We start from the raw sequence: 144,179 nt of genomic DNA on the forward strand, positions 1-144,179 counted from the left end.
TTTAAATGTATTATCAGCAGCAGTCTTTCGGAAAACATTACAGTCAGTCTGCTGTCTGCCCCGGCACTCATAATCTTATCTCTTTTTATATTGCATCATATTACGATGCAGCTTTTCCAACATAAATACATAGCTGAATAAAGTAAAAGAACAGAAACTCATTTCTAGGAAATGACTGCACGACTAACAGCTGGTCTGAAAACAGTGCGAAACGTATACAAACACTTCTGTGTATTTGACATGTTGCATAATGTTATCATGTAACAAACGTTATGCAATTTTTCAGAGATAAGATGCGACAAAGTTTTCCAATCGCTTGTTCAGAACGCTTTTCTGGATTTGTGCTAGTTAAGTGGTCCATTAAAAGCTGTTTCAGTGGAATGAGGGACTTTTATCATATGTTTACACCAGATTATAGAGCACAACATTACCACACCAAGATTTACGGCGTACACTCCCCAAAAGATTGAACAAATCCAGGCTTAAAGGAAGCTTGACAACTCCAAACTTCAGTCATTATATTTTCATTACTGTTTGGTTTCAAAAGCAAAATGATGGGTTTGATAATTTTGCAGGTTTGAGATTGAACAGCAGACGAGAAAGCTGATGAGTACATGTTGAAGAAAGCTGTCAGGGGAAATGGTCTGTGGGGGTAATCAAATTGTCTTCAAAACCCATCAGAAATGATTAAACCACAGATCCAGTGAAATTCATTAGCCGTGTTTATGCATTCCAAAAAATGATCTTCTCCAAACTATCAATTTAGATCAATATCAATATTTATATGTTTGCATTATTTATAGTAAGTCAATTATGTTCCACATCTTCCACTTGATTTGTGTTTGCTACCTCACCCAACCTCATCAGTTCATCGCCAGAAGAACAGATACTGTAGGCAATTCTCTTAAATCTGTCTGTCTGAAATATGTCTCATTTTGTTCATTTGAGTTTGCATATGTCCTTACATTTATCTGAAATATGAGAACACTTCTTGTGTTTGCAGAGTGATCAGTTGCATGACATTTGCAGTTAAGGTGATGAATAAATCAATTTAATTATATATCTTTTAAAAATGTATTTATGTTGTTTTAATTTACATGCAATAGTGCATTATTTTTTTATATGTATTTATTATTTTTTTTATTATTTATTATGCATTGTGGTTTAGTTCGTAAATAAGTTGATTTATTGTTTATTATTATGCATTGTGGTTTATAAATAAGTTTATTTATTTATTGTTTTATATTACATGCAATTATGCATCATTTGTGGTTTAGGTGATACATTTATTTATTTATTTATTTATTTATTTATTTATTTATTTATTTATTTATTTATTTATTTATTTATTTAAGTTACATTCAAGTGATTTTGGTGACAAATAACTTTTATTGTTTATTTATTGTTTTAAATTACATCACTTGTGGTTTAGTTGATAAATAAATGTAATATTTATTTATTTGTTTTACTGTTTTAATTTACATGCAAATATGCATAATTTGTTGTTTGTGATAAATAATTAGGCCTACATATATTTATTTATCTATTTATTGTTTGTTTGTTTAATTGTCTGTTTTAAATTACATGCAATAATGTGTCATTTGTGGTTTAGTTGATTAATTATTATTATTATTTTTTTAATCCAACAATGCATCATTTGTGGTTTAGTTGAAAAATAATTGTATTTATTTATTTAAATTGCATGTAATTATGTGTTATTTGTGGTTTAGGTTGTATGTAAGTAATATATGTATGTATATGTTCGTTAGTTTGTTCGCTCGCAATTATGTGTCCTTCACAATAAGACCGGGAGTATGTTTAAGAGATGACTTTTGATTTTATTTTTCTCTTGAAAGTGAATGGTGAATGTAAAAGCTTTGCTTGAGGTCATAGTGAACAACCTTCATTACCTTAGAAACAAAATGTTGGATTTCAGTCGGTATCTATGATGTGACGCTCTCTTACCACAGATTCTGAAGCACTTAGTATACAGTCTGTTTCACTCTGGTAAATCACACTGCTAAGAGCTTTCACTGGGTCATTATGTTGAATCTACATATATAACAGACTGAAGGAAATCTAACAGACTGTGTCAAGGCCATTTCCATTCACAATAACTTTGGCATTCTGCACCACATCTGTTGTAACACCTGAAAAACTGAGATATCGCTAATGTTTAGGTAATTACTGTATATCTTCCTCTTGTTTCTTTGTGTTTGAGTCTAATGCACTAAATCACTGCAGCCCCACACAAGCTTTGCATTGTATCTATAGATCAGTGTGTACTTTGTGACCGCTGAAATGGAGATTATTGATGAGATGACCAAACAGGTAGAAAAGAAGTTTTATTATCTTGACTACTGCTCTATTATGGGCACCCTCGGAGGGCAACATATGGTAGTATGTTTGCATGCAACTACTGCATATCATTCAAAAATGATATATGATGGTCATAAAATATGCATGCTTGTCCCAGACCTTTCAGTGGCCCATTTCATCCATAAGAAATTACACAATATCAATTATTTTGCATATTTATTTTGTTTCTCTGCTGAGCTGTGTGCTATAATGCACTGCAAGTCCCTTTAGATAAATGTAAATGCCATATGCATAATTGAAAATGTCTATATAAGCAAGGAAGGGCTTCTGTGTTCAAGGACACATTTTTGAGATTACACTGTGGTTCTTGTTTTATTGGTAACACATTACAATAAGGTTATTTCTGCTCCATACTTGAGTAGCATTGGTTTAGCTAACAGAATGAAGATATGCTGTTGTAATGTTAGCTGTAGTAACAGGACAGTTTGGAGTGTCATTGTTTGTCTGGAGCTGCTGGCGACTAGAACCAACTCTTGCTTGTAAACTCTTGTGCACTGGATGTTCAGTTTTTGTTCTTCCTTGTCGTTCGTTCATCATCTTCGCTTTATTTTTCACGAAGCATTATTTTGCTTTGCTTCAGCAATAGACGGAGCAATGAATGGAGGGGTGTGATTGTTTGGATGATTTCAAATATCAACAATGTTTCTCAGAAATCACTTACTGCACCTTTAAAATACATTAACTTAATTATTAACTTTTTGTACAGTGACTTCACTTAATCAGTCAACACAAAATCAAAATTGGCCCCTTTACAAAATGAATACACATTCCTGATATGATTTTTCAGTGCATGCCATTTCAAAAGGGGATAAAAAGTCTGTCTTCCTAATTGTTCATCAAAATATACTTGCTTTGCATCTATTCCCATTGATTTCAATATTCATTGGATATTCGTAAGGAACATGCGTTCAAATGATTAGTTCAGTTTTTGACTTTACGAAGCTCCTGCTCTTTATTGTTACTAATCCCTCAGTGGTGTGGAGCTGCATGGTTTGTGATATTTGCCTGCAATTGTATCAAAATATTGTAATCTGAATAAAATAATTAGGCTCTCATATACACTGCATACGATTTTTTAAAATTCAGATTCTATTCTCTAAAATATTGCACTCTGAATAAAAAAAAATAAAAAAATCACATATGCATATGTGATCATAATTTTTATTTTATTTCAGATTGCAATATTTAATGGTGAACTGTAGACAACACATATCATGGATCAGCTCATGACTTTTACATTTCACCCAGATGGCCGGAGTAATTCATTAGAATCATGTATGAACATCTGCTCACATATAACATTATAGTGGTGAGCTTTAGAGAATTAAAATTAGGGCTGTTGATTATATGAATATAATTAATCGTGATTAACCATGATTTATTTATTTATTTATTTATTTATTTTATTTAAAGGGGACCTATTATGCAAAATTCACTTTTGCATGCTGTTTGGACATAAATGTGTGTTGGCAGTGTGTGTACACAACCACCCAATAGTGATGAAAATCCACTCACTCCTTTTTTATTAATCCCCCTAAATCATCAGCAGTGTCTCCCAACGACCTGTTTTCAGAATGCTGTTTTAGTGACGTCACTACAGCACAGGCCCCGCCCACGAGTGTTGACAGACACTGCCGTTTCAACATAGACCCGCCCTGATCGAGTTCACAGCCATAGATGAGAATGTCTCCCAAGCATTGTAGGTGTTGTGTGGCTGGATGTATTAATCCACATAGCTCTCTATTTACTCCCGAAATCTGAGGCAACCACTGAAGACGAGGTGGAATTATTTAGTTTTTAAAGAAAATGCTCCCTCAACTCTACCGAAATTCGTTTATGTACTTGCGCACTACTTAAGCTCTTACGGTGATTTTCTGGAGTAAAACTGACGCTTCATCTTTTGTGTTATGTACAATAAACTTTATTAAACTCATCAGTACATGTTTGATCATCATTCGGACCTGGTCCGAAACAGCAGACTTGTAGGCTATTAACAGTGGATACATACAAGCAGATGATGAATACGTTATAACCGTAATTAAACTAAACTATACCTGTTCCATCTCCACGCACTCTGACTCTGTAGGCATTATTGTCCGACTCCGGGTCGAAATGAACACCATTACTGAGAGTTTCTGATATTATCATCATTCCGTGAGATGAAATTGTCCTGAGAGACTGAGCGCGAGCTCATTAAGCTCCGCCCCCTGGGCTGTGCAGCAGCAGCTTATTTGCATTTAAAGGGCACACACTAAAACAGAGCGTTTTTCTGAGCCCCAAAAAATGACAATTTAAACATGCTGTAAAAATATCTGTTGGGTATTTTGAGCTAAAACTTCACATACACACTCTGCTGACATAAGAGATTTATTTTACATCTTGTGAAAAGGGGCATAATAGGTCCCCTTTAAGCAGTTAATCTCAAATTTAAAAATATAGTTCAATGTATTCAGATTATATTTAAAAAATAGAGTACTAATTATTATGTATATATTGAGTATTGTTTTTTCTTTTAGACCGTTTTACTCGTAAGCCTAGTTTTAAAGATGTGCAAGTTAAATTTCATAATTCAAAATTTGTAAATTACTTTTCTTGAGGTTAATCTGTAAATTAATTACTACAGTTCGTTTAATTGAATATGCTTTTTCTGGAATCATTGCTGAATAAAATGGGTTGCGATAATGCGATTCTTTCATTTTGACTTTAAAGGTGCACTGTAACTTTTTTTTTCTTTTAAAATGAACAAAATGTAAATAACACAGTCAATACATCATCAATCATTCTTCCAAAACGTGTTTTTGTCTTACCCTGATTCACTATGGTAAGTCTATTATAAGTGTTAATATTTTAGACCTGTTGGGATGGTTTTCGTTGGAAATTGCATACATGCGTCACTCGCCCAAGTTGCTTTGGCTACTTTGACGTGTGTCTGGTGTGTGAGTGGCAGAGGTTAGTTGTCACAATGAGGGAGAAAGCTTGACATGAAGCGCAAAATCCCCAACCCTTTTTAAAAAACCTGAACAGAGGAGAGTCTGCTGGAGAAAAGAGAACGCGACAGAGCTCGTAATAAAACCAGAATCAACATCGGCTTGGCTTTTTGGAGATGGTGAGAATTGAGGGATTTAAAATGTTGGTGTTTTTATTACTCAACAGGTGAGTAAGGTGTTTTATTGAACAGATAAATTGACATATGTAGCTGTCTTCATTGTAAAGCATTATCAATTGTGAAGGCTCATTTTATTATGGTTGTTGTAGTGCTGTGCTGTTATTTGTAGTGAAGTTATTTATTTTCAAGGAAGTAGCATATCTGATTATGGGTTAAGCTACAGTAACGTTCTTATATAGTCATCTTGAGATCCTTTCCATTTAAACTGGTTACATTTTTAAGTGAATGTTTTATGAACATATTGGGATGAACATGCATGATAGTATTGGGATAATCGTTCAATCTTTTTTTAGTCATAAGAAAGAACCATATTGATCCGCACAGTCTCACAGAGCCAAAGCATGCAGTTTTTTTTTTTTTTGTTTTTTACCGCTAGAGGGCCAAAAGTTACATAGAAGTGCATTAAAAATGATTGGTCTTAAACATATTTATTAACCCAAAAAGTTGGCAGCCTTACTTTTATCATAATCCACAGAAAGCAAAGCATATCCGGCATTATTATTCTACAATGAGTGGGTGTTCATTCAACAAACAAACAGATTAATATGCATCTGAGCAGAATTTGCATTGCTATCGTGCTGTTTATTGTAAATGTTTGAACAGGAAGAGTCTCAAAACACTCAGTAAATATTGGGTCCATCGTTCCTGTTTATGCTTCTGTTTTGCAGTTTGACAGATACAATGTTTAACCTGTACATTTTTCAATACAACCACTGCTGTGACACATACTGAGTCATATCTTAACAACTCGCAGGGCTTGTGGTGGAAAGCTTCTCTGTGTTATTCACCAAAGCATCCAATTACAGGCAGCGTTACTTTGACACGTAGGGTTACAGAAAGCCCAGGTGCAGATGTGTCCCATTACTTTTAAATGACACTTTTGTAGTCTCATCCATGCTTGCCTTGAAATAACATTCCCGATCATTGCTGTGAATGTTCACGCATTGTTTTAAAACATACCAGAGGAAAAGGAATTGCTTTTCAGTTAGCTCCTCAATGAATTTTAGTTCTGAAGTGTCACAGTAATGCTTTGCAACAGAACGGTAATTGTTGGTCCTTGTGTTCCTCACATTCATATCTAAACCTTTGGTTAGCAGAGAGGGATTAGTTCTGGGTGAGAGGGTCTGGAGAGAGCAGTGATTACTGAAGAAACCTTGAAGGGATACTTCACCCAAAAATGAAAATTCTGTCATAATTTACTCACTCTCAAGTTGTTCCAAACCTGTATGAGTTTCTTTCTTCTGTTGAACACAATAGAAGAAGATATTTTGAAGAATGTTGGTAACCAGACAGGTGAAGAAGCCATTGACTTCCATTGTATTTTGTTTTTTTTTAAATTCCTACTATGGAAGTCAATGGCATCAACTGTCTGGTTATCAATTTATTTATTTATTTTATCTTCTTTTGGGTTAAACAGAAGAAATAAACTCATACAGGTTTGGAACAAAATGAGGGTGAGTAAATGATGACTTCATTTTTGGGTGAATTATCCTTTAAACAAACGCTCCTCTCAAGATCACTGCATGCTTTTCATGTGTTGGTTACCTTATGATGTGAAACTAGATGGTGGATTGATTAGTATTGCTTGGTATCTCAATTAAAGAGGTCATGACGCTACTTTAAAAGTTCATTGTTTGTTTATAGGGTGTAATAGAATATATGATTCATTATATGATAATAAATATGATAATATGATAATATGATAATAAATATATGATCTTTTTCACATACTGTATTGCAGTACCTCTATTCCCTCTATTCTAGTTCTACAAAGCCCCTCCTTCTGAAATGCTTTGATTGGCCATTCTGACCCAGTGTGTTGTGATTGGCCGAACAACTCAAGCGTGTGTTGAAAATGTAATGCCTCTTACCATAATCGCATTCGCAAGCTTTCAAGGCTTCCTTCAGCTTCTAAAGCAATTGTAAACAGTTAATAATGTCATCGGTTTTGCCGTATCAGTTCGAGCCAATGTGATGTGAGATTCTGAAAATGCGGATGATCATGCAGATAGATACAGACTGGATACTTGGGTAGATGACATATCATGGCATGACATTGATAAATATAAAGACTTTAGCTTACACTTACTATGAATGTATTAGGGAATGCTTTAGGTGCTGTAACTGGTGGTGACTCTTTCTTTTAAGCTTATCGTCATGTTTAATCACATGTTTGCCTTTACTATAAGTCATTTAAAATGGTCCTGTGGTGTGACAAATTATGTTTTTAAAAGCACAAGTATTGCAGTCTCTCAATTAATAAATAACAATAAATTAGTTTTAGATGAAGTGGTGTCACATTGCAGAACATTTCAACTTGCTTAAAGCATTTCATGCCAATTGCCAACTAACCATTCATAATGTATTGTAATGCCTTGCAGTGCACCTTATTATCAATTCAGTGTTCTCATAATTATAACCACAGCTATCATTGCTCTATTTAAATGTATAATGTTTTAAAATGCATACTAATGCATTGTACTCTTTAAAGGTGTAAACATGAATATCCAAGTGTATTTTTTTAATATCAAGTCAAGTCAAGTCAAGTCATCTTCATTTATATAGCGCTTTTAACAATGTAGATTGTTTCAAAGCAGCTTTACAGAGATAAGCGTATAATTTAAGGTAACAGAGATTGTTCTGGCTTTACAGCAGAGTTAAGTTATTTTCCATCTAAAGCTAGTTTTGATTGATTTGCTTCCGTCGCAACGATCATTTGTTATTAAACCAGGGGCCGCTAAGACGACACCATTCCCTCTACACAGACTTTAAACGCGAACCTGTGAGAAACGCTGATGGCGTTCACATGCGCATTTAGAATGGGTTCTATAGTTATGTGCGTTTGAAAATACACAGGTTTGGAATTCCCTACAAGCCAAGCCTAAACAAAGTACTTGTCTTTCCTTATAAATTTTGATAAAGAATTTTATTTTATTTTGTTGCTTTGGGGTAGGAACGCGAAACGAGTTTTCCCGACAACGCCTTATCTGTATAGTGATAGAGGGATCCTCCATAGGGAGAGACTAGTTGGCACTTCAGCACTGCGTTGTCATCGGTCCAGGCGAAGGTCCTTCATCAGATCTGGATACGGCCTGGATCCGGCAGGCTGCAGGAAAACCTCGGGATAAACAAAGACACTAAAATTAGCGTAGATGCCATTCTTCTCATGATGTAACGAGTACATCAGGATTTATGGAAAGTGTTCCCGGTTCCGGCTGACCTAATCTATGCATCCTAACATTAAATTATAGAAGTCTATAATGTATTATGTGAATGCTAGGTCAAAGAGATGTGTCTTTAATCTTGCTTTGAACTGACAGAGTGTGTCTGCTTCCCAGACAATGGTAGGAAGACTGTTCCAGAGTTTTGGTGCTAAATAGGAAAAGGATCTACCGCCAGCAGTCGATTTTGATATTCTAGGTATTAGTAACTGGCCGGAATTTTGAGATCGCAATAGACGTGAAGGACTATTATGCGTTTAGAGCTCGCTCAAGTACTGCGGAGCTAAACCATTTAGTGCTTTGTAAGTAATCAGCAATATTTTAAAATTTATGCGATGTTTAATAGGGAGCCAATGCAGTTTTGACAGAACTGGGCTAATATGGTCATACTTCCTGGTTCTGGTAAGAACTCGAGCTGCTGCGTTTTGAACTAGCTGTAGTTTGTTTATTAAGCGTGCAGGGCAACCACCCAGTAGAGCATTACAGTAATCTAGCCTTGATGACATGAACGCATGAACTAATTGTTCCGCATTTGTCAATGAGAGCATATGGCGTAATTTAGATATAATTTTAAGATGGAAAAATGCAGTTTTACAGATACTAGACACGTGACTTTCAAATGAAAGATTGGTATCAAAGAGCACACAGGTTCCTAACCGACGACGAAGACTTAACAGAGCAGCCATCGAGTGTTAGACAGTATTCTAGGTTATTACGTGAGGAAGTTTTTTGTCCAATAATTAGAAACTCTGTTTTTTCAGAATTTAGATGTAGGAAATTACGAGTCATCCAATTTCTTATATCCGCTATGCATTCCGTTAATTTTGTGAATTGATAAGTTTCGTTAGGTTTTGAAGAAATATAGACCTGAGTATCGTCGGCATAACAGTGAAAGCTAATTCCATGTTTCCTAATGATATCTCCTAATGGTAGCATGTACAGAGTGAACAGCAGCGGTCCTAGTACTGAGCCTTGTGGTACACCATACTGAACTTGTGATCGATGAGACATCTCATCATTTACTGCTACAAACTGATAACGGTCAGATAAGTATGATTTAAACCATGTGATTTAATATGAAGTAGTATACATTTATTATAACTATATGGTTGCAATAATATGTAACCCTGGACCACAAAACCAGTTACATGGGTAGATTTTTTGAAATTGAGATTTATACATCATCTGAAAGTTATATAAGCTTTCCATTGATGTATTGTTTGTTAGGATAGGACAATATTTGGCAGAGATACAAATAATTTAAAATCTGGAATCTGAGGGTGCAAAAAAATCTAAACATTGAGAAAATCACCTTTAAACTTGTCCATTTATGTGTGCGATTGTGCTGCATTCACTCACAAAAATAAATGTTTTATATATTTACGGAAGGAAATCTTTACTTAATATCCTAATGATTTTTGGCATAAAAGAAAAATAATATTTTTGACCCATAAAATGTATTGTTGGCTATTGCCACAAATATACCCGTGTGACTTGTGACTGGTTTTGTGATCCAAGGTCACATATGCATGTATATGTATGTGTATAATTGTCTTAAATTGACAAAAATAATATTTTGTTTATCTAAACAATGTCTAAACAAGATAAATGCTCTTTGCAAAAAAGACAATAAGACAAGACCAAACAATTGGGCAAGAAAAAGCAACAGTTTTCTGAAGTAAATTAATCTTGGATATTAAAATACTGTTTAAAAAAAAAAAAAAAAAAAAATTTGGTTGCAGTGTATCGCTATAGACCAATAAGCTTCATATTAAGTGCTGCCTTTATTTTTTAATCTGACTAAGTAGCATAATCGTTAATTAAATATTCCAAACACACTCTTAAGTGTGATCTCTGTAATTCTTCCTCATAGCGGTTTAACCGTGTTCAGACCCACCACAGACAGGAGAGGGATTATGCCACTTTGAAAGAGGCCTGTCGACTGAAAGCTGTAATTAAGTTCCAAACCTTCATTGATCTTCTTCTCTTTCTCTCCTCCTCCTCTTCAGTGCTAAATAAATAATGTAGCTCCACTGAGCTAGTATTAATTGGATTTCTCTTACGAGTCTGTGGGGCTCGGGTTGACCTTTGGAGGAATCTGTACGGATCAGTCCCATGGAGCTCGCTGAGATACACACCCCAGGCAATTAAGCGGGAAGAGGGTTTGACAGGGAGTCTGTGAGGGGTCCAGACAGACTTTTGTGCGGTTGGTCAGTAAGCACATTCGATATTCGATTCATAAATAGACTGCAATACTATGGCCAGGGTATGGGCACTGGTTTAACCTTCTGTAAAAATCTATTTAAAAAAATAATATGTGATTATGGTAATGAGAATGGAATTTGTCTTGAAAATGCCAAAGAAAAGCTTAACTTGTCACGGTTTTCTCCAAAGCGGCTAGATATATAAATGAACTAAATTAATAACTTTTTTACAACAAAATCGAACCATCACTTAACTCACTGGACGCAATTTTTTTCTAGAAACAAACTTTGTTGCATTATTTTCCTGTTATCACTGTAAAGCTGATTTGAAATAATCTGTATTGTACAAAGCGCTATATAAATCAAGGTGACTTGACTTGACTATTTATATATAATAAAAAAAATTGATTTTGGGATTAAATGTGACCTGAGCAAATTTGGTGCTAAAAACCTTGACGTGGTAGCCTAGAAATCTAGACGCACCCTAGCGGCAGCAAAATGTATTTTGCAGCCAGGGTAGTCTAGCAACTCTCCATTGACTTTCGGAGCTGTAAAAACCTAAATTGGGTCAGGCCAATCACATCGCGTATAGAGTAGGTGGGGCGGGCTTAACATAATGACGAGTTGTGACGGTTCCCTGCTACTTGAAAACAAAGAAGAGTTGCTGCTTCTGGAGAACAGTCTTTCAAATCGGCTTTGGCCGCGACTCTGGAGGACTTGGAGTTAAGTTTTTCTTTGAGAAAAGAGCAAAGAACAGCACTTAAGTCATTCTTAAAAAAGGAAGATGTGTTCGTAGTTTTGCCAGCCAGATTCAAAAGTTGAATCTATCAACTAACGTTAGCTCCGCTGTTGGGAAAACGCTCTGGTTGGTTGAAGCGCTCCTATTGCGTGCAGAGGGAATTTGAAAGACAGCCGTTTTATCCCGCCCCTCGGATTGAGCCGTGTCTATGGTGAGTTGCCAGACCTAACATCTTGATGTAGGTCTGGCTTGCCAGGCTATTGACGTGGACTTTGGGGAACAGAATGCTAAAAGTGCAGTATGTGTATAACTGTATATGTTCTCTTTTGAATGGAATCTTGCACTTTGTCCTAGGACACTTTGGGGATTGCCTCCAGCGTGACCGGTGTCTGAAGAATGCCTAAATGTATAGTCAATAGTTCTAGGAACTATGAAAAGGTTCCTCCAGTGTGAAAGCCCATAATATAATTGGCCGGCGAGCCAGTAACAGAAATAAGCACAAATGTCAGGGCATGTTAAAACACCCCAGACCCCAGAGGGTTAAATGTGTGTGGGTGATTGGATGAATTCCCACAATTCTGAGTTATTATTATTATAAATAATATATTTTATGTTTTTATGTAATATAAAATATTTTTAATATTTTTATACATTATATTGAAGGTAATAAAATAAATAAAACAGGCTTTTCTGTTTCGTATAATATGTGTGTGTGTGTGTGTGTGTGTGTGTGTGTGTGTGTGTGTGTGTGTGTGTGTGTGTGTGTGTGTGTGTGTGTGTGTGTGTGTGTGTGTGTGTGTGTGTGTGTGAGAGACATGATTGAAAGGTCAAGGGACATGCTTATCTCCATATTGTGAGAATAACGAAGGTCCTAGCATGTATCCGGAACAGGAAGTGGCAACACGGAATGTTTTCTGTCATGCCGTTGTGTTGAACTGAAAGAGAAATATATGACAGTGGGCAGAGTGAAGGGCACCGCTGTCACACCCGCGCTCCGTTCATCACTGGCTGCTTAGAGATTAATGGAGGCATCTTAAATGACACTTTAAAGAGGTTATCCTCTGGCAGGTCCATCTTCCTCTGCCGTGAGTCACACAGAACCGCTCTGTGGAGAAAGCAGTGGAGCGTCTCTCTGAGCCCTAATGCTGACTGGTGGTGTCAGTTATCTTTGGCTTTTTTGGGGGGAGTTTTATCAGTGGGGTTTAGATTCCTTGAGCACAGGGGTACTATCCCTGCTGCCTCACCGTTTAAGTCATTTTCGGGATTGTCGAAAATCCTGGATTTGATTTGTTACACTTCAGCTGACCACTATCTTTGTACCCTAGAGTGAGACACAAAATGAAGGGAAGAGTAAGAAATACATTCCCTAAAACATATTGTATTAACTCAAACTCAAACTTTGACATTTCATGGCAAAAAAAAAAAAAAAAAAAATTGAAATTGAAATTGCATGAATAAAATGGAATCTTTTAAAGAAATAATTTTGTATTGTGACACTGTATTTTCAAGACAATTTCCATTCTCATTACTATAATGCATTCAATCATTATTTTTTGTTTGATTAAACTCAAAGATACTTCAACAAGGCAAACTTATTATTGTTATTATTTTTAACAATAATTATCATTTTAATATTTCTATGTAATATTAAATATATATTTTATATTGTTATATATTATATTTTTATGCAAATACTCTTGATGATCCTAAAATCAAGACAGTTTTCCCCATTCTCGTTAACATATGCATTCAAACATAATTTTTGATTATTAAATTAATTAAATATTATTATTTAAATATTATTAAAGATTAATATATTAATTTCTCATTAATTTCTCATTACTATTATATATATATATATATATATATATATATATATAATTATTATTATTATAAATCATAATATAGAATATTTTTCACTGTTATAATTACATTTACATTTAGTCATTTTTATATACTTTTATATATATATATATATATATATATATATATATTAATTATTTTAAGTACATTTTATATACTTAAATACTATTTTTATATCTTAAAATATGCTTTTCTTTATATTCAAATATAATCTCTTATTTATTCTTTTGATTTTGACGTGAACTTGAACATGTTTTTGACAGGTTTGTGAGATTTGCAAGTAATCATGAAGCAACAGATATAAAATAAAAAGTATAAAATATGCCCCTTTAATGTTTTTGTTTGTTTGTTTTGCATTTGTCTTGTGATATTGCTATCAGTGAAAGATATTAGAAAAAGCTGATTAACAGAGGCTGTATGGTTGTATTTTATAACATTCCATTCATTTAATGCTTGCAATTTAATCAGTTCGCTGCATAGTAACATTTACGCATTTAGACTTTATGAGTGTTTATATGTAACACACACTCTCTTCGTCATTTTATTTGACTGTATCACACAATAAGTATACTGACTTGAAAACTTCAATTACTTTTGGAACAGTCACAATTAGTACATGTCTCTGGACATTAAACATTATTGAATTTGCATTGTTGAGCTGCTTCTGAGACGGATATTCAGATATTATTTAGATTTGACACTTGACATTACACTCACATTTTCACTCAGCCATTTGCCTGCTATAAGAGGCTTAGTACAGATTGCACTGTCTCCATGTAAACACAAATGCGGCTTTCTTCGTGTCTCTGCCTGTTGTTCTTAGATGTAATCATAAAAATCCTTAAGCAATCCCCGGTGACCTCACATCAACGTCTTATGTAAAGCTGGGGAAAGAATAGCAAGCCTCTCTTAGCTTTCTGACCCCCAACATCATTTTCATAGTATTCAAATTGGTTTTAGCATGTAAGAATTTCACTTTTGTCTAATTTTCACTAAGTGTCCTGATGTAATCTAAACATCCGCTTAACACCCCGATTACTCTATATTTTCATATATGCTTTGTATTTCATGCTAAGAAGCTTTAGTGTTGAAAAATGAAGCCGGAAAACAGCTGAGTTATATAACATGTCGGAAGTACAGTGCGTGTGTAAATATGATCTTTCGCATTGTTCTTTTAAAAAAAACAACAACTCACATTTGGCATGAAAGGATAAACAGGGCCGCTTATTCGAAAGATGATTTACTGTAAATAGGGTTTTCATGATTTGGAGAATTAAAGAACACTTAAAAGTGAAATTCTTACATGTTAGAACCCATTTTAACTCTATGAAAATGATTTTGGGGGTCAGAGAAGCTTGCTATTCTCAGTTATGGGGAATAAAATCAGCTAAATTATGCTTATACAGTACATAGATCAACAAGCCCTGCATGTTTGCGCATCAGTCTTTTCCGTTTTTTTTTTCGGTGTGGTGATGTGGAAAAGTATTGATTTTACAGGCGTATGGCTGGCTGTGACCTTTTTTGTGTCGTCATATAAACCATTTAAGCAAACATGTGTGTGTGTGTGTTTGACTGCAGTGCTATGGTGTTGTGGGTAATTGCCAGAGCATTGCTATGAGGTTGGTAGCTATAAGGTGTTAAGATTTTTTCTAATGCATTTTTTAAATGTTTCACTCTTCCACAAATCATATTTTTTTTTGCATACATTTACACAATTGGCTCCTTTAAGAGGCAGACAGAAATATGTTTATTTCAAGCAAGTGATTGAGCTTTACTTATAGAACTGAACTCATCTGCAGTCTCTTAAATGTTCCTTCACTCATTCAGGCCTGTCCAAAGAAAACCGGAGCTCGTTTTCTTGTCATGTGTCACTGTGTGTCCAGCAATGAGCAGTGGAGAAAAGAACTTTAAACAGAATTATCTGAGAGCCGGTCAGACACAAGATTGCAGCCGAAGGAAAGCCAGAAAAAAAAAAGAACACTTTTCCCAGTGCCAATGAGGAGGAAAGTTCACTGATGTCTCTATTGTTTTGCTGCCTCTGGCACTGGATGACGTGAATGTGTGCATGGCATTGTGAAATCAGACGAATACAAAGCCAATTTAGAGCATTAGGTTTGTCATGGGTCACCCAGCAGGACAATGACATCAAAGAATTTAAAAACACAAACGTGCATTTCAAGACATAGTTAGATACTTTGCGGGGCAGCAATGAATAAATATCTAAATAAATATAAATTTTAAAATAGCAGATTTAATGGCACCTTTCCAATTTCTTCATGGACCATTGGAAGTGTTTGATGGTTGTGGATTGGAGTGTTTGAAGTATGAATAGGTCTCACAAATAAAAACAATGGAACGTATGCCTCTAATGCTTAAAAAAAAAGAGAGAGAGAGACAAAAGTGTATCATATTCGTAAGACATTAATCACAATGAATGGAACTGTGTGTACTTGTCCTTTACCTAGACCAACAGCAACTCCAAGAAACTCTATCCACGGGAAAATACCATATAAATTAAGAAATATTGGTAGAGCATAATCACTTTCCCGCCGGAACACCCCCTCAGCGGGAATGAGTGACAAAACATCCTGCAACATGATTGGATTTAATAAGTGAAACTGCAAAAACAGGAGTAAAACAAACGATTATCTTAAATTAGGCATTTGGACTCAACAGTGATCCTTACAACTTACCAAAGAACCAGTGGTCCATGGAAATACATTAAGTTAAAACTGTGAGTGCTTTATCTGCTAGACAACTCTATAAATGCAATATAGGTTGATCTAAATCAGATGATCACTTATATCATCATATCGCCCAGCCCTAAAATTGTTAAAGCACTATACACTCACCTGCCACTTTATTAGGTCCACCTGTTCAACTGGTCGCTGATGCAAATATCTAATCAACCAATCACTTGGCAGCAACTCAGTGCACTTAGGCATGTAGACATGGGCTTCACCCGGAAAACTAAAATTGCTGCCTTCGGAGGATGCATTCCAAGGTAGGACGGCATCAAGGCATGTCCGAATCCAATGTTAGCTTCACTTCCTGTCTCCTGAGATACATTCATCTGATCCATTTGTGAAGGCAGCATATATGTGTCCTTCGCTGCCCTAGATATCCCACAATATCGGTTGCTGGTCAGTTTGTGTGTACATGTATGTTTTTGACAAATGTTTTCCACTTTTGGTGTAATTTCTAGTAAGAAATTATTATAATTAAATATTTATTTAGTTCTCACGAAGCTCTCTTTATTTTGATGTAGATTATTAAACTGTTACACTGGCTCAGAAGTCTATCCAAAATCCCTTTTGTGAGGTACCCTCATGTGCAAACGCTGCCTGCAAAGTCATTGCCTATAAGCAGACGGGCTAATAGCAGAAGACACACCAGTGCCACTCCATTCAGATTAGAACAGGAAACTGAGGCTACAATTCACACGGGCTCACCAACATTGGACAATTGAAGATTGGAAAAAGGTTGCCTGGTTTGATAAGTCTCAATTTCTGCTGTGACATTCAGATGTATGATGTCAGAATTGGGCATAAACAACATGAAATCTAGCCTGCCTTGCCTTGTATAACCGGTTCAGGCTGCTGGAGGTGTAATGGTGTGTGGGATATTTTCTCGGCACACTTTGGGTCCTTTAGCACCAATTGAGTATCGTTTAAACACCGCAGTCTACCCGAGTATTGTTGCTGACCCTGTCCATCCCTTTATGACCGCAGTGAACCCATCTTCTGATGTATACTTCCAGCAGGATAATGCGCCGTGTCACAAAGCTCAAATAATCTCAAACTGGTGTGGTGATGTGGTGAACTGGGAGATTCGCATCATGGATGTGCAGCTGATAAATCTGCTGCAACTGTGTGATGCTATCATGACAATATGAACCAAAATCTGAGGAATGTTTCCAACTCCTTGGATTTCTAAAAAAGAAATTATAATAAAGTGGCCAGTGTATAAGATATTATGACATTATGACTTTCTGACTTTCTGAAAAGCTGCTTGGAAATGACGTGTATTGTGAAACGCTAATAGATTTGATTCAAGACGGGATAAAAAGTCAATGGATATTCTGGTTATTTTAATAAATGTTGTAGAAACTTTTAAAGATATCTGGTTAACTGGCAGCTGTAGACAATACAGAGTTCTGCGCTGTATCTATTTTTTTAACTCATTTGTCCTCCTCCTATTATCTATCTAAACTTGCTTTGTAAGGAAAACTGTGTTTGTCTAACATTATTTACAGTTTCACAGAATATAGGATAGTAAATATTTAACTGTGTTATCAATACAATTAATAAAGCAGGATATGATTTTACCTCAAAATTAAACACATCTGACTCAAAACAGTAAATGCAAACCCACGTTTGCTGCCTGTATTCCAGATGTTTCTTTAAATTGCAGCAATCCATTTCCTTTTCTTTTCTGTAGCTTTCTTCAGTCTGTAAAATGATAGCTCTGATTTCTTGTTGAAATTATTTGTAGAGTCAATCGCAAAGCTCTTTCCCATTTTAGATGTGTTTTTGTTTAATTTTCGTGCCATTAACGCTTAACAACAGGGTTGCCAGGTTTGCGAAACAAAACCAGCCCAATTCTTATTCAAAACCTGCCCATTAACTGCCAAAACTAGCCCAATCGTGTTCAGGGGGGTAAAAATCGAGTTCCGGTGGACCCACAGACAAAAAAAAACAACTCACGGCAACAGTGTAAAAGTTTTCCAAACTGCGGACTTGGCAGCAAAAGGTGCAACCGCAGTGACTCCCGCTTACTGTGATAACATGTGCACACCTTCTGTTCCAGTATAAGCATTTCTTTTGCACTTCCACCTCAGTGTCACCACACATTTCATCGTGACTGAATAACATGTGTTGCAGTGCTTTTCATTTGCTAAAACGGAATTAGGGCTTCTTGTGTTCCATCTATTCATTAGTCTATGTAGTTGCATTGGTCTTTGGCCATTGCTTCAAGCATTCAAGCTTAAATTGCTTCTGTGGTTGGATTTATGTACCGGTCAGGGGGTATGATTAATTGCACTCATTTTTTATTGAATAATTATTATTTTTTTGCATAATTAATCTCACTAAATTAATGTGTAGCAGTGACAACCCTAGTAAACATTCAAATAAATCTAATTCTGTTCCTAGAAATGGAGTTACTAATACTGAAGAATGGTGTAAAATCTGTGAAAAGAAAGAGAAAAGATAAGTAAACATGAAAGAAAGTAGAGGAAGGTGGGAAGGGCATATTCTTGTCCTCACTTGCTCTTTATTCTAAGTCCTGAGATGTCTGAATAATCGCAGATGGAAAACTGGACCTTATTTTACCTTTTAAAAAGAGTCTTATCTCGGTCAGGAGATTTATTCACTAATTCCAGGAAATCTGTATGTGATACTCTTACAGCAAGGCTGTCTTAGCTTGATTTCGTTGACATACAATAGAAAAGTAAAAGATTAAAATGAACTCATTATACTCAAATATCCATTGAATACCTTGTTCTAAGACTCTGAGAGCCATGACAATGCTTTTTGGGTACTGGGTAATGGCGGGGAAGCTATATTTTTTTATTCTCTATTCTCAGAAAATATACAAAAGCTGTCACTGTGGCAGTACCCTTTTAAAAGTCACACCTTTTTACATTATTTACCCCTTAAGGGATCGTTCACCCAAAAATGAAAATTCTGTCATTATTACGCACCCTCATGTCGTTCCAAACCTGTAAGACTTTTTCATCTTTGGAACACGAATGAAGATCTTTTTGATGAAATCTGAGAGTTTTCTTTCCCTCCATTGACAGCTACGCAACTACCACTTTGAGGCTTCAAAAAGTTCACAAAGAGATCGTAAAACGAATCCATATGAATCGAGCAATTTGTTCCAAATTTTCTGAAGAGACACCATCACTTTATATAATGAACAGATTGAATTTAGGCTTTTATTCACATATAAACATTTATCAACTCACACATCAGATCTGGTAGAGAACCTAAGAGGTTTGTTCTCGTGTTACGCAGCACGTTTGAGCTTCCAAGAACCAATGAGGTTCATTCTTGTGTTGCGCGACATGTTTGAATTTCAGCAAGAACCAATGAGATTCATTCTCATATTACGCAGGATGTTTGAGCTTCTGCAAGAACCAATAAGGTTCATTCTCGTGTTACACAGCACGTTTGAGCTTCAGCAAGAACCAATGAGGTTCATTCTCGTGTTACACAGCACGTTTGAGCTTCAGCAAGAACCAATGAGGTTCATTCTTGTTTTAAGCGGCATGTTTGAGCTTCCAAGAAAGAAGCTCAAACGTTTGAGCTTACACAGCTTATGTACCTTACTGAGTGTTTTTTCTATATTCTTAATGTGATTATTTGTTCTTAAGGCAGAACGTAAATAGTAGGTCATAAGCGCTAGAGGTACGTTTCAACTAAGTTTAATGGTGCAAAGCAAATTTATTTCTTAACTCATCACAACTAGTATAAGTTGTAACTTAGCCACAGCTGGTGCAACCTTCCCCTAGAGTATAGTGTGTATATGTAGAATACAAAGTGTCCAATCTGTCTGATACTAAGTTCATTATAGAAGAACTTTTGAAGCATGCAGTGGACGAAGGCAGGCCATTTTTCTCAAGGTAAGCTAATTTATACTGTATAGCAGCAATTGAAAATCTAATTAAAAAGACAAAATTAAAAGGAGAGAAAGGGAGCGAGAGTGGAAGACAGGGGCGGTGTAATTTCAACTTAATGTGAACAAGTCTACATTGTCTTTATTCCAATGTGTTAATGAGTTTTGGACAGCAACGCGGGGCAGTTCCATCATGGATATTGTCTTTCTAGGCCGTTGATGAGAATGAGCTGTCACAGGCTTTTAACAGTAACAGTGTCACTGTGCAGGAGGATGTATATCTGGGCTTGGACTCAGTGCAGAGGTCACCGCGCACAGTAAGCCATGACAGTTGAGCTTCACGTGGCGGATCTGTGTCATGTCGACAAATAATGGGGGATGGGATTGTCTCATCGGATTGTGTATGAATGCTTGTTAAACGAAAAGGATTGCAGTGGAGGAACAGAGCCTGTAATTAGTGCAGAAATGCTCACCATTGATCCTGCATTTCCTGTCCTATGAGATTTATGTTGTATGAGTGTTATTGGAAAAGCTTTTTAAAGGACAGTGGAAATATGTGAGTCAGCATGTCAGAATAATCTATCTATCTATCTATCTATCTATCTATCTATCTATCTATCTATCTATCTATCTATCTATCTATCTATCTATCTATCTATCTATCTATCTATCTATCTATCTATCTATCTATCTATCTATCTATCTATCTATCTATCTATCTTAAATTCAATTCAATTCAAAATTGCTTTTTTGGCATAACTGTACATAATACAATATTGTCAAAGCTTGAAATACATAGAATAATTATAAAGACATCAAAATGATATTATAACATAACTTAAATTTAAATGTACAAATTAAATGAATTGTAAATCAAATTAACAGTGTAACAAATTAAAATATGTGTGAACATTTGATACCACAGTGTTTTAAAATATACACACACATCTGGCATCCAGTGCTGCTGTTTGTCCCTCTCCTAATATGACGTTGTTATCTATTCTTCCAATTCATAATTTGATTTCAGAGTTCGATAGAACTGTAATTTACTTTGTGTTTTAGTTTCCTGATCCCAATGTTCCAGATATGTATTTTTAGACTGGTGATAATTTGGTTTATTTTGATGTTTGTGTGAGAAGCAGTGCTGGTCTGAGACGGGTTAGTGTTAGTAGAGTTAGTCAGGTTAGTAAGTCTCAGAACCGGCTGACTGAGGGGACTTTTTTCTGGGTTCAGTTCTTGGGTTTGTAGTGCTTTAAAATGTAGCGATTCTGTGGGACTTGATTTTAGAAGCATCCAGAATTTGAGCAATCTTTTTTGCATATTAACAATCAATGGGAATCGGCCTAATTCTGCCCTACATGCATTATTGGGTGTTTTTCTCTGTCGTTTTAGAATAATTTTGCAGAATTCTGTGTGTAGGGCTTCTGTTGGATGTCTGTCCCATGATCTACACTCACCTAAAGGATTATTAGGAACACCATACTAATACTGTGTTTGACCCTCTTTCGCCTTCAGAACTGCCTTAATTCTGCTGAAAGCATTCTTTAGAAATGTTGGCCCATATTGATAGGATAGCATCTTGCAGTTGATGGAGATTTGTGGGATGCACATCCAGGGCACGAAGCTCCCGTTCCACCACATCCCAAAGATGCTCTATTGGGTTGAGATCTGGTGACTGTGGGGGCCATTTTAGGACAGTGAACTCATTGTCATGTTCAAGAAACCAATTTGAAATGATTCGAGCTTTGTGACATGGTGCATTATCCTGCTGGAAGTAGCCATCAGAGGATGGGTACATGGTGGTCATAAAGGGATGGACATGGTCAGAAACAATGCTCAGGTAGGCCGTGGCATTTAAACGATGCCCAATTGGCACTAAGGGGCCTAAAGTGTGCCAAGAAAACATCCCCCACACCATTACACCACCACCACCAGCCTGCACAGTGGTAACAAGGCATGATGGATCCATGTTCTCATTCTGTTTACGCCAAATTCTGACTCTACCATCTGAATGTCTCAACAGAAATCGAGACTCATCAGACCAGGCAACATTTTTCCAGTCTTCAACTGTCCAATTTTGGTGAGCTCGTGCAAATTGTAGCCTCTTTTTCCTATTTGTAGTAGAGATGAGTGGTACCCGGTGGGGTCTTCTGCTGTTGTAGCCCATCCGCCTCAAGATTGTGCGTGTTGTGGCTTCACAAATGCTTTGCTAACGAGTGGTTGTTTCAGTCAAAGTTGCTCTTCTATCAGCTTGAATCAGTCGGCCAATTCTCCTCTGACCTCTAGCATCAACAAGGCATGTTCGCTCACAGGACTGCCGCATACTGGATGTTTTTCCCTTTTCACACCATTCTTTGTAAACCCTAAAAATGGTTGTGCGTGAAAATCCCAGTAACTGAGCAGATTGTGAAATACTCAGACCAGCCCGTCTGGCACCAACAACCATGCCACGCTCAAAATTGCTTAAATCACCTTTCTTTCCCATTCTGACATTCAGTTTGGAGTTCAGGAGATTGTCTTGACCAGGACCACACCCCTAAATGCATTGAAGCAACTGCCATGTGATTGGTTGATTAGATAATTGCATTAATGGGGGTTGCGACGTTCGTCTGTTATAGGACAACTTAGTTTGAATAAAATTAATATTTGTGTAGTGTTCAATGTTGTTATCAATAGAGATACGCGGATGGGGTATTATTTCATCCGCAACCGCATCACATAACTCATAATCTGCACCAACGTTTTTTGACCAGATTTCAAAGTCGCACCAGCGCGCCATCCGCTGATTGTTTTGCGGTCTATGGACGATGCAATGCTCTGCTGATGCGAGCCGCAAGAAAGCCCTTGTCTGTTCTAGAAAGGATACAGCAAAGATATTTAATGCTAATGTATGAGGCATAGGCCTACGCTGAGTTTCATTCATTTACGATGAGATGCGCTCTAGTTCAACTTCACAATGCAATGCAAGTGAACGGGGCGCATCGGAGCCTCAATGTCACGGTTGCTTTTTATTTATTAAATACATGCAATTGGTTGATGAAACATTTATTGAAATTAAGATACAATTTGTACAAAACGAAATTCGCTTTAAAGAAAGGCTTTCTAAAAAGCAAAACTTAATGAAGTGGTAAAAATCATGTCTGACGATTTACAAAACAAAACTTCATTAAGTGGTAAAAACCATGTCTCCCGATTGCAAATGTTCATTGCTAATGTTTATTATTGCAAATGTTTTTCATTTGTTTAATAAATCTCATAATGATGGCACATCACTAGGCTATATCATAGCTTTTATTTCTATCTCAAATGATTGGCGGTCGGTCAAGGGGTACTTGGCAAAGAATCAAATACAGTTGGAAACGACGTAGACCATTAATAACACAGACTGTTAACATTTGTTTTTAATTAGTATTTAAAAACATTCTCTATGATAAAAAATGTTTGTAAAAATATTTTAATAACACGGTTTTGGCGGTTATAGAGTTCTAATGACGGTGTTCAACTATAACCGTCGGTCTCACGGTTATATACTAACCGTCACACCCCTAGAGTGTAGTGTAGCTCTGATCACTGAGTGGACCCCAAACCTCACTGCCTTACAGTGCAATGGGCTGAATTACTGAATCAAAGATTTTACACCAGATTGGAATTGGTAATTACATTTTTTGAGCTCTTTGAGCTTTATCTTTGAGAGCATTCACTGCCATACTGAGCCTCCCCGATGCAGTGATGACCAGGCCAATGTAAGTGTACTGCATTGTGTGCTCTAGGCCGGTGCTGCCTAGACTGAATTTATATCTGTGTTCCTGACATCTGGGCTTTTTCTGAAAGACCATAATGTTGGTCTTTGTGAGGTTGACTGCCAGGGCCCAGTTCTGGCAGTCGTTCTCCAGCAGGTCCAGGTGCAGTGAGAACAGCAGCACCAGGTCGTCTGCATACAGCAAGAGCTTGATGCTTCTGTCCTGTAGAGTGAGTCCAGGGCCTGTAGACTGTTCCAACTGCACCGCTAGTTCATTAATGTAGATGCTGACTTGAGCTCAGGACATTGTGTTTGTTAAGGAAGCTTACGATTCTATTGTTTAAAATACTGCTAAATAACTTCCCCAGATTACTGCTCACACAAATACCTCTGAAATTATTAGGGTCCAATTTATTTCCACTCTTATGAATTGGGGTAATAAGTCATTGGCTCCAGATGTCAGGAAAATGGCCTGAACTATCTATCTATCTATCTATCTATCTATCTATCTATCTATCTATCTATCTATCTATCTATCTATCTATCTATCTATCTATCTATCTATCTATCTATCTATCTATCTATCTATCTATCTATCTATCTATCTATCTATCTATCTATCTCTGTCTGTCTGTCTGTCTGTTCCATCTGTCTATTTGTCTTTCGTTTATTCTATTTGTTTATCTGTCTTTCTGTCGTCCGTTCGTTTGTTCTGTCTGTCTATTTGTCTTTCGTTTATTCTTTTTTTGTCTGTCTGTCTATCTGTCTGTTGTTCCTTGTTTGTTCGGCCTGTCTATTTGTCTTTTGTTTATTCTATTTGTCATTCTATTTACCATTCTATTGTTCTATCCACCGTTCTACCTATCGGTCTGTCTGTCTGTCTGTCTGTCCGTCGTGCATAAAATCAGTTTAATTTTAGGCTTGTGTATTTTGTTAGATTTTATAATACTTTGACTGATGTGTCATGTGATATAATCAAAATTGTAAAAATAAATAAATCAAAAAGCTGCATGATTGGATAAATGGAGATCCCTTGAGGAATTTGCAGTTGGACGGGAGCTTCAAAAGTACTATAAACGCATGATTCACAGAGAATATTTTCACCAACCCTGATTTCTTCACATGCCAGCATGCAGGCAGATCCCTAACTAATACAATTTGATTTGTGATTTGACATAAAGAAAACAGCCAGCAGGAAGTTCTGGACGTTCCTGATGGAAATGGTTAAAAACAGCTCCCAGCATGAAAGCTCTCTCTGTCATCTTAAAGCCCCTTCATCACTTCAACTCTTCAAGACTTGAGAAGGGATAAGTTTGAAATTGTGGCCATCGTAAATAATGTATGTTTGCATTTAAAACAATCTTTAAGAAGTCATTTAGCATGTCATGCGCCTGCGGTGCATATTTGATGTTCTTTTCTAAATCCTTTCAAGGATTTCTCTCAAGGGGAGACACGGCTTGTCACAATAGGAAGTTATAATCAACACTTACTTTTCCCCAAATAAAATATATCAATATCATGGTAATTTTCTAGTGACTAAAAATAGTATTGTGAAAAGTGAACATAACAAAGCCACAAGGACATACATTCAGACAAGAGTCAAATAAATAATAGATGTAGACTGGAACAGAGTTTGAACTTTGTTCTTTGTAATCAGGACAAGGTATATAAATAATTAATATGAAATTCCACTTTATATGTTGCAATTTTATGACAGTACAGATTGAGTTTTTTGTATAACTTTTTCAATGTGTGTTTTTTTTTTTTGTTGCTTAAATAAATAGCTAAAAGACATTTAATCACCCAGAATTTTAAATACAGATCTGTTGAAAGATGCCATTTTATTTCATATTTCAAAGACATCCCTTTCAAATCTGTGTCATTAAACAACAGGTTTCCATTGTGTCATTATCGTGACAACATGCCCCACAACAAGACATATATCATCACACAATAAGCGAGAGGGAATCAGCATCCAAAACAGACTTCTCCGTCTTCTTTGGTCACCGGGGGGTGTCTTCTGCCTAAAACAATATCTCTGATTTTTTAATCAGGTTATTTTTTTTTTGTGAATTAACATGCAAATTTAATCCACTGTTCAAGTTTACACACTGTATTGCATCCACAATCTGGCACTGCTCATTACACTCCGCACTAATTTGTTAGTGCAAAATGTGTTTGGTAGCCACAGGCTTAATTATTGCTCAGTATTAAAGGCAATCTCAAATATGGCACAATCAACACCTTCTGAGAATCCTCAAGGTAATGTGTATGCATGGACAAAATTAGTTGGATGCTGCATTATTGCATGTTGGGAGCCATATATAAACGAATGCCCAGATGCTAAACAACTGGAAATTGAACGCAACTGTTTTGTCCACTGTTAAAGAAAACGTTCACCTGAAATGAAAGCACTTATTCATGTCAAGACATTTGCAGAAAGTCCGAGCTCTTCTTTGCATTATCAAGATGTTGTTTATTTATTTGTTTAGTGTATAGTATTTTTGTTGTTGTACATTTGGAAACTAATGCATATATAAACTTATAAGCTTTATGTTTACAGTGCTTTGGCAATGCTTTACCCCAACAGAAATGCAAATAAGTGTAAGTGAAAGTCTGATTTAACAATAGCTTTTGTTCTTTTGCTGTTCTCGTTGGTGACACCTAACCAGTGGATAATTCACACAAGTCTGTGAGGTGAGAAAACAGATATATGGATAGCCAAAAATCTTTTCGTATGGCTGTAACATAAGAGGCCTTCAAAGTCATTAAACTCGAATGTCATCTTTCTGGTTCGAACATCTCATATTTCACACCTGTACATTTTTTTTTTTCAACAGAGACTTCAGTATGTTAAATGAAGGCAAAGGAATTTGAGGATATGTGGCTGACACGTTCTATTAACTTAGAGTGAGTATTAGTATTAGCATTTAAAACCAGTCAGTCAAATATGTTTAGGTCAAATAAATGCAGGAACAATTCACTAGTACTTACAAATAATCAGTACATGGAATATGCGTATTTGGCATGGTGTGCGGGGAGAGGGCTCCGAGCTCAGAATTTGGCCCGGACCCAAAGTACTCCCCCCATTCCTGGCTGGGATCGGAATAATGGAGAGTGAGGAGTTGGGTTGGAGGAGGGATGCTGGAAAACTGCTGTGGAACTGAGGTAAGCACCCCGTACCTCTTGCACTGATTGGTTAGATTATCTGAACGTGCTCCTCCCGAACTTTGTTAATAAAAGATAATTCTCTAAAAGTTTGCATGTCCTCAGGTGTCTGTGTTTATAATTCTGTGTGTATATGTGCAGGAATGCTTTCGTTTTATACAAATGGATTCTCTGCACGTCAAAGCATCTGAAATCTATAAAAGATTCATTAGTGCTCTATTCCTGCTCCTGTGCTATAAAACATTAATCTCTCTCTCTCTCTCTCTCTCTCTCTCTCTCTCTCTCTCTCTCTCTCTCTCTCTCTCTCTCTCTCTCTCTCTCCATCTTTGACTAAAAAAACCCACAATACCCTCTCCCTTTATAACATTTTTTTTATTATTATTTAATTCAGTTGAGCTTTATTTGCACTACTATTTGGGTACAATATCGTGGAATTACATTTTAAGATAAGTCAAGTATTATTCTAATATTTTAACAGTACTAGATGAATACTTAAAACACACACACACACACACACACACACACACACACACACATATATATATATATATATATATATATATATATATATATATATATATATATATATATGTGTGTGTGTGTATATATATATATATATATATATATATATATATATATATATGTGTGTGTGTGTATATATATATATATATATATATATATATATATATATATATATATATATATATATATATATATATATATATATATGTGTGTGTGTGTGTGTGTGTGTGTATATATATATATATATATATATATATATATATATATATATATATAAAGATAAAGAAAACACTAGAATATTAAGATCTTAAAGGGATATTTCACCCAAAACTGAAAATTCTGTTGCTCCAATCCTGTATGTTTTTTATCTTCTGCTGAACACAAAATATATTTTGAAAAATATGGGCAACCAAACAGGTGATGGACCCTTTTGACATCCTTTTTTTTTTTTTTCATTCTATGGAAGTCAATACTATGGATGTCAATGGGGATCACCAACTGTTTGGTTTCAAAATATCTTCTTTTGTGTTCAGCAGAAGAAAGAAATTCATACGAGTTTGGAACAGCCTGAGGGTGAGTAAAAGATGACATAATTTTCCTTTTTAGGCGAACAATAGACACAATTCAATGTATGGATCATTCTGTAAAACGGGTGCTTTTCTAGTTTCACTTTAGTGATTTACATTGATTTTTAAAGTAAATTTTAAGCATTCGACATGACTAATAATATGTGTTAATTGTGCAATCTCAAGCTAAAAATAAAGTTAAATAAGGCCATTTTAATGTTGGGACACATTAAAAAAGAGAACTTACTATTGACAAGGATCTCTTGAAAAGTTCCTGCTTTCATTATTGATTGATTGATTGATTGATTGATTGAATAGCTTATTACTGTAGAAAGGGAATATAGGGAAAAAAGGTTTGACCTAAACTGGAGGCACAAAAAATTATTTATCCATATAATTTTCATTTTGTTTATAAAAATGTCTGCAAAAATGACCCGTATTCATCTCTTAGCCCCCACCACCCCATCTCTCTCTCTCTCTCTCTCTCTCTCTCTCTCTCTCTCTCTCTCTCTCTCTCTCTCTCTCTCTCTCTCTCTCTCTCTCTCTCTCTCTCTCTCTCTCACACACACACACACACACACGGCGCCACAGCCTCTTCCCGTTCCTCCCGCGCGGCTGCACGGACACTCGGGTCGTTGGAATACTTCTGCTTTCAACGGAAATGTGCCATACAGTCTATATGGATTCATCCCGACAGTAGTTAATCCTCGTCCAGTGTGACTTTTCGGCATTCCTCCGGGCTGGTCCTCTTCGGCAGAAGCAGATATTTGAGTTTGGATATTACTGTGATTGTGTCTCTGCCCAAATGACTGAGAGAGGAACCACCGGGAGACGCTGCTCTCCGTCCCGCGCCAGTCCGGCGACCGTCGGCTAAAGTTTCAACGACAGGGATGATGGTGGTTCATCTTCCGTGAGGTTTGCAAATTATTCAAATTTACCACAGCGAGGAAAACACCGTCTTCTCCAGTCCAACGGGGACCTCTTTCTGGGATTACTCATTTACTGGATATATTCATAAAACATGAAGACTTTAATTGTTGAGGGTAAGTCACGGAAATTATTTTTAAAAAGTTATATTTGTTGAATTTGTTATTGTTTATCTCATAAAGGCTACATATTTTAACTGCCGCATTTATACGCTACGCCGCGCGCATCCCCAAATGTCTGTCACGGACGAAAAGGCTGCTTGTATGCCGGAACATATTGTTATTGAATCGTTTTGGTTATATATTCAGAACTCTCCACAGAAAACGATAATTTTCTGCTTCCGTACACTTCGTTTTTAAAGCATCCTAGTTTGACACGTCGGTCTGTCCCACTGAAAATAGTCTGTCACTGTCAGTAAGAACCACAATTGCTATGGCTCGTGCAGTTATGCATGTTTCTCAACTCGTTAATGCGCGTTCATGAAGGGCTGCGCGAGCTTGGGTGCACCTGAATAGGTTAATGCATGGTTGAGGTTGGTTAGTAGTTTCCTACCGGAGACGAGACTCTTCTCTAAGAAGAGTGAAGTAAATCATTTTATTCATTTGAAAACGTTTTACTAATGAGCAATAAGAAAGGGGTTTAAAATATACAAACTGTGTCATTTTGAGTTGTTTCAGCTGCGGTCCTGTCTACTTATTTGCATATGGTGTTTGGGGGAGTGGCCATTGGCTTTTACACCCGAATATTTAATTACGTAGGACTGGACAATGAATGGAGCGAATGAGGATTGGAAATAGTTGTTGTTGAAATTGATAGTGTCGCGTTCAGTTCTGTTGATGCTGTTTTGCGTTCCATGTTGGTATTTGATTTGATCTACAGTATTATTATAGTTATCAAACATAGCCTATGCTACAATAGGTATGTTAGCACATTCAATACCAGTATCTGAAGAAAGGGACGCTAATCTAACATCTTGAACGCTTTCATTATCAGCATCCTATGCAACTGCGTACATACTACATAAAAAAAGTAGAATTAGCATGATGTGAATGGATATGCTGACTTTAATCATTAGAATTGAGCTTATATATCTAAACATGAGTATGTTCGGCTCAAGACATCTGTTATAGATAAATCAATTTCATTCACTTATTACAAAATAGTAAAACCAAAAAGGTATTTTCAGTGTAATATTCTTTAGTTTGCCCTTGCATTTATTGACGAATATGTCAAGGGGATCACGCATTTACTGATTAAATTAATTCTATCAAGTTGTATCAGTGTTAAGTCTCACATTTGGTTTATATTCTACATCAGACAGTGATTCAGAAAGACGCTGTCCGTGGACCTGAAATCAAGAACATAAAGACTTGAGTTTAGTTCAGCTTCCTGTTTTGCTGTTTTCAACCCAAAGAGGACAGCAGAGCTTTATTAGGGCACTGTAGAAAATGGTTGCAACACATTTGTTCTGCATTATCCATGGTCTAATTAGGATTTAACAAATAACTTGATGATGCTTGTTGTTGTGCTTGCACTTGTGAGTTCGTGAGCAGATCTAACTAAAGATCACATCACAAGAAGCTCTGGGAGGTGTTGAAAAACAGCAGTGCTCCACCCATATACAGCAGCGACTAAATCCGTAAAGCTCAAAGGATGGAAGCAGCTCACAGCACAACTCTCATCCGGCAAGCGCAATGCACTCTAGTGTCATTCTTTGCCACAATGCAAAAGGTATTGCATTAATTCAAGTAAAAATAAAATAGGTTGCAGTGCAGTGTTTCATGCGTGACCCATCTTGTGTGTTTCCTCACGGTGTGCTTTCTCACTGGAGTTGTGATGTTGTTTAGGATGCCAGGTGGTCACGTACTTCTCACTGTTTAGACCCATTGGGTTTCCGTGGCCCCTCCCGTCTCGCTGAGCTAACCTGATTGAACTGAAAACACATTAAATATTCCATCATAGAGAGACGGAGAGCGTTAAGGATGAGAAAGAGGGGTAGTCTAGTCGCACAGATGGTTTTGCTGGGGTAGAGAGAGGAAAATGAATAAGATGTCTTCATTTCCGTACAGTGTTGTGGGAAGGTATTGGTATTTGGATGATAAATTACATATGTTTTTTTTTGTTTTTTTTGCTCTGAATCCTGTAATTAAAGCAAGAGCAAAACGGTGTTGAGTGGTGGCAGCCCACTTAGAAAGCTTTTTCTCTCATTCTCTTTGTTTGCCACTTCTAAGCTGTAGTCACCTATACAGTATTTAATTCATTAATGAGTGAACAATAGTATATAGAAAAACCTTTGTTATTATTTATTATACTTTATTATTTACTCACCCACGTCAAACTGTTATCTTTTCAGTAGAACAAAAAAAAAAGATTTTTTTTTTTTTTAATGTTTATGCTTTATGAATGTTTTCCGACTCATAATTAACTGATTGAAATACTTCTGGCTTTAAAAGGCTTGACACAAATATATATTTATTGTATGTTTTTATATTGTAATATGCATTGTAGCTAGATCTTATGTGCACATCTATCTTTTTATTTTTATAGACTCTCACAGTGCATTGGCAGAATATCTGATTTTATCTGAATATTATCTGATTAGTCAAAGAAATAATTGATCAATTAATCAATTATAAAAATAGCCATTAGTTAATGCCCAAGTTCCTGATGACATGACTGTCAAGCTACAAAATAAAGACGAAAAACACCATAAAGTCATAACCAAAAAAAAAGAAAAACTTAAATGATCCACTGAAAATCTTCCCATCTGCTACAACTCACAAATATAATTTGTACTTGCTTTCAAATTAAAATATGGCACATTCTGAGACAACCCAGCAGGTTTGATATCATTAACACCAATGCCATTGATTCTTGCCTGAAGGAGAATTAGAATGGCTTAGAATGACTTAAGGGACATACGGGTGAGTATAATGACAGAATTTTAAGGAATTTTAATTTGAAAGAATGTGCATATATTTGTGTTGTAATCTTTCTGTAAAGTAGGTGGCAAATTATACAAATCAACACCAAAGACAAAAGCGGAAACCTGGTGAAGATGGTTCTCTATAATGAGTTTAGAAGCACTTCAGTCAGTAGACATGGTTAACAGAGATGTGTGTGTGTTTTAAGCTTGTCAGAATAGCGTTTTTCTCCAAGATGTTCTTGTTTCAGAAAAGCAGTTTTCCTCGAGTCCATCAGAAAACGTATTTAAACTGCGGAAAACATTCCAGCCTGCAGCTCTCCAGCAGAAACGGGGGAAGCTAATTCATTGTGGTGAGCTTTCAGAAGAAGGCTTTGTCTAATAACTTTCCTTCAGACTGTCACTCTCAACCAGACCCTCTTCAGAACCAGACATATTTACACAGACAGGCAAACAAGTCATTTACACTCTAGTCTCCTATTATCCAACCAAATGATGAGGATGATCAGAATACATGGCAGACTCTCAGAGAGCGCTCTGTTGGAAGGAGACTCATTCTGCTGAGAGGTCTCTCTGATACAGAGCTTCATCTGCTACTCGCAGGTGTAAAGAAAGAGGATCAGCTGTTATGAAGTCGCATGGGTTGACAGGATGAATCATGTTAGCTATGGTCTGGATAGTGCTGGGATTTCAAACATCACAATAGGGCTGGGCGATATATATTTTTTCAATTGTGTGCAATTGTGTGTGCGTCTGCTTAATTTCGAAAGCATCACAGTCAACCAATCAAGTCAGCCTGGATTTTCAACTGCCATTTATACTGTGTAGTTAGAATCAGTGTTATTTGTTAAATTAAATAGATTTGTATTTCATTTTTAATTGTTTTTAATTGTATTTATTCTTAATTAAATTTAAATAAAAAATTATTTTTTTGTATTTAACACAAGGAAATTAGTATATTCATAATTAAAAATATAGTATAGGTAATTTAATACACGCACACACACACACACACACACACACACACACACACACACACACACACACATATATATATATATACATACATACATACATACATACATACTCTGCCTCCTCATTTTAAAACACCCTCACAAATGTATTCTCAAATTTTGAGAATAAATATAATGGGGAATACATTAATTATATGTATGTATATTTTCATAGAAAAACAACAACAGCTATGAGAATATACAACAATATGTTACCAAACATAAAACCAATTTGCGTATATGCCTTTCACTTTGGTGACTTCCTGAAGGAAATAAAATATCTTCTCTCAAAAGAAAGATCAAATAGAGTTTTGCTCCTGTATCTTAGATTTTGAGAGAAAACAAACATCTCACATGTGTGAGTTTCTGAAGTGATCTCAAAAATATCTCAAAATGAGATATTAATGAGATTTCAACATTGTGCAGCTTTGATTTTATTGCTCTATACTCAAACTGTGTGTTATCAATTGACTCTAATTGTGTCTATTTTGTATTTCTTTTAGGATTTTAGGAGGGATGTCGCTGATATACATAATGGAATTCTCAAAATGTGTTTAACTTAAGTCTCATGAGCTATGAAAGAGCAACCTTAGAGCAAATTTCGTGTGGGTTTGTCCCTGACACATTATGTAATTGAATGGATTCCAGGATGATGGAAACGCATTGAATAATATAATAAAAATACTGAAAATATCAGCTTCCTGTATCTTGTAGGCTTCAAACTGTCAAAGCTGTATGTGGCTGATGCTGCGTTATGCAACATTTGTGAATTCAATCTTTCTCAAAAATTAATAAATAATTCCATCGCATATAGTGGGAAAAGTATTACAGGCGTGGTGAGAGACTCAATAGACGCTCATCAAATCCCTCTAAATGAACTGAATCCACTGCAATAGGTTCATTTATCCAGGTAATCTCACATACTATTGCATCAGACAAGCTCTGTGTTCAACCGAATGACCGAACCGCATCAATCGAGTGACCTTTCAGAGATGCAGTTTAATGATGCTTTGCAGTCTTTCATCGACACAGGATGTCTTGTGAATGACAAAATGAAGATATTGTTAAATTTGAAGTTATTCTTAGCAAAATAAGCTTAAAAGTCATAGTTGCAGGTATGAAATCCCATTTCCAGTTGCTGTAACTTCTCATTTTATGCAGCTTTTGACTATTAAAATGCTTTGAGCTATAGCGTGGAATGAAACTGGATTAACTTTTGCGTGATTTCAAATTGAAATCGAGGAGAAATTAAATCTTTTAGGATCGTTGTAATGGGTGTGGACCATTTTATGAAAATTCATTGTGCAGTTTTTAATATCAGAGTTCCAAATATTATTATTCTGGGTAAAAAAATATTTTATATTTCCTGCATTATAGGGCAGTATGAAAAAATCACAGTATGTGTCATTTTATATCATTCTACATCATATGTGTGTACTGTGAATATGTGCGTGTTTGTCTGTGTGTATATATATATATATATATATATATATATATATATATATATATATATAATAAAAAAGGTAATTGCGACTTTTTATCTAAACATTCTGACTTTATAACACACAATTGCAACTGTATATCAGAGATGTAAACTCAGAATGTTTAGATAAAAAGTCGCAATTACCTTTTTAATTTTTTTTATTCAGTGGCGGAAACAAGCTTCCATATAATTCCAATAATGTAGACATAACTAGTTTGTTAGTTCTCACTTCTTGTTTAAGTGAAAAACTATTGTAAACATCATCCTCCTCATCCTGTGTCCTTGTTTTTGTGCATTACTGCATGTAGTACCTCGCTGTCATTTGTAAAATAAAGCATACGCTTGCATACTGATAACCTCATAAATACACCTACCACATTATAAATGGTAAAGCAAAATTGGCACATTTTCTCCATTACCTGCGCTGAACACATCGTGCCGTCCAGCTCTGTTAATTAGTGCTCCTCCTGGGCAGGTACAGTACTGTTTGATCAACAACTTTTGTCTGCATTAAAGTCTGCATAAACGATCATATGTAAATGCATTTCAGATATTGCCTGGGAGGAGGATCTAATTGCGGTGAACACGGTGCCTTGGAACTTACAGCGTAATTGACAAGAGGTGGACATGCAGTAAAGCGTCCCTCTGAGGATTAACTACGACTCTATCTCCAGACAAACACCACTTTCTCCCTTTCAAAGCAAACACGTATAAAGCTTTAAGCTAACAAGTGAGCCTGTGCTTCTCTTTCAAGCTGCGGTGGCCATTCTCTTTTCTTAGGAAAAAAATTCATGGTGATTCATGTTCAACGTCTTTTATTTTCTCATTACAAAAGTCGAATATGAACGCTACAGCTAGCGACCATTTTTAGCTGAACACGCCCATGCTAATGAAACATTTATCCTTTAATCTGGAGAGGAGGTCTCTGTAAGAAGCTGAATAGAGTTCATGATGGATGAGCTGGTAAATAGTTAATTAGACAGAGCACAGGACGACCTTAAATTAGGTGCATGACTGGAGCCTTTGTCTGGATGATAAGTCAGTGTTGTTCCTCCTTCTTTCGTCCATCGGTCTCATCTTTTTTTCTTTTCTCATTTCTTTGTTTGTTCCTATCCAGCCACCTTTACACTCTGTTTCTCCTGCTCGCTGTCACCTTTTTCTCTTTATCACTCAGGCAACCGGGATTTTTTTCAGACCTTTAACACCACAGATCCATTAGTGACAATCTTTTAGCATATCTCTTAGAAATCAGCACTATTAGAGTGTGAGAGCCGCAAGGTTTCGGATTCAGACTCTGACAGAAGGTCGTTATGATATAGACTTATTCATCTGGTTTTGAGGATTTTCATTAAATCTAATAGAATTAGAGGGCCACAGTGTGTGTGCATTTATATTTGCCTAGTCAAAACAAAACTGACTTTGGAAAATAACCCACTAGATAATGGGTAAAGTGGAAACAGTTTTACAAGTGTATACATTTGTTTTACAACTTCTCAAGGACATATCTGGATCATACAGTATCACACCACAATCACAATAAAAGATAATAAAAAAATGTTTCATAAAGAAAATCTAGTCTGTTTTTAGGACATATATATGCATTTATGTAATACAAAAAACTATAATAAAATAATAATAAACTTTACTTTATTGATAAAAAACAAATTATTATAAATATTAAAATGATCTTTAGCATTTATTTATTCATAATCTTCATCTGTGTATTACAATAATCTGAATTTGTGGGGGAAATTATTTTCCATGTTTTATTCTCATAATATATATATATATATATATATACAGGTGCTGGTCATAAAATTAGAATATCATCAAAAAGTTGATTTATTTCAAGAATTCAACTTAACAGGTGAAACTAATATATTATATAGACTCATTACATGCAAAGTGAGATATTTCAAGCCTTTATTTGTTGTAATTTTGATGATTATGGCTTACAGCTTATGAAACCCACGAAATCAAAATCTCAGAAAATTAGAATATTACATGAAATCACACAGTAATTACACAGTGATACCATGGTCATTGAACCAGGTTTTGGTTCTTTTGGCACTGTGGGCAGGTGCAAATCCTGCTGGAAAATGAAGGAAGCATGAAGTGCTCTGGAAATGTCCTGGTAGACGGCTGCGTTGACACTGGATTTAATAAAGCACAGTGGACCACAGTCCTCTTTTCTGGTGAGAGCAAATTTTGCATCTTATTTGGAAACCAAGGTCCCAGAGTCTGGAGGAAGGATGGAGAGGCACACAATCCAAGATGTTTGAAGTCCAGTGTGAAGTTTCCACAGTCTGTGTTGGTTTGGGGACCCATGTCATCAGCTGGTGTTGGTCCACTGTGTTGTCCACTCAACGCAGCCGTCTACCAGGACATTTCCAGAGCACTTCATGCTTCCTTCAGCAGACAAGCTTTATGGAGATGCTGACTTCATTTTCCAGCAGGATTTGCACCTGCCCACACTGCCAAAAGAACCAAAACCTGGTTCAATGACCATGGTATCACTGTGTAATTACTGTGTGATTTCATGTAATATTCTAATTTTTTTAAATCCTGTTTTCGTGGGTTTTATGAGCTGGAAGCCCAAATTATGTACAAATAAACAACTAAATACTTGAAATCATTTAAGTTGTGGGCCCTGAATCTATAATCTATGGAAGTTTAACGTTTTGAATGGAATTATGGAAATAAATAAACTTTTCCATGATATTCTAATTTTTTGGAAAGGGTCTATGTATTGGCAGTAGCAAGTCCTGTACTTGCTCAGCAGCAGCAGAAGTGTCAAGTCACCTTTATTTCTATAGCGCTTTTAACAATACAGATTGTTTCAAAGCAGCTTTACGGTGATAACAGGAAAATAAAGTTTGTTTTGGCTGTACAGCAGCTCTATTTAGAAGAAAATAGTGTCATTGTCCAGCTTAAGTAAGTTCAGTGTTGATTCATTTCTGTTGTTAAAAAGTTATTAATTTAGTCAATTTATCTATACAGCTGCTCTGGAGAAAACAGCAATGTCATCGTCCAGCTCAGTTCAAATCTCATACAATGATGCCAGTGCAAGCAGATGAGTAATATTGTTGAATAGTTTAGCAGATCTATTCCGCCAAGACCAAACATATCAACACTGTCACGTCCATTACCAGGCCAAACACTCCAAGAGTTGTCATGACAGAAAATATTAATCTGGAGCTCAAGGATGCAGTGGAGATAAGGCACAGTCAACCACAGTATCATTTTACATTAGACTGTTGTTGCGAAAGAATTGGCTGTTGTCTGGATCTGAGACTAGCATGTGTTTCAAATGCTAAACAAACTCACTTGAGATATCACATAAAACCTTAGCGTATCACACTGATATTGATTCTTTCTGTGTTAACTGATACTGCTCAATAACACTGGGAATTTAATCAAATATGGACAAAGAAAGACTGTGTTTATCTTTTCTGCCTCTTTCTTCCGGCTTTAAATAAGTATATCTCTTTAGATGGGGGAAAAAAACATTCTCCAAAGCCTCTTTGGAGAAGAAGCCCCTTATAAAGAGTTTTTTTTCTAGAACAGCAACAATACTGATTCCTTTTACACTTCTTTATAAAATTCAGAAGTGCAAGTATTGCTCATCTTAGACATTTTTTTTCCTTTGAGGAAAGAAAAATCAATGAGTAAGATAGAAAAAGAATCACAGACAGATCGACAGAGAGAGAGAGACAGACGGATGGCTAGACAGAGAAACAAAGGCACAAAGTAAATGGCTGCTATACCCATCGGAGGAAAAAACACTAATAAAATGAAACAACAAAAAAGTGTGAAACAGAATAGAAGACAAAAGATCTTGTATTTCATCATAAGTATAGTTTGAAACAAGCAATGTATCTACATTAGGAGTCAGGCCTGCATGGGAAAAGATATTCAGACCATCATTCGTCTGGTTGGAGAGGACCGAAGCGTGGCAGATGAGAAGGCAACGTCTGACAGTGAGAAACAACATGGATGTTTCACTGGATCCGAGCAAATGACTTACACACTATTACGGAGATAACCACCTTGATAGAACTAATGGCATCATTGTTATGGGTGATTTTTCAGACACTGTTCACTTAGGTTGCTTGTGGGAAGTGAATGAGATGAACTCAGTGCAAATATTCTGGTGCATGGCAATAGAGTTTTCTGGGCAATTTCAAATGTACAGTATCTGTACAGACATAAAATTGAATGAAAAATAATGAAAAATCTAACTCTAAAAGTTAAAACAATTCCAAGTTTCTGAAGAAAACTAAAGAAAACTTTCTTTTCTAGGCCTATGCAAAACCCACAAACACTATTCTAGGGTGTTTTGGGAGGTTGTTGTTGCTGCTCTGCTGTTGCTAGGGTGTTCTGGTGGTTGCTAAGTGGTAAGTGGCTGCGTGGCCGTTAGGGCTTGTATGCTGTTGCTGTTTTGGGTGGTTGCTAAGTGGTTGTTAGGGCTGCTATGCTGTTGCTAAGTGGTTGTTAGGGAGTTGTGTGTGGTGGATGGAGCTGCTGTGCTGTTTCTAGGATGTTCTGGCTGGTTGCTAGGTAGTTGTTAGGGTATTCTGGGTGGTTGTTAGGGCTGCTACACTGTTGCTGTTTTGGGTGGTTGCTAGGTAGTTGTTAGGGCATACTGGGTGGTTGTTAGGGCTGCTATGCTGTTGCTGTTTTGGTTGGTTGATAAGTGGTTGTTAGGGAGTGTTGTATGGTTGATGGAGCTGCTTTGCTGTTTCTAGGATGTTCTGGGTGGTTGCTAGGTAGTTGTTAGGGTATTCTGGGTGGTTGTTAGGGGTGCTATGCTGTTGCTGTTTTGGGTGGTTGCTTGGTAGTTGTTAGAGTATTCTGGGTGGTTGTTAGGGCTGCTATGCTGTTGCTGCTTTGGTTGGTTGATAAGTGGTTGATAGGGAGTTTTGTATGTTGATGGAGCTGCTATGCTGTTTCTAGGTTGTTCTGGGTGGTTGCTAGGTAGTTGTTAGGGTATTCTGGGTGGTTGTTAGGGCTGCTATGCTGTTGCTGTTTTGGGTGGTTGCTAGGTAGTTGTTAGGGTATTCTTGGTAGTTGTTAGAACTGTTATGCTGTTGCTGTTTTGGATGGTTGCTAAGTGGTTATTAGGGAGTTTTGTGTGGTTGATAGAGCTGCTGATTCTAGGATGTGCTGGGTAGTTGTTAGGGTATTCTGGGCTGTTGTTATGGCTACTATGCTGTTGTTAAGGTGTTTAATGTGATTACTAAGTGTTTTTTGGGGAGTTTTGTGTGGTTGATGGAGCTGCTATGCTGATTCTAGGATGTGCTGGTTGGTTGCTAGGTAGTTTTTAGGGTATTCTGGGTGGTTGTTAGGGCTGCTATGCTGTTGCTGTTTTGGGTGGTTGCTTGGTAGTTGTTAGAGTATTCTGGGTGGTTGTTAGGGCTGCTATGCTGTTGCTGTTTTGGGTAGTTGCTTGGTAGTTGTTAGAGCATTCTGGGTGGTTGTTAGGGCTGCTATGCTGTTGCTGCTTTGGTTGGTTGATAAGTGGTTGATAGGGAGTTTTGTATGTTGATGGAGCTTCTATGCTGTTTCTAGGATGTTCTGGGTGGTTGCTAGGTAGTTGTTAGGGTATTCTGGGTGGTTGTTGGGGCTGCTATGCTGTTGCTGTTTTGGGTGGTTGCTAGGTAGTTGTTAGGGTATTCTTGGTAGTTGTTAGAACTGTTATGCTGTTGCTGTTTTGGATGGTTGCTAAGTGGTTATTAGGGAGTTTTGTGTGGTTGATAGAGCTGCTATGCTGATTCTAGGATGTGCTGGGTAGTTGTTAGGGTATTCTGGGCTGTTGTTATGGCTACTATGCTGTTGTTAAGGTGTTTAATGTGATTACTAAGTGGTTTTTGGGGAGTTTTGTGTGGTTGATAGAGCTGCTATGCTGATTCTAGGATGTGCTGGTTGGTTGCTAGGTAGTTTTTAGGGTATTATGGGTGGTTGTTAGGGCTGCTATGCTGTTGCTAGCGTGCTTTATGGGGTTACGAAGCTTTGTGTGGTTGATAGAGCTGCTATGCTGTTTCTAGGATGTTCTGGGTGGTTGTTTTTAGGCCGTGTGTCCACAAAAGCGTTCTTTTCCTGAGGCTATAGTATTTTTTCAAAACTGGAACGTTTTTTATTTTTTCCAGTTGTTTTCAGTGGGAACGCCATGTTTTCAAAATGCCAGCAGCATGACGAGGCGCTGAGCGTCTATGAGTGCTCAGTGTTATTTTACCAGTCGCCGGGAGTTGGGTAACTTTGGATAAAATGCAGTACTTATCACTGTCACTTTTTACCCAGCCGTCCAATCACAGTGGAGGAGTGGCGGGACAAATCCAACACTGACCAACCGTCACGTTCTACTTGTACAACGTGGACACACAGACTTAGTGTTGCTATGATTTTCCGGATGGTTGCTAGGTAGTGGTTAGTGTATCTTGGTGGTTGTTAGTGCTGATATGCTGTTGCTAGGATGTTTTGAGTGATTGCTCAGGCTGATTGGTTACTTATTAGAGCCTATAGAACCAACCATCCATTGGAAATTCTGCACAAAACAGTCAACTAAAATTCTATCTTTCATTAAATAGAGAATGCACAGTGGAAAAGCTGTCTACTGTCACCAGCCTTGAACCAAGAAAAGCCTTGACAGTGCACAGACTCCACGAACACGGCCTGGGCGCAGAGACAGACAGGTACAGACACGTACAGGCACACACAGACAGGCTGTGCTCTTTGCTGCACACAAAATGAGCTAGAAACAGAACTAGACTTTATGACCTTATGCCCTTATCCCCACACGAATTAAAAACACATTGTTTCCCAGTTTGTAAAGAATCTCAGAAACTCATGTCTGCTGCTTGAATGTGAGGTTCGATTGTGAAGTTTGCTTACTGAGAACCAGTGGGACACAAATGTCAAGCTGAAAGTGACCTGCGTATTAGATAAAATACACTTTGATTCTGGCCTGGTTTGCAAAATAAACTTGAAAATTAACAGGCACACTATACTTTATGTACATAGATTAAGTGTGTGTGTGTAATATGAGGAAACTTGTGGCTTTGAAGTAGAGCTGGGCGATAAACAATATCATATCGAGATCACGATAAAATCTATGTCGATAACAATGATAAGCTTGGACATTTTTACTCAATATGGATCAATCTGACAGCCTATCACGCAGCAGATATAAATGCGACAACAGCTAATCAGTGCATGACACTAATAAGTGATTTCTTCGTGTCTCTGTGTGAATGAACATCACGGTTTCGTCTGAAACACAAACTCACACATGTGATGCTCACTGTGTTTTCAGCGTCTGCTGTCTCAACATATGAGGACATGAACACATGAACTTCATCTCCACAGCTGCTTTGAGAGTCACTTCACAAGCTTTTCACCATTTCATTTGAGAAAAACTACCATCATATACACACTGAATCTGAAACTAAGGCTCTGTTTACACCTGGTATTAAGATGCGTTTTAGTCGATCGGATCACAAGTAGAAGAGGGAGACACATTCCTGTTTACATCTGGTGTTTTAATTCGTCTCTTTTGTCCACTTTCAAGCAATTCTCCCCTGATTTTTTCAAGGGGAGGGTCTATGTAAATGTATGTATTGGTTTTTTCAGATCTTTCGATCTAATGGACAAAATAAGCTTTAACAATTACAGTTAACAATTTACATATGAACATGAAAGGAGACGACGTAAAACACAGAGAGCAGCACGCCGAATTAGGAACGGTGAGAGAACATTGTGCTTGGTACGTTTTTCATCTTCAAACCAAACTTGGGTCTTCAGACGACAAAGTTTAAATCCCGTCTGGCTAGCGCTCTTCCTGTAATGTTTACGCATTAGGTCAGTTGGCGGAGAGTAGACGGTCTTTTGTGGCTGTTTGAACGCATTCGATCACATTTGCATTTACACTATGAAAGCAATCCGGTCGAATGCTTTTTCGACTACCTCTGGAATTGGTTGAAAGTAGACAAACTCAAAACGTTTTAGACCCGTTTACACCTGTATGCGTCGGCCACTCGTGATCCGATCAACCAAAACGCTTCTTAATACCAGATGGAAACAGGGCCTAAGATTGAAAGATCTTCACGACAACCCATCAAAATAAAAGTTTGGTTTCACTTCAAGAAATTATGACAGAAATATATCACTACTGTATACTAAAATGTCCTCCTCAAAGTAAAAATAATATGATTATTTCTAAGGAATATTATACAACCAATATATTTTTTATCTATGTTTTAAATTGATACAGTTCTGTTGTGCAGCATCTTATTTGACCGATGTAAATGTACATTTTAAAAGCTTGATTCAATTGTTAAAGCTTATATAAACTGTGTTAAATCATAACATAAAAAAATAAAATGGTAATCAGAATTTAGGGAAAAATAAAATGGATTGCATTGGACCCTAAATTAAAAGGTATAGCTACTCTGTGGAGTTTAATTATTAACAAACAAGTTTACATATTTACATTCATTCTAAAGGTCTAACAAATATGTGGAAACCATTTCCTTCCCCATTAATTGTAAATAAATATCGATATTGTATGATAATATTTTTGGCTATATCGCCCAGCCCTAGTTTGAAGTTGGTTTTTCATAAGACTTAATGGAGTTTATTTAAGCATCAACTTAAATAAATAGCTAAAATGCCTTAAAATAGATGCAAATGAGCCAATTGGCATAGAGTAAGAGTTAAGAGTAACGTTCACACAGAGGCAGAATACGCTTGTCAGTCCTGTATTTGAGTCCTTAATATGGTTACGTTCACACACATTGCAGTTATTTACGGGAGTGACAACCGCGTTCTATAACCAAATTCACACCCCTACATTTTCAGGACTCACAACCGCATTCTCAGAAAACCCGCGCTGTGTGAATGGAACTGAACTGGATGACTATTTGTCACGTCATGTTTGAGAGAGTGTCTACTGTGTGCTGTGTGTTTTCATGTGTGCTTTCGGTAACTTCGGTAAGCGATGGATGGATGGATGGATGGATGGATATATGGATATATGAGCTGTGTGTCATCTGAAGGTTTAAAATCCAGTCACTGCTCCCGTCAGACTCAAATGCTCCGCTCTCCATCCAGATATAAAAGCTGCTGTCGGATAATGAAGATTTGACGGATGAACTCGCAGCTCGATTGGACTTATGTTGTGTCAAAAGTGATAAAACAAAGTTTCAGAGTTTAAAGTTTCAGTTTAATGGATGTCGCCATCTTTGATATTACTTTTGCCACTGTCGCTATAGGGTTACTGGTTAGAGAATATGAGCCTGGCTCCCGTTGCACATCCATACAGACAGTATTTGAGACGATACTGTGAGTTGCTGCGTGAACGGGACATTTCAAGACTCACACCTGTAAGTAAATGCGGTGTCAATTCCAAAAACTGATCATTGTGTAGCCCAGATAATTTGGGAAATATTCAATATTTACTATTGAATACTGAGATCATGTGCAACAGTAAATGGGCAAGAAATACATTCAAGTAAAAAGACAGTAAACGACAGCTCATTTACAAAAGTAACATTAAGCCGAAGAAAAACATGACAAACATCTAATAAATGAAACACTGGCATGTTTTATTCCATTAATGAACTCTCTGAACACATCATCAGATGCTACTTCAAAAGTCTTTTTTTTAATGAAACACACACATGCAGATAAAAAAAAAAAGCCAGATAACTGCAGGGTTGAAAAACATCACGTAGACTTCCAGTAATTAGGAGATTATATCCACATAGCCGGAGAGGGGAGGCGAAATCACTCAGCTCTTCTCAAACCTCTAATGGGGTCAAAAACAGCTCGATAAATCCAGTGCTTGGCTTTCAAATCCACTGCAAGCGGGGTGAAAGGGAGCGATGTAGGGGCAGCAGAAGCAGTCGATAAGGGTACGGATGTTAAAGTCAACAAGAAATCAAAATTGACCACATTGACTTTCTTATTACATGTTCCTGATGTTATGTTGAATGTTTCATCATTTCAATGAATGTGATCACCATTAATTAAAAATATGTGGTTAATTCGGTTTTTTATTTTTTATTTTTATTGATTGACAGCACTAATATACAGTGCTGGTCAGAATTATTTGCCCCCTTGGTAAATATGACAGAAGATGGTTGTAAAAAATAATCACATTATGAAATAAATGTTTTTCTCCAAAACACGTTGGGGAACAATTATTTGCCCTCTTTTATTAAATACTTTTTGCAACCTTCTTTTTCCAAGACAACAGCTCTGAGTCTTCTCCTATAATGCCGGATGAGTTTGGAGAACAGAGACCATTCCTCCATACAGAATCTCTCCAGATCCTTCAGATTCCCGGATCCATGTTAGCGCTTCTTCTCTTCAGTTTCAGTTTCCTCATTTTCTATAGGGTTCAGGTCAGGGACTGGGATGGCCATTGCAGGTGCTTGTTTTGTGCTCAGTGACCCATTTTTGTTTGGATTTTGATGTTTGTTTTTGGATCACTTTCTCTTTGTTGGAAGATCCAAACATGGCCCGTTATAAGATTTCTAGCACAGGCTGTCAGGTTTTGATTTTTTATCTGTTGGTGTTTGATCGAATCCATGATGCCATGTATCTGAACAAGATACAGATACAAGATACAAGCCATTACCTCTTGCAGAATATATATATATATATATATATATATATATATTTAAGTACTAAAAAATAAAAAAAATGTGTGTGTGCGTGTGTGTGTGACCGTATCCCAGACAGTAATTGACAGGTCTTGGTGTGGTTTGTGCAGACTATTATTGTATGTATACCATAACATGACAAATTAAATGTGACCATACTCTCCCTGGTGGAATGTCCATGATAATGTTATCGCCAATCGCTTGCGTCTCACGAGGGCAGTCGAGGACGTGGTGGCAGGACAGGTTATAGATCTGTCTCTTAAAACTTGCCATTGGTACAGTTTTATGGATTTTCATTAAACAGTGAATGACATTGTTTGTCCACACGTCACAAAAGGAAGCTGGTCCAGTCATGTGAGCTTTAGAATATGTTTTTGTTAGTTTGTTTTTTAACTCAGAGTGTGTTTTTAAGCTCGAAGGTCATCCATTCTTCTAAATGTACTGACAAAAGAGAGGTATGTCGGCGTTTCACTTTCTGTTTAATTGTCTGTTCAAGTCTCCAAGAAACAATTATTTCAATAATCAACATCAGAGAACGAGAAACGTCCACTGTCAGCAGCTCATTTTCTGCATTTGAACAATCTTCCATTGTCATTCAAAGTAGAATTATTATAGAAAGAATCCATTTCATTCTTATCATGTCTAAACAGCTTTGTGGATGGATTTTACATATTTATTTATTTTTTAAATAGCCAGCATCGTTCCTCAGGCAGCTGTGAAGAAAATCAAGCTTTTAATGTTGTTTAAATGTCTATGTGGTGTTTTTAATGTGCTTTAAGACAAACCATGTACAAATTCATAAGTATTTTCTCCTTAAAACTGCAGTGAACCAAAAACGTAAAGTCTCAAAAACGCTGTTTGAAATCGTTTCTTACGTCACAAACTACCTTGCAACCAATTATGTCAACATATGATCGTCAACGAGTGGATCTCTGAGCTAGTGTGAGTGAGTGGAGGCGGGGCTAATTTGCATATTCATAGAACAACGGATATTAAATGAGGCAAGGGTGTAGAGTTACATTCAAGCTATTTTAAGGCATGAAGACTTTTTTTTTCCACAGTAAAAAAAACCATCTAAATATGTAATTTTGGTGATCAAAGATGAGTTTTAAGATTATACAATTATTGAATAAAGCTGTTAAAGTCCCCCTGGAATTTAACAGCTTCAGTCTGGCCCAACAGATAAAGTACCACTTTCCATTGTTGTTGTTGTATTGTTGCACCTGTTTGTGATACCTGCTACATCTTGGAAGTATAAACCTTTACCGTACATAATGATTTTAAGTCTCAGATTGTGTGAATGTACAGGAATGTTTAAGCAAGGTATAGTATTAATAGTATAAGTAGTCTAGGGCATTTGATGTGACATTGAACTGTGGTGCTCAGGCAAGATATTTGAGTTTTAAAAACCAGCTCTTGTCAATTCTGGGATGTTTACTCTTTAGTCACTTCATGCATCTTGATCAATTACATTTCTATCTGATTAGATATTATTCTTGGCAACACTGGCCAGATTGCCATGTGATTTGAATGCGTCTTGAACGGCATTTACGCTTGATATGTTCAGAACTGGATAATTGTTTTTGAAGTCTATACGCTCTTAGAAAAAAAAGGTTAAATAAGGTTCTAAATAGAACCCTATGGGTTCTTAACTAAATTTTGAAGAACCCTTTATGCCAAAAAAGTTTCTATATACAGATAAATGTCTTAATACTTTCATGTTTATTTTTTTCTAGTGTTAAATGTTTATGAGATGCAATAAAAATTAATCGAAACAAAATGAATTAATTAAAACTAAATCCGTAAAATGATCCCATGATGGGAAGCCCTAAAAGGTTCACCTGACAGAACCATTTAAGGTTCTATATAGAAGCTTTTCTTCTTAGAGTGAAATACCAATTTTCTAATTCCATCCCCCCATCATTATAAAGGTTGCACATTTTTACCCTTTTCCTGGTAAATGTTACATAATCAATATTCATGATCCAGATTTTATAAATTGCATAATCTGTTCCTCACATTCTGTTGTACTAGTATTTAGCCCATCGTGTGGAAAAGCTACTAGTGATGAACTTTGTTTCATCATGTGTTTTTTCCAATTTACCACTAGCGATTTTTATGGCGGATATCAGTATATGTTCAAAACCGATTTAGGTAGCAACATGGCCTTGCTAATTCAGCAGAAAAGGGCTGTTGGATTTACTGGTTTAAACATATTTTTGTTTTGTAAATTACAGTTTTAAATTGTAAAATGTTCAGGTTGTTCTGTAAATATGTTTACATTTTTACTGTAGTTTTTACAGAATTATTCTGGCAACCACAGCTGCCAGTTTTATTTAGTAAAAAACAACAGATTTTGTTTTTACAGAAAGTAAGAAATTATTTGCCATAAATTATGTTTCCACGATATCAAGGAAAGTTACAAAAGCACAATGTCTCGCTTCAGAGGTCAAGATAGAATCACACACACACTGAATGCACGAGTACACATGAAAACACAAACACCACATGAACACACACACACACACACACACACACACACACACACACACACACACACACACACACACACACACTCACACTCACACTCACACTCGCACTCTCCCCCCTCATTTCCTCTGAAGCACACTAGGCTGAGGGTGTAATCGTCAGTTAATTACTCTGCTCTTGACCTGTGAGCGAAAGGAGTCGCTTTGGTGCTGCTATCTGTATAAAATGCATTAGTTCAAGCTTTCTCTAATTGCTTTAATTAGTCATGAAGGAAGGCCTGATCTGCTGCTAATTGATAACGACTTAAATAGAAGGCAATGGTTTGATAATAATGAGATTTTCTGATGAATTTGGTGAAAATGTTGGTCCATCCATCCATCCATCCATCCATCCATCCATGCTCTATCTATCTATATCTATCTATCTATCTATCTATCTATCTATCTATCTATCTATCTATCTATCTATGTTATACAGTGCTAGAGAAAATGGTCACCATAAAGAAAAAAGGTGTTATTGATTTTTTTTACACAGCTCATATGAGGATGAACAACCGAAAAAAATAAACTGCAGAGAATAAGGGAGCCTGGAAAAAAAGGAAATGTGTGATTGCTAAAAACATCTGAGCTTCACAGTCGTAGGTGTTCTTGTTTGCATATACAATATTTCTCATCTAATTTTCTACTCACATGTATCTCTCTCTCTCCCTCTTTCTCTGTAGCAAGGTCTCCAGGGAGAGGGAGGTGTGTGTGTGTGTGTGTGTGTGTGTGTGTGTGTGTGTGTGTGTGTGTGTGTGTGTGTGTGTGTGTGTGTGTGTGTGTGTGTGTGTGTGTGTGTGTGTGTGTGTGTGTGTGTGTGTGAGAGAGACTGCGGGTGTATGTTCACCTGGATGAGGTGAGCCAGGTGTTCACTGGCCTCATGTGTTTGTGTCTCTCAGTATTATAAAAATCCAGTGGGATGCCGCTATGCTGTGCTGCACAAATTCAATCTGCTTAAACCTTTTTGCTGGGAGATATCAGACACAGCAAGCAAAAAAACACAAAACCTGTCAATTAAACATCACACTGCTATAATTAAATATTAACTTTAATTGGAAAAACTCATTTGAAAATACATTATTTAAACTTTGCTACAGACGTCTGTATATTGCTTGTTTTTAACCAACAAAAAGTCAAAAAATAAATTATATTTATGAAAAAATCTAAAATCATGAATATTTATTATCTAATAAAAAACGGGTAAAATGGGTGCTAGCCACAGTAGCATTCAGTTCAATGGGCCTTTTAAAAAATATCTCTCAAAACTCATAAAATTTAATTTGAGTTACACCAGTAAAAGTCATTTCAAATGGTTTTGCTATTTATCCTGATTTATATGAAGTCAATGTAACTGTATCTGCAAAGACCATACAATACTAGAAATATTTATGTCCATCAAATTCTAAATTAACAGTAAAAAAATATAAAATAAGACAAGAGTAATTTCTTTCTGAGTACCTCTAAGTTATCTAAAAAAAACACACACACAAAAAACATATACGTTGCTAAAGGTATATTTAATAATTTTTTCTTTATTAAATTACCTGCACACATAAATCATTATGATATATGCCATGATATAAAGTCACTCGTAGTGTGATTGAGGTCATACCACCCAGTCTAAAATGCTTAACTGGCGCTAATTATAGACACTCTCAAGATAAGTCAAGCTGAATGTGTGATCCACAGGGACGGCTGAATTCATATCTTGTCTCTGAAATAGTCTGTCAATTATTGATGCAGCCCTTGCTTTTGTCATGTTAAATGTAAAGAGCTGTACACCGTGCTCCGACACGTTGAGGTTTTCTTCTGGGGTTTCTCATCTCACGCTGATCTCCTTGTGTCAGACTGTTCATCAGGACAGAGTGATACAGAGGCACAGCGATAAACAAGCGGATCTGATCAGACAAGATTAGTAAACGCAGACTGAAGCTCTTTTCTAAACTGTTGAGAACTGCCTATCTAGACAGCATTTTTAGGCCTACTTCTGACATGAAGGCTGTTTCCAATAGTAGATACCTAGTTCAGAATTAAACATTTTAAAATTTTTAACTAGCAGATATCACCATGAAACTTTCCCAGTTGATTACCTACATTAAGATGAGAAAAAAATGTATTACAAGTTTTCTGTAATTTAATGTTTAAATATGCAAATTAGGCAATATCTAATTAAATATGCACTAATTTGCATATATTTTAAAAAACAAAATCTGAGTATTGGATAAAGCCAGGTTAAAAATTATTTTTTCATTGTGTTCACATATTAGATGGGAAAAAAAATACAGAGGGATTTATGGATATACTTTTGTTATCCTGTAAATCAGAATATACTGTCAATAGCCTTAAAAAAATGATTTTCGCCATGTTTTTTTGGAATAAAATGTTATATAAATCAGGCTAGGAATAATATATTTACAAATCCCTCTGTAAATGTCTTCATAAGGAGATTTCGTACTTGGAGTATGAGAGAAAAGTCATTTTGAGAAAACGGGCTTTAAAGATTTATCATCAGCCAATGAGATTGCGCATTCAGCCCTTTTACTTTCACGATTGGTTGCTGATAAAAAGGAAATGACCATATTTGGATCCGACAGCATTGTACAGGAGAGAGAGAGCTTTCTAGCGGTGCATGTGATGACAGTGTGCAGAGCGTGTTGATTAAGAACGCCAACTTTTGTTGAATTTATGAGAAATCTACAGATGCAAACAGACAAAATGTAGTAAAATAAAGACCTAAATGTGTATTTCAGACTTTTTTTCACCACAAGTCTGAAAGAAGACATGTCATTGAAGACAAATATCCAAAAATCTCAAAATTGACCAGTTTAAAAAAAAAACTATGTTTTTGCCTGCTGTGTCTCGCCTTAAATGAGAGTGAATTTGTTACAACCACAGAAAGTTGAATTAGAATTTGAATTGGAATGGCTAGATGAATTGCAATTCAAATAAATGTAACACAGGTAATGCATTCTGGGAAATTAAGTGTTCTTCCACCCCGTTCCGCAGACGTTAATGTATATAATATGATGATAAAAACAAAGAAATAAATACATTCTGTAGGTGTAATTTCAAACATCAATCTATCTATCTATCTTGACCAAATTTACTTTTCTAGTTGAGCATCCGGTTTGATACTTCAATTCACATATTCACATTGAAATCAGAATCGGGAATTGAATTGAATTTGGCACGCAACAAATTCTTACATTTACACGACAACGATGCACTAAAAAGTAAACATTTTTCATTTGCGTACAGATGACAACATTGTTGTCGAAAAGTCCCGTTTACACGATTTCACGAAACCGACTAATAACGCTGTATTATGCGTGCCAGGCCAGTAATTGGCGACGTCATATGCGCCTGTAGACTGAACATGTAATTCGCATGTGTCACCCTTTTCACAAATTTGCATTTTTGTAGTTTACACAGAAGATAGCATTATTGCTTTCAAAAACTTGCACTTTGAAACCCTTTTTCAAAAGTTTGTTTTTTTAGGCCCCCAAAGTGCTGTTGTCGTGTAAATCAATGGCCAAAATGCATAAAATGTTTTTCGTTTTTAGTTGAAAATGTTGAAGTGTAAACACCCCCTATGACATTATTGCATGTATACTTTATGTAGAGCAGGATTTCAGCAAGTTGATGAAAAATAATAATTAATTTAAAAATAATAACACTTTAAAGTTTTATACATATAAATTAATATTTAATAAAGATTTTATTTGTTAATATATATATATATATATATATATATATATATATATATATATATATATATATATATATATATATATATATATATATTTTTTTTTTTTTTTTTTTTTTTTTTTTTTTTTTTTTCACCTGTATGTCAAATAGCCTACCATATGACCTAACCGACATAAAAAACTATAAACACGTGAATGTGTTGTTAAATTGATGACATATTAAAGGGATAGTTCACCCAAAAATGATCATGTTGTCATCAAGTTGTTCCAAACCTGTATAAGTTTCTTTCTTCTGCTGAACACAAAAGAAGATATTTTGAAGAACGTTGGTAACCAGACTTTTGACAGTAGCCATTGATTTCCATATAGCAGGAAAAAAATACAATGGAAGTCAATGGCTACTGTCAAAAGTTTGGTTACCAACATTCTTCAAAATATCTTCTTTTGTGTTCAACAGAAGAAATAAACTCATACAGGTTTGGAAGAGGGTGAGTAAATGATCACAGAAGTTTCATTTTTAGGTGAACTATCCCTTTAACTTAGAATCATAAAGTGGATTGGCTGACAAAAAAGTTTGGGAATCCCTGATGTATTTTAAACAAAAATGTTACTTTACTATGCTTAGTAGACAATCACATTGCTAGTTTAGTAACATGCCAACATCAATTTTGAGTGGAGTGTCCTGTGGGCATCGTGTGAGGAGTATATATGTGCCATGCTGAGTCGCTGTCGAGAGCGTTCCAAATCAGTCACTTACGAGGTTCCATTTCAGTTAGGATGCAGACAGTGACGCAGCTCGCAAATTTTGGAATATATCAAGAGTGTCAGAAGAAGAGAGAGAGAGAGAGAAGAAATGAGCGATTGTGTGTTTGAGATGGAGAAAGAAATTGATAGAAAGAAAGGGTGGAGGAGAACGGGATGTCAGGAATCTGATCAAAGACCGTAGCAGTGTGAATATTCATGCATGTCTTGTTAAAGTCCAGTATGTGTTGGCCTATTTACCAGAGAAGTGCAGAGATCTGCCTCCAGGGTTTATTTTCAAATATCTCATGGCCATTAAGAAGTAATGGGGCTTAAGACGGTAAACCATCACATCGCACACCGACCCGAGTGACACGCAAGGACAGGGAAGATCGACGAATCGAAGCAGGCAGGCAGAAAGAGAGGCGCCTTTGTAGAAAAAGTCGAGGTAATTCAGCACAAGGGTAAATAAATAAAGGAGGAGAATAGCCACATGATGGATGGATGGATGGATGGATCATGTTCGCGTCTTGACGGAGCTGACGAAGCAGGATCGACTCATTCGGTATTCCGGAGGAGAAAAGCCAGGGATTCTACGGCCAACTCGACTCATCTTCAAAGAGATATTAACATAGCGCCGGGTCTCTTTTATCTCTCCTCTAATTTCAAGGATGCCAGCTGAAATTAAAACACTGTGATATTGAAACAAGACTAAAAATATACAAAGAGAGAGAGGAGGAAAACAGGGCGAGGAGGAAACAGTCAGCCTATGGTGCACAGGAAGCAAGCGTGCTCATAATGAGCTCTGCTTTATTACGACCCGAGCCACAGTCAAAGGAAGCAGCAGGTGGGATGTGGGATTCGGCATTAGCGGGATCGGGCGGAGATTATGATCGTCAAGAGTTCAGATTGCAGGAGTGACTCAGTTCTTAACTCTGCCTACTATGAAAGAATAAAGTATAATGCCTTAAAGGGATAGTTCACCCGACAATGAACATCCTGTCATCATTTACTCACCCTCATGTTGTTACAAACATGTATGAGTTTCTTTCTTCTGTTGAACACAAAATAAGATATAAAAATAATAATAATAATTTTGGTAACCAGACAGTTGACAGGCATTGTATTTTGACAGCGATAAGTAAATGGCTGCAGTCAACATTTTTTTACATATCTTCTTTTGTGTTCAGCAGAAGAAAGAAACGTATACTGGTTTGGATCAACTTGAGGGAGGTAATGACAAATTACCTCCACAAATCTCTTTAAGAAGAAATTACTTGACAAAACTCATCCTCAGATGGGACGCCTACATTTCATGTCATATATATATATAGAGTGCATCAGCTAATTTCTGGAAAGTAAAAAAACCCTATTCGTTTTTTTCCCATAGAGATATCAGTAATAAATATTTTATGCTTTTGAAAGAAGTCTCTTATGCTTACTAAGGCTGCATTTATTTGAAAAAAATACAGTAAAAATGAAATAATATTACCATTTAAAATAACTGTTTTCTATTTTAATACATTTTCAAATATCATTTATTCATGTGATCAAAGATAATGTCATCCCTTAAAACTCATCTTTGATCACCAAAATTAAATATTTAAAAGTTTTTTCCTTGAAAAAAATGTCTTAATGCTTTAAAATAGCTTGAATGTAACTCACACCCTTGCCTCATTTAGTATACGCGGATCTATGAATATGCAAATTATCCCCGCCTCCACTCACTCACACCATACAAGGTTTGTGACATCAGAAACACCAGCGATTTCAAACCGCATTTTTGAGACTGCAATGGTGTTGACTTATGAATTTGCACATGGTTTGTCTTAAAGCATATTAAAAACACATTTTTAGACATTTTTTTGTTTTTGTTTTTATCACAGGGGGACTTTAATATTCCATTCACAATTCTTTATGGGCTGTTTGCATGAATCATTGTGAATAGCATGATTTCATTTCCTCTGAAAGACATTGAGTACATAGCCTTGAACATTTGTCATTTTTCATATATCTTTTTTTGCTTCAAATCAGATAGAAAATGTTGTGATTCATCTCAGAACTGGTTGGTTTGGCTCAGGACTTAGAAGTAATTTTTTCAATATATTTTTGAAAAATGGGGAAATACTTTGAGGAGATATCAAGGACGCTGGAAAAGTGGGCCATCACTGTTGCGCTCTATTGCCCCCCAAAAATTGGCAAGCACAAGCTGAAATTGTCCATTTTTTAGTACATCTGAAACCTGCCTTACTGGATTTGGCAAAGTTTGATATCAAAACATTTTGAAAGAAAGAGCTTTGCTTGAGGTTCTACTTGGAGCTTGTTAAATAGATGTGCGCGAGCAGAACTGTTTGTAGAGTGTGTATGACCAGAATTTCTCGGTAGAATATTTTGCATATGGATGCAGCATACCTTTTTACTAGTGGATATATTTTACTTGATACTAAGTGATTCTAAGTAGACAACTGTATTGATTATAATAAGAGCAGTCTACTTTTTCTGTGTTGCTAACTTTCAGTGTAGACCTGAGAATAATATTCTATTTTAGTGAAGTCTATGCGCACACGGTTGTGTAACAGCCACAACATAACCCAAATACCAGCAGCACTCAGAGACGGCTTGCATTTTCAAACACGCATTCATATTTTATAGCAGCTTTTCTTTTAAGTAAGACTGTTGTATTAGACTTTTTTTGACCTTTGAATTGTTCTCTCTTTGACTTTGCATGCATGTACATGTACATAGTGCACTTGTAAACATCTATGGATTTCTATTTCTAATTAAATAATTAAACACATGTCCTTGATTGACTATAGAGCAGAGCACTTAATTATTATTACTCAAAATACCTTAAAAATACAGTGGCAGTACCATGGTAAAGTGATGTATCAGATAGCTATACAATTGTTCTTTGATATAATGGAGTTCACACTGACAATTATAGTATAGAAGTATATAAATACCATTGTATTATCATGGCAAATGTCATAAAAAAATGGTATTATTTGAAGTATATTGAAAGACCATGGTATTACGTAGTAAATGTCCAAAAAAACATTGTTCCCCGCCTTAGTAATTGTTTTAGGTATTTAAAATAATACTGTGGTATTACTATAGTAAGTGTTTGAAATAACATTGTTTTTAAGGTAATGCAAATAATATCATGATTTTACCACGTTACCTGTCAAAATAGTCTTCTTACTCCAACATACTTCAAATAATACCCTGGTATTAAAATTCTTCAATGTAGTTCAAATAAAATTGTGGTGTTAATATAATAAGTATTCTAAATAATATTATTTTTAAGGTACTTTCAATACTATGATTTTACCATGGCAACTGTCTAGCTATCCTTCTAATTCAAGATACTTCAAATTACACCATGGTGTTATTATGGTAAATATCCAAAAACATGGTTATTCAAGGTATTTCAAATAATACTGTGCTTTTACTATAATGCATGTTCAAAATAACATTGTTTTTAAGGTACTTCAAATATCATGCTTTTTTATTGTGGTAACTGTCAAGCTAGCCTTCTTATTCACGGGAACTTTAAATAAAACCATAGTATTATCAGTAAATGTGCAAATAATAATAAAAAACATGATTATTTAAGGTATTTCAAATGATATTGTGGTTTTACCGTAGTAAATGTTCAAAATGATTAATTATTCAAAATAGCCTTCTTATTCCGGAACTTTATTATTTATCGTGGTAAATGTCCAAAAAACATGATTCTTCAAGGTACATCAAATAATACTGTGCTAATACATAGTAAATGTTCAAAATAACATAGTTTTAAGGTACTTTGAATAAAATCATGATTTTACTATGGTAACTGTCAAAATAACTTTCTTATTCCAAGACACTTCATATAATACCAAGATATTATCACGGTAAATGCACAGAAAACCATAGAAATATTTTTTGGTAGCACTTTATTTTACAGTCCTGTTCCCCATGTACGCACTATGTACTTATTATAGTTATTACAATAACTGGGTAATAACTAGGTACTAAACCTGAACCTACCCCTAAACCTAGCCTTAAGCCGTGTCACCTTATATTAACCAGTACTCTGTAAGTACACAAAAGTGCGCACACTGTAAAATAAAGTGCAACCTACTTTTCTGTTGTAGTTGAGAGATACAAAGATTATGTAAACAGTACTGAAATGAGAGCGAGAGAGAGAGAGAGAGAGAGAGAGAGAGAGAGAGAGAGAGGGAGGACGAGTAGGTGTGTGTGTGTGTGTGTGTGTGTGTGTGTGTGTGTGTGTGTGCGCGCGTGTGTGTGTGTGTGTGTGTGTGTGTGTGTTTATGTTACGTGTGTGCTCAGGTCCAGAAGAGAAATTCTCAAAAGAGGATTCTCCGGAGCCCACTGAATATTGATGTTCCACTCCTTTATACAACACTTGGCTTTTATCTCTCCCTCTCTTTCTGTACACCACCTTTAAAAGTCCTATATCCACCTATTGATACAATGCAGTCTAAACCACCGTTACAGCTCACATTCACAGTGCACCACTGCGGCGAACATGTAGAGAAAGCCTCTCTCTGGCTAATTACTGCTCTATTATCCTGTAACACTGAAGGGGACCATTACATACACAGAACATGCAACTGAGAATGCAGCATTCATTTATCAGAGGCACACACACACACACACACGTTCACACATAGTCAAGTCTTTTATCAGGGCTCTAAGAGTTTATTTGTTGTTCCTCGATGCAAAAATCCCAGTTAAAGCTGTAAAACAGCTCCGTATTAATTTGAAATTCCTTGAGAGTGTCCTTGCATAATAAATGTTGTGAATGCATGAGCACAGAACCAATTGTTTATCCATCAAGCAGCAGAATTCTTAAAGGGGGAAAACATCCTCGTAGAAGGCGAAAGTATTCGAGCAGCAGTTTCACTTAAAGCGTGCAGAGTTGACATTTTAGCTACTACAGTAAAACACCCCAGTGCATTAGACGTCAGGAGTCAGAGATGCTGGAAGGTTCAGGATATTTTCCATTATCTCCTCACTGTTTGGGCTGATGCGTTTCACTGACGCCATTATAATGGCTGAATCTCTTCCATTGTGAGATAAAATCCACCGGATTTAATTGTGAGTGTTTTTAATTGAGTTGCGAGGACGTGATGTTGTGGACTGGTCTTTCTTCGGTGTGGTGGTGAAGGTAATGATCTGGTGGTGGATAGAGTTTGATGATTTAGAACAGATTGCCTGGCTGGAGATCACAGTGTGTATTTCAAGGAACATGAAGGATCTCAGTAACTGATGCTGCTAGCAGTGCCAAAGCTGGGAAGGTTTGATTCTGAGGGAATGCACACTCCAATAAAATGAAACACCTGCTAAATGCAAAAACATACTTCATTATGTATTCTGTCAGATATGTGACTATTTTAGCTAGAATAGGATATCTGAATATTGAATATATTATAGAATATCATATACTTGTAGAAGTATAGTTCATACACTTGCTCATACAGTTTCTCGATTTGTTTGTTTAAAGAGAGAAAAAATGCAGAATGAATGTTTAATAAACATATACTTTCCAACTTTTCTTATTAGAATCAAAAGTAATACGATTTTTTGAAATCGGAAGTAAATCTGTAAGTTTGATTTTTTTCACTTTGCTTATGCTTTTGTCCAATGCAACACACAGCAATCAGAATATGAATTAGCTGAATTTGAATGAACATACACTGGTCAAAAGTTTGAAATTATTAAGATTTTAAAATGTTTTCTTTGTAAGAAATCTCGTTCACACTTTAGATTAGGGTCCAATTTTCACTATTAACTTACTAAAATACGACTTTTGCCTCAATAAACTCCTAATTACGGCTTATTAATAGTTAGTAAGGTAGTTGTTAAGTTTAGGTATTATAGGGTTAAGGGATGTAGAATATTGTCTTGAAGAATAAGGCATTGATATGTGCTTTATAAGTACTAATAAACAGCCAATATACTAGTAATATGCATGCTAATAAGCAACTAGTTCATAGGGAGAATTAGACCCTAAACTAAAGTGTTACTGAAATCTCTTCTGCTCACCAAGGCTGCATTTATTTGATGACAAATACAGTAAAATAGTAATATTGTGAAATATTATTACAATTTAAAATAGTTAAAAATGTTAATCAGCAAAAACTGTTTTTAACACTGATAATAATATGAACCATCATTCATAATTGATCAAAAATAATAACTGAGTGGCAAATCAGCTGCATATTGGAATGATTTCTGAAGGATCATGACACTGAAGACTGGAGGAATGATGCTGGCAATTCAGCTTTGCATTACAGGAATAAAGTATATTTAATATGTTATATTAACCCATGTATTATGATAGTAACCCATGACTTTAGTCTTGTTAACATCTTGCGTTATCAGTTGATCTACAAGAGCTTTTCCTCATGAGAAGCTGTAAAGTATTACAGGCCACTCTAACAGGCGAAATGTAGTTAAACTATTCTTCCAGTACCAAAATTAATTCCCTTTAGGACAAAAAGAAATCTCAATTTGGCCAAGATCAATGTGACAGAGTCTGCCTATGGAGAACCACTGCTCTGTGGTTTCTTCAATTCTTCAATTAGAGAACCTTAATTGCTAACTGACTTTCCTTGTGTCGCTCTCTATCCGTTCCTATAAAGCTTCCGGGCACGTACTGCACTCATCCTGACTTTGCCGCGTCTTAGAATGGTCTTATCTCGCCCTCCCTTGCGAAAATCTTTTTTTTGTTTTTTTTTTCAGTGAAAGTGTGAAGAGTTTGCAAGAAATGGATGTGCATTATTGATCCCTGATGGGAAATTCAGAGCAAAATAGCGGAAACATCAAATGCAAAACACACAGCTCAGTCTTCCTTGTGCAAGACATCACAGAGCGAGATAAAAGAGACACGTGCAGTGTTACTCCAGGCCCGGTTGACAGCTCAAAGTAATGTGAGGGCGGGCACAACTGGGAGAGAAGGAAGTGTTGTAACGTCTGATGGCAAGAGGCAGAAAAGTTCCCCAGTAGTGCTTTTTCTTTTTTATAACACTGTTGTCGAACAAGCCAGTGGCTAAAGGTCCTCCAGGACGGAGTGTTGCATTTTCCAGGATGGACTGAATTTCCCCAGCATCATCTTCTGTGCCAGTGCTTCCGGAGAGCCCAGGTGAGGTCTGATAACACAGCCGGCCTTCTTCATCACTTTGTATGGATTCTCAAACTGAACTAGTGTTGCTCCCTCTGCACTAAAGTACTCTGGCTCTCACAAACCGATATAACATCTCTAACAGGCTGCTGCACACATTAAATGACCCGAGTCTTCCCAGGCAGTGGAGTCTGCTCAGACATTTCCTCCGTAGACTACTAGGGCCTATAAAATCCGTTTTATTTTTTCCCAAATTCCGTTTTATTTTTTTCCCAAATTCCGTTTTTTCCATTTTAATTTTTGGGAATTCAGTTGTTGTTTTTTACGCTTTACTGTTATTTTAGTCGTAAAAAGAGTGTGCTTTTAATGTTAATGATTAAAATGTACACAAATAAAATAGGAATGAACTTACATTTATTGAGGTTACAAACATCACATTTACTCAGTACTTTTCAGGACAAATACTGCATGATGCAACATAACACTGCACTCAAGTAACAGCAAAATATTAATGGTTATGAGCTTTAAACTGTCAGTAAAATAAATTATATTAGTTTAAGTGCTCCATTAGCTTTTTCTTTCAAGTAAAAAAAATAGGACCAAAAAAAATAATAATTTCAGAGTTATACATAAAGTACTTATAAGAATCATCTTTTCCATACAGTAGCCCATCAAAAACAGTAGTGCATCAAAAACAAGGCAACATACAGCAAGTAGCCTACTCTCTGAGTTATGAAATTAAAGTTGACTTTGTCATCATGTAACAGCCAAAAACATTTGATCAAAAGTTACTTAAACAAGTATTCAAGTTGTAGGACTACTACTGTGGGCTTAGCGTCGAGTTTCTAAACTTTTTCGCCGACCAAAGCAGAGCCGTGGAGAGTCGCTTCGCCATGCTTTCAATGTTTTGAAGGGGGAGGGGGGGTTGTGGCGCCTAGATTTGCTTTCCCCGGTCTGCATTTTCCCCAGACATACGTTCTTCTCCCACACAAAAACAGAAATTTCATTCCAAATATGTAAAATTCCGCGAAATTCCGCTTTAACACTAGATTCCGTGTTAATTTGCCAATTCCGCGATTCCGTGATCGCGGAAATTATAGGGCCCTACATATAAATCTGAAGAGCAGCAAGTGGATGTGGATATTTAATTGCTTTTAAGCAACAGAGATTATTTTTCCTCAAATAATTTTGCTTCAGGGCAGTAGCAAAAACTACCTGTAGGAAAAATAAAATGGCCTTCACAATCAGACATTCAATATTACCCTAATGCATTGGCACCAATATGCTAAATAATTAACATGACATCATTTTATGTTGTCATCTATATTTTTGAGTAGTAAATTTGCACCAATTGGACAGTAAACTAAAAAAAACAAAAGACGTTAAGTGTTTTCTCCTTTATTCTGGAGGTCGATAAGTCTATTTATTTCTTTATCTTCTTAATTGTGCACAATCTTGTTTTATTATATATATATACACTCTAAAAAATGCTGGGTTGTTTTAACCCAATGATGGGTCAAATATGGACTAACCCAACGTTGGGTTAAAAATGCCATTTAAAAATGGACAAACCCAGCCATTGGGTTACATTTTTAATGTAACCAATGCAATTTGTCCATTTTTAAATTGCATTTTTTAACCCAACGCTGGGTTAGTCCATATTTGACCCAACATTTAAAACAACCCAGCATTTTTTAGAGTGTATATATTGTTCATACCCACATTAAGACCCTGAAATCATTTCAAAATCATTTTGCTTGTAAAAAAAACCCAAAAAAACGTAGTTTGCTTTTTCCAGTAAAATCATTGTGAATATGTAATGAACAATTTGAGATATTTACCAACTCTAAACACTTCTCTCTACATTTTGTTTCTATCCATCTCTCTCTGATCCACCTGGTGTTTTTGCGAGAAACATCGACCACAATGATGCAAATCCCTTGTCGCACACACTCATGCACCTGCAGCGGAGCAAACAAATAGGTCTGTTTATCTTCCTGCTGCACTTATATAAATCATGCAATTGTTTTCTGGATTATCAGGTTCGCTCTTCTCTTTTCTGATGTGCATGTGTGCCCTGTAGCGGATTAGTTGCTCTCAGGCGTGAACCGTAACTTGACCTAATAGCCTAATTGGCCTTCTGAAATCTGTGAAAGGGCAGGTAATCACATTCATTTTGTGAACTGGATTCAAACACGGCAAGACTTGTGTGAAAGCGGCTTGGGCCTTCATGTATGAGATTTAAGTGGTTCTTTCAGGATGGACTATATTAGGGCTTTTTCAGATCAGTGCCAGTGTTCCGCAGAAGCGTGCCATCCATTTAGCATAAAAGGAAAAGAAAAGACTAGTGTGCCTTTCAATAGTCTCTGATTTTGCCATTCAAGTTAATCAAATGGGACTGATGGTGATTTGCTTGATCTCTGCGGATTAAATAACCGCTGAATAAAACAATCATTTTCAACCGAAGTTTGCTAAAGCTTTATTGACCAGATGCACTTCATCTGAGTACTTTCTGAAATATTTTCCCCTCTTTTTTCAGCTGAACCAATTTGTCACGGCAGAGATGCTGAGATAATAGGTTTAGGTATCACGAAGAGAATCTCAGGCTTTGTTTGCTATGCTTTATTGAATCATAATGAGAAGAAGAAGATGAGGGCTAGAGATGGAGAACGATGGCTGAGCGCCCATTAATAACCGCTGATCAAAAATCACTCACTTCCTGGTGGAGGAGAATCAAAAACAGCCAAGTTTGGCAAGCATTTCCCTTGATATCTAATTATAGACCGAACCCTGATAGTATCCGAGAGAGCATCTCAAACACGAAAAAAGTTATGAATTTTCACTTTTTGCATCACGATCAGAGAGAATGAGAACTGGAATCTCCGATTGTAAATAAGTAGTTTGGAAAAGACCAGCTTGGAGAATTTAATTGTTTCAGAAAGTGCACAGATAAATCATGTTTGCAGGGAACCAGGCACATTCGAGTGCCTCTGAGGGTCAAATAATCATGGATGGATGGATGGATGGATAGATGGATGACTGATAGATTTCGGCATTCTCTGAGGGCCTAGAGGGCCCTGATGGACTTTAAATGGTTGACAATGTGATAATATGTGATGTATGTTTTTAAGTCTTCATAAATGACTTTGGAGATGAACGGGTTACATGTTATGAGTTTTTCCTGCCCTGTTTGTGGGGTTCTGAGTGTCTTTCTGTAAGGACTGTATCTGTTTCTCCACTTAGGAAAAACAACAGTGGAACAGATGAAGCTGTCAGGGAAAAAGCAACAGCATCCCCACCATTCAAAGCACAATTACAGACAGAATATTTCCAGGGACATTCATATTCATAAAACGGATTGAGACTGATTCACAAAGAAATTATGAATTATTGACTGAGAGTATTTTCTAGGTGATATACGACTCCACTGAAGCGCAGAGGCTCAGTACCACATTATTGAAAACAAGTGCTCATTCCCCAATATATCTCTTCAGAAATGTATAATAGAACTCAATTTCTTTGCATTTGAGGCATATCCTTTTGATTCCTTTATTATATTAGGATACAAGGATCCACAAAGGAAATTAACAGCCAGCTGCATTCATCTCTTTATTACGAAGACTTTTGACAGCTTGACGAGTCAGACAGAGCGAAATTCCCTGGTCAAATTCAGTCCAGCAAACTAAAAGTGGAGTTTTTGCTTCATATTAGCTTGTGAAACTTAGTTATGCAGAATTAATGCTAAATCTATATGTGCATTTGCAAAAGAAGAAGACATTGTGTCGCTTGTGGCCAGAGTCTTCTGAGAAATGCAATTATTGATCACATCGTATTTTTTTTTTTACCAGAATATTGATTGTGTTAAGCATCCCTTGACACCACTTTGTAAGGTCAAGAAAAGCCTTTTTTTATGTAGACAAGTCTGGTTTACATGTTTGCCTATTGGCATGTGAGATTTAGGTTGTTACGGGTCTTTAAGCACAGACAAAACAACTGACATGCAACATCGGACACTTTCTCTCTATTGCGCCCACCTAATTCTGACTGACCCAGCCACTGACCCACAAATTGCCCTGGACTTGAGGCCTCGCTACAATGAATAAGCCATAAAGAAGGTATTTATTACCTCTAGATCAAAGCCAGTGGCAGGGTATAATGATGAATGGGCGATGGAAGTCAGTGAATGTGCTTGCCGTGGCCCTCCTTGGTAAAAACGACACCATTCATTAGTTAGATGGCTACAGCTCGGAGACTGGTCCTAAAGCATGCGAAACAGTGAGTAGTGGGCTTTGAAGCTTTTGTTTTTTAACCGTAACTCTGGGCATGACTCAGTTAAGCCTCTGTGATTTCACGCTACGCACAAGGATCGCTGGATCACTCTTTTGATGATGAGTAACTGCTAGTTTAGTCTCACATAGCCAAATTTTTGACAAACAACATCGCTTATCCCTTAGACAGGAAAAGACCACCTGACTGACATTTAAAGCAACCAATTATAATTCGTTTTATTTTTATACAAGACGTTAGACGTTGATGCCAAAAAAGGTACAAAAGCTGTCACTGGGTGGTACCCTTTCAAATGGGACATCTTTGTACCTATTAGTATCTCAAAGGTACATATTGGTACCAATAGTGTACATATTAGAACCTTTTGAAAGGATACCATTCCAGTGACAGATTTTGTAGAATTTTTTTCTGAGAGTGCGCAGTAATTGGTCATGATCTCATTCAAATAATTAAACTGCAATGTCGGTTTGCAATCGAATATATACAGAAACCTTAAAATAATTTGTGGAAATGTTGATCACAATCTTTGTCTGTCTGAAGATAATATATACACTACCATTCAATCATTATTATTTTATTATTTTTTTAAAGAAATTAATACTTTAATTCAGCAAGGATGCTGAACCAAAGTGACGGTAATGACTTTTACATTGGTAGAAAACAGTTATATTTCAAATAAATATTCTGACTTTTATATTCATCAAAGAATCCTCAACAATGTATCTCTGTTTCCACAAAAATAATAAGCAGCACAACTATTTTCAATACTGATAATAATAAGAAATGTTTCTTGAGCAATAAATCAGCATATTAGAATGATTTCTGAAGGATCATGTGACACTGAAGACTGGAGTAATAATGCTGAAAATTCAGCTTTGCGTCACAGGAATAAATTAAATGTTCAAATATTTTATTATAGAAAACAGATATTTTCAATTGTAATAATTTTACAATATTACCATTTTTACTGTATCAAATAAATGCAGTCTGTGTGAGCATAAGATACTACCAAAAACATTAAAAATTCTTACTAATCCCAATTTTTTGAACGGTAGTGCATTGTTGCACAGACATAACTTATGCCTGCACATGGATATGTAGTTACTTGCTACTAAGGCTGTGTTCAGACCGGATTTTTTCTCAAATCTTTTCAGGCAGACTCTCCGCACTTTTAATTGCAAGTGTTCAAATATGATGTGAGTGTCCAGACATAACCAACCTATCTGCATGTGTTGCTTTGGTAATGACAAAGGTGTACCCATGTATGTGACGAGGCTTTCAAAACAGATGCAGGAAAAATGGAGGTGCATCATCTCACTCTCCAAATAAGTGCCCTGTCAAATCGCAGTGCAGAACTCCTCTGTGACAAAGAAATATGCCGGAATCTTTTGACATACCATTTGAACACTGTATGAATATCCTTGCATTTCTGTCACAATTTGACGCAAAAGACTTCCAGTTTGAAATCCAATTTGAGCAGCCAGAGCTATATCTGCAAAAATCTGATTTGAATCGCATTTCAAACGACCTCCAAATGTGGTTTGAATCAGATTTTGTTGTTGTTTTGCTGTGCAGACTTTCAAAAACCCATGGATAAAATCTAGATATGCAAAAAAATCAGGTTTTTGCTGGCAGTCTAAAAGAAGCCTAAGTGCCTCAAACAAAACTCTTTTCAAACACTAACCTGGTAAACTGGCAAAATCCAGTGAATAGTTCTTCCTCAAACTCAATAACTTTTTATAGTGGACTGGTTCACCCACACTCCTAGAAATTGTGTACTACCAACCAGGGGTGCGTTTCCCGAACAACAACGTAACTCGCTGCTTAACTACCATAGTAAGACGCATCGTTGAAGAAATCAAGCTAGTCACGACTGTTTCCCGAAACCGTATTCTCGCAAAGTGGTCGTTCAACCATGTTGGTTTATGACGTCACGCACGTGGTGGAGTAATAACTTCTTTTAATGAATCTGTTTGAGATCGAATTAACGCTAGATGTTTTGCTATAAATTACAGACATGGCATCTGAGGACTATTTCTCATTTTTCTCAGTTATTTTGCTTTATTTCCAGATTCAATCATAGGCTCGTTCTTACATAGTAGAGCAGTTCGCACATGTGCACTCTTCAAAAATGGTGCTTTAAATCTCTTGACAAACTAAAAGACGTAATTGACATTTGAATGTATTCTAAATAAAAGGTTGTACTGAATGTCAGCTTGCTTATTTTGCTCAAGATAAGGATTTATTAAGTCCACATGTCATGCAAACTAGAAACTATCCACAGGTCGAGAGCTGTCGCTCCAACTACACAACTTTGTGATGCTGTTTGCGAATGTTCGTTAGAACGATGGTTTCGGGAAACACTTGACTCGTTGAACTGCTGATAACGACGGAACTTGAGAACATAGTTGGCTAATGATGCTTTTGGGAAACACACCCCAGTCAGATAGGAACTATCAATTTTTTTCCTTTTTTTCTTTTTTTTCTTTTTTCAGTTCTTGCCATTTTTGTGTGCAAAATACATCAGACGGTCAGTGAATGGACTGAGGGCATAGAATATCCATAGTTAGACTGACTGTCACAAGCATTGAGAATATCTATGAAAAGAACCTTTAATGTTTGCAACAGGCTGAAGAAGTCACTAATAAGCAGGAACGGAAGAGTCAAAAATGGGTCCGTCATCCCCTGCAGGCCATTTTGCTTCCCTTGACACCATCTTGCCATTAGAAAAACAGAGGTAGTGCAGATAAAATCCATAAGCTTTAGCTCCCACTGCAGAATGTGTCAGAACTGTGAAGTGTGTGATTTTCACACTGCATCTAATTGCATCAAGATATGAACAAAGTACATCTTGAATATGTGAATGTTACGTCTGGAGAGGGATGTGCTGTTGGTTGTCTTCTGTCGACAAATATATATGCTATAGATAGATACACAGACAGACAGACAGAGATAGATAGACAGACAGACAGATAGATAGATAGATAGATAGATAGATAGATAGATAGATAGATAGATAGATAGATAGATAGATAGATAGATAGATAGATAGATAGATAGATAGATAGATAGATAGATAGATAGATAGATAGAAAGATAGACAATGTTAATATTATATTTATATTAGGGCTGTCAAAAGATTAATCGCGATTAATTGCATCCAAAATAAAAGTTTGTGTTTACATAATATATGTGTGTGTACTGTGTATAATTATTTTGTATATATAAATACACACACATGCATATATATATTTAAGAAATATTTGCATACATATACTGTATATATATTTATATAGTTTATATTATATATAAATATAATTTTTTTTATAAATAAATAACAAATTTTTCTTAAATATATACATGTGTGTATTTACATATACAAATTTAATTATACACAGTACACACACATATATTATTAAAAACAAACTTTTATTTTGGATGCGATTAATCGCGATTAATCTTTTGACAGCCCTAATTTATATATATATATATATATAATTGATGGAAATCTGCAGAGTTCTGTGGTCATAGATTCCATGTGGGTCTGCTAATGAGATCTAGTCCATCTTGCTTCAGATCCATGGGAGTTTCTAACCACTTCCAGCTCCTGCTGCTCAACACAGTGGTACTGCTACAACTCAGTGAAAAATTACCCACACTGCACCTTGAGCGTGTATGTGTATGTGTGCAACAACAAGTTTTGATTTGATTTGTACCATAATATATATATATATTTTTTTTTTTTTTTGCTAATGCTTTACAATAATAATCTTTACAAAGATTCTAAATGTGAAAAATAGTTAATGCAATGCCTATAACATGAACAATGAACAATACGTTTACAGCATTTCTATATATACTAATATATTTGTTACATAAGTGTGTAAGTTGTGTATTATGAACAAACATGAATTAACAGTGAACAATTTTTTTAAAGATTAGCATTTTTAATAAATTCTGTAGAAAAATGTTCATTGTTTGGTCATAATGCCTAACGCTTTAACTTCTTTGTTGCAGTATTATGAGGCCCACTGTGGTTAAGGTGTGATAAATGTTAAAAGCAGGAAGAGATATTAAATCAAACTTTGTACAAATCAGATATAAGCTGAACGGGTTTGAGTTTGTCATTCTTTGCATAACTCTCGTCCATGTGTCGTGAGACTTATGAAAGTTTTCCTCAAGCAACGTTTTGCATTAAGTGGCTTAGATTCTGTAAATGGATAGAGTGACTGCATATTAAACCACTAACTCACCAACTCAAAGGTATTACATAATTCATAGGCACAAAATCATATGATCAGGCATGTTGAGCGGAGGGAAAGTTATCTGCAGGAGATTGCAGCGCGGGGGAGGGGGTCATTTATATTTGAACTGAAGTCCTCTGGGGAATACCGTGAACACTAGGGGGCAAACTTGAGCTTCATGCACACAATTAGAATGACAGCAGAAAGAAATGGAAAAGCCACTTACAGAACATCTCTCACATCCCGTCTTGTCCTGCCCTCTGCCTCTCGCTTTGTTTAATTTGTGGCTCCACCTGCAATAGATTCACATTCATAACCTCTTTCTGCGTTCTGCTTCTTTAGGTCTTCCTCGTATTCTCAGTAGTAGTCTTTCTCAGCAGTTGGCTTTGTGTGTGTAACCGTCGCACTCCAGGAGAAGTCTCTTGGATTTCCCAAGCATTATAGATGCATGACGGTTGAAGCCTGACTGAGAGGTCTGCGTTTGCGTTTGCACTGGCTGATTTCATTTGCATTCATCTTGGATGTGCAATGTCAGCTCAGGGCTCTGATCAAATTCTCAACAGACTTTGTCTACTGCACTCTCTGTTTAAAGGTTAAGTGTGTCATTTCTATGCCACTGCTGTCGGAATTGAAAAAAATATTAATTTTTTTCATACAGGTTTCCCAAGCACTTTTGCTGTAGGTCAGACTAAAAGATTCTGTCCCAAACTAATTGGTCGAGTCAATGGCTATATTTGCACACAAAGGGCCCTATTTTAACGATCTAAGCGCATGGTCTAAAGCAAGTTCACTTAGGGCGTGAATCCACTTTTGCTAGTTTAACGACGGGAAAAATGGTAGGCCAGCGCATGGTTTAAAAGGGTTGTCCCTATTCTCTTAATGAGTAATGGGTGTGTTTTGGGTGTAACGTGCAATAAACCAATCAGAGTCTCATCTCCCATTCCCTTTAAAAGTTCCCTTTGTGTGTAATAAGCAGAGTGTACGTGCGTTGTGGCGCACATTACTAATGCTTGCGGCCTTTAAATAACAATAAAAAAAATACTGCTCCATTGACTTTAGACCAGGTTTTGTTGGTCAATGGCACAGTCTATTTCAGTTGCCTAAAAATAGCAACACTCCAACAATGCGCCTGAACACACCTGGTTTTCAGACCAGCAGCCCATGGGCGAACAGATGGGCGCAAATGCATTTGCTATTTGAACTATGTGGCGCTAGCCTGGCAAGGCAGACCTACATCAAGATGTTAGGTCTGGCAACTCACCATAGACACGGCTCAATCCGAGGGGCGGGATAAACGGCTGTCTTTCAAATTCCCTCTGCTTCAACCAACCAGGGCTGCGTTTCCAGATAACGATGGATCTTAGCACTTACGAGGATTTTCTGCGAGCGACTTTACGAACGTTCGTGTTCATTTCACGTGCGTTTCACAAAAATGCACTTAGCACGATCGTTCGCAGCTGTGCTTTAAGTGCTACTTAAGAGTCGCTGTCCGTTTGTCAAGTGCTGAAATGTCACCTTGTAAAATGGCTTGTAATTGCAGCACACGCTTGCAATTTTAAATGTTTAACCTAACTGTTTTCACCTGATGTGCATTTTCCACGAGGCCAATAATCTATAAAAGCACAAACCTACGAGTGGAGACACCAGCAAAATGGCTGAACCAAAAAAAAAAGAAAAAAAAAAGAAAAGAAAATACCTTTTTTTTTAAAAGAAGAGATTAAGGTAATTTTAGAGGAGGTGGAGCTATACAATCATCTGGGAGGATTTTGCTAGAAAACTGACTGTAACTAGGGGCATTAAAAGATCAGGGAAGGAGGTCAGGAAGAAGTGGCAGGACTTTGCCAGCCTTGCTAAAAGGAAAAGGGCTCTGCAGAGGACAACATTTAATAAAACAGGTGGTGGGACCAATGGCCAACCAAGAAATGCCCAATACATGGCTGGTTTTCGTGCATGTCAGCAAGTCATTGACAGATTTTTTTTTGTTCATCCCTATTTTTCCCAGTCTTTGAAGCATATTACATCTTTTATTTATTTTTTTTTGTTCATTCCTTTATTTTGATTAAAATTATTAGATTAAATTATTTATATTTTTTTGTTTTGTTTTCTGACCTTTTTATTTTATTTATACATTAATTTAACCCAAAAAAAAAAAAAAAAAAAAAGAGTAATAAAGTGTACAATAAAGTACAATCAAAACCTTATATTATAATCACATTGCATTTGAATAAAGTTAAAGGTGTAATCTGCCGGTTGTCCTGGAGGTCTTCTTACGATGCACTTGGGGATTTACGATTACTCCAGAGCACTCGTAGATCTACGATGATTTTTGGGAAACAGACCGTAATATTAAGATCAGTCTTACAATCGTTTTTACGATCTACTTAGGCTTACGATGCTTTTGGGAAACGCAGCCCAGAGCGTTTTCCCAACAGCGGAGCTTACGTTAGTTGATAGATTCAACTTTTGAATCTGGCCGGCAAAACTACAAACACATCTTCCTTTTTTAAGAATGACTTAAGTGCTGTTCTTTGCTCTTTTCTCAAAGAAAAACTTAACCCCAAGTCCTCCAGAGTCGCGGCCAAAGCCGATTTGAAAGACTGTTCTCCAGAAGCAGCCGCCATTCTTTGTTTTCAAGTAGCAGGGAACCGTCGCAACTCTGTCGTCATTATGTTAAGCCCGCCCCACCTACTCCATAAACGATGAGATTGGCCTGACCCAATTTAGGTTTTTACAGCTCCGAAAGTCAACGGAGAGTTGCTAGACTACCCTGGCTGCAAAATACATTTTGCTGCCGCTAGGGTGCGTCTAGATTTCTAGGCTAATGTGGCGCAGGACGTGATAAAGATAACTGCGTCGGGCTGAAACTAGCAAAAAACACTTGCGTCTTTTCTGGCGCCACATTGCTTCGGGTGGATAATAGAGGCCCAAAGTGAATTTAACTTATGTGCAAAATTGGAATATTGCATAGAACATTCGCAAATAAAGTGCAGCGTTTCCATCCCGTGTGTTCAAGAGAATTAACTTCATGGGAAAATTCCTTTTATCCTATATCATAAATGACTTAAATCTCCAGAGCGCGCAGACAAAATGCAGTAAACGCTGTCATACTATCTTGCGTTCGGATGCTGGTGTTTGGGAACGCAATCATGTGAGACGCTTCTGGGAGGGATGGCGGAATTTTGCTCAGGCATTTCAGAATGATCAAACCAACATTTGACATGCTGTGCGATGAAAATGGTCCACCGGTTAGTCCAGTTATCCAATCACATCCACTGCTGAGGCAAAGTCAGTGTTTTGTTGCGAATCGAGGGATTTATTCAGTAAACGTGTTTCCGTCGTAGTTATGCGCATGTCTTATCAGATAAAACTATCCGCCTCAATTTAGCGCATTTTTAGAATGTATGCACATCGCATAAAATAACAGTAGGTTGATGGAAACATAGCTATTCATAATAAGAAATGTTTTTTTTATCAAATATATCCTGTTTCACCCCACAGAGCAGGTTGTTTAGTTTTGTAAGTTGCTTACAGGATAATTAAACGTGCTGTGACTGTAATATTTTGGCTAAGATGGTTAGTCTGGCCTGGCTGGGTATGATTGCACATTTAATTGCAGAGAAATGCCAACTTTAAAGCAAATACACCTAATTAAATCACCCCGAGTGTTCCACTGCATTGAACGCAGGTTCATTAAACAGAGTCACAGGAGTCGCCCATATTAGAGGCACAGGGGAAGCTTGACTACATTTTAATGGCTCAAAAGATCCGGGGAACTGCTCCCAATGCAAAATAACAAAACGATTGCCTAACCTTTCCACTAATCTCTGAATTAATTGACCTATGAATAACAGTATGGAATATTTAAACTAAACTTTGGTTGTCCTTGTCTTTATCTGTGGCTTGGATTCCTTCACTCCAGCTGGTCTAAATGACAGGAAGAAACTAAATACATTTAGAGTGGTAATGTCGTTTTCACAGCGCTTTTTGTCGTGTTGGAGCTTGACCGTCTCATTCACTTTCATTATATTGAAAAGAGACAACAGAATATTCTTCATAAATTCACATTTTGTGTTTCACGGATGAAAGAAGGTTTGGAACATCTTGAGGATGAGTAAACGATTACAGAATTTTTGTTCCCATCATGCACTGGGGCATGAATAATTAATACGGTTGTATTTGTCACTGTTTTCCAGCTGTATTTACACTGTTTTATCATTGATTTTGTTGTTAGGTTTAATAACTTGCTGTTCTGTGACATCTGGAGTTCATTTTCTACACAAAAATGATCTAACGAATGTTATTGTGTATTTTGTAACAAGTATTAAGGTCTCTGTGTTCGGGCGGGTACCACACTTATATTATGTAAATCTGCTGTCTACACAATATCTACTGTATTATTTGCAGTACTTAGATGTTCTAAGTAAAGCATACACTTTAAAATAATGGCTTAAGTCAGTGTTATATTGTTTGAGTAAAATGTACTTGAAACTGAGCATTGCAAAGTAAACTTCATCTACAATTACTCAAACTGTAACTGGCTAAGTTAAAGGTACTTATTTTACTTTGTTAATTTTACTTAACTTAAGTAGATTTTACTTAATTCCACATGTGAAATTTACTTAAAAATATGCAAGCAACAACTCAAGTAAATTTTTCTTATTGTTTTTTTCAGTGTAGTGAACACGAGTAGTTACACGACCAAGTATGGTGACACAAAATAAAATGTGGCGCTTTTCTAAGCGGTTAAAAAGGATAACTATAATGTATGGCGGAATAGCACTTGGGAGCACTTCGACTCGGCGCAGTAAAAAGTCACGTTTTATTTTGTGTCACCATACTTGGTCGTGTAACTACTCGTGTAACTGTATTTAAATAGGGAAAACGTGGAGGTGTTTGGTCGCTTCTAACTTCATCTCTGATTGGTCCCTAATGAATGAATTGAGCTAAGCTAAGTGCTATCAAAGTGTCGCCGCACACTAGAGCGATTGATTGCACGCACTGAGACGAGAGAGGTATGTATCAACTCGTCTTAGGTAAGGGAATAACATAGTTTAATCTGAAAAAACGGTGGAGTGTTCCTTTAAGAGTACTATACACTAATATTCAATATCAACAGTGTAAGAGAGAAATCAATAGTATATAGGGGGGAAAATGAACCTAAACAAACACAACCGTGTGTGCTCTTGCGTGGTGCGATTAAAGACACGGTCGAGAAGGTTTGCCAACCTTATGTTCAACCACAGGCTTGTTCTATTCACACAGACAAAAAAAAGGTTATCAAATCTTAAGGTTCAGCAAAAGACCAGAGATCTTTAACAAAGGTCATTTTTCACTCTGACTGCTAGTAAACCTACTGTAGCTTAATATTCTTTGTAACATGGTAGCTGGTGGTACATTATAGGTCCTTCATTTCAGGGTTATTTCAGGGTCATTTCAGGGTTATTATAGTTATAGGTTATTATAGTTAACTAAAACAAAAGCCATTTTTTTAAAAAAAGCCATTAAAAAAATCATTACTAAAAAAAAAAAAAAACATTTTATTTCAGCTAGTTGCCAAGGTAAAATTTCTCATTTTCATTTAGTTTAATCTGATTTGCTTAAATAACTGATAAAAATGACAATAACACAGCACAATTACTAAAACTTGAACTAAAGTGAAAATGAAAAAAAAAGAGACTATAAAAATAAAAACTAATTCAAAACATTAATAAAAACTATAACAATATCTCATTGATACTAAAATAACACTGCTTCATAACAGAATATTGCTCTGTGGATTCTTTAAAAGCACCAGTACACAGATTGTTCTTTGTCATCAGGCTACTGTACATATCTGTTATACAAGTCAGCACTGTGCAGCAAATTGACTTTCCACTATCAAATTCTGGGTCGAACAAGCGTCCATATTAGTTAGCATAAATCAAACCTAGCCTGCACTTTCCACTGATGCTCATTGCTATTAGAAGCTACACTACACCTAACAGCACTCAGTGGAGCAGCGCATGCTAATGCGAGCTGCAAAAAGTGGACCGTGTCTGCCTTTTTAGTGCTGATTTGCATGTCTGTTTAATTCCATGATGCGGCAGGCTTATTAGAATTAGCTAGTGAAAAGAAGTTTCACTGCACCTTAGAGCACATACCTTCCCCAAGAGATGAAACTACTTGGAGATGCTGGATAAAACATGGCAGATTGTTGTTCTCATGGGCTGAGCTACTCATTAGTGAGACATTAGTGCAGAAACCCTCAGTCATGTGGGTCATTACGAAAACAGGTACTGCAGAAACACATGGAAGGATGGCAAGGCAAGAAAAGGAACAAACTATTCCTGACAGAGTCCACATGCACTCAGTCTTAGTAATAATATGTGGGTAATCCTAATCTATCTATCTATCTATCTATCTATCTATCTATCTATCTATCTATCTATCTATCTATCTATCTATCTGTCTGTCTGTCTGTCTGTCTGTCTGTCTGTCTGTCTGTCTGTCTGTCTGTCTGTCTGTCTGTCTGCCTGCCTGCCTGCCTGCCTGCCTGCCTGCCTGCCTGCCTGCCTGCCTATCTATGTATCTATGTATCTATCTATCTGTATCTGTCTGTCTGAAAATGTGTCATAAAACGTCACAAGGGGGAAATTAATCTTAATGTTAAGTGTCTTAATCTTTCTTAAAACAATTTCTTATTTTATTCAGATTTTTGGCTGTAAAATGTGTCCCCAAGCATGTATTTGTTAGACTCCCCCTCTCTTATTAAATGCGTTTTGGCTTAGTAGTAACAATAACTGATTTAATTTATTTTGTTTTGGCAGAAAGTGACTGTGGTACATTTTTATTGAGCAATTTTACCCTCTATAATATTGTTTAGCTAGCAAATACTTTGCTCTGCAAATGATTCAAAATGTAGAAGTGAAAATGCAATGGGGATGCTAGCAGGATAGTTTTCTCGCTTTGTTGAGTAAATACTCAATTAGCAATGAATATTAATAAGACATTGAAATGCTCAGTTTTGTTTTCACTGCTCTCAGATGAACTGAAATTGCTGCTGCTGTCTGACAACGAGCTGTTTTTGGATATAAAAACACATTTAACTTGTGAGTACAGCTGAGGGCAGAATGATTGTACATGCTGAGCCGCAGGGAGCTGAAGTTCATGCAAGTGTAGCCAAACAGTGTGAGGTGAGCTGAAATCATGACTGGACAGCCAGACTGTTGATCCACCTTGGCACTGCTCACCTTTTTTTCTTTTTATTTATTGGACAGATAAAGTGGGATCAGAATCAAAATCCGGTTACCTTGTTTTGATAGACATTCTACTTAGTAACTTTGCAACTACATGTCAACTACCAGTCATTAGAGTATTAGTAGACTGTTAGGATAGGGTTCAGGTAAGTAGAATAAGTTGACAGATACATTTTATCTGTACCTATATACATTTTTCAAATGTAGTCTTTTAAAAAAGGCATCTGACATAATAAATTAAGTGCAATGTAGTGTTGTCAAAAATATAGATTTTTTTTAAATCGATACTGAAATATCTGAAACGCTTCCCATACAAATTTTCCGCAGAATAGATCTGCTCTCTCTCTCTCTCTCTCTCTCTCTCTCTCTCTCTCTCTCTCTCTCTCTCTCTCTCTCTCTCTCTCTCTCTCTCTCTCTCTCTCTCTCTCTCTCTCTCTCTCTCCCACAGCAAGTGACACACAAACCCGCCTCCGTTCACTCACTCGTTTAATTTGCTCCGGATGATATTGTTGGTGTTACGGGCTTGAATTTCGCCGTGCGATTACACATAATTTTACTCATTCTCGCAGATTCTGTGCTCGCACCCAATGTCCAACACATAAAGCCGCCTCTCAGTACCAAATTGAGTTCTTTTTCGCTGCTTATTGCACTTAAACAGTCAAATACACACACAAATTAATGTCAAAATGCCAGTCTTGGCGAGTATTCACGTAAACACAGTCAGTTATATATTAAGTGAATGTAAACAGTTTAAAAAGAAAACACGTGTAACTGTATAATGGATCCGTGCGTCAGGTCTTAAAGTGACAGCAGCCTAATATACCTGCTGCCAAATTAATATAAAAAAATATCTATGTGTCAGTTTTTCCTCATGGTATTGATGTCAAAATTCAGTCAGATTGGCTAGTAACTTTGGAAAACCACTAGCCACAGTGGCTGATGAGCAAAATAGTTAGTCAAGCCCTGTTACTAACTAGCCTGGCTAACGTCAGACCTCTTCTCATTGAGACGTGTTCCAGACGGGAACCACATGTTCATTTTCTCATATTTGAGGCATGATTTACGAATGCCCAGAGCCGTTTATTGGGCGCTACGAATGTCTATCAAATGCGCCTGTACGTAGCTCATAGCCAATCGTTTCAATTATACCAGATGACGTATGTAAAGCGACAGAAATTCAACGAGGAAGAAGACGAAATAAACTTGCGTTCTAAAGAACACTATCTAAGGCTGCATGGAAAGGTAACTTCGCGTCTGCTGCCATGTTGGATCCATAGATATAATCAAACTGCTTCGGTGTGTCGCATAGACGTCGTCATTGTCTTGCTGCTCCCTCCCCGTTCTGTGATTGGTTCCCTTTTTGAGGGGAAAATCTGGTCCATGGTGTCCAGGCTGCCTAGCAGCGTGAATAAAATCGTATTGCGAGCAAGGCAGCATGGGGAAACCCAGGCTAGTTACTAACAGTGTTGAAAACAATTGTACTAATTAATATTTGTGTAGAAACCATGGTACATATGTTTTCAGGATTCTTCGATGAATAGAAAAAAACTAAACAGCACTTATTTGATATAAATATCTTTTGTAACATTATGAATGTCTATACTGTCACTTTTGATCAATTGAATGCACCCATGCTGAATCTTCCTTCAGATAATAAATAAGTCTGCAGCACATGCGCTAACCTTTGTACCACATTTCCGGATTACTTCTTTTTTCGGAAATGCCACAGACGGAGTGCAGAAGCAAGCCGGTATCATCCCCAAGTGTTTATATCCCTAACCGATCTGTCTCGCCAGCATATCGCGCCACTTATCTGATGGCCACCCCTGTAACGCAGTCCCTCTCGATCGTGCTCATCCCTCACCGCATGGACTTATCAGAGAGCACATCTGCCTCCACCTCTGTTTCACTGTCACAGCTGAGACAAACACACAGCTTATCAGCTTTCCGTGCTGCAGATATGACCTTTAAGAGAAAAGGGTGAGTGATCCATTGAGAGGACTGATAGAGGACGACCACTTCATCAGCGAAAAAGAGAGACAAAGAGAGAGGAGGAGGAGGAAATATGTTTGTGAAAAGGGCACTAGATTCAGAAACAAGTTGAGATTGTTCAGCTGAAGATTCAAAAGACAGATGTGAAGGAGAGTGGAGAGAGATCAGCAGCACTTTGAGGAGGAGATGGGCCACTCGTAGAGGAATTAATGGGAGGAATTGCAAAGCAATTGGCATGATGAGATATATCGGCAGTAGAAATAATGTGTCCATGTAATTTGGCAAGGAATCTGTTTTCTTGATGTTAAAAGTAAAAGGAATAGTCCTGGTCCAATACAAGTAAACTTCAATCTACAGCACACTCAGCTCAATTACCACAAGACATTATTTCTACTTGTCTCCTGTTTTATTTCTATAAAATATAAAGCAAAACTTCTGGGTTACAGTGAGGCACTTACAATGGAAGTGAATGGGGCCAATTCGTAAATGTTAAAATACTGTTTTTCTAGTATAGCCACAAGATGAAAACTACACATTACAATGTAGGCTAATAGTCTCATAATATAATTATGAATCACTTACTTTTTTGTGCAAGTTATAACCAATTTAACACTTTTTTGTTTGTTTTTGCCATGACAGCGTAACATGATAAATGGTAAAATTGTGTAAGAATGACAAGAACTACTTTAAAGCTCAAATAATACAAAAGATTTAACAGAAGAATTGAAGTGCTTATTATAAAATCATAAGCTTTAAATTGTATTACTTACATTTTATTCATTTAGTAAAGTAATACGCTTTTATCCAAAGCAACAATTTCTGATTTTTTTCAAAAATCCTCCCTATTCACTTCCATTGTAAGTTTCTCACTGCAGTCTCAATTGTTGCATTTTTGAGGGGCGAGCCCAATTTCCATTTGTGTGTGTGTGTGTTAATCAACATTATGCCACAAATGCTGTCGATTAAGCTTAACTTGAATTGAAATATTCCTTTAACATTCTACAAGGGAAAGTGCTTGTAGTTAAGTTGCAGCAGTGAATAATGTATCACATCATGATTAAGATAAACGATTATCAGTGCATGAATCAAAGTCACTCCAGAATGACAATGATTTTTTAATTATGTATCTACACTGGGCAGAGACAACTCATATAGAACAGTAACGTTGATTACAGTAACATTAACATCTTGTCTGCACTCTGACTCAAAGCAGACGAATCATGTGAGACAAGTCGCTCTTATTTGCATAAAGTTACACTTGGAACTTTGTCAAGTTGCCAACACCCCCTGTCGCACTCATTGGAAATTAATGACATCAAGTTCCTGTTTCGCTATCAGTGTGAACGGAGCTTTTTTGTTAAAGGCACGGTTGGTCATGCAAACTGCATCTAAAAAGGTTCTCACGCCCTGTTTACACCATCAACGACTTTGTTGCTGCATGTCGCTAATCTCTGTATATATAGTGCTGTCACATTTTTTTGTTTTTATTGGTGATTTGACATGATATATGTATATTGATACAGTAACACTTTAGTTTAGGGTCCAATTCTCACTATGAAGTAGTTGCTCATTAGCATGCACAAGGATATTGGCTGTTTATTAGTACTTATAAAGCACATATTAATGGCTTATTCTGCACGACCAGATTCTACATCCCTTAAAGTGAAAATTTGACCCTAAACTAAAGTATGACCATTGATGCATAACCTGGCTGGGAGTTTTGGACGATTTTGTTCTTTTAATCACAAGAACTGTGCCTGCATGACTTAAAGGGTCTATATGTAAGAAGTCTCGTGTACTAAACGCTGTTTTATTGCCAATGTATGAACAGCCTGCAACGAAACTTAAAAAAAAAAGAAAAAAACAAAAAACAAAAACAAAAAAAAACGAGAGGATGTCTATGAAATCCTGTAGACTTATTTTTATGCAAAGGACTTGGGACAAGTCAATGATGCACCTCAACACAGTAAGTTTTGTTTTGTTTATATTTTTTTTTATTGAGAGAAAAGCTCGTAGCACATATTTACATATTCATTTCAAACGTGCACTGTAAACCCTAATGCTCAAAATAATTAGTTGATTTGAGTAGGGGAAACCTAAATTAAACAAATTAGTTCAAACTAATTAACTTTGAGTATTTAGAACTTTATTTTTCTTTTGAGTTCATGAAACTGACACATTTTAATTAATCAGAAATGTTTTACTGTTTTGTGTTTAACAAATTTGTTTCTAACTTAAAATTAACTGAAACTAGGCCAGGATTTCTATTTCCCAGCATGCTTTGCCATGGCACTCAAAAAAGGAGAGTAAATGCTAAAATTAAGTGTTACAAAATGTTTTTTGTTCAAGATTAATATTAAGTGCAAGAATAGATATTTTGTGTGTGTGTGTGTGTGTGTGTGTATGTGTGTGTTGGGGGGGGGGGGACCATCATGATGACGGGTGGAGCATGAGCTTAGTTTAACTACAGATAGGCTATACTATATGTTAAACGTTCTATATTGTCATACTCATTCCTAACTGTGAGTAGATCGGGGCATTGATTCAATCATGTTCGGTCTCTTATACCTTACGTGTGCACGAGTGCGAACACATGCAATAAGTTGCTGGCTGCAGTTCACTTAATGGCCACCGGTATTGCTAATAACAAGGGTTTCTGAATTCTACATAGAGCCCCTTTAAAATAGCATGCAAAATGCCGGCCATGTGGACTGACTTGCATTAAAGATGGTGTTAGAATGAAAAAGGGGCTCAAAAGAGGCCTTGCTCAAGCTTCATCTCTTTCTCAACACACTCAATTCTCTGCTGTGGGCCTTGAGCTTTGTCTGAGCAGTGAAGAGCAAAGGAACACAGGCAGGTAGTAAATAATGCATATGCTTTTCTTTTCTTTTTTAGCAGAGGCGTTCACACGCTCAGCCTCTACTCTCTGAAGTGCCCTTATTACAAAAAGTGCAAATTTCTGTCCTTGTTTTCTTGGGGTTTAGTGAGAAACAGGGCCCATCTCAAAGACAAAAACTATCCCAAGAGATGGGACTGTGCTCTGAACAGGAGAAAGGAAAGGAACACAGCTACTCAAGTTGCTGTATTTCACACTTGTTTTGGTCTGAACCAGAGAGTTCTGTTCCTCCCTTTAACCCTTAGGACTTTTTTCACATTGTACTTTTGTGTCCAAAAATGGTACTTTGTATCATCAACGTGAGGACCAATATGAACTAGCGACAGCTGTTTACCACTGTAGCTAGGTCACGGCACAGGAGGAGAAGACGGCATTTTCACTATTCAAGTATTTTCCCTTTGGATTTGCAACCAGAACTTTGCATAGAACAACATTTGCAGCATGTGTTGCATGAGAATGTGAGCTGCTCTCAGAAGGTATTTTGTTTGGAGCCAAACAGCAAAAAGAAATACATTATCCTATAATATATGTGACTGGAAGCATGCAAAGATGCGAGTATCAGTTCACCTCCATGAGCCAGATTGCTTTCATACTACAATCCACTCCTAAGTTCGCCATTTTCTTAATCAGTATTTTGTCTTGTTTTTTTTCAGTCTGAACATCCTTGTACAATGTGCATTTACATAAGCAAAATAATGCAATTTTTGCAAAGAACACATCTTGCATTAAGCTAGAAGCCTATTATTTTTTGTACCCCTTTGACATTTTTTTATTTTTTCAAGCATAAACTTTTTCTTTGATTCATGCCTTAAACAAGCAATAATGCTTGATGCCTGCCTTTGAAAAAAATCATGAAATACAAACCCACATGTTTATGGCTGATTACATCCTAAAACGACAAAGGTATTCTTCTGCACTGCCATTCAAAGGTTTGGGATCAGTAAGAGTAAAGATAAAAAAAAACATACTTTTAATCAGCAAGGGTGCATTAAATTCAGCAACAGTGACAGTACAGGTGTTCTTTAGAACTTTATATTCATTTATTTCAAAATAAAAATAAAATTCTTACCGAGCTCAAACGTTGGAGCGTTTAATAGTAGAGATGCCTCAAACAGGTTGAGTTAAATATAGAAGTTTTCTTGACAGGATTTCTTAACTAGTGTGTTCTACTAAGTGGTTGAGAGGCCTGTTAAAAGGATAAGAGAAGAAGGGTGGGGGAGGCTTGTCCATGCTCCTATGTCGGTCCAGGCCAGCTTGCCGCTTTGCCTTGTAATTGCTGGCTTACAGCGTGGACGGCAGAAACATCAGAGCAGAGACAGATGGTTGTGCCTCTCACATCCCTCTCTGGAAGGGATTCAGCACGCAGGCTGATTGAATTCAAGTGTTGGGACTCTAAGCCTGCCTGCTGCCTCCATGACATATTCCAGCATAGGAAGGAGGGTATTTTCACACGGCCATTTGTTTCTCCCTTCCTTCTCCCTCACCTTCTCACTGTATGGCTTTTGAGCTCTTTATCGTTGTTGTTTCCTCGTTTTCCCTTGCTTCTCCCTCACCTTCTCACTGTATGGTGTTTGAGCTCTTTATCATTGTCATATCCTTGTTCCCACCCTTTCTGCCCTCTCTCCATTCCCTTACAACCCCTTTTTTTTCCTTTCATTGATCATAGTGACAGTCATTCAACAAACGATGCCACCCTGCTTCCTCACATTTGATGTCCCTGCAGAACTGAACTGCCTCTGTTGAACATCTGTAGTAATATAATTGTGTGTGTGTGTGTGTGTGTGTGTGTGTGTGTGTGTGTGTGTGTGTGTAGTCCACTTACATTCTACTAACTATAAGTAACTTTGCAACTACATGTCAACTAACTCTCATTCAGAGTATTAGTAGACTGTTAGGTTTGGATTAGTAGAATAAGTTGACGTACTTGCATATTTACTTAGGCTATAGTTTGTCGAATGTCTGTTGGGGGAGCATCAAAATAAAGTGTTAGCAGATATTAAGCAGACACTCTACTAATACTCTAATGACTGGTAGTTGGTATGTAGTTGCATAGTTACTTATAGTTAGTAGAAGAGTAGGAAATAAAGTGTTACCAAGAAGAAGAAAAAAATAGCTGAGCCTGTCGAATATCACAATATAGAATTAGAGCTGTTCTAAGTAGTTACCATGGTATTGCTTTGTGGTTGTTAGGGTGTTGCATTGTTGTTGTTGGTTGCCAGCATGTTGCTAGAATGTTCTGGGTGGTTGCTGTTTTTACTTGCTGGCCCAAGTCAAAAAGAGTCAAGCCATGATTCTATGAAATTCTGGTCCCAGTTTTATCATCTGTCAGGCACAAATTGTAAATCTGATTGCTTCAAAAATCAACATCAGATGTCATCTCAACAAGCTGCGTGATTTGAGCTGTGCTTGCTGCGTCATCGCTTCTGTTGCACAAATGGTTTGCCATAAGTTTGAGCCTGGTTTCTCCCAAGTTTTTTTCTCCATTCTGTCACCTGATGGAGTTTGGGTTCTTTGCCACTGTGGCCTGTGGCTTGTTTAGTTGTTTAATATCCAACAATGAGGACTGAACTGAGCTGGACGATGGCATCATTTTTTGCAGAACTGCTTTATAGATGAAATTAACTAATGTAATAATTGACGATCTTCACAATGGAACTGAATCACAACCGAACTGACTTCAGCTGAGCAAAAAAATGCATCATTTCCCTGTTACCTACTTGTTTTTTTAAAACAATCTTCTTTGAATAAAGTGCTATATACTGTAAATAAAGGTGACTTGACTTGACTTGATACTTAAACTTCAATGTTTTGCCTTAGTGAACATCATATCCAGTGTGCAGACAAACAGATTTGAAACATCACACACATTAAGGCTCCAATTGTAACGATTCAAACTCGGGGCACCGAAACTGCGGCAAAACAGTGTGTAAAAGCACGGCCTAGACTTAATGCACCCTGCAGCCTGTGCAGAAAACTGAGAAGAGATGAAAGGAGTTAGCTTTTTTTCAGGTCATTTTGCCTCCAGGGTGTTTACGCCTGGTAAAGTGAAATAGATCAGTAAAGGCTGAGCTAGAATCTACGGATGATAACAGTGTTTGGCTTATCTGTGCATCGGTGTGAGCAATCCAACATCCTCAACCGCACAACCAGGGGATCTCTTGAATACTAACACACATCACTATTACTAGCTATGATTCACAACTGTTGCCTTTGAGTTGTGCACATTCTTTTCTCAAGTCTCTTTTTGAGCTTCCTTACACCTTGTCTTAGCCAGGCATGATGCTGTAAAGTGACAAGCAATAAATCTCTTGCATGCCGATATAGTTTTTGCTCTAATCAGACAAGTTTTATAGGTCACTCGGTTTCTATTTCTGTTGCACTGTGCTGAGGAGCTCCGCCCCAAATGTCACTGGTTCAAAATCACACTGTATTTCACACTGTTTTAATTTAAGCATCTCATTTGTTCCGACTGGATGTTGTTGTTTTACTGCAGCATTTCACTTTCAGTGAGGGCTGAAAAACTACTCGAACTCTTTGCAAGGTACATTGATAGAATGGTGAATCTCCCTCATTTATGCATTTTGTTGTATCTGAATAGATTTGAACAAACCTTTGAATCATTTTACAGCTGAGAAAAACCCAGTCTTACAGGAGAAAATACGCATTTTTGTTGAAATTTGATTGATTTTATATAAATTTCCGAGCATATTTGAGCCAAACTCTCCTGTCATAAGATGTAGTTGAGAAATCTGATCGATCAAAACTATATTTTGTAGTTGTAGAGCAGTGTTGTGTGCCTTTTATTTTTAAACGTGGCTTGCTTGGTCACCTGGATAACTTAGCCTGCCATTGAGCCGTTTTGAAAAGGCAAAATTGTTGCTTTGATGAAACAGCTGGGTAAGGAACTGAAGTTTTTTGAAGGAAAAAAAATATTATTATATAAAAAAAAAATCATAAATGAGATCTCTTGAACATTTCAAAACAAGAGCAAATAATCTTGACTATTCTATCCACATTTATTTCTTAGGCACAAATGAGTCCAGTGTTCATGTTGACAATAAAATGACAAGGCACAGAAAATGAGTAACGCATACGCATACATAGGATTGGATGTCCAATCCTGCTCCTGGAGGGCCACTGTCCTGCAGAGTTTAGCTCCAACCCCAATTAAACACACCTGAACCAGATTACTAGGCATTCTAGAAACTTCCAGGTAGGTGTGTTGAGGCAGGCTAGAGCTAAACTCTGCAGGACAGTGGCCCTCCAGGACTGAGTTTGGACACCCCTGCTCTAAAGGGACATGGTTAGGCTTGCTGTGGTAGTCGGTTAAATTACAGTACATCAGATTTTACTTACCTATACACAGAGTACATGTGATTGTGAATTCGAAAATTAAAGTGAAAAGCAAGCGTGCATTCAAAAGCGATTCCAATATCCTGCGTATGTATAGTGGCTCCTTGATTCCCACAAATTATATACAATATATAAATTATATTTCCTCCCATCTCGTACTTTTTTCCAACACCATGTCTCTTTAGGGGCTCCATAAAATGTGTAATTTCCTTTTATGAACATAGTATTTGGCTTCGGGCACATCCCTAATGACAGTAGATATGTTTCCATCCACCTATTTTTACGTAGAATTTTGGGATATCACATAAAAATCGCAGGATGGAAATACCAAGATGTGCATAAATTCTAAAAATCTGCATAAAAAGCATATGCACTCAATTGAGCCAGATCACTTTTATTCCAATAAGAAGACGTGCATAATGCAATGCAATAGCACAGCATCTCAAATGTTGGTTTGATCATTCTGTAATGGAAAGCACAAGTAATTTATAATGCAATAAAAAAGAGCACCAGCGGCTTTCTCGACTCCAGCAACTTCCATTTTTATTATAGATTTTTTGAACAAACTAAAGTGAAGATTTTGTTTTCTTGAACACATCGGATTTGGTGCAATATTTCAATTATGCACATACGTTAAATTTATAGCTAGTGCTATCGAAACTTTAAACATAACTGTGAAATGAAACCATAACCAGATTTGAATTCCCTGTATGATAATTAGGAGTCTCCGGCTTGATTTATAAGAAAGCTGAGAGCATGTCTAGGTGTTGCTAAAGACCGTGTGTCATGCTGTTCTGGTGTTGCTCATGTTTCCTCTCATCATAATTATGTGTACAAGGAGGAAGGAGGAAGCTTAATCTAGATTTTAGTCAAAAATGAGTTTTTCATACCAGATGTGTTGATGGAGAACACGACTTCTAACACATGCTCCGCTCAAGGGCGTGTGTGCAGTTCTGCTCTAGATCATATTTCAACATGAGCAATGAGATTTAGTGTTTTTTCATCTGAATTTGTTCATATCCAAAGACACGAACGGATATGTTTGTTTGGGTTAAATGTCCAAAGTCACTCCGCAGAAAGTCCACGAGATTTGAGACCTTTTCTTCTGGGCCTTTATTCCACAGTCCAAACAAACATATTGATGTGTTAAACCTCAAAGGAGGATTGGTTGTAAATTAGACTGAACAGAACAATTTCTGGAAAGAAGCATATGGACAGAAGGTTGTTTTTGAGTGTGGGCATGTTTACTTCTGCAACAGAGTTATTAATGGATGCTTGTGGGGATGAATCAACCACCCACAATTTGGATTCTCCTGTTGTTGAGGACATTTGAAAGGCTGTAGGAAAAAGCATTGGTAATGCATTTAATCTGTAATGTGCCATATTTTGAATATTTAGAAGGAAATAATTTAGGGTGGAGCTTCATTTTATCCATTAGGATTGAATTGGATTATAGATTGATTGGACATATTAGGTTTTGCTAATTTTAATCATCTATGAATATGGCTATATAATAATAATAATTATAATAAAAAGAATAATAATTATTATTATTACAATTCAATGTGTTACTTGCTGGTTTTTTATGTAATTATTTGTGAAATTTACTTTCAGACAAAGTAAATTCTACTCCATTTTTTTTTATGTTGTCTTAATGTTGTTTAATTAGATTTTGATCAACTATTATGAACCATATTTCAATATATGTTGTGTATATGGGCAGAGTACAAGTTTGAAAACAAGATTTGATTAAACACTGCTAAATGAACTTGACTGCAGGCTGACTTAATATTCCCTGGACACAAACACACACACACACAAACACACACACACACACACACACACACACACACACACACACACACACACACACACACACACACACACACACACACATACACACTCACACACACACACACACACACACACACACACACACACACACACACACACACTGTGATGGGTAGGTTTAGGGTTAGGGGATAGAATATACAGTTGGTACAGTATAAGATTCATTATATCTATCGAAAGTCCCTGCAAAACATGAAAACACAATGTGTGTGTGTGTGTGTGTGTGTGTGTGTGTGTGTGTGTGTGTGTGTGTGTACACTATAAAACATGCCAAAGCATGCAGACATAATTTTTGAACAGGCTTTCATACACAGAAATTAAACAAGAGAGAGCCAACAAAATATTAATAACTGATTTTTGCTGCAAGCTTTTTGTTTTTCTCAGCATTTTTTATGCATAGAAAAAAATAAAATAATAAAATGTAGATGTAGTGTCTTATTTGGCAAAAAAAAATTGTCAGATAAATTCCTTGACCAACTTTAGTGTTTTGTTTTTCCTACATATTTAAAATATTATAAAATATAAAAATACGAATTTGTAGGGTCATAAAAAAAAACAATATCGCCTCCAGAAATCACTTTGACCACTACTGTTGAAAATCCCATTTGGGATGCAACTTGTTCTGTCTTAATATACCAGATTCTGTTTCATAACTGCTTCTGTTTTATGTATATGTTTACTGTTCATCAAGCATTAGGCTACTCTGACACAAAATATCTGGAAAAGTCAGAAGAGCATGAAGTAAGTAGAGCCCATTCATCGCATATGCAGCGAATTAAGAGTGAATAAAAGTGCATTCATCGTTATTAACCAGAACCAGAAGAGTTTATTCATCGTGTGTCTCTCAAAATGAGAGTTTGGAAGGCTTAAGACCTGCGGTTGCACACAACTACTAAATATTTCATAGTCAGACATTGACTTGTCAGGAACTGTCTCATCAGTTTAACATTTCGATCCCTTGTGTTGACTCGCTCTGAGGATTTGTAGCTGGCTCTAACTCTGTATTTGCCAGCATTAAGAGTTTTTCATTCAAGATTAAAAGTACTTTGATCATTTAATTTGTTTGTTTGGAGAGCTTAGAATGCAATGATGAATTTGCAAGGATCTTTTTATCGCATACAACCATACTGTTCTTTCTATTTCTTAAGTGTACTGTACATACTGTGCACTGTATGCACGGAATGTGCTATAACGAGCAGTATACAACAGAACACACTGTATCCCACAATGCAATGCACATGACTTGACCTTCCACTGTAACAAATAAACCATAAGTTACTCTAAAGACTTAAGATATACAAAGACAGCACACTCATAATACATGGAGAACGGGAGAAAATTCAACACGCAATATGCCGGAATAAGTCCCGCCTTCTAAATAAAAGAGCCAATCGCTGATTGGTAAAGTCATCGCGTCACTGCAGCTGCCGTTAGAAGCTCCATTTGCTATAGAAAGACACTTAGGACTGCACATGTGCATTTGTGGATCTAGCCTGAAAAATCTTTATATCCAGAAAATATGCATTAAACTGATCAAAAATGACAGTACAGACATTTACAGTATAATGTAAATTATTAGTATAACTTTATATTCAACAGAAAATGTATCACAGTTTCCACAAAACTATTAAGCATCACAACTGCTTTTAGCATTGATAATAAGGAATATATCTTGAGCAGCAAATCAAAATATTGGAATGATTTCTGAAGGATCATGTGACTCTGAAGACTGGAGAAATGATGCTGAAAATTTTGCTTTGACAACATAGGAATAACTTAAATGATTGTTTAAAATTATTTTAAAATATATTAAAATAAGAAAACAGTTATTTTAAATTGTATTTTGGATCAAATAAATCCAGCCTTGTTAAGCATAAGATACTTCTTTCATGAACATTTACACATTTAGTGTATTCATTTCAAATCCACAAAGCCACACAAAAATACGTAAATATGTAAAATATATAATATCAAATATTCAACAGTTCTAAGATGTATAAAAGCAATGGAAGATTTTAAGATAAAAGTTACCTCAGGGTCATAAAGTCTCATAAACAGCCAAATTAGATATTTGAAGTTACCACTGTATGTTTGGGGAAAACCCTACGAATAGCGTCCCCTTTCCACAGTGTCCTTCAAAAACCCCACCTGTCTTCCCCCAAAGCCCTTCCTTTGTGTATTCAATCTGATTGAAGGCTCTCTGTGAGATCCTCCCTTAATTATACGGCAAATGAGCCATCACAACGCCATTAAAATGATGCTCTTTTTTCCCTTGCATTGACTAACTGTCTTCCCCCGTTTTCCCAGAGCTTTTATTAGCAATAAAATTCAATTTTGCGTTTCCAGGTTGCCAGCCTAAGGGAGTAAAAATGCATTACCCCAGACTGAGAGAAAGTGGGAGCTAATGATTCAGCTGCATACAATCCAAGAGGCTTTCCATCATCACTGCTGAATTATTAGCCTGATGCTATACAGTATCGTCCTGTCGGTGGAAGTGCGAGAATGCGCGTATATCTGTGAAATGAGAGCGCAGATGACTGAGCAGAACAAGTTAAAGTATGTGTGTCTGTGCTATTTTCAGGAAGATTAATTGGTTACCAACAGCAGTAGATCACAAGGGACCGAGTCAAACGTGTGTTTTGTTCTTCTGTTTTGACATTTACAACAAACAGCAAGTTTAAGCTAGTCAGTGAGCGCATCTCCCAATCTGACCAGCTGAAATGTTACCAGAACACCCTTTTGGGTTGTTCTAACGTGCATTTGGGAACGTAACATGCACCAAACATCCTCTCATACTTGTAAAGAGAAGCGTTTATCAACAAAATACAAGCTTTAAAGGTGCAGTTAGTGGTTTCTGAGAAATGCTGCTGTTGAAAGTGGATCAGACGGAACACCAAAACACTTGTAGCCAATCATCAGTAAGGGGCGTGTCCACTCATAAGGGGGAGGTGCCTGTACTGCATAGCATGTTTGTGAATGTGAGGGAGGGGCTATCAGGATAGGGGTGTGGTCCTTTTGGGTAGGGGCGTGTTTGTTTTGGTGATTTCAAATATCAACAGCGTTTCTCAGAAATCGCTCACTGCACCTTTAAGGTCTCCCTGCAGTTTTCTGTCAAAATAAAAGTTTCATGCTTTAATATTAGAAAATGAATAAGACAGCCGTTATGTTAGTATTGTAATTTTACATCGGTAATGTAAAATATAGAATGTAATATAAAAAGGGCCAAGCCAAACATAAATATTTAGTGCTCTTTTTATGGTCTTATCCATTTAAATCACTGTTTAGGAAATTAGCAAGAATTGTGCAAATACTTTTGTTTCCTTTAAAAGTTCAAGCCGTGTGGGTAAACTTGTTTTTTACAGGAAGAAGAGTCAGTGTTGTTCCACTCAATGTTAAAGACTTCAAACAGTTCATGAGTCGTTGAGAAAATGTCTCCCAGTTCATTTGAGTTTAACATGAGACCAAATATGCACTATATGGTTCAAATCTGGACTCTGACCAGGCCAAAACATGAGCCTGTTTAGCACTTGTCTTTATCCTTCTTTAGGAAGTTTCTGAATCGATGCAGCCAGTAAACAAAGCCGTTATGTTAATGGTTTGAGCATGTATAAAGTGAGGACACAAAGTTGTGAAGGAGCTGACACAGTTATTTAAAGGCCTATGCGAAACGGGTATTGAAAATCTATTTTCTTGATTTTAGTTAGCAAACATAAACCACATTGCAGACATTGTGGATTCAGCACAAACATGCCTCCTCATTTCTGAGCTAGTAGTACAAGGCTCCCACACATTTGACCACTGGATTTCCATGACCTTTTCATTCGCAAATGATTAGTTGAAAGGGGCTTTTTACAAATCAGTTTTACAGAGCTTGCAGGCCAGAATTCCATTATATGCCAGTACCAATCTTTTGAGTTACTAGATTTAGATGATTACACTGATTACACTTGCTAGTGTACAAACGTCTGCATCAATGGCCCCTTAACGGACAGACTAAACGCTCTTATCATGCTGGAGCAAGTGCTCACAAAGACCAATGTCTAGCCGATTAAAAATTTTGAAAGCTGAAAAACGGAGAAATTAACATTAAAGAATTTGGGGTTGGTCATTTTTTTTATGTTTTTGGAAAAGGATCTCACCAAGGCTGTATTTCATCAAAATACAGCAAAAACAGTAATATTGTGAATTATTATTACAATTTAAAATAACTGTTTTCTCAGTAATGAGACAAAGGTAGTGTGTGTAGAGAGATGGAGGGACATATATATATACATATATGTGCCATCTGAAATTTTCTTCTAGAATGATCATTTTTATAAAGCTTGTATATTTAAGTTCAATAATTTCACTTAAATGGCAATGCAAATTACCTATTAATTGTCATTTAAGTGAAATTACTTAAGAAAATTTCAGATGGCACTTAGAGGCTTAATGTATCTGAACTCTTAATATATATATATAGCTCACATATATATTCATGTGATGTAAAGCTGAATTTCAAGTCTTCAGTGTCACATGATTCTTCAGAAATCATTCTAATATGGCGATTTGCTGCTCATAAAAAAATTATTATTATCAATGTTGAAACCATACATTTTTTGTGCAAGCCATGATGCAATTTATTTTTTTGAGGATTAGGGTTTGCATTCACAACAGTCTTTATTTGAAATAGAAATGTTATATAACATTATAAATCTCTTAAATGTCACTTTTGAGCAATTTAAAGCTCTCTTGCTGAATAAAAGCATTAATTTAAAACTTTTGAAGCCATGCGCTACTCACATTTCCTTCAGAAAATGTAACAAATCTAGATTATAGTAGCGTATACTGTTTTGGAGAAAGCAGAAGTTCTCTATAATGCAGTGTGCTGCTGATAAAGCAGACCTGCATCAAATGTGTGTCATCTACAAACAGCTGAGTAATGCTGGCCTCTGCCCTAAAACACTCTAATGAGACACGGGGAGTGAGAGTGTGCTGCTGTAATGAAGTGTGATCTCAGTAATGAGACAGAGGTAGTGTGTGTAGAGAGATGGAGCGATAGGCCCTGTCCCAAATGGCACACTTCATATGCACTTTCAATGGCTGCCGCATGCGCGTGTCCGTTAGATCCGTGAGACCGGTGTCCCATTTGTCATTTTAGGCCTCAGAAGGGTGCTCGTGCGGTCGATATGCGCCCTCGATGCGCACTTTTGCCGAGCCCAGCAGACTTATTCCCGACAGTCAAAGCGGCATTACGTCACAAAAGTGCGGACTCGTAGGAAGACCACGAGTGCTTAGGGTGCCAATTGGGATAGGGCAATAGAGAGAAAGTGATTGTGTATGTGTGTGTGTGTACCTGGTAATCCCTGTTATGAGGACCAAATGGCCCAACAAGGTCAACAATTACTATTACCATCCTTGTGGGTACATTTGGTCCTCATAACGTACCAGGTACACACACACACACACACACACACACACACACACACACACACACACACACTTGCTCGCACGCACACACACAGACAGACAGAAAGACAGACAGATAGATCAGGAGAGAAAAAAAAAATTGCTCTTCATTTAATCTCAATGCCATCTAGAAGAAATAATTGAGATATTAAATAGATCTTGTTCATGATTTCTAATGTGAAAAGAGATCATTCCTAGATCATCTAACGCATTTGCACGTATAAATGGTTTTCGACTGCTTTTCGATACCACTGCATTTTCTCTCGCTCTATCATTTTCTATCAGTGCTAACCACCACTATCAGCTAGTAGGTGTCAATCTAGATTCCCAGAGTTTGTCTTTTTTTTTTTTTTTTTTAGCTGCTCTTGTGAAATACAGGGTGAGCTGTGACACTTGACATATGCCAGCAGGACGTGTCATTCTGAGCAAAGTCATGCAAAAGTCATGCACCCCACCTCCTCCTACAGAGAAACTGGGTCTCCGCTGGCAGAATATGGATTATCTAGTCGCATGAGTTACATAATGTATGCACCAAGCTAAAAACTGACAGAATGATAAAATGCCAGCATGCCTTTAAGAAAAGCCTTTGTTGTTTGTGTATTTTAGTGTGTCTGTGATGCAGGCTATTTTTAAAATCCCAGAGAAATGTAGGACTGCTTTAGTCACACGTTTACATGGCGTGGTTGATTTCCAGCATGTAGAACAAGGGACAAATCCATTGTTTTATCCCAAGGACAGAAAATAAACTGTCAGGGTTTAAAGCACCATAACTAGACGCACACTCACACACGCACACACACACACACACAAACAGTATGTATTACAGTGCCAAAACACAGGAGTGTGTTCTGAAGAGACCCTTGTATCTCCAGAACAGATGATTTTCACTGAAACGTACAAAAGAAAGCTTGTGTTGCACATCTATACGGTGTTGTGTCTGTGAAAAATCTGAGCCATATCATCTGACCTACTGCTGACCACAGAGCGAGACAGCGAGACGCTCCCGTTCAAACACTTAATCACAGAAGCTCAATATTGACAGTTGACAGCTCCACGGTGCCATTCAGCTATTTTTATCCAGAGTTCATCGAAATTTGAGAGGTCGTCATTGAGTCTTGTGTTAGTCTGACTGCTACAGGTGGATACAACGAGTGAAATCTTATCACTGCGGTTATTAACGGTCCAGTACAGCTTGAAAAGAAGGTTAAAAAGGTAATGATGTGAAATATAATTTATATATGTGTGAGCAAGCAGAGTAGCTTTGCTGCATCCAATGAAAGAGCATGGAAAGTTTTAATAGGGACTAATAAGTGGGATTTGAACCTCCAAAAGCTGCAAAAATTTGTAATAGTTCAGAAATAATCCTGATATTGGTGCCATGTTAAAGTAAACAATCGCAATCCATTTTATATTCACAATGGGATAGAAGTATATACAGAAGCTTATCTCCACAAAGTGGAATAAAAACACAAAAAAGGTAATCGCGACTTTTTAAAAACTCAAAGTTCTGAGAGAAAAAGTCAGAATAACTTGCAATTGCAAGATATAAACTGGGGAAAAAAATCTAAATAAATATACAATTTTTATTTTTTATTCTGTGGTGGATATAAGCTTCCATAGAAATTGGATATTCAACAAGGAATAAAAAGTGTATGGTGGACCATGTTTTTATCATCGGGAATTGATTGGAGTGTAGAAAATGTCTATATGGCAGGTGTTTGGAGGGGAGGGATTAACATTGTTGCTCATTTCACATGCAAAAGGTTTCGCCAATCACAACAGAGGTCATTTACATAATCTTTGAAGGTACAACAGCCATATTTCATTTCAAGAGCAAACATTCTCATGCAAAACTTGATTTGACTGTGTTTGGTGAAAGAAACATTGACTATCATTAGCATTAGCATTAAAATTTGAATTGAAGATATAAAAATGTTTTAAAAAGGGCATTTAAAATAGGTTTGAGTGGTCTCTAGGTGGAAGCTACACCTCAAGGCCTGTTACTATATGAACTATGGGTTACGAAATTGCATAATAACAAGGAATACTCAGTGATTACATCAACGTGAGAGATGAGGAAAGGAATTATTGCTGACTACAGAGTAAAATGTACATGGATATTTATTAAAATGAGACTAGCAAGCAAGCGATTCATTCTAATTTTCTCTGTCCTGCCCTCCGGTTGCAGCTAGAGCCACTTTCAGCCGTTTATTTGGATAAAAGTGTTATTTGTGTACTCAAGATAATGGCCAGCTGATGACCCTCTTTAGATGACAGCCCGTCCTCAGTTATCTGTAATCAAGATTAAATGCGCAGAGAAAACACTGCTTTCTAGCACTGTTGCACTGAAGGATTTTTCCATTGTAATTAAAGGTGTGGAAATACAGTTCCAGCAACAAACATGTTCGTGTTTATATATTGGGTGAGAAAAGCCTGAATGAATGACAGCGCTTTGTACGCCAAGCCAATTTTCAATTTGCTTCCAACGTGCAGCTATTTAAGCTCGCAGATGTTTCTACTCTAGACTGCATTTCGAATCACTTTGCCTCCCAAAACTGAATTAGAATGTTTATCCGCCAGTCCAGGATCTCATTAAGTTAGGCACCTAAAAGATGCCACTGTCAGTCTCGGTGAAGTTGGGGGATTGCCAGCTCACGTCTCGACTCACAGAAAATAAATTGTTTACATTGTGATGAAAGCAACGCGTTTGGCGCGGCGCTGAATTTATTTATTTTTTCATTGGAACGGAGGCACAGAGGAGCCATTTTTATTTTGACAGATCTGTCCACAGGGTTAGCTATCTGAAACTAAATGTGTCTTTGTAGTAAGTAAATATCCTGGATCCGAGGTACATGAAAAGTATGGTGTGGTTTATGTACTGATGTAGCGTGACGTTTGAGATACTGAATCCTAAAATCATCTGTAGCATGGAAACATATGAGCGGGTCCAGACAGAAACTACTTGTTTAGTGTTTTCAGTGCTGATTTGAGGAGAAAATTGTGGATTTTTGCATAATGGATTTAAACATGTTGAACAGAGCTGAGAGTATTACATTCGTATCTATATCTGAAAGCATAATCAAATGTATTAATAGTTTAAAGCTGCAGTCCAACTATTGGTGCTCTAGCTTGGCCATTCCCAAACTGTGGTCCGCGGACCACTAGTGGTACGTGAGGGTACTGCAGGTGGTCCGTGGAAAGGCAAAATAAAATATAAAATAATATTTTTTTTACCTTCATTTTACCAGGAAATGTCCATAAAAATAGAAAAAGTAAAAAGAATATGTAGACCTATATTGATATAAAATTTAAATTAAATTGTCAAGTTATTGTGTGATTATTAAAATAAAATAGGCTAGTAGTCCAGTCATTTTAAGCCAAAATGGGGGTCAACCTTGAACAAATTGCAACAGAAGCAAACTCAGCTGATTTTGTATCCTCAATATGTCCTGAGTAAGGAAAAAAAAGTCCAGAAGAATCACATTAGGGAAAGTTTCGAAAAAGACCCAAATATACCCTATTCATACGCCTATTCATTATTTTTCTTAATAAAGGCTGGTTTAAAGTACTTCTTCCTGCCTCTATGTATTAATGCTCATGGGAAGCCTAAATGGGTTCCATTCAGACCTTAACATCAAGTATTTTACTGTTATATGTCAACAAGATTCAACAAGACATTTTCACCTGGCTATACTCAATGTTTAGATCTGTTGTGGTATTTATGCAAATTAGCACATACGTAATTAGATTACGCACCGTTTGTCCATGTTAACAAACAATTTAAAAAAAACTTGTAATACATTTTTTTGTTTGTCTTGATGTAAGTAATCAACTCAGTAATTTTCATGGTGATATAAAGGTTAAAATTTTTACCCTATTCACGTAAGAAAAATAATGAATAGGTGTATGAATAGGGTATATTTGGGTCTTTTTCAAAACTTTCCCCAAATGGGATTCTTCAGGACTTTTTTTTCCTTACTCGGGACATATTGAGGATACAAAATCAGTTGAGTTTGCTTCTGTTGCAATTTGTTCAACCTTTTTCATAAAATGACTGGACTATAGTGGCGCTCGGCCGTGACATTCAAGTTCAGTGCCGTTAGAACCACAACATGGATCGGTGGATAGCAACAGGTTCTCTGAAGAGAAAAGGGCAGAGGCAAATATGCCCTCATTATCACATCACATGCATAGCCTTTATAAACGAAATGTTTATAAATGGAATGAATAAGGCCTGTTATTATTTTAATTTCCAGTTAGTTTCTTGATCTCGTGTTTCTGAAATGTTTTGCGGATGTGCTGTTAAGTGGACAAACTGAAGCCTACTTTTTGAGGACTTGTAAAACTCTGAAGATTAATAATCCTCTAAAATCGCCAAAGGTTTTGAAATGTTGACTATATCCAAGTGTTCTTATTACTGTATCGATTTCATACTCCATTGCTATGGAAATAACCCTGTTGTTCAAATGAACCTGATTATGCCCTCGGGCGCTTGAGTAAATAAATAAATAAAATATGTGGCAGCCGTTGTGTGCAGTAAACTTTCTTTTAACAAGCCTGTTGTACTAATGTGATGACCAGTTATAGTTTTAGTGCTAGTAAGCCTTGAGGTGCCTTAGAGGTGCGGATTAATTCAGGTAGGACTGTGTGTAGACTGACATACACTCACCTAAAGGATTATTAGGAACACCATACTAATACTGTGTTTGACCCCCTTTCGCCTTCAGTACTGCCTTAATTCTACGTGGCATTGATTCAACAAGGTGCTGAAAGCATTCTTTTGAAATGTTGGCCCATATTGATAGCATCTTGCAGTTGATAGAGATTTGTGGGATGCACATCCAGGGCACGAAGCTCCCGTTCCACCACATCCCAAAGATGCTCTATTGGGTTGAGATTTGGTGACTGTGGGGGCCATTTTAGTACAGTGAACTCATTGTCATGTTCAAGAAACCAATTTGAAATGATTCGAGCTTTGTGACATGGTGCATTATCCTGCTGGAAGTAGCCATCAGAGGATGGGTACATGGTGGTCATAAAGGGATGGACATGGTCAGAAACAATGCTCAGGTAGGCCGTGGCATTTAAACGATGCCCAATTGGCACTAAGGGGCCTAAAGTGTGCCAAGAAAACATCCCCCACACCATTACACCACCACCACCAGCCTGCACAGTGGTAACAAGGCATGAAGGATCCATGTTCTCATTCTGTTTACGCCAAATTCTGACTCTACCATCTGAATGTCTCAAATGAAATCGAGACTCATCAGACCAGGCAACATTTTTCCAGTCTTCAACTGTCCAATTTTGGTGAGCTCGTGCAAATTGTAGCCTCTTTTTCCTATTTGTAGTGGAGATGAGTGGTACCCGGTGGGGTCTTCTGCTGTTGTAGCCCATCCGCCTCAAGGTTGTGCGTGTTGTGGCTTCACAAATGCTTTGCTGCATACCTCGGTTGTAACGAGTGGTTATTTCAGTCAAAGTTGCTCTTCTATCAGCTTGAAACAGTCGGCCCATTCTCCTCTGACCTCTAGCATCAACAAGGCATTTTTGCCCACAGGACTGCCGCATACTGGATGTTTTTCCCTTTTCACACCATTCTTTGTAAACCCTAGAAATGGTTGTGCGTGAAAATCCCAGTAACTGAGCAGATTGTGAAATACTCAGACCGGCCCGTCTGGCACCAACAACCATGCCACGCTCAAAATTGCTTAAATCACCTTTCTTTCCCATTCTGACATTCAGTTTGGAGTTCAGGAGATTGTCTTGGCCAGGACCACACCCCTAAAAGCATTGTAGCAACTGCCATGTGATTGGTTGATTAGATAATTGCATTAATGAGAAATTGAACAGGTTTTCCTAATAATCCTTTAGGTGAGTGTATTTTATTATGTGTATTATGAGGTGGTCCGCGAAAAATTCTTGATTACAAATAGTGGTCCACACACACAAAAAGTTTGAAAACCCCTGCTCTAGCTGTTAATAAACAGAACTGCATAGAAATCTACATATGTTAGCATTGATATGCTAGTGCAGTGTTGTTATTAACACTTAACTAAAACTATATATATATATATATATATATATATATATATATATATATATATATATATACACACACACACACACACACACATACATACAGTGTGTTTCAGTTCATTGAAATAAGGCTGAAATAAAATAAAATATACATTTTTGGTGAAAAATTTAAATTAAAGTGAAATGATACCTCAGCAACTGAAGTAAAATAAGTTGAAGTAGCCTACTAAAATTACTAAAACTAAAAAAAAAAAAAAAATAGAAAAGCTAAACTGAAATATAAAAACAAAAATACTAGGGCTGTCAAACGATTAATCGCGATTAATCGCATCCAAAATAAAAGTTTGTTTTTAAATAATATATACATGCATGTATATATTTAAGAAATATTTGCATGTATATACTGTGTATATATATTTATATTATATATAATTTATATTATATATAAATATTTTATATATAAATAACACATTTTTCTTAAATATATATGCATGTGTGTGTATTTATATATAGAAAATAATTATACTCCATACACACACATATATTATGTAAACACAAACTTTTATTTTGGATGCGATTAATCGTTTGACAGCCCTAAAAAAAACACAAATGCATAACAGGTGACTAAAACGTAAACTTAAAATAAAAACAAAAGCTAATTCAAAGTATTAATAATAAAATAAAAATTATAAACAACAGTAGGGTTCTATACAGATTAACAAAATATTCAAAATGTATTGTCTTTTTCTTAGAGGAGAAAAATTGACCAAATTTATATGGCTCATCTTATCTAAATGCTTAGAATGATTAAGTACCACCATCAAATCATGGTTCGAAGCTGTGATGTAGACGAAAGCTATCGCCTATTTAAAAAAAAAAAAAATGAAACAAGACATGTTAAGGGGTCTTTAAGCGGCAGGAAATTTGTAATACTTTGTGAATGATGAGTTGTGGAGATTCTGTGGAGATGCATTTTGCATGTAGGCCTATAGGCTCTGTCAGTAGCTACTAGCCTCTGAGTACTAAAACTAGTATGACTATGCTGACTTAAGAAGAAGCTGTGGGAATAGTTATGAATATAATATGATTATACTTGTGTTTGTGTTTATTTTGGCTCATAATCCAGGTGGAGCATGTGGGCTTGTGAGAAATGGGCTGGGAAATCATAATTGTTAGCAAGAGAAGTGGATTGCATGGGTGAGAGGAGGGGAATTCAGAGTTAAGCAATGGGATTTGTTTTGAGAGAATTGGAAAGTGTTATTAGAAGTACTCAAATTATTCATATTTGTTTAATACGTAGGCTACTAATCAGATTGGTTCAAGTGGTTTGGACCTGAAACCGTATCTTCCAAAGTCTTATTTTATTAACCACTCACATTAAAGTTTACTATTTACGGTGTCTTTATTGAAAATCCATCAATTTAAACGCAGCAGTCTCAGCCCTGAAACACAATGTACAATCTTACATGAACAGATGCTTTTAGCCTCTAAGCTCAATTTCATGTCTGTTGGTTCCTAAATGTGTTAGAATGCTGTAGAAATTGATACTTTTATTCAGCAAGGATGCATTGAATTGAGCAAAAGTGCCAGTGACATTCAAAATGTTTCAAAAGATTTATATTTAAAAAATAATGTACTTTTTAACTTTCTATTCATCAAAGAATCCAGAATTTTTTTCTCTCTTTCTGATATTAAAAATACATAACTACTGTGATGGTAGAGCATTGAACAACATATTGTTGAGTAAGATAGATCTGTTAAACATTCATACACTCTTAAAAATAACAGTGATATCATAGAAGAACCACTTTTGCTTCTCCAAAGAACCTTTCAGGACAGTTCCTAAATTATTTTTTTTTTTCTTTCTTTCTTAGTGAACATTTAAAAAATCTAAAAAAGCTTTTTTTCCTCTCTCAAGAACCTTTTGTGGAATGGAAAGGTTCCATGGATGTTTAAGGTTCTTCATGGACACATTTATGCCAATATTATAATTTTTAAAGGAGCTATAGAATTGAGAAACCCTTGTTATTGGCGACACCGGTGGCCGTTAAGTGAACTGCAGCCAGCAACTTATTGCTCGTGCTCACGTGATGTTCAAGAGACTGAACGTGATTTAGTGCCTTGATATACTCACTGCAAAGTTCTTTTTCCAGACATCAATCACGCTGCTGAGAGCAACAATTAGATGAATATGTAAATTTGTCATGCATGCTTTCTTCTCAATAATGAAATAAACACAACAAAAACGACAGAGACAGGAAGTCATGGAAGGTTGCGATTTTTAGATTTTGTAACAAGCTGTTGGCAATAAAAAAAAAGCGATTAATAAATAAAATCTTACATATTTTAAGAGTCTATAGATGCTAAACAACACTTCTGATTTAATAGCAAATGGTAACATCAGCTCCCCCATTGAGGTTTATTATCATCACGGTTATGCAAAAAGAAAGTGAAGTGTGCCCTTTCTGCCCCCTAGAGGCACAAAATTTTAAAATATCTGGAAAAATAGCTGTATATGACATATGGAAATTTGAGAATTTAACCTAAAATGGCTTACTTACAGTTCTCTATCCACATTAAGCTGCTTTTAGAATAAGTATTTTTACTTTTGTATTATGGGAATGTGTTGGCCTAGCATTTATTTGTATTTGTGAACTTGCATTAAGTATGTTTCTGGCCTCAGTAGTAAACCAGAGTGTCTGCGTGCATTCCTTTATTTATTTTTCCCGCAACCTGCTCGATTCTCTGTTATTCATGAACCATCTGGCAAACTTTGAGCATGTGGTACAGAAGGCAGACACAAATAAGTCCTGATCTGCTTCGCTTTGCTCCAGCATCAATAAAATCATCTGCATTCCACAGCTCATACTCAATGTTACTGCAGAAACCTCAGGCATCTGTTCTCCTTGAGCATCCATCTTTACCTTTCTGTCCCAACAACACCTTTCATCTGTGTCACCTTTCCTGTTGCCTCTTTACTCTCTGCCGATTTCTATTCTAAATGTCCCTCTCTTCTGCCCTTTACCTTTTCCTGGTGTCTTTGTCCTTTATGTCCACAGGACGTGTGGTAAATATACTGTATGTTTACATGTTAAAGGGGTCAGGGACGTGGTGTGTCCACTGTCCTGGTGTAATAAGATATGGCTAGAGAAAGAAAACACTTTTAACTGCTTAGTAGTTCTTAAGTGAACTTGTACAATTTACACATTTTTAAATACTTTTTAAAACGAAGATGCATTAAATTGGTTAAAAGTGACAGTAAAGACTTTTACATTGTTGCATTACAAATAAATGCTATTCTTTTGAACTTTGTATTCTTCAAAGAATCCTGAAAAAAAAAATTATGATGGTTTCCATAACTGTTTTCAACACTGATAATAGTAAGAAATGTTTTCTTGAGCAGCAAATCATCATATTGGAATGATTTCTGAAGGATCATGTGACTGAAGACTGGACCCAATGCTGGACACTGTTCCTCACTGGCTTTAACCTCCACATCCACACTGTTCCTCACTGGCTTTAACCTCTACATCCACACTGTTCCTCACTGGCTTTAACCTCCACATCCACACTGTTCCTCACTGGCTTTAACCTCCACATCCACACTGTTCCTCACTGGCTTTAACCTCTACATCCACACTGTTCCTCACTGGCTTTAACCTCTACATCCACACTGTTCCTCACTGGCTTTAACCTCTACCTCCACATCTACACTGTTCCTCACTGGCTTTAACCTCCACATCCACACTGTTCCTCACTGGCTTTAACCTCCACATCCACACTGTTCCTCACTCGTTTTAACCTCTACATCCACACTGTTCCTCACTGGCTTTAACCTCTACCTCCACATCCACACTGTTCCTCGCTGGCTTTAACCTCTACCTCCACATCCACACTGTTCCTCACTGGCTTTAACCTCCACATCCACACTGTTCCTCACTCGTTTTAACCTCTACATCCACACTGTTCCTCACTGGCTTTAACCTCTACCTCCACATCCACACTGTTCCTCACTGGCTTTAACCTCCACATCCACACTGTTCCTCACTGGCTTTAACCTCCACATCCACACTGTTCCTCACTGGCTTTAACCTCCACATCCACACTGTTCCTCATTGGCTTTAACCTCAACATCCACACTGTTCCTCACTGGCTTTAACCTCTACATCCACACTGTTCCTCACTGGCTTTAACCTCCACATCCACACTGTTCCTCACTGGCTTTAACCTCCACATCCACACTGTTCCTCATTGGCTTTAACCTCAACATCCACACTGTTCCTCACTGGCTTTAACCTCTACATCCACACTGTTCCTCACTGGCTTTAACCTCCACATCCACACTGTTCCTCACTGGCTTTAACCTCCACATCCACACTGTTCCTCATTGACTTTAACCTCTACATCCACACTGTTCCTCACTGGCTTTAACCTCCACATCCACACTGTTCCTCACTGGCTTTAACCTCCACATCCACACTGTTCCTCACTGGCTTTAACCTCCACATCCACACTGTTCCTCATTGACTTTAACCTCTACATCCACACTGTTCCTCACTGGCTTTAACCTCTACCTCCACATGTGCCAACACCACTGCTGCTTATGATCAGATGTACAGGACCTAGAGCCTGATACATTTAAATTCATGACCGTCCATGTGTACAGGCCAATAATGTCTGCTGGGTGATCAGAAACTACAGTAGCTCCATACAGTCACAGTCAGGAATAAGCTGATGTTTCATACATTGGTTTCTACAGCATTCTACAGCAGAGTTGCTGGTGTGCTGGTCTCCTCATTAGCCGTTTTATCTAGGTTAATCTCCAAGATATTCTTGATCAATACATACTAGACTTTTTTTCTGAGTCATATTATTTTATCTTTTCATTTTTTTTAATCTTATTGCTATTTTTAAGGAGTAAAATAAAAAATCCATGTGTTAACGCCAGTCTCTGAAATTAATAATTTAATTTCAGTGTGGTGTCTAGTAGCATACATCAACAGTTAACAAAAATAGATGAAGTCTCGATCACTATTTTTTCTCCCTACATCTAAACTTGGCACTGGATTTTAATTGGTGCTTTAATTCTGAGGTTAATTGGCCTTCAGAAAGCTCACAACGAAGCGGAACCAGTGGGTGCTAAAGAGGCTTGAAATGTGGTAAATGTATTTCTATATTCTGCCACATGATTAAGATGTTGGCACTGTCACTCATTTGTTTATTCAGTGGTAATGAGTGTAATTAATGTCAACTCCGGAAATGAGTAATCCTCTATATTCATGTAATGCAGAAAATGGCGCTGATGGGGAATGAACTGGCGGGCAACTCAGATGCCCTCTAAAATCACATGAAGTATGAAGCCACTAGATTATGATTTCATGTTTTTTATTCTTTACTCGTGGGCAAATGTGCAAAATATTGAAAAATTCTCACACAATATTCCAATCAATTCTGAACAGAATGTCAGTGTGTTCACCTGTGCAAAACTCATCAATACATTGTCAGTGAAATCGTCATTATTTTGCACTGCAAATCTTAAAGGGTAACTAAACCCTAAACCAACTTTTTTTAGTTAATGGTCTGTAAGAATGGGGCTTTATTAGTGCTGTTCATTGATTCGAGTAACTTTTTTGACATTTGCATCGGTGCATTTTGCTGGATTTTTTCACATAGCGGCAAAATATGAATATGCCTACAGAGAGCGCGCGCTATTGACATCAACTCGATAAAACTCATCAGATGCATGTACTTTACGTCGTCTTGCGATCCTGTGTGTCACTCTCCATTTTAGAGTCTGACAGCAGGTCTCAGGTGCACGCCCCCCCTGCTCAGCCCCGCCCACGGTTCGTCCCCTCTATCTCCGCTGGGGTCTGCCCACTTTTCTAGCATTTTTCAAATATTGCCAGTGGGTGGAGTCAGGCTCTGACCAGGGGTTTAGTTACCCTTTAAGTAATATTTTTGTCTTGATTTCAATTAAAAATATCTAAACATCCATAAAGATGCAAAATTGCATAAAATATTAAGACTTGTTTTCAGAGAATATGTCTTGAAATTTTGGAGCGTGGTATCATGGTGATGGAAAAAATATGAGGTAGAAGGAAAAATGACATTTCGCAAATGTTTAGCATTCCCCCGAAAAACCTTACGTTCACTTGCAAAACTTTTGTGTTGTTTGCGAGTGTATGCAATGTCTCTCGGGGGAGAGCAAACGTTTTGCGAGAGAATGCAAAGGTTTTTCAAGTGATCGCAAATTTTCTCAGGGAAACAAACAGAAAAATATCGACACATACATTTTCCACCCATCCCATATTTTTTTCCTTCACTATGTCCCTTTAAGGGCTCCGTACAAAATTTAGTGATGTTTAAGCTTAAATCAAATCAAAACAATTTGTTTATGTGGTAAGAAAAATATTTTTCAATACTATTACATTTTTTTTATTATCTTACACTACAGTATTTACTTAAAAAGCAAATGTATCTTGTTTTAATTATGGGTTTAAAGTCCCCCTGTGGTGAAAATAAAGTTTTTAATGTTATTTAAATGTCTACGTGGTGTTTTTAATATGCTTTAAGACAAACCATGTGCAAATTCATAATTCAACACCATTGCTGAGTATTTTCTCCTTAAAACTGCAGTGACCCAAAGAGTCTCAAAAACGCGGTTTGAAATCGATGGTGTTTCTGACATCTTAAACTACCTTGTAACCAATCACATCCATGTGTGATCGTCAACGAGTGGATCTCTGAGCTGGCGTGAGTGAGTGGAGACGGGGCTCATTTGCATATTCATAGAACCGCGTTTACTAAATGGGGCAAGGGTGTAGAGTTACATTCAAGCTATTTTAAGGCATGAAGGCTTTTTTTTTCATGGAAAAAACATTTAAATATGTAATATTGGTGATCAAAGATGAGTTTTAAGGGATTCAATTATTGACTACAGGGGGACTTTAATGGAAACCAAGACAAAAAGTTCCTTAGAAATGTGTCTGTGGGATGTTTCCAGCCATTTTCAGTGTCTGCAAGGTGAACATTTTGATCACTTTTAAGTCACACAATTTGAGGCATTATTCATGTCTGCAGTGCAAATAATGCAGGATGAGCTACAGGATGTTCCAATGTCCAGTTTGTTCAAATCCATCCACAGCATGTCCTAAACACCCCTGTTGGTCTCAAAACAAGGGCTGCCATTACTTTCCATATCCACTTGTACGGTTGAGATAAAATGTTGTAAATCTCATTACATGCTTTCCATATGCTAGAGACATACTGTATGCAAATGTGCTAAGTCAGAGATTGCCACTCGTCTCTGCTGCCTCTCTCTCTGCACAATTATCTCAAGTCCATGTTCAGTATTCTGTCTCCTTTTGTTTTCCATACAAATAATTAAATTAGACAGAAGAGAAGTATCCTTGATTTCGCCTCCTTGTTTATCAATGGTTTATTCGCTCTCCTGTGGCGTCTTTTATATCAGGATGAGAGCTTTTCTCACAAGTGGAGAGACAAGCAGCAATCAGTGCATTTTATGCAAAGCTGAAAACACCATTCGGCTTGTCAGGTTTGCAAGAGGGTGGTCCTCGGCACGTCGAACGGCGCGCTGCTAATAAGCTCGTCATCTGAAAATGCAGCTTGGCTTCTTTGTGAAATGAGTAAGCGGTCGACTGGAGTGCTGTTATTATGAGGGATTCTCTTGAGTTTAGAAAAATACCAGAGGTAATGCAAAACTAATAGGTCGGTAAACAGTTATATAGATTGTGGTCTGCAATGCAATAACCTTTTATGAAACAGGTTTGTTCTTTCTATGGCACGACAGGATACGGGCTTCCCCTTGAGTGAAAAGGAGAAAAACAGAAATATAAAAAAGGCAAAGCGGGGCTCCTTACTGGGATTAGAGAAAGGAGAGGCATGACCGGCATACTGATGGAGACGAGGTAGAGAAATATTGAGTGCTAGTATGTAGTCCATGTCTGACAAATGGCCTTTACAGTGAAGGGCGCCCAGCAATAAAGGACATGGGTATGTGACTGTCCAGAGGACGAGACAATGCACCAAAATAATTGGGAGGATGGCGTATGACATTTTGAGTAGCTTTACTCAGCACTAAACAGATGAAAGACACAGAGGAAGCGCAAGGTTAGCACGGTCGGCTATGGGTAAAAAAAAAAAAAAAAGAAAAAAAAGGAGCTTTGAAAACGGATCTCCGACGTGCATTGTGTGGGTGGGGATAGTCCACTAATGACTAGAAGATAAAACAGAAGGTCTGGTAGATTCAGGAAGCCTAACGTTTCAAAGAGCGGCAATGGAATATTTTTATCGGCAACGAGGGTGAAAGAGAAGCGCTGTGAAGCAGAAAGACGGAGAGGAAGGCTGACAGCTCACTGGTGGAAGATGACAGGAGAGGGAGAGGGAGAGGGAGAGGGAGGATATTTGAGGGAAAGTGTAACACAGGGATGCTGTCAAGCCTCAAGCAAGCTCCATTTAACAAGCTGCAAGATTGAGGGACGGAGGAGAATTCAGGGAGCCGGGCGAGAGGATCTACAGGCTCCTCTGCCTTCTGCATGTGCACGTGAAAATATCTCACATGGGTTTGATTATGTAAACATGGTTGAAGGAGGAGTTGGATGAACGGTCACGTGATATTGAGGCATTGTGATAGATGTTAATGCTAGCCTATAGTACAATGGTAGTACAATATAGTACAATCTATCTATCTATCTATCTATCCATCCATCCATCCATCCATCCATCCATCCATCCATCCATCCATCCATCCATCCATCCATCTGCATTTTGTTGGTCTATCTATCCATCCATCCATCCATCCATCCCAATGCATTCTCATCCTAGGGCGTCATATACTGATGCTTTTGACATTTCGTCTACATCGAACGCACATGGCACCCTTTAGCGTCAATATGACACGCACAGAGCTTTGTTCGGTTATGGGTAGGTTTAGGCCTGGGGTAGGGTTAGGGTTAGAACACTAGGAGGCGCCTTCTGGCCCATATCTATCTGTGTCTCATATTGACGCTAAAGGGTGCCATGTGCGTTCGATGTAGACGAAATGTCAAAAGCGTCAGTATATGACGCCTTGGGATGAGAACGGGCTGTCCATCCATCCATCCATCCATCTGCATTTTGTTGGTCTATTTATCTACCCATCCATCCATCCATCAATCCATCCATCTATCTGTCTGTTGATATATCTATTCAGATAGACAGATATCCATCACCTACTGTAGATAGATAGAGGCTTGTAGAGATGTTGTGGATTGTTCACATGTGAAGCATTAATTGTCCAGAGATGAATGTTCCCTGCATCAATCTCACAGTGGTGTATGATAGAGATCTCATAGACAGACACTTTTTTTCATCTGCTCTCCTAAAAAATGGTTGACTTGAAGAATGGCTGAATAAAAACAACATTTCTTATCTGTGTGCCTCCCGTAGATAAACCCACCCGATGCATCTGTGCCACATCCACACACAGAGACCACTAGGCTTCAGATCAGAGATGAGAGAGGCCATCTTATCTGTAACAGTCCAGAATCACTTCAAGCATGTTCACACTCGCTACACTCCCATGAGACACAGATCCAACATCCTAAGTCCTTCCCCCTGGCCCCATCTCACCCAACCACGTATCGAACACCCACAGCACATTTATCTTCCCTGGACAGACTAAATGTCAACCCTTACACCATGCTGGAATGTGATTAGCTAGTGCTAATAGCAATGATGGAGCTAATTTTGTTCAAGCCTCCCTCCTATGTTTCATTTATCGGTTCTCTCATTTGGCCGGCTTTTCTCACTTGCGTTGGCTGATGGATGGGAATGGATCCCGCGGCACAAATTTTTGCCGGTAGCATTCACACATGCAGGCGCAAGTACAGACAGGTCCTGCTCTCACAGGCAGGCAGCCATTTTAGAGCTGTTTAATCTATAGAAGAGCTGTGTCTGAAATACTGTAAATGCATGCTGTTTTTACTCAACTCATTTGAAATGGCTTGTGTTATATTTAATTATTACATGGCTTGGTTGAACATGGCTGTTATTTCTTGATAACAGACCGCTGCTAAGGATAACACACCGTTGCCATGAAAAACAGAGCGTTGCTATGGACGCAGGATTCTAACCGTAGAGACTGTTTTCTTTAGCGGAAGCAATACAATCGTTTTTAAATCAATAAACTCCTTTTTAAATCAATATTTTGTGTCAAATTATTGATTTATTTGGTAGGTAGCCATGTAATAAGCGGGATAATGTAGAGTGAGGCGGTTGTTATAGCGAATACACAAAGAATATATAATTATATTTTAATTTAGATTTATTTTTAAATACATTTTTACATTTTCTTTCCATAAGAGATATAATTCCAAAGCTAGTTAAAAAGTTTCACTACCATTCAAAAGTTTGGGGGCTGTAAGATTTTTTAATGTTTCTGAAAAAAGTATCTGTCTTTATTTGATCAGAAATACAGTAAAAACAGTGATATTGTGAAATATTATTAAAAAAAATCTATTTTAAATGTAATTTATTCCTGTGATCAAAGCTGAATTGTCAGCATCATTACTCCAGTCTTCAGTGTCACATGATCCTTCAGAGTATGCTGATTTGCTGCTTAAGAAACATTTCTTATTATCGACGAATAGAAAGAAAATCTTTTGTAACATTATAAATGTCTTCACTGTCACTTTTGATCAATTTACTTCATCCTTGCTGAATAAACGTTTTAGTTACTCCAAACTTTTGAACGGCAGTGTATATGTTGCATGATCACAGTTTAACATTCTTATTTCAAGCTTGTGTAAAATTGTTCAAACATGAAATGATGTCACCTGCCAAATAATGTAGCTGCTGTCTTGACCTCAAACTGACCAGTTGCCTTTCTATCTCTTCTCAACAGGTGGTCGCCTCCTCTGCCTGGTGTTATGGCTTAACATGGTGCCAGTGATGAACGGCTGCCCGGCGAAGTGTGTGTGCTACAGCGAGCCGAGGCCAACCGTGGCTTGTCAGCAGCAGGGTCTGTTCTCCATTCCCACTGAGATCCCCGTCCGTAGCCAGCGAATATTCCTCCAGAGCAACAAACTGACAGTGGTCCGATCGACCAGCTTTAGTTCTGTGCATAACCTCACGGTCTTGTGGATGTACTCGAATAATATCAGCCATATTGAGGCGGGGGCCTTTTACGGGCTGGAGAGACTGGAAGAATTAGACATCGGCGACAACAGTAACCTTCGCATCATAAGTCCCACCGCGTTCCGCGGTCTGACCAAGCTGCACACCCTTCACCTGCACAGATGCGGGCTGTCCGAGCTCCCGGTGGGAGTTTTCCGAGGACTCTTCTCGCTCCAGTATCTGTACCTGCAGGATAATAACCTTCTGGCCCTGCACGAGGACACTTTCCTGGACCTGGCGAACCTCACCTACCTATTCTTACATAACAACAAGATCAAGGTGGTGACCGATCACATGCTGCGTGGTCTCACCAACCTTGACCGCTTGCTCCTGCACCAGAACCGCATTATACACGTGCAGCAGCGGGCTTTCAACGATCTGGGCAAGCTGACAACCTTGTTTCTCTTTTACAACAACCTCACCATGTTGACAGGGGAGGCCATGAACCCTCTGGTGTCCCTCCAGTACCTAAGGCTCAATGGGAACCAATGGATTTGTGACTGTCGAGCCAGGCCGTTGTGGGACTGGTTCAAACGCTTCAAAGGGTCTAGCTCCGAGTTGGAGTGCCACCTTCCCACCTCTCTGACTGGGAAGGACCTGAAACGACTGAAAAGCGACGATTTGGAGGGGTGCGTGGACTCTCCGGCGCAGGTTCAAACCAGTATCTTCAACACCAAGGCACGCTCTGGAAAGTTCCTCTCCCTTGAAGATCCTCTTGTCGAAAGCATTCCCAGGTGCTGTCTTTCGGATAATGACAAATCCTCCATTATCTCCAGCAAGTCCCACCCGGATCCTTCATCCTACAACAGCCGGCAGATCACCAACAATCCCCTGAAAGAAAAGGAGAACATCTCCAAGACCAAGTTTCGGGAGGTTGATCAAACGAAAAACGACACTCGTAATAAGCAGAGTCTCAATGATGGTCCTTTGGGAACCATGTCCAACCACCTTGACCAGCCCTTGGACAAAATTGACCCAGAGCTGCTGGACAATCTGGAACCTTCTACAGCGCCATCTAGGAAGAAAAAAAAGTGCTCCAAAAAGCCCAAATCAGACCAGTATTGCCTAAAGGGTCATGGGTCCACCATTCAAGTGTTGGCTGTTCTCTTTCTCCCCTTGTTCTGGTTGTCTCTGGTTTTGTCCTAGTTCATACTCTCATCCATCAGTTTGCTCTTGACAATGACACAAAATACCTGCAGTAGCCTGAGTGGACAGACAAAAGACGTTGAAAAGGGGGTTACGACGTTGCTCCGCATGGTTGAGAATAAAGTTGCAATGCTAATGACGCATTAAAAGAAATGGATGCCTTTACAGAATACATGAAATCTAATGTATATAAAACTGGGTGCCCAAATATTTGTTCTATGTACTTTTAATGTGCTGTGTTTAAGCAACACTGCGAAGAGCTCCCTATTCCCACATCACACCACTCCAAAAAAGCTGACCAGAAAGTGACTATTGTAGATGAACCACTTAAAAAAAGAAGAAAAATCCTTAAACCATGACTAAACCAGATCGCCGAAAGCACCCAGGAATGTTGCTGATATGAAACAGGAATGATATGAAAGGGAATTGACATTTATTTTTTTTGTTCCCAATATTTTTTTTCTTTTTTTTTCTTTTAAAAGTGATACATTTGTTTGATGCTGTTTTTTATGTTTCTAAGTATTTCAGTAAAGACAAATGTTTAATTCTCCCCAAATACGTGCTATGTTCTGTTTGCGTCATGACACACTGCAGGTGGCATCTTGGGAAGGAATGCTGTCTATTTGTTCACTGACATTGCGATGGAATTATAGATATGCATTTTATTTTGCTGGTGTACGAGCATAAATATATGACAAATAAAATATCTCATTTTTTACAGATGGCTTCTCATGTGACTGAAGAACAACAGCATAAAATATAGTTATATTGAATATTAAAAGATCCATTAGTGATCAAGAAGGTTTTTAATTCAATTCAATTCAAATACTAAATTAAACCCAGGGGAACTGAATGTCTATTTCGTGTATATTCCATTAGGATTGAAACCTCAAAGGCGCATATTGCTGCTCATTAATGAACTTTAACACAATGACTAATGATTCATCCATGTGTGAAGCTCAGAAATTCACAACATGAAGAGTGCCAAAACAACCAGGCATCTTTCATTACCAAATTAATGGATGCGACACTGACTGAATTTGAGAAGATTCCTCATAGTACACATTTCTTTGACTTGGCATTCACTATTAAGGACTTTCAATAATATTATGACATTTAAGAAGCATTTGCTTGTGGTGTGATGAAATAGTGATTAATTTTTTATGGTAAATTGCACGTCAGTAGCAGTAAAAAAAAAATCACATCCTTTGGCTACGTCTGGCATCAAGTTGATAATCACTGCTTAAAATATGAATAAAGAGTGAAAAATGTTATTGCAATGATTTACAGCACTGCACTAGACATTTTTTTAAAGACTAACCACCACAGAATTGCATGTAATTATAAATAATAATAAAATAAAAAAACATGAATGCATTTCATTAATATTCAATTAAAATCCCTATATTCATAAGATATTATAACAGTGGTTTGGGCAACAAGGTGATGGGATTTTTTATTTTATTTTTATATTGTGCAAGTTTCTCCCAAACCTTTATAGTTACTGTATGCAATCGTTCACATTCAGAGTAAATGGAAAAACTCATTTTAATTTGTATTTAAAGAAAATACTGACACTGGATGGACAAAGGACAACAAATTATTGTGATAATACATTTCCTAAACTAAAGGAAGATTAAATGCTATTTAAAAAAATAATTTAATGTCAAAATCATTCAATATGTTAATGTGAACCATATGCCACATTATTAATATACACAGTGCATCCACTCATTTATTATCAAGTGATGCTAGTGTTTCTCTCAACTTGAAAAACACAAGAACTCCATTTTCTCATATTCCATATTACTCTAACATAACTATATACTAGGAAGACATTACCTAGCAGTTCAGACTTTTGTTGTCATCTAGTGAAGTAGCCTCTTCAACAGGGATCTAAACACTCTTACATATTTATTCATTTAAAAGAGAAACCTTGCACCATATATGCCAAATTTGGACTGGAAATATCACGTGAAGAATGAACAACGTCTAATCAGTTGTGCACTGAAAAGTGCTCAAGTATGGGTCATAGACTATCACACTGTAGGAATCCATGTTCTGTCCTCTCCTATAAACAGATGGCGGAGCGTGCTGGGATTGTTTGCGGATGATGACCCATTGCTTTGTCAATTCTGGCCGGCGCTCAAGTCCTCGTCCGATGCCTTCAACTACTCGTGCGCTGCAGGAGTCTGGCATAAGACAGCGAGGCACACTTCAGTAGGGAGAGGTTTAGCCAACAGTAGTATGTTATACTAAACACACTCCTGTCAGCTCACTTACGCCCCGTCTACACTGCTTGTGACACGACAAACCTAGAACACTCAGGTTATAATCAATGAAGCAATCTACAACATACAGTAGGCGTGCAATGACGAAAATACTTTGTTGGTTATAATAGGAGTGTAATCGTATTGCTGCTGTTGCACACTTGCAGTGTAGATGGTGTGCAATTATGAGGACAAACACTTGAGGTTTAAAAGGTCAACAGTATTCATAAAATCTTTTACTTACTGAGAAAACAATGTTGTGCAGCATTGTGTGCACTGGGAATGGATAGGTTCAGAAAAATAGGTATTTCATATTAGAACAGAACCAGGTGACGCCCCACCTGAAACACAGCTAGAACTCATTGGTTTAAACTTAAGTAGCATAGGTGACATAAGCAGAAAAAGAAAGTCATTTTAGATGCAGAAAAATACCCCTAAACCTAACCCTATATAACTTATCCTTAAAATCAGAGGGAAATGACAAGAGAATAACACTGATGTAGAAGCACCTAACCCTGGTTGTAAGCCTAAACTTAAACTGTAAACTGGAATATGTCACTCACAATCAGTGTAATGTTAGTATTGTTTAATATTATTGACCAGCTTTTATTATATATTTTCATATAATATTTGATTATATATTATTATATTTTTTTTGTTTTATCATATTTAATTCTACTGAGCTTTAAATTACTTTTATTTCAGTTTTTTTTTTTTGTATTTTAATACTTCAGCTTCAACTTATTTTATTTCAGTCATTTCATTTCTAATTCTCATTTAAGTTAAGTTTTTCATCTAATATTTATATTTTATTTCAATTAATTACAATTATTTTAATAGTTTTAGTTGACACTACAACGCTGTTCACAATAAGACTCAAAATGTAAACAAAGCCATTTTGTTTTTAGTTGACTGAATAATATAAACTTCCGTGATTTTTGTAAATCTGGAAGTTCAACAATAGACTCATTTAATTACAGATGTAAAGGCAAACTTTTGATGGTTTAATAGAAATGTACATATAGCAAAAATAATAATGTATCCTGCACATTATTTCTAGTCAAAACAGGCAACAGACAAAACAGTACAAATTCCATTCATATTCAAAGTAAATAGAATAAACTGAATCTGGATGTACAAAGGAGAATGAATTATTATAATACATTTAGCTCTACTGAAGAAAGGCAGAATGCTAGATAATAATTTAATGATAAAATATTTAATGTCAAAGTGCCCCTATTATGCTATTTTAAAGGTTCCTAATTTTGTTTTGAAGGTCTTGTACAATAGGTTTACATGCATAAAAGGACAAAAAACACTTTATTTTTCTCATAATATTCAGTGCAGCATCACATATTTTCTCACAGTGTCTGAAACAGTTCGATCAATGATTCAGTCTCTCTAAACCCCTCCTTTCTGAGAGCCTACTCTGCTCTGATTGGTCAGACGGCCCAATGTGTTGTGATTGGTCTACCGCTTATAGAGCATGTCGGAAACTAATGGTGTGTTCACACTTGCAGTTCGGTTCGCTTGATTCGTTTGGTCCAAACCAAAAACAAAAAAGAAAACATTTAGTCCTGGTCTGTTAAGCGTTCATATTGGCATTTTAACACCAAACCTAAAGGCACAGGGATATGTTCACAGCCTGATTAATCGGCTTTTATTACATATATTTTGCGACAGAACTAACCGAACATCCAAAACAATGCTGTGTTCTGGGATAAATCTGCTCGTTGTACTGTATGTGCTTAGCCTACATATAATGGTATTTTGACCAGCTGAGAACTCGTGAAGAGCTCATAAATGTGTAAAGGAGTTAACACAGCGGCAGGAATCCCTCTGTCACACACAAATGAATATCTGCTGTGAGGAGACGCGGTTCTGATGCCTGTACCGAACTGTGATGGACAACATCACGACTATGACGAGAAAAAACAGGTAAGCTTGAGTATTTTGTCCTTTTTAGGGTCGCATCTTCCAGTTTTTGGTTCGTTAACATGTCTTTGGTCCATGTTGCGTTCATATACATATCATTTGAACCGCACCAGAGCTCGTTTGGAAGCTTGTTTGTTGCTCACCAGGGTTCGGATGGCAGCGTTCACGCTTATTCAAATGAACCAGGGTTAGTTTTAATCGAACCAAACATGCCAAGTGTGAACACACCTTACTGTAAGTGCTCACGCCTATTGCACTTTTTGAAGGCTTTCTCAGCACTTGATACAGTGATACAAACAGTAATGATGGCAGAGTCCTCGTCCTTTGGAGTACATGCATGCAAAGTGGATTTGCTTTTCACAGCACAGAAAACAGCATCTTCTCTACATGTCATATTTGTGTGGCAATAGCATCTCCACACAAACCACACGATACACACTACAAGGTGCATCCACTCAGACAGCATAATCTAAAATTCAATCCTAAAACTAAGGTTCAAGGGATGAACTTAAACATAAGGACATCGTTGGGATGAACTCCACAGGTTAAAGTACAGTCTTAAGATGTTGTTTTTTTTAAACATATTGACTTGCGTTGAGCGAGGGCTGTCTGGGGAACGGTTGTTTGATGTGCTTCCTCTATTCTTTTTAGAAGTAAAGGTCACTGGTTTTGCAATGACCTGTTCGGGGTGACTGACATTCAAAGTTTTTCATAGCTTGTGGCTTTAAATGAAACCCCAGAGTAAAAACCATCCATCATTTATCCAAAAAAGAAAAAGAAAAAAAGGACTGCACTGTCTCTACAGAGAATTCACATCTTCTGCAAGGTTTCTGGGTCCACAGAAATGACTTAAAAGCCCACATTTAACCTTTATCGGCACAGGAAAAATGTTCCGCTGGAATACTGTGTATGAGTTTTATGAGGGCCGTCTACACGTCGTAATAAGGAGGAAAGTGGGAAGTGATGGCACTGGGGAGGGGAAAGTGTCTCTGTCATAATGTGCAGTGGTAATTATCAGTCTTACTCTCTCCGGGCGCCGAGCCGAGGAGCCGCTGTATTTACATCATCTGCCCCGGGCTTCTGCCGCAGCCTTGCGAGAGGATGAAATTGAGTTTATTTACGCCACCCACTCTTAGTGTCGCACAATATCACTCATCACGAATCTCCACAGGAAAATCACACACGCAGTGGGCCGATGAGTGTCCAACAATCAGACGTGCTTTATGTGTTTTGATTGGATTGTGATGTAAATGAAGGTCGTTTGATGTCTTTTAATCAACTTCTGTTGTTAACCTGCAGCCGCCTTTCAACACAAGAATGAAAATGCTGTAGTGCATGAACCCTTTAAACTACATGGATCATTATGGTCTTTTCTGGAGAAAAAAAAGACTCAGTAACACTTTATTTTACAAGGTGCTTGTTACATATTTTACATGTACTGTACATACAATAGTAATAACAGTAAAGTAAGTATGCATAATTACATGCAACTAAACCTCAACCAAATCCTAATCTTACCCTAACCCTATATTGCTGACTATACCCTATACCTAATCCTACCCTAACCCTATATTAAAAAATATTGCTGATTACTTACAAAGCACTAAATGGTTTAGCTCCGCAGTACTTGAGCGAGCTCTTAACGCATTATAGTCCTTCACGTCTATTGCAATCTCAAAATTCAGGCGAGTTGATAATACCTAGAATATCAAAATCGACTGCTGGCGGTAGATCCTTCTCCTATTTAGCACCAAAACTTTGGAACAGTCTTCCTAACATTGTCCGGGAGGCAGACACACTCTGTCAGTTTAAATCTAGACTAAAAACGCATCTCTTTTACCTGGCATTCATATAGAACATTACATTTCTATTATTCAAATCAGTTAATTGATTATTAGGCTGCCTAGATTGGGTCAGCCAGAACCGGGGACACTTCCCATAACACCTGGTGTACTCGTTACATCATAAGAAGAATGGCATCTACGCTAATGTTAGTCTTTCTGTTTATTCCGAGGTTTTCTGAAGTCAGCCAGATCCGTGCCGTATCCAGATCAGATGGTGGACCTGCGCCTGGACACAACCACGACGCATCCCTGAAGTGCCAGCCTCATCAGCCCTGTGAAGGCCTCATCGACACGACAGCCATCTGCACTGATCCTCAACAAAGTAGTCTCCATACCGGCGAGATGACTCCGACTTCAAACCAGATGGAACTGGATAATATTCTGAATGTTCTGATCCAATCTGACTTCTGACCTGTAATGCTGCCTGGATCATAATCATACACTGTTTGTTCGTTGGCCAGAGGAGAACTGGTCCCGACTGAGCCTGGGTTCTCCCAAGGTTTTTTTCTCCATTCTATCACCTGATGGAGTTTTGGTTCCTTGCCACTGTTGCCTTGGCTTTTGGCTTGCTTAGTTGGGGACATTTAATATTCAACAATATTATTGATCTGCCTTACTTAAGGTGGATGATGACGCAATTTTCTTCTAGAAACAAACTTTGTTGAATTATTTTCATGTTATCATTGTGAAGCTGCTTTGATACAATCTGCATTGTAAAAAGCGCTATATAAATAACGGTGACTATAGTAAGTACATGTTGTTAATTAATATTACTCAGTACTTAAATATATTAAATATATAATTATACTGTAACAATGACACCTTAAAATAAAGTGTAACCAACGACATGTATGCATTAAAGACAAAGAAAAACCTTTTTTTGGAATTTATTTGCATTATATAGAGTGCCTAAGAGACATGGTGATAAAAAAGAGAAACAAATTGGTGTTTTTGCATTCACTTATAAAACTTTTGTATTTCCCCGATAAACTTTGTTTACTAGCAAAACTTTTAATATGAGGAGGGAGGAAAATTTATATTTCAAGGCTTTTTGCGAGCGAATGGTTCATGGGGGAGAGCAGAGTACAACGAGGCTAAAGGCACACCCTAAGAAAAATGTGTTTTTCACTTCTCCCATAGTGTATGATTGCAGGACAAATATATATTTGTAATGAACATTGATGGAGCAACAGATTTTGTGTGAAAATAAATAACACAAGGGGTTTGTTTTGGTCTAAAAATCGTATAAATGTATGAGCTGGTGAGGGGGGACTTTTACCCCACACACAGGGTAATACCAGCATGGGGTAAAAGGCACAACGTATTGAAACAAACACTTTAGCTAAAAGAATATGTTTTTTTAATAACGTATAAGTTAATACTTGTTCAAAACGATCACTTTAGCAAAGTTTGCACTATTTTTGGTTCATTTTGATAAATAAAAGATAAAAGTTCAATAAATATACTGTCATTAAAATATATAAAAATATATTTAAAAAATACAGAAACTAAATTATTTTAAAAAGTAAAGATTCTGAAAGCATTGCATGAGATCCTATAATAATTGAATAAAGCTTTACAGTAGTAACAAATAAATATGATATTTTATGATATGATTGTTTCATTTTGAATATGGTGATTATCTCTAAAGTAAACAACTTGATATATGATATTTCCCATCTGAATCTAACCATGTCATGTCAACAAATGGAAAAGTCAGCCAGCTATTTAATATCATGTTAATTATTGTGCCTTGAAGGCACCATCCGCACCATCCGTGTGGTCTCAAAAATTAAGAAAATGTTAAGAAAAGTGCTAAACTGAATTTTTGTGCCATCTAGTAGTTTAAAAGAGAATAAAGTCAAATGCGCATTTTACCCCGGTGCGACTTTAGCCCCGTTGTACCCGAATACTTTTGGAGAGAATGCAAAGGTTCTTGAGAGAATGCAAAACTTTTGCGAGTGACTGCAACGTTTCTCGTTGAACGTAAACGTTTTGCAAGGTAAAGCACAAATAAATATTTTTCCTCCCATCTCCGGAAACTCTGCATTCATTTGCAAAAATGTTGCATTCCCCCAAAAACTTCATGTTCAGCAAACCTTTTTAATATGAGATGGGAGGAAAATGCAAAGTTTGCAAACGAATCCAACCTCACATAAAACGTTTTTTAAAGCAAACGCAACGTTTCTCGGGGGAATGCAACAAATGTAAATTTTTTCGAGGAATGCAGAAATTTGGTAAGTGAACACAAAAGCATTGAAATCCCAGAAAGCAAAATAGTGTCGGCCCAGATCCGGCCCACATCTGGGCTGTGTGGAATCCACGTGTATCAGATGTGAGCCAGATGTGATCCGACACTATGTCGCTGTCTGGGATGCATTTTTTCTTCCCATCGCCATGTAGCATTAAATATATTCAGGAAAAAATGCTCGACACTGTCCTAGTTTGAAAAAACCCTACCATTTCAATGTGGCCTCAGACTTCTGGATGCCGCTGTGCAGTTTTAATATACACAAATATGCGGCTACTTCCTGCTTAAGCCATTGACCACAAGCTGTGTCGATATATTTGCTGGTGGGAATCATCCACTGTAGATAATCTGCACAAATTAAGAGAAGATCTTGTGGAAAATCCAGAGTTTATCTCACAGTGAATGAGGGGATTAAATGCGCTAGCTTTGCAAATCCCAGCAGCTAGCCATTGTTTCCGATTAACCTTCACAAGCAGAATAGCTTGAAGGAACGCTTAAAAGACACTGATCTGCAGCTGAGGTCAAGAGACAGGAAATAAGTGAACAGTTCCCTCAGGAACACCAGAGAACATCCTCTGAATGTGAGAGACTGGGATGGAGAAGACATTAGTTGGAGTGCCTGCATAGTTTTGGGGTTTGCAGAGTTTGACAACAAAAATAAAATGTTTCCCTTTCTCTACACTGCAAAAAGTGATTTTCTTCCTCAGCATTTGTCTTGATTTCCAGTACAAATATCTAAACATTCTTAAAAATTAAGGTATTAAGTCTTGTATACTGACAAATGTACTGACAAAAAAATCTGACAGTGAGGTATGCAAAAATAACAAGACTTACTATCTAGGTGATTTTGCTTCTCAAAGAATGTTTAGATATCTGTAATGGAAAAACAACAAAAATACTGAGGAAGAAAATATTTTTTTTGCAGTGTATAAACTCACTGGGCATTAGGCAACCATTTTGAGTTGGCTATTTGTACTTGCCTGAAATAACAGTCTCTGCATCTATGACAGTCTGTAGGCATCCCGCACTGTTCTGAAGACATTCTGCTATGCTGGGACTGAGTTGTGAGTCTGCGGTATACCCTGTTATCATAAGAATGGAAAACAGAAAATTAGGCTTAATTATATCACCCTCCCATCTGCACCACAGACTCCTTCCACAGCAAACTGGCAATTTGGCTGTGACACAACATCTCAATATAGGCAAAAAAAAAATGTGACTCAAGGGATTTATACAAATGTTGTTGATATGTCAATTACTCTGTCAATGGCTCGAAAATGCTCGTTTAAATTGATTTTAGCACATTCTGTCTCGCAGTTTAATACGTGTTTTATTTTAGAGTAATAAGGCATCAACTGATGTTACCTTCTAAAGGCACAATCAAGTGCTACGAGAGGCTTAATGGCGAAATGTGAGAGGAAAAAAATAAGACAAACAAATAAAATCAATATCTAAGAAAAATATTATTACTTAAGTTCATTTAACCAACAGACAAATGGTTTGTTTGTTCATCCCCCAAACAAATCATTCTGCCCATTTTTGTGAACCAGCTCAATCAATTCACTGAAAAGATCCAATTCAAAATAGCAATTTATTCTCATATTTAACAATCTCTTCTTGAACATGGCAAGATTATCTGTGAATCAGTTTATTCTTCAAATAAAGCTATTGTATGACTTGGAAAAATATTAACACAAGTCATTTAGATCACATTTATGAACCTTTTGCATCCTTTCTGAACTATTGATCTATTCTATATAACATATAACATTCTATCACAAATTTCATGTTTTTATATGTTCAGGCTGCAGATTAGCACTCAAGTCTTTTAGCATGGGAGGAATATGACCATCTGGCTAAAAGCTGCAAACACATTTCACATGCTTTTAGCCTGCGGCCATAAGAGCATGACCATTGAGGGCCATTTGAACTTTAGTTTATCAACAGTATGGTTACGCCAAATGGCACAGCAAAGCTGCAAAGATTACAGAGGCTGAGCCAAGAAGTGGAACGTGTGGGTGTTGAATAAAAATGCAATGTGTGTTAACAAAATAGAGAGAGAGAAAATATCTCTCATTCACTAATTGCTTAAAGGGGTGGTTGATTATGATTTCACTTTTCTAACTTTAGTTAGTGTGTAATGTTGATTTTTGAGCATAAACAACATCTGCAAAGTTACAATGCAAAGGAAGATATTTGTTTTTAAAGAAATCGTTTTTTAAGGACTACAACAAATGGCAGGATTTATAGATTGCCATGATAGAATATCCTAATCAATGACTAGAAGATAGTTAACTCCACATCAGCTACATAAATTCATCAACTAACCATTCAGAAATGTCCTGTTGCATTCTACATGTTGTCACTTCTTCTTGAGTCTCTCCATCATTGTCTGACTCTTGTATGAACATAAAGGGCTAAACGTTTTTGAAATTTTCAGTGCATGCCTGTGTGAGGTAAAAGGACACAAGCTGTTGAAGCTCCGCCCTCTGTGACGGAAGCAGCAGCTCATTTGCATTTAAAGGGACAGAGACAAAAACGGTGTGTTTTTGCTCACCCTCAAAAAGTGACAATTTTAACATGCTATATACAAATATCTGTGGGGTATTTTGAGCTAAACCTTCACATACACACTCTGGGGACACACTCTTATTATGAAAAGGGCATTATAGCACCCCTTTAAAAGTGTTGTTCTAAAATTTGTATTATTTTTTATGTAATGCATTCATCAAGGATGCAGTATATTTAATAAATGTGACAGTAAAGACCATTTATAATGTTCTTTTAAGTGATTTCGATTTCAAATAAATGTGGTTATCTTGAACGTTCTATTCATTGAGGAATCCTGAAAAAAAATGATCACGGTTTCAACAAAAATATTAGGCAGCACGACTGTTTTGAACATTGATAATAATAAGAAATGTTTCTCGAGCAGCAAATCAGCATATTAGAATAATTTCTGAAGGATCATGTGACACTGAATACTGGAGTAATGATGCTGAAAATTTAGCTTTGCCATCAGAGGAATAAATTTAAAATATAGTAAAGTAGAAAACTGATATATTAAATTGACACTACAGTTGTTGTTATTGTTTGTGCATGATATAATATGTATACTATACACAGTATGTATGTTTTCTGTATGCATAAACCGGACTACATTTGCAAAAACATACAACATTGACACACTAAATACCATGTCCTACAATGCATTGCAATAAACTTGACCTTCCATTTCTAGTATGATCAAGATGCTATCAGACTGTCAAAAAGTCATTTTTACAAAATGTATAAAAACTAAAAATAAAAAAATAAATAAACTTATTTACTTTTGAATCAGTTCTCTGGTTCATGTTGTCAGCAAGATTTTCTTCAGTGCTCTTGAACAAAGCAGAAAAGAGAAAAGCAGTCAAAGAATAACCAGCACAGGACTAATTCAACAGTCCTGTTCCAACTTCCAAGGATATATTTTCTGCACTATGACTGTCTTTTCAAGATCTTTTGAAACTTAGATGCGTCATGCATTTTCTTTGGAACTTCATCGTTTATTTCTCAGAAAGTTAATCTAAGTTCCGCATCCATGATTGAGCTCATCCAACATAATTAGACTGAAGAGGGAAGAGGCACGATATGCTCTGCAGAAAATGCAGTTTGATTTAATTTAATAGAGATGCTGTTTGCATGTACCTTCGTGGAGCCTCTGGTCACTATGCAATTCATTCATGTCTACTTCTGCGTTTTACAGAAAACAATAACAGCATACAACTTTGGAACAATATGAGGGTGAGTAAATAGGGAAGAACATTTATTGGTGGTTGAATTAATCCTGGAGCTTGTGTTTAATGCAGATTAAAGTTCACCCGTTGATTTGATTTCATGCAGCGCAATGTGTTCATCATAAGTTTCTTGTGTGAACTTCTTTAAATTTGCAACCTCCTAAAAGAGGTTGATTCGATTTTCCGTGATCTTACACGCAACAAGGTGCAAACTCGAGATGCGGAAGTGGTGTGTGTACAAAGCAAACAGTAATGACTCAATTCTTAAGGTTCATGGTCTTCTGAAACCGTAGGCCCGCATGTGGAGGTTGAAGCTGTTCCTCCTCTCTCCTGCATTTGATCCAAAAATAAAATCAAAAACGGCACAACTCCTACAGAACTACATACCAGCCAAACAGTTGATATAGCCGTACATCCAGCATGAGTGTGTAGGCCAGCTGAAAGAGCTGTGCATTTGAACTTCAGCATTTCAAAAAAAGCCAAAACGCCCACTCTCAAACTGGAGGGGTTCACATTTCTCTTTTTAGATGTAAAATGCACATTCGCACAGCCCTTTAACTGTTTCTGCATATAAAAATAATATTAAATGGCATAACTAAACACACATAACTCTGACGTCTACACGGCTTCTTCTGTTGAATCTCATTATGTCTGGGTCACATTTTACCACAGAATCTACATCAATAAAATAATATTATACATATTTGTTTAAATAATGAAAAGAAGCCATGTGTGACAAACTAAGTACACTCTTGCTGCTTCTAGGTTAAGTAGCAGTCGGGCGCTGATAATCAAATGTCTTTGATTAATTGATCATCACCAAGTGTGATCACCTCTATAAAAGCAGAAGTTTTGGCTTTTTGCTGGTCTGGAGCATTCAGGTCTGTGTCAAGGAGAAAAGACATCAGCAATCATCTTAGAAAAGCAATTGTTGCTGCCCATCAATCTAGGAAGGGTTGCAAGTCCATTATTCTACAGTAAGGAAGATTATTCACAAGTGAAAACATTCAAGACAGTTGCCAATCTTGCCAGGAGTGGACATCCCAGCAAATTCAACCCAAGGTCAGACTGTGCAATGCTCAGAAAAATTGCAAAAGACCCAAGAACTACACCTCAGACTCTACATGGCTCAGTTAGCATGTTAAATGTTAAAGTTCATGACATTACATTTAGAAAAAGACTGGCCAAGTATGGCATGTTTGGAATGGTTGCCAGGAGAAAGCCTCTTCTCTGTATAAAGAACATGGCAGCATGGCTTAGGTTTGCAAAGTTGCATCTGAACAAACCTCAAGACTTCTGGAACAATGTCCTCTGGACAGACGAGAGTAAAGTGGGGATGTTTGGCCATAATGCACAGCGCCACGTTTGGCAAAACCCAAACACAGCATATCAGCTGTCCATCACTGTGACAGAGAGGGGATGATTTTGGCTTATTTTTCAGCCACCTGGGCACCTTGCAGTCATTAACTCGACCATGAACTCCTCTGTCTGTATACCAAAGTATTCTAGAGTCAAATGTGAAGCCATCTGTCCTACAGCTAAAGCTTGGCTGATATTGGGCCATGCAACAGGACAATGATCCCAAGAACACCAGCAAATCTACAACAGAATGGCTGAAAAAGAAAGCAATCAAGGCGTTGCACTTGTCCAGTCAAAGTCTAGACCTCAACCCGACTGAAATTCTGCGGCAGGACCTTGAGAGAGCTGAGCATAAACAAAGGCCCGCAAACCTCAAAGTAATGAAGCAACGTTGTAAAGAAGAGCGGGCAAAAATTCCTCCAGAACAATGTGAGAGACTGATACAATCATTCAGAAATTTGTTTTGCTGCTAAAGCTACAAGCAATTGAATGTCATACATGGCTTCTCCATTTTGTCGTACTTTTTGTTAAATAAATAATGACATTTAGTTTGTTTTCATCAGTCACGTGTTCTTTGTCTTTGTTTCATTCATTCATCTCAGCTGCTCATCATTTAGTTCATCACCACTGTGTATTTAAGGGTATGTTTACATGACAACGATATGCTTAAAACGGAGATTTTCCTTTGAGTTTTCCACGTACGGACGACACCATTGTCAAAACGATCCCCATCCAAACAGCTCTGTGAAAACGACTAAAAACGCTGTATTCTGCTGCCAGGCCATTAGATGGCGATGAAAAATATAAACTAAACACGTAATACGCATGTGCATGACGCCATCATCTTCAGAGATTCACATTTTTTTGTTTTTTACACGGAGACCTTTTTCAAAAACTTGCAGTTTGAAACCCGTTTTCAAAAGAGTGCGTTTTAAGGCACCCAAAACGGCATTGTCGTGTAAATGAATGGCCAAAACCCATAAAAAGTTTTACGTTTTTAGTTAAAAATGGTGTGTAAACAGCCCCTTAGTTCCTCTTTGTTTACTCTTCAGTTGTCGGTTATTATTTGTGTAAGTGCACGCTGTTACGCCTGCTGCATTCTAGTTTAATAAACCTTATTTTATTTTCCTGTCGTCCGTCTTCATCTTCTTCAGACCCCGCGTCATTCATACATTCATACACAATCCTCTCTTAGAACCATTAAAAAAATCAATAAGGAATAATAATGCAGAAGCACTGAAATTCTAAGAAATGGTCCTATTAAATAGTAATTGTGGTTTGAAATATTCCGTGTGCTTGGCAGGTTTTGTGAGATTCACCCTTTGCTCCCATAAGTCAGACTCATTCGAATCCCATCTTCTGCTTCTGCTCAAACCCTCCTGCGAGTTTCCGAGGACAGACGGATGACTTGCTGCTGGTCGGTGGTGATTATTTGGGGGCTTAAAGTAGCTGAGCAGGCAGTACAGGAGCTCACAAGTGTCAGAAAGCTTCTCGTCCTATGCCGCACATCACAGGCACTGCTGGGGGTGACATGCACTGAACAGATGGTTCATCAATGTCACCTCGTAACACTGGAACAGAGCGTGAGGGGGGAGGCAGCGGCGGACACCTAGAGAGCTGTAGGAATGTACGCCCAGGGATCATGATGCCATGAAACACCATTAACCTTCACTGAGTGTACGGGGGGGGTGGTGGAAACCAAGGAATCCATCTGTCAACTCAATAAGCAGCATTTTTTTAGACAGCCATTTTTTTTTTTTTTTTCTCAGTAAACCAAAGAAAAGGCAACGTTCATCGTTTGGACATATCAAAAAGGTTCAATCAAAATGTATAAATTTTGTAAAAGAGAGAGGTTTCCATGCAGTCGATAGGGTGTTCTGAATGTTTTTAGCTTGTTGCTACTGTATGTCGTGGCTGGAAAACACTTATAAACACTTGCTCTTAAAACAGCACATAAAAACTAAAAGTATGACCGGTTGCTGTACATGTTAGTCAGATGGTATTTTTAAGTGGGCGGTTCTTAGACAGAATGCAGTGTTTTGTTTAGTGTCTTACCTGTTTTAACTGACTGATCATTTAGAAAAGTAAGAAGCCAGGTGATATAAATGATTCTTTTCTACATTTCAAATAACTCTACAGTGCAGAACATGTCTGATATAAATTATAGCTGTGTACGCTAACACAGTTACATCATTATGATATCATATTTAGGTCATCTGAAATACACTATACTAGGGGCCAAACCACACTAGAATATGCAGACACAGTATTTTGAAATAAAACTATGTTTTCCCTCCAGTGACAGAGGTGAGGACAGTGAGCCAGGCCTGAAAATTGGCTGGAATTGATCACCTGGCTCTGCTAGCACTGTCATATATTTCTATTAATCCCAATTTGCTGTCTTCTGTCAAGGCAGACAAATGTTCCATTTATCTCAGTTCTGTTTCTGCACTTCAGACGCACATGGTGAGTGAGTTATATAGACGCATTAATACCGACTCCTTACATCCAGTTATAGTAGAGCAACATCAGAATTTAATGTACATTAATTGCTCATTGCTGGCAGACATTGTGACGAATTATCTTGTATCCATGAAGTATGGTTATATTTTGTACATTAACTAACTACTTCTTTCTCAGCATATATTCCTGCGAGTCAGTAGGGGTTTATTTTGCTTACCATGTCAATTATCCCGCTTATTGCATTGCTACTTACCTAAATAAATAAATGAACATGAAATATTAATTGGAGTTTTTATTAATTTATTATGAATGAAGAGAGAGTGTGCAAAATATTATCAATTTAAACAAAAATATTTAACCAGAGAATTTTGTGAACGGCCAATCAGAATCAAGTTTTCCAGAGAGTCATGTAATAATCCTGATTATATAATGCAACATCCAGATCCATTTAGCCTCTCTGTGTGTTTAACAATTATTATTATTATTTTTATTTATTTTTTAAGCTACCAGTATTTGAACGATGAATAATAAAACCAACAATAAAAAAGGCCAAGTAAGGAAATAATATAAAGTATATCTGCTTATGTCTACAGCTTAAAAAAGAAGGCTGTCAGGATTTTGGATTTGTAGGTTAGGCCGGGCTGATATCCAACAGGATTGAGGGATTTCTCTTAACTAGACTGTACTTTACCAAAGGGTACAAGTAATGAGCTGGCTTAGCATGATTAACATTTTGGGACATAGACTGCCAGGACATGTTTTTACCATGCTCCTATAAAAATAGAGCTGAGCACAAGTGAAGGCACATAAAAGGCTCAAACACAAACAGGTATGTTTCATTTTCAAGTGTTATGACCCACACTCAGACTGACTGCTCACAACAACAGAAGAGAAACAAAAGAAAACAGGGTGAAAGGAGGAGATGGAAGGAAAACATGGGAAATTCACTATATATCCAGTAGAGGCCAAAAGTGACTTGAGGTTATTTATTCACTCTCTCTCAAAATACAAAGGAGTGTAAATATCAAATTGAAATCTTCACTTTATTCTTTCAAACATTATTACAAAATTGTTAAAGATTTTGTAAGCATTTTACATAGTTGTACTTGAAGTCAATTGTTTTATTAGTGATGACGCAATGAAACATTAAATTACAATATTTATATAAGAAATATTATATATTTTACCATTAAGCAGCCTTTTGCAGTGATTAAAAGCTGCATGTCCACTTACCTTGTTAATTGCAAAATACATTTCTATGGAAGTACAATACATATTAATAAAATATATGAAATATTATATTTAAATATGTAAATACATTGACTGGAACTGTCTCCATAATTAGTAAGTAGAAAACAATAATAGCCTACACAATGAATAATACAATCTCTTTGATGCATTTTCATTTATTTTTGTTGTTGTACTAAGTGACACAGGGTTATGCATAGAAAAGTGCACCTTTTTGGTTTCAGGGTTAAAAAAACCCCACTAAGTAGTTATGTATTCCCTCTCTCTTAAAACACAAAGGAGTGTAAATATCAGTGTCATTATATTAAAGGCATAAGTAAACTTATGCCTGATGGCTCATGCTACCGCTAACCCGGATTTGGGAAAAGCCCGTAAAAGTCCTGGCAGAAAGCGATGCAAGGATGTAGTGTAACAATGCCCAGTTCCAGGAATACACTAATATTTTGTTGGTAGTACCAGTTTGCAACAATTATTAATTAACACTAAGTTGTCAACACTTCGGAAAAAATAATAATTCGTCGTTACACTACATCCTTATGCATCGCTTTCTGCCAGGACTTTTAAGTGACCTCGCAGTCCAGGTTAGCGGTAGCATGAGCCATCAGGCAAGTGTTATTTAAATAAACTCCTGATGTACTTACAAACTTTCCAATGCCTCGTTTTATGAGTACAGAACCTATTTGTACTACTGTAGACGTTTGGTACCATTCCGGGCATTATTAGTGGGGTGATTCCACAACCTTGGATCCATTAGCGCCTGCACTAAGCCATTCGGCTGATATCTCTAAATATGCTCTAAATGTAATAATGTTCGACCAAAGGAAAAAAAGCTTCCGGGGGGGGGGGGGGGGGGGGGGCTGGGGGGGGTGTTTGACTCGAGGTCATGGTGCAAAGGACCCTAGGTTGATTTTACTCCGAACCATCCCTTTAACTTATTTAACGGTGCAACTAAAATATTCAGTAGTAGTACTAGGATAAGTTGTAACGTACAGACTGTTGGTGTACCCGGCCTCTGGTGAGTGGCTGACAAAAAAACAACTGCAGCAAAGGCGGAAGTACACAGGCCTTGTCATTTCACCAGTCGAGCAGCTGCCATGGGAATGAATGGGAATGCTAACGGACAGCTTTCTCCAGGTATTAGAATTCCTCGACTCAATCCTCCAGCTGTATTGCCATCTGAAAGTCCAATTGACTTTTAAAACCTTGTCATTAGAGTAACACAGCTGCCAGTAATTGGTAGCAATCATTAGAGAGTGCTGTGCATACGGCAACTACAGCGTTAGTTTCTCCATTACCCACAAGCAAATGATGACAAAAACAATGAAACCATAGCCATGTGACAGTAGCAACTTCACTTACTAAATTTGAGGTGACCCTGGATGTCCTGCATAAAGGCACATGAGCTGGATCGGTCCTGGATTATGCAGCCTATATGGAAACAATTTAAACTCATTAGTATTAATTTGCAAAGTGTAGTTTTAGAAAATGCAAATTTTTGCATTGTTCAATTAGACACTGAAACGTAAACACATTTCTGCATTTTCAACTTCAGAGGCATGCAAATGTTGCTGATGAGAATTAAATTCATGAATAGAGAGTAAGAGTGTAAATGACTTATTAGTCACACCTTTTGAAGTTGTGAGGTGAAACTAAAACTATTAAAAATAATTTAATGTAATTTAAATAAAATAAAATAAAACATAAACATTTTATTATTTAAAAACTTTAAACAAACAGCAATTAGAAATGCATTCTAGACAACTAAATGAAAAAATAAATGTAGACTAAAATCACTAAATCTAAAAATGAAATTAAAATAAATTAAATCTAAATAGAAACATGAAACAAAATAATAATAAAAAAATGCCAAAAGCACAAAATCACTATATAAAAATAAAAGCTAATTCAATATATTTATAAATACTATAACAGTATAATTCAAAAATAGCACTGATCTGGGTTACAATACATTTTTCATTAAACAGGTCTTATAAGTTCCTCCAGTCATGTTTTTCAAATAGTTTCTTCAACTTCAGTCCCACTATATATACATTTCTAAAGTTGTGCATTTGCAAAAGTCTTTACATTTTAGATGGTGTCAGCACATTACATTTCAGTTTCTATATTGAATATGAATGAGATTCACCTAAACTAATGGAGTGAAAACCAGCACTATTAATGCAGACTGGTGTACCTTATATGCTTTATCCATAATCTCTCTGTGAATATGAAAGTGAATATGATATGGCAGTTATTATACACTTTATAACTTCAATATGAGAAAAAAATATATATAAAAAAAAAGTATTGGGAATTTTTAGCATAACTAGAACACCTCTACCGTTTTTGCCTATAAAGTTTTAACTAATGAAGTCTGCGAACAGTATATTTTGTTTTCTATGTATTAAATAGAACTATTTTAAACTGAGAACAACTTGGATTAATGGTTTCCAATTACATATTCAACTTTTTTTTTATATCTCATCACTCAGTAACACATTATTCATGGTGCAATTGTACACACCAAATAGAAACACTGCCACAGAGAAAGTTCCATTAAAATGCTAATTTAAATACTGTCAGATGTAATATTTCGGTTCATATTCGTCATACTGCATGTGAACCAGAAGGTTAGCTATAGCACACGCCAGCTCATGCCAATGAATGTGGCTCTGCATCAGTTATCTAGAAGTACACAAAACTCCTGAAATGCCAGTTGGATTCCCTTTAAAGTGTCTCATCATGTTCAGTACACATGCAGTCAATGTGCTGCCCGATGGAAACTGCTTGGACCGGACATTGATATGCATTTATACAATGAATGGTTCCTATTCAATCTTATTAGATAAGCCCCTTTCAAAGCCACTGCAAATTATGCACATGCACCTGTAGCCATTCATCACTAAATGCCAACTATTATGCTAAAGGTTCCTAATTTTCTTTTGGGAGTCTCCTTCAATAGGTTTACATACATCCAAGGTAAAAAACAAACAAAACAAAACAAAAACACTTTATTTTCTCATAATAGACATTAGAGCATCACCTCTCTTCTCACCATGTCTGAAACTGTTCAATAGAGGATTCAGTCTCTCTAAACCCCTCCTTTCCGAGAGCCTACCCCGCTATGATAGGTCAGATGGCCCAATCTGTTATGATCTACAATTTGGAAAACGAAACGCTCATTAACATATCTGAATTTGCAACGTGTTTTCGAAAACCGAATGAAAACCATAGCTGGCATTATGCAAATTGGTTACAAACCTTATAGGTTTGTGCAGGAAGGAAGACTAGAATTACTGACGACTCGTCGTCGTCGGTTGTTTCTTTTGGAAGATAATAACTATGAAAGGTAATATCTGAAAAAAAAAGCATCATAGGGACACTTTAATTGTTTAACAAATTTAATTGCTTTTTGCTGGTGTATTTTATATTACTCTTGCACCATTTCAAAACCTGCCATCTCAATGCTGAGAATTACAGTGATTTTATCAATGTAAAGGGTACTGAGGCGATTTTACCACCACTTTACCATGGTAAAATCACTGTAACACAGCCTCCAATGGCCTTTTGCTTTATCTATATGTGCAAATCTGACATCTACAGTTATTTCTGCAGTTTACACCAGTGTCAGATTATTCAAGCATCTGCATTCAAAAGTAATCAAAGACGTCACAAAGAAACTGATTAGAAATCAGTGAGGTTGTTGATGTGCACAATTACTTTAACCAACAGAAATCCATGCTATAAGGACCAGCAATGAAATGGCAATTACTGTTATTGTCATCAAATCGACCCAAGCAAAAAACAAACAAACCTTAAAGACAACAGATAAACAATCCTATTAGTTATGCAAATTTATTTTAGAATAATAATGTTTCAGTACCATTAACTGTCACTTCTGGTCTTCTGGGTAATGCTTGTTGTGAAATGAAGATGTTACAGAAAGATCAAAGCCTGGAAAGGGGGACTGAAATGTCAAGAGCAATATTCATCTTATACATATTTATTTGAAAGCAAGATATACAAAGCATTTCAGTTCAGCAGGGGTCTGATCATATGCACTGGAATCCCACCCCAGACTGCTACTGAATGAATTGATGTTTGCCTGTGTGCGGACAAACACTGCAGCCGCAGATATTTCTGTAAATATAATAAAACATTCATTGTAATGGCTTACAATTTTTAAACGCAAACAGCTGCACCCGAGCCATTATGTTCAGTGTTTGGATATCTGGAAAAATGAGGATATACACTAACATTCAAAAGCTTGGTGTCAGTATGATATTTTTTTGTGTGTCATTTCAAAATAAATTAATACTTTTGTTCAGCAAAAATGCATTAAATTGATCAAAAGTGACATTAAAGATTTACATTTCAAATAAATGATGTTCTTTTGAACTTTACATTCATCAAATCACACTGAAAAAAAATATCACACTTTATTAAAAAAAAAAACAATTTCCCCTATTTTGCTATTTTAAAGTCTCTCACAATAGGTTTACATGCATCCAAGGTCAAACACACTTTCATTCTCTCATAATATACATTGCAGCATAAAAAAAATATTGGATGGAAATGCCAGGATTCACATAAATTCAAAAAATGTGCATAGAAACCGTATGTGCTCAATTGATGCAGATACATTTTTTATCAAATAACAAAACATGGTCATAAACTAAGATAGAAACATTTACTGAAGAAAGTTTCTGATGATATTCTGGTCTCTAGATATGGATCAGGTTTCTCCTTTCATTTTTTTACTATTAAAAATGTATAGTCTTAATCGATTTAAAAAAAAAAGTTTCTGATGATATTCTGGTCTCTAGATATGGATCAGGTTTCTCCTTTCATTTTTTTTTTACTATTAAAAAGGTATAGTCTGAATCGATTTAAAAAAAAAAAGAAAGACAAAACACACAGGTCAAGTTGTGCAATTTGGGATCATTCGGTAAGAAAAAAAAAAACTATGTGTACATTTAATACTGTGTTGTTGAAATCTCACCTTCAGTATGAGAAAAAGAAATAGTGATGATATAGCCTTAGCAAACCATTAGAATTAGAATTAGTAGTAACCTCACTATGAATATCTGGGAATAGACTCCAGTTAATTAATCTTTTATGGTATCATGAGAATATCTGAGTCATTTTCAAATGTTTTGACAGATATAACCTGTTGGTGTAGATCTCAGATGAGTTATGGTGAGTGATCCGTTGAGGGAAGCCAGTCCTGAATCAGCAGAACTCACTCAATTTAAACCAGACCAGAGGGAGGGATGCAATCCGCTACATTAGCAATGACCTGGCCAGAAAAAAAAAGAAGAAAAAACTTGCATGATGTGGAAATAATGTGCAGGATCTTCAAATCATGTTAATGCCATCTCACACAGTGTCTGTCTGGTAAAATATCCGTCTCCATCATGAATAAAAGATGCACACAGATTGAAGTAATCAGATTCATGCACCGGTGTGTCTTTTGTGTGGCGACTTGTCGGAGTCTTCTGCGTGAGGTGAATCCTCAGCGCACAGTTTAACACACCGTTTTATCAAGGTAATGAGGGCATTTTACATCCAACACTCACATTAGCTGCAGTCATTAAGCTAATATAGGCTATATAACTGTATTTTGACCTACAGTGTCAGATATTCTGGAGATGTGACAACTACATAATATGTCACAGGATCTTTTCTTTTGGATCCTTTGGGGCATATTCACTAAAACAACTATCTAAATAATGCCATTGTCTTTCTTTTCAGAGCAAATACAGCTCATGTCTGTGTAAATTAGGCTTATTACCTACACTGTAAAAAATTTGCTGTAGTTTTGCAGCTGTTTGCCAGTAACTTACTGTAGATTTAAATTTATGTTATTTACTGGCAACAGTTTGTTCAAAGTTAAATGAACATTAAACATTAACAAGTCTTTGTCTTTAAAGAATAAAATTATAAAATAACAATCTAATGCAAAGCATTCTGGGAACCAGAAATCTTCATCAACCTTTTTCTGTTTTTTTCCTTCAGATTTTGGTTCCCAGAATGCTTTGCATGAGGATGTTATTTTAGTTTTATTCTGTAAAGATAAAGACTTGTTAATGTTTAATGTTCATTTAATTTTGAACAAATTGTTGCCAGTAAATAACATCAATTTAAATCTACAGTAAGTTACTGGCAAGTAGCTGCCAGTAATACTGTAATTTCTACAGATTTTTCTAACAGTGTACGCTTGAGACAGTGGTTCTTTGCCACTGTCGCCTCTGGCTTGCTTAGTTGGTAACACTTAACATTCAACAATATTACTGATCTGACTGACTGTACTGATGGTTACTCTACAATGGTTACATATTAAGTTCTATATCGACTACAAAGTATTGCTACTGACCTATAAGGCCCTAAATGGTTTAGCTCATGTGTATTTAACCGATCTTCTATCGCCCTAAAATCCATCACGCTCTTTAAGGTCATAAAACTCAAGGAATTTTGATATATCAAAGTCCAATAAAGGAGGGAGAGCGTTTTCGTATTCGGCTCCTAAACTCTGTAATAGCCTTCCTGATAATGTTTGGGAGTCAGACTCACTCTCCCAGTTTAAATCTAGATTAAATACGCATCTCTTTAGCCAAGCATTCACATAATGCATCTCATAACTTTGCACTCCAGTTATATCAGATCAAATGCACATGACTATCTATTGCTTGAAATGTTATGAACAGCAGCTACACTATTTGCTTTTCTTTTCTGTTTTCTAACTGCACCAGCTCCAGTTTGGATCCTGCCTCTCACGAAGATTTCAGATGCCCAAACATCTGTGAAAAGATGACGCCAACCCCTGTGAGGACTTCAGATGACGTCAACTCTTAATCAACATACAAATGTTCTATATATTGTAATCATTATGATCACAACTTGTAATAATTGCTTTAATGAGCTCATTGTTTTCTGCTTAAATGAATACATGATGTTTAATTGCATGATTTGTATTATCTAAGAACTGTACATTCTGACATATGGACATTACTTTGCAGATTATGATGTGGAAATAATGCTAAATTGTAATGTAGAAAAATACATTTTCTGCAAAGCTGCTTTGAAACGATATGTGCTATATGAAAAGCGCTACAGAAATAATTGAATTGAATGTAAAGTCTGTAATCAGTTGACAACCAAATACTAAACCTAAAAACAAACCTTTTATTCTGGCTGGAAACAACTGAATTTCAAAAGAGTGCTGTGACATTGTCAAACTGAGAAGTGAAGAATTGTTGAGATGAGTTGTAGCTTGTATTAGATTCTCAGATAGGCATTGTCCCTTTTTGCACAATATATATATATATATATATATATATATATATACAGTATATATATATTTTTTTTTTTTTTGTTGTTGTTGTTGTTGTTGTTGTTTTTTTTTATTTTTTATTTTTTTACAAATAACCTCCAACACCGTCACAACGGGTCTTTTATAATATCAAAGAGTACAAACTTAATTCGTGTTGAGCAATTCTGACCTGCAATCTTAAGCAATTGCAATGCTTTTGACAGGAAAATGAATGATGTGAATTGAAGCATTTACAATCATTATGTTTTCATGGAGGTTCATAGATAGGACAGAAAGCTTGTTTCTGTCTAGGTCATCAAGTACATGTGAGTTAAACTCTCTTTATAATAATAACTAATTTCTGACAATATAATACTTAAAATATATCTATAAAGTTGCACTGCAAGGAGGTCTGTAAAATCCTGGAGAATGAAATACATTAGCATTCCCTTCTCAGTTGCACTTGCTGGAATAGATTCCAATTAGTGTTACAAAGGGGTTTCTTTGATGCACAGAATTCCAAAAAGTCTTTTATATTGATTGGCCAATCAGATCATGCAGAAAGCAGGTGTTTATTGGCAACAAAAACAAAGAGATGGCCTTTCGCCAGGCAGCATGAAATGGATTAATCATTTTTAAACTAAGTACCTCACAATCAACACTTTTGGAAGATCAAAACGCCAATGCCAGAGACCCATGCTGTCAGTTTTACAGCTCACACGTTATAAATAATTACATGTTGCATAAACTGATTCCTGGGGAGTGTTGAAAAACATCTATATGTTCAATCCACCCTGTGGTGCAGATGAAATCTTAACTCAAAATAAAGTTAGCAATTTTGTTTCAAACTGCTGCAATACAAAAAATAGAGTGTTCTCTGTCATTATAGATGAAGTAGATTTTTAAAGAAAAAAAAAAAAAAAAAAAAAAAGTCTGGACACACAGCAAAGTAATATGTGATCATGATCAATAGAAATTATGACGCTTGCCCTAAAGACAACCTATAATTCTTAGATGTTCAACTTTTTATTAGTGTGTAATGTTGCTGTCTGAGCATTAAAAAGGTCTGCAAAGTTAAAAAGCACAAATTCACTCCAAAGGGAGTTATTCTCTAAATCAATTCCTCATTTAAAATCAACTCCTCATTTAAATAATTCCCGCCCAAAGCATCCGCAAAATAAGGGGCGAGGCCTGGTTGAGTTAGTTAGTAGTGTGTCGAAACTCGTGGTTATAAGGGTCAGGACTTGACAATTCTGAAACACGCTCAAAGAGGTTGACCAATCACAACACTGATCCAGCCGACTAATTAAAGCACATTGTGCTTTCGGAAGGACAACAATGTAAAATATGGGGAAAATAATCAAAATCAAGTCTTTGTGAACGGCCTTATATGGCCTCTTTGAGCACCACTTTAAAAAATTACTATAAATGAAAGTGCTCTGGTTGCACATTTATAAACAGTAGTATCCTATAGACCCCTTTTGCGCCGACGTCACAGTTACGTCACGGCGCTAGCTGGAGGCAAAACAAACGGAAAACTGGAGGCGGCCAATACAAACCAGCACAGATTCGGCTACATAATAAGGAGCTTAAATTATTATTTTTATTATTAAATGTCATCTTGTTGTGTTATTGGGTGCAAGAATCGATGAAAAATGAGTATGCTGTACCTGGAATTTTTATTTCTAGAAAATATCCACATCTTTAAAATTGCACCGTAATATGTCACTCTTTACATTGTCGTCTTCTTGGCGCTTGCTAGGCAGAACTGCGGATCGTACACACAAATCTTTACATGACCATTCAGCACATAGTTATAGGCATCTAAAGATTTATATGTCCTCAGTTTCTCGTTACCCTCTGAGCGTGTACGGGTCGGCCAGTCTGGTTCCGTCCGTTAAAATTAACTTTTGCAAATAACAATCACGGTCCTGGACAGTGAGTGACCTTGCACATTAAGATAAAACTGGATTTTCTCCAGTCATTGTTAAAAAAACAAGCTAACAAACTGGCAAACTAGCGTTAGTGAAGCGGCCAGAGGAATCTTTCTGCCTCCAGCTAAGCCCGCCCACACAAATACGTCACCATGTTTACCAACTGTAAAAGGGTCTATATGATAAAGGCTGTGAATAGGATACGTATTAGGTCAGTTTCAACTCTGTTACTGTATATGGATAAAACGCAAATAAACTGAACCCAAGTGATTCGAGTGACCTCTTGCATTATAGTGAAAGCAGAACTTTTTACAACTATGTCATGAAAATAGTACAGATTAAGGCTTTACACTACCCCAAAATGACCACAGATCATTTAAAACCATATGGCTTGTGATTTGAGCTCTGTGGAAAGCATCAAAGCAGCTTTAAAGCTGAGGCTTATCCCGAATAATATGGTTGATCCTCTACGTATGGTCCAAGCAGATTCATAATTCCCCATTACATCTCCCTGAATGATAGACAGAGCATGATCACAAGCCTCTGTACTCATGCCAGTATCATAGATGAGATCATAAACATCAAACACTGACATGATGTGATATTACTGAAATCTATGTTTAGTAGCAGAGAAGTTTTCAGTTCTTCTGATTGTCCACTTATAAATATGCAGGTAAAGCATCAGTAGTAATACTATTTCATGCTTTTTAATGCTTTTGTGCATAATAACTACGCATTAATTGAGCTATACAGATGCTTTCAGACACTGCATTACAAAAATCAAAATAAGAAATTTGATTCCTGAAGCAGAAAAGAGAATATGTTTTTTAATGAACGCATCATCCACAGCTCGGTTTTGTCACTAATCTGATGAGTTGAGTTTCCAGAAACCGCAGACATGTTTGTGAGCTGCTGTCAGCTCCCATACAAGATAAAAATCATTCAGTGAGTAACTTAGTTGTCATGTCATTTTGTTTATCATTTATAACACTTTCTCAAAGTTTAATTTAAGACTGACATGTTTTTTGTAACATGCCTCATATGTGCATTACAAATGACATGATTAAATAATTCATCATCTTTTTTTTTTTATCTTCAAGTTTAATCTTGGTCTTATTCCTATCATCAGATGAATGTAGGTCAAATGAAATGGGGTTATCCTGACTTTTTGGAAAGACTGCTATTCACTTTTATTCATATTTGTTATATTGTAAGCCATCTCTGTAACATAGATGTAACATCTCAACATCTCTTGACATAATATTCTCATATATATCTCTTGTAAATCTTAAATCCAATATACTTCAACCAATACAAATGGATTGTAAAATAAAGCAAATTATGCTTTGAAAATGGCACTTGTATTTGAAATTGATAGTATTTGTTACATAACAAATAAATAATAACATTTTTGAACAACAACCTTGGCATCAGAGATAAATAAATAAATAAATAAATAAATAAATAAATAAATAAATAAATAAATAAATAAATAAATAAATAAATAAATAAATAAATAAATAAATAAATAAATAAATAAATAAATAAATAAATAAATAAATAAATTCTCCATTTTCTGAATATTACCAGGGCATCATAAAATTAAAAAATTAAACAAAATAAAATAAAATAAATTAACATAAAAAATAAATAAATTCTGAACAAACAATATGTGCAGGAGCAAAAGATACAAGTATTTGTATGTAGTAATAATTTAATATAGTATAATTTTCATTACAAGTTAAAAGTTTGAACAAATACTTATTCGTTATGAATTAATTCTTTATTTTTTATTATTTATTATGAATTAATTTATTTTATAGTGAAGCTTTTCCTTCACTATCCAGGAGTCAACGAATAAATAAACACACACACACACACACACACACACACACACACACACACACACACACACACACACACACACACACACACACACACACACACACACACACACACACACACGGCAAGCTTTGTGTTTTCAATAGATATCATAAATAAAGATCATAAAAAAATGTGTATATAAGATAAGAGCGTCATTGAAACTGCACGCAGTGAGAAAAGTCCTCTATCACATGCTTTTAGTAAACTCTAGATCTGGGTACAATCCTTATACCTTTCCAGCTCTGTAAAGCAGGAGGTCAAAGCAGGGTCTGAACAAGAGCTGAGGTAATCAGGGGTGCAGGAGGGACGCTGGGATAATTTCCGGAAAGGTCAGAACCTTATTGTGGAGTTGGGCTCACTCCATGACCACAGACAAGGAGGTGAGGAGCAGTTTTGTTGCCAATCTGGATAAAGTACTGTTAGCTAAGCAGAAAGCAGGAATTGAAAAAGGTCTGGAAAAAGTCTGGCTGCTCAAATGCATTCCTTGCCCAGCCTCTGAACTTCAGATGAGGTTTTGCCCTCAAATCGTTTGTGACAGAAAATATCACGGACATCTGTGTCACGCCAAGACAAGAATCTGAATGATGAAATGACTGATGGAGCAGAATGAATAGAGATGAAGTAGACTGGGATGCATGTTAGATCCATTATTAGATTGAAGGGTTATAACAGTATATCGCATATTGTTGTGGTGGAAATAAGGCATTTTTGGAATGTGCATATAAGACATCTACAGTCCATATAATTGCTGCTAACTAACTAACGTCAATCAATCAATCAATCAAATCACAATCAAGTAAAACTAATACAAAATATTGTAGTAAGCACTAATATATATATATATATATAATTTTTTATTAGAAAATGACCGACCGTTTCGCGACATAAGACCCTTATTTCTCGACTGGGATCGGGTAGAGACTTTGAAGCTGCATTGAGACGGCCATTTGGACCTTCTTTGAACATTGGTATAGTTGGTTGCAATTGAAGTCCATTCTGTGTAGAAAAATCCTGGAATGTTTTCCTCAAAAACCTTAATTTCTTTTCAACTGAAGAAAGAAAGACATGGATATCTTGGATGACATCGGGGTGAGTAAATTATCAGCAAAAAAAATTCTGAAAGTGAACTAATCCTTTAAGTTATCAGTAAGTGCACATTATTGAGTTTGCTGATTTTCAGCTTTGTATTGTTACAATGTCTGTAATATATAAATGAACAATTGGTACTCTTTCTACATGTTACCTGCATCCAGAACTTTTGACAGCTCCAGGGCTTTTGTTAAAACTACTGATGCCACTGTCCTTTATCTCATGTAGCACCATTTTTTTTGACAGGCAAAATTTTATCAAAAGCCCACTTTTCCAGCAGTAAATTGCCGGCATGGATGGGCAACTTTGGTCCTGGAGAGCCACATGGCAGAGTTTACCCCCAACCCTGATAAAACTCACCTGCTTTCCTCTAATCCTGAGGACATTGATTAGCTTATTCAAGTGAGTTTCATCAGCGTTGGAGCTAAACTCTGAAGGATAGTGGCCTACCCCTGATTTAAGGTGTCTATGTGCAATGAAATACTGATGCTTTGATGGACACATGCTCACAATTCAACCTACACACACAGAGAGATCTACACTGTGCTTCCAGTGACCTTTTCAATATATGCAGCATAAAATGGAGGGTCAACTATTTAGCCTTGGACATTAGGGTCGTACGTCTGAGAAGTAAACACACTTGACCCCTCAAACTAGAGCAGCGATCGAAGAGTAAACATTGCACCTGTCATCTCATTAGAGGAAGTGAGGCTGACCACTGGAGTGACGTGCCTGTTATCAACAGCCATAGTAAATAGGCTGCCCTTCTGTCGAATTCCCCCAATTCATTATGAAACTGAAAACCACGACTCTGAGCTGTCAAAGCATAACCGCTGCCATTACGTGTAACAGGGATTTCACTCATTAAATAAGAGAAGTATTGATTTGGGACAGCGGGGGTTCACAGGAAACTTAGCCGTTTGAACTGGGAAATCCTTTGGAAAGAGGAGGTGTAATGAGAAGGGTGTCAGAACGTTTGTTAGACAAACAGCCATGCTAAGAAAGATCATGGCACTTCAAACACATCAGACTCCAAAGATGGGGGATAATGGCGAAATACCAAGCCTTGTATTATAAAATAACAAATATTATAATGTTAAATACAAAATGCTAAAATGTACAATTATGGGTAATTTTACATTCCAGTAATTATGTTTAAATTACATTTAAAAAAAAAAAAAAAAAATTATATATATATATTCTAAAACTATATGCCAAGATATACAAAGAAATATTGCAGACAATAGAATTTTATCTCATTTATGCAAAATGTTTTTCAACATTATATATCATTATCATTATATGAAATCATATCCAAAAAATGTTTCAGATGTCATTTCCATCCCAGTATGAAACAAACCAAACATGTTGAATATTCTTACCAGATGTAATATCGAGAGTGTGAAAAGATGGCTTGTTTTCCAAAATGTTGAAAAAACACCCACATAAATCTAAATTCTTTATATTGTTTATGAAGCAGTACATCTATTTCATGCATTGCTTCACTGTGAAATACAAAAGAGCAACACCTCATCAACAAATATAATAAATAAATTATAATAATGTTGAGGTGACAAATATTTAATTTGAAATGTTAGTATGCTTGTAAGCTATTATTAGGACAATATCCGTCAAAGTAAATCACATTCTCCAGTTCTACCAGAAAGACTCGCAATCCGAGGGTAACGGATTCTGCATTTCCTGCCTGAAGACGAAGGCAGGGGCGCAGCCGACCTCCTGGGAGGTATGGGAAGAGACCATCCTGGTGGTGGTGGTGGGGAGGATGGAGGTGAATGTTGGCGTCAGCATCTGTGAACTCAGACATGTGTAAGTACCGATCTTTTATACTACAAGTAATAGAACACGATTGGTTAGATGAGAAGATAAAAAGTGACGTAACAATTGAGTCTTCCTGGCAGAACTTACGCTAAATCTCTCACTTCTAGCCTGAATTGTGTGCAAAATATTACCTAAATATTGTATCTAGTATCTAAATATTACCATGCAAAATGTTTAAACAGCTTGAAATATGTCACAGTACACAGTACATACAACAATGTATGGCCTCACAAACTTCTGCTGAGACAAATAAGCATATTCAAAAGGAAACCCACATGCATAAGCATTGCCAAGGACAAACGCATTATACAATGCAAACAAACGGTTTCTTTTCCTTGATGTTCCTTTCTTTAACTCCATAATGCCTCAAAGTATCCTATGGATTTAAACAGTTTAATGTTCTCAAAACTCTTGTGGAGACTGTAAACATGTGACTCTGCATGTGTGCATGTGTGTGTGTGTGTGTGTTTTGCTCTCAACCCTCAAGCTAGGCTCTTATTATGGCTATTTGTCAGACTGCTTAACGCTTCACCCAACGTCACCTATATTAAAAACACATTCTGAATGTCCCTCATTTGCAGCTGTTTGCTTAGCTGCTTTTTCATTAAGCAAAAAAGCATAGCCACTTGTCACTCTCAGCACTGGACTACTAATTGACATGCAATAATTCACAATAAAATAAAAACAAAAACCTGCAACCCTACATAGGAGCGATCTGGAAAATGGATGAAAATTGAATGTAAACAAAATGATAAAATACAAATTATAAAAAGTATTTATGCCATCTATGCCATTTATTTTTAAGATTTTAATGGGATAGTTAACCTACAAATAAACATTTACTCAGTCTTATGCCATCCCTGCATGGCCAAAAGTGATGTCTAACCTAGGAAAATTGGCACTTTATTTAAACGTTTTATTAAATATTTATCAAATAATTTGTATGCTTGAAGTTCTGCCTGGAGTGTAAAACTAATTCAGCGTTCCACGTTTGAATTGTATAATTTGTCATGACGCAATGAAACATACCGAATTGTGCGTATATCATTTTTGGCCAAGTGGTCATACCAATCTTGCACTCATTATTCCCAGCATTTAATTCAATAAATCACCATGTGTCAGGTATTAGTTACATATTAGTAATATTAGTTTTATTGAAAATGGCCAGATGGAAGAAGCTGTCCTCTTCAAACAAGGAGGATATTGTTAAAATGGCAAAATCTGGTCAATTGGGTTTTGAATACTGCTCTTGTGCTGGATGTGAATGGTCATAACGTCCACAGAATTATTTCAAAGCACTGTAAGACCACTACCATGCAGAACGCAAAGTGTTGTGACTGGTTAAGGAAGACTATTGAGCATTTTCACAAGAGGATAAACATCACCTTAATGTTGCACCACCTCAAAACAGCTTCTAAAGACGTGAATGAGACGTCTATCCTCCAATCTTGAACTTTAAGCCAATGGCTGCAAGAGGCTAAATTGAGAGCTTGTGTACCAGTAAAGAAACCATTTATTAGTTTTATCTACTGTGAAAACATCTTGCATTTGCCAAAGGACGTAAGGGTTGGAGTATGGAAGATTGGAGCCACATTCTGCAGTCTGACAAGTCAAAATCTGGTGACACTTTATTAGGAACGCATGCTTGCAGAAGATATTGGAAGATGTGGTAACACTATTTTACGGTGCCCTTGATACAGAGTAATTACTTAATTAATTACTTAGTAATAGACTTTGTAATAACATGTAACAAAATGTACTTAACATGTAACTAAGTTATGGAACAGCCTATACTTACAGATTGTAATTACGCACATGTAATATGCAGCTACTGTTACACATGTGTAACAAGCCGAGTCTGTTACATACGTGTTACGGACTTGGTACACTGTAATTATGGAAGAAAGTACTTAGTATAACACAATGTAACAACAAGTACTTAAATATGTTAGGCTACTAAGGTCTGCAGTTACACATGGTAAATGTGTATGTTCTGTAGCATTACTTGTATGTAACATAAAATAAAGTGTATCAAGATTGTACTTAAGTGCACTTCCTGTGTATCTACATATGTTATCCATCTGAATTAACCCACTAGTTCATAGCTTAAATACATGCATTAGCTTCCTAATTACATTGCAATTACAAAATATTACACAGGTATAAGCTACGTAAAATAAAGTGTATCAAGAATGTACTTAAGTGTACTTTGTGTATACATACCTTATCCAGCGCTACCTTACTTTGATTTAACTCACTAGTTCACAGCTTAAATGCATGCAGTAGCTTCTTAATTACATTGCAATTACATTGCAATTACACAGGTATAAGCTACGTAAAATAAAGTGCATCAAGAATGTACTTAAGTGTACTTTGTGTATACAAATCTTATCCATCTCTGCCTTAGTTTGATTTTACTCACTAGTTCACAGCTTAAATGCATGCAGTAGTTTCCTAATTACATTGTAATTACATAATATTAAACAGGTATAAGCTATGTAAAATAAAGTGTATCAAGAATGTACTTAAGTGTACTTCATGTGTATCTATAAACCTTATCCAACTCGGCTTGTTACACATGTGTAAGAGTAGCTGCCTATTTCATGTGTGTAATTACAAACAAGTACAGGCTGTTCCATAACTTAGTTACATGTTAAGTACATTTTGTTACATGTTATTACAACATCTATTACTAAGTACCTAATTAAGTAATTACTCTGTATCAAGGGCACCGTAAAATAAAGTGTTACCGAAGAGGTTTCTGGCGCTTTGAAAATGGACCAATACTTGGGAATCCTGTTGAACACAGTGTTGCAGAGTATGGAGGATCTGTTTGGAGATCAAAAGTGCATTTTCCAACATGATAATGATCCCAAACACAATAAAGTTGCATGCAATGAATGTTTTCATGCTCAGCATTTTGAAGTCTTTAAGTGGTTTCATCAGTCCCCTGACCTTAAAGCCATTGAAAACCTTTAGGAAATTATAAATCTGAATTATGATACG

At 36.8% G+C, this 144,179-nt stretch overlaps 1 protein-coding gene and 1 long non-coding RNA gene across 2 annotated transcripts; one reads left to right on the forward strand and one right to left on the reverse strand.

Annotated features, from left to right (window-relative positions):
* The first annotated feature begins 28,749 nt into the window (after positions 1–28,749).
* Positions 28,750–110,685, forward strand: rtn4r (reticulon 4 receptor). Its single transcript, XM_079872444.1, has 2 exons — positions 28,750–29,231; positions 108,552–110,685. Exons 1-2 carry the CDS (start codon positions 29,210–29,212, stop codon positions 109,967–109,969), a joined length of 1,440 nt encoding a protein of 479 aa, XP_079728570.1. The 5' UTR covers positions 28,750–29,209; the 3' UTR covers positions 109,970–110,685.
* Positions 110,686–119,270: 8,585 nt separating this feature from the next.
* LOC307159486 lies at positions 119,271–128,158 on the reverse strand. Its single transcript, XR_013821384.1, has 3 exons — positions 128,106–128,158; positions 121,599–121,649; positions 119,271–119,351 (listed from the first exon to the last, which is right to left on the reverse strand). It is a non-coding gene; the product is annotated as an uncharacterized lncRNA (long non-coding RNA).
* Positions 128,159–144,179: the final 16,021 nt, after the last annotated feature.

Source organism: Squalius cephalus (genome assembly GCF_949319135.1).
Source record: "Squalius cephalus genome assembly, chromosome: 5".
Classification (NCBI taxonomy): domain Eukaryota; kingdom Metazoa; phylum Chordata; class Actinopteri; order Cypriniformes; family Leuciscidae; genus Squalius; species Squalius cephalus.

What these genes read in the sequence shown, in the direction of transcription:
- rtn4r (XM_079872444.1), top strand. Translation starts at nt 29,210, where the DNA reads ATGAAGACTTTAATTGTTGAGG. An exon ending in GAAGACTTTAATTGTTGAGG is followed by an intron (nt 29,232 to 108,551) that starts GTAAGTCACGGA and finishes TCTTCTCAACAG; the next exon opens with GTGGTCGCCTCCTCTGCCTG.